General features: G+C 45.9%; 1 protein-coding gene and 1 long non-coding RNA gene across 5 annotated transcripts; both read left to right on the top strand.

Moving 5' to 3' along the window:
• Positions 1-67,113: 67,113 nt before the first annotated feature.
• KCNJ16 (potassium inwardly rectifying channel subfamily J member 16) lies at positions 67,114-131,092 on the top strand. 4 transcript variants are annotated; one of them, XM_082271812.1, is made up of 2 exons: positions 67,114-67,189; positions 129,544-131,092. In XM_082271812.1, exon 2 carries the CDS (start codon positions 129,597-129,599, stop codon positions 130,971-130,973), a length of 1,377 nt encoding a protein of 458 aa, XP_082127938.1. In that variant the 5' UTR covers positions 67,114-67,189; positions 129,544-129,596; the 3' UTR covers positions 130,974-131,092. The 4 variants fall into 4 exon arrangements, with proteins under 4 accessions (XP_082127938.1, XP_082127941.1, XP_082127940.1 ...); XM_082271815.1 differs by lacking the exon at positions 67,114-67,189 and adding an exon at positions 78,415-78,434; XM_082271814.1 differs by lacking the exon at positions 67,114-67,189 and adding an exon at positions 89,908-90,043.
• On the top strand, positions 128,938-131,473 carry LOC309566615. The gene is made up of 2 exons (XR_014225886.1): positions 128,938-128,987; positions 131,337-131,473. It is a non-coding gene; the product is annotated as an uncharacterized lncRNA (long non-coding RNA).
• The last annotated feature ends 12,706 nt before the right edge of the window (positions 131,474-144,179 follow it).

The following is a 144,179-nucleotide window of genomic DNA, read 5'->3' as shown; positions in this document are numbered from 1 at the left end:
ACAGCATTGTCCCCAATCTTTGCAGAGCGCCAAAGCATGCCTCCCTCAATGCAGTGTGGGGTCCCGGGCTCCCCCCCCCCCGAGACCAATGCACTTACCTGGCGGCGGCTTCCTCTTCAGTCCCGGCGGCGGCTTTTCCTCACTCTGTCCCCCGGCGCGTCTCCACGAGTACTTCCGGTCCCACCTCCTCCTCGGCCAATGGCAAGGGGTTCGCCTTGCGGCCAATCAGGAAGCGTGCATCGGATGCGCTTCCTGATTGGCCAGGAGGAGGATCTGGGTGGCAATAGCGAATTTTCATTCGCTATTGTCACACAATGGGTGGAGTCGGGACGCACTGCTCTGCGCCCCGGCTCCACCCTTTGCATCACCCTATTAGAGCCTCTGGCTCTAATCAGGTGATGTTAAAAAAAAAAAATCCCCATTAAGCTCCATGCGTCCGGCGCCCTGCATGCAGATTAGGGGGCTGGATGCATGGATGGGGGGGCGGCGCCCCTGCGCCCCATATACACCTGCCGCCACTGATAGGCACACTAATGTAAGGGAACACTCTGATGGGGACACTGATGTAAGGGAACACTCTGATGGGGACACTGATGTAAGGGGGCACACCGTGGTACAGTATGGATATTATGCCCCTTGACTTTTTTTTACTGCATCCCACGATCAGAAGGCTAGATCCAACCCTGGTAGAAGCACACACCCTTCCGTTAATGCATGTGTAGAAAAGGCCCCGCCTCCAACGCTGTCGGGGTCCCTGTCCTTGGCCTCCTATGGGTTCTCAGGTGGGAATGTAACTGGTATGATGATTGTTTCAATTGCACTGAACAAAAGGAAGGCAAGTCACATTTTTATGCTGCGCGCTATACTACACCGCAATGCATGTCTGCAGATGGGGGTAACTTTGTTTTTAAAAGAAATAACCCTAAAAAAATAAAGAAAAAAAGAATGCCAGCAGACGCACACTATGCGCACCTTAGCACCTTAACGCACACCCGCTGGTGTGACTGAGCCCTAAGAGAGTCATTTGTTTTTACCCGGGAGTAGCTGCGAATGTCTGAACCTAATTAGATGCAGATCCTCTAAATATCGCTCATGACATTTCCATTATCCGCTGCGCTGTGTGTGGCGTTCAGGTGTCCAACGCTCGGCTCCACAACACATGTTTGTGATCGGTAGGAAAATATTTTAACAAGGTTAAGTTAACATTTCTTCAACCTATGGAAATCTTCCTGCGTTTATTCCTTTTGCCGCTGCCGTTTGTTTGCTTCGAAAATACACAACGCATGCCGTTATTATTCCCCTTCTGGTCGGGACGTGTCATTTACCGATGTTGTCAGGATCCGGGGATATACGGTGCAATTCATGAGAGCGTAGATGGTGAGCTGAGATTGTCGTGTTTTACTCAGGGCTCATTTACACCTCTGGGCATGTGCAGAGGGGCGTTTTTTGTAGCATTAGGTTGATGCGCATTGACAAGAATTTTGATATGTGTTTTTAATGAGTTTTTGATATTAGGATTTGGAGTAGATAGAGATAACAGTCATTGACCAGGGCTTGTTAACCACTTCCGGACTGGAAGGTTTTACCCCCTTAATGACCAGGCAATTTTTGTGATTTGGCACTGCGTTAATTTAACAGACAATTTTGCGGTTGTGTGACATAAAATTGATGTCCTTTTTTTCCCACAAACAGAGCTTTCTTTTGGTGGTATTTGATCACCTCTGCGACAAGTCTGAAAAAAATAAAATAATTAATTTTATCTTTCTACTATATAACATTCCCAATTTTAAATAAATAAATAAAATTTTAAATTTTCATCCTTTTAGGCCAATTTGTATTTTACTACATATTTTTGGTAAAAAAAAATCCCAATAAGCGTATTTTGATTGGTTTGCGCAAAAGTTATCGCGTCTGCAAACTAGGGGAAAGATTTGTTATTTTTATTATTATTTTTTTTACTAGTAATGGCGGCGATCAGCGATTTTTAGTGGGACTGCGACATTGTGGCGGACAGACCGGACCCCTAACTGACATTTTTGGGGGGACCAGTGACATTACTACAGTAATCAGTGCTAAAAAAATATGCACTGCTACTGTAATACTGACACTGGCAGGGAAGGGGAGAAATAAAAGGGTTAAGTGGTTAAATGTATGCCTAGGGGGTGTTTTCTAACTGTGAGGGGGATGGGTTTGTGGAATCAACACAGGTCGACCAAAGAAGTTGAGTGCACGTGCTCAGCGTCATATCCAGAGGTTGTCTTTGGGAAATAGAGGTATGAGTGCTGCCTGCATTGCTGCAGAGGTTGAAGGGGTGGGGGGTCAGCCTGTCAGTGCTCAGGCCATACTCCGCACATTGCATCAAATTGGTCTGCATGGCTGTCATCCCAGAAGGAAGCCTCTTCTAAAGATGATGCACAAGAAAGCCTGCAAACAGTTTGCTGAAGACAAGCAGACTAAGGACATGGATTACTGGAACCATGTCCTGTGGTCTGATGAGACCAAGATAAACTTATTTGGTTCAGATGGTGTCAAGCGTGTGTGGCGGCAACCAGGTGAGGAATACAAAGACAAGTGTGTCTTGCCTACAGTCAAGCATGGTGGTTGGAGTGTCATGGTCTGGGGCTGCATGAGTGCTGCCGGCACTGGGGAGCTACAGTTCATTGAGGGAACCATGAATGCCAACATGCACTGTGACATACTGAAGCAGAGCATGATCCCCTCCCTTCAGAGACTGGGCCGCAAGCCTGTATTCCAACATGATAACGACCCCAAAGCCACCTCCAAGATGACCACTGCCTTGCTAAAGAAGCTGAGGGTAAAGGTGATGGACTGGCCAAGCATGTCTCCAGACCTAAACCCTATTGAGCATCTGTGGGGTATCCTCAAACGGAAGGTGGAGGAGCGCAAGGTCTCTAACATCCACCAGCTCTGTGATGTCATCATGGAGGAGTGGAAGAGGACTCCAGTCCAGTGACAACCTGTGAAGCTCTGGTGAACTCCATGCCCAAGAGGGTTAAGGCAGTGCTGGAAAATAATGGTGATCACACAAAATATTGAGACTTTGGGCCCACATTGGACATTTTCACTTAGGGGTGTACTTACTTTTGTTGTCAGCGGTTTAGACATTAATGGCTGTGTGTTGTTATTTTGAGGGGACAGCAAATTTACACTGTTATACAAGCTGTATACTCACTACTTTACATTGTAGCAAAGTGTCATTTCTTCAGTGTTGTCACATGAAAAGATAGAATAAAATATTTACAAAAATGTTAGGGGTGTACTAATTTTTGTGAGATGCTGTAATTATAGAACGATATAACTAAGTAACTATGTAAGATCGCAGCCATGAAAGTAATAAATGACAAATGCGTGTGTACCCAGCCACGGAGAGCGCCACACGCCTGGCCTGACTCTACTTATAGGATCGTGCGCTTGGACCCTGGAAATCGTTCCTATTTGTCAGCAGAAGCAGGAAGCGGAGTCCTTTCATGTGGGGGGGTGAATCATTTTTTTCATGCCATTGTGTGTGAATGAAGAATTTCCCAACACATCCACAGATTAACACCACCACGCCGGTCTGACTGCAAGGGCTCAGCTGACTTTTATTACCCGTAACCGCGGTGGAATGAATAACATAAAAGCTGCACAGTGTGAGAAAAACGGCTGGTATCAGAGCTGGAAGAGGCGGCCTGCAATGTTCTGAAATATGTCTATACAGGCCAGCCAGGAAACCAGCATTTTCAGAGAGAGAGTTCATCATTAGCAACTAGTGTTAGAACAGGAATTCATCTGCAGGGGGCTGCCATTGCTGGCCGCCTTCATAAATTCACAGTTGGTAAGGTTGAATAAAAATGCTGACTGCCCGTCTGCTAACAATAAAATACAAAACCAGCTTTTGCGGCAATTTTCATTATCAGGGGTGTGCGGGGGAGGTGCCCTATGAGATTATTACACTATGGTGATGTATTGGATTATCAGGGGTGGATGAGGAGGTGTCTTCTGGAGTCATTGCACATTGGTGATGTATTGGATTATCAGGGGAGGTGGGATTATTGCACTCTGTCAATGTGTTGGTTTATCATGGATGTGCCAAGAAGGTGCCCTATGGGATCATTGCACTATAGAAATGTATTGGATTATCAGGGGTGCGCGGGGGAGGTGCCCTATGAGATCATAACACTATGGCAGCGTATTGAATTATCAGGGTTGCGCGGGGGAGGAGCCCTATGAGATTATTACACTATGGTGATGTATTGGATTATCAGGAGTGGATGAAGAGGTGTCTTCTAGAGTCATTGTACATTGGTGATGTATTGGATTATCAGGGGTGTGCGGGGGAGGTGCTCAATGAGATAATTACACTATGGTGATGTATTGGATTATCAGGGGTGGATGAGGAGGTGTCTTCTGGAGTCATTGCACATTGGTGATGTATTGGATTATCAGGGGAGGTGGGATTATTGCAGTCTGTCAATGTGTTGGTTTATCATGGATGTGCCAAGAAGGTGCCCTATTGGATCATTGCACTATAGAAATGTATTGGATTATCAGGGGTGCACAGGGGAGGTGCCCTATGAGATAATTGCCTGTATTGGATTATCACGGGTGCACAGGGGAGGTGCATTTTGGAATCATTGGATGTATTGGATTAGCAGGGACATATGGGGGAGGTGCCCTATGGGATCATTGCATTTATTGGATTATCGGGGGGTGCAGGAGAGGTGCACTATGAGATCATTGTATGTAATGGATAATCAGGGGTGCGCGGGGGACGTTCCCTATGCGATCATTGCATGTATTTAATTATCAGGGGTGTGCGGGGGAGGTGCCCTATGAGATTATTACACTATGGCGATGTATTGGATTATCAGGGGTACACGGGGGAGGTGCCTTATGAGATTATTATACTATCGCAATGTATTGGATTATCAGGGGTGCACAGGGGAGGTGCCCTATGAGATTATTATACTATCGCAATGTATTGGATTATCAGGGGTGCGCGGGGGAGGTGCCCTATGAGATTATTACACTATGGCGATGTATTGGATTATCAGGGGTGTGCAGGGAGGTGCCCTATGAGAATATTACACTATGGCAATGTATGGGGTTATCAGGGGTGGGCGGGGGAGGTGCCCTATGAGATTATTACATTATGGAGATGTATTGGATTATCAGGGGTGCGCGGGGGAGGTGCCCTATGAGATTATTACACTATGGTGACTATGGGGGGGGGGTAAATCTTCCATAAGGCAAGTGGTTAAAGTGAATGTAAAGGCAACACTTTAATTTTAAGATTCAGATCGAATGAGGGTGGCTTAAGAAAGTTTTTGTTGCTGTCTGTGTCCCCACTGGTGAGATTCTTCTCTATGACCATTGTCACCAAAATAGAAATTGAATAGTGGAATAAAAAATGTACAAATTCAAAAACGTACATACAAGGGAAATAAAATGAAGCAGATCCATCCAACCATGAACCCTCCTGCGACCATTTACATTTCGTTTTATTTTAATGGCAGCATGTTCAGCATGATCCGGATATCCATTGCAAAAGTCTCTTTTTAACCACTAGCTGATCCGCTCACAGTAATTACACTGACAGCTGACCACAGTTGCAGGCTCAGCGGGTGCAAACAAAGCAGATCACGGTGATCAGTACACGGCCGCTGTGAGCAACCGGGGTATCATGTGATCACTATGATTGGACATACCGATCACATGAGTACAATGTCAACAAAACAGTCATAAATTGCTTCCATTCATGACTGTTTTGCTTACTATTGTGATTCTGTGATTGGCCCACAGCTATCACATGGTACCTGGGCCAATCACAGTACCCTGTACCATGTGAGTAGCTGTAGCCAATCACAGCATATCAACAGTAAGCAAGCTGTCACGAATAGAAAGCCATTTATGACACTTAACAATGGCTTATGTAGCAGTACTCCCATGGGAGCCGCTGGTTACGGGTTCCCCTGGGTTACCTATAGCAACAACTTGACAATATAGCATACAGTATTCTAAGTGGTTGGCTCAGTCAGAAAACAGTCCAGGGGTTTATTTATTTATTTTTGTTTTATTTCAGAACTGGGATAGGTGAAGGGATGATTGGGATACTCCAACTGAATAAACTATGCACAATTACTGGGACTTCTGATTATAGATGGATGCGGAAGGCCGCTGCTTCACCATGCTTCAAGAAGTAGAAATAAGCAAACTGCACTGTACTGTGAATTACTCTTCAGGGTCCTAATTGGCACCCCCTTTTTCCCTACTCTTCATGGTTTTACACGGCACCCCCTTTACTCTGACACACTGTGTGAGCTGACCCTTTATCCTCTGGCTTCGAGTGGTCCCCCTTCCTGGGCAGACCCTTTGGCAAGTCCCCTGGTACTCACGGACACTGTTTTTCCCGGAAGACTCTGCCAGCAGCTCCACTGTCAGCTCTACAGGATCCTCTGCAGCTTAGCTCCACACCTGGTTCACTAGACCGACCGCCTATGGCCACCTTCCTCATGCATTGCCTCATGCGCACCTCAGGTGTTTGGTTTTCATAGACCAAAAGTCAAACTGCACGCTGGCAATGTATTGGATTATCAGGGGTGTGCGAGGGATGTGCCCTATGGGATTATTGCACACTGGTGATGCATTGGATTATCAGGGGTGCACAGGGAGTTGTTCTCTGGGGTCATTACATTATAGCGATGTATTGGATTATTAGGGGTGAGTAAGAAGGTGTCCTTTGGGTTCACTGCACATTGTTGATGGATTAGCAGGGGTGCACGGGAAGTTGTTCTCTGGGGTCACTACACTATAGCAATGTATTGGATTTTTAGGGGTGCATGAGGAGGTGTCCTTTGGATTCATTTCACATTGGTGATGTATTGGATTACCAGGGATGCATGGGGAGTTGTTCTTTGGGTCATTACACTATCGCGATGTATTACATTTTTAAGGGTGAATGAGGAGGTGTCTTTTGGGTTCATTGCAAATTGGTGATGTATTGGATTACCAGGGATGCATGGGGAGTTGTTCTCTGGGGTCATTACACTTTAGTGATGTATTGGATTATTGGGGATGCACAAGAAGGTGTCCTTTGGGTTCATTGCACTTTGGTGATGTATTGGATTAGCGGGGGTGCGGAGGGGAGGGGCCCTATGGGATCATTGTACTCTGACCATGCATTGGATTACCATGGATGTACAGGGGATGTGCCCAATGGGATCATTGCGCTATGACGATTTATTGGACTATCAGGGGTGTGCAGGGGGGGTCCCCTATGGCAGTGGTCCTCAACCCTGGTCCTCGGGGCCCACTAACAGGCCAGATTTTAAGTATTACCTAGGGGAGATGCAGACTAGAATACTGCAATCACTGAGCAGCAAATGAGATCACCTGTGATGTAATTTAGTTATCTTGCAAACCTGGCCTGTTAGTGGGCCCTGAGGACCGGAGTTGAGGACCACTGCCCTATGGGATTATTTTGCTATGGCAATGTCATATAGGCTTCTGATGTAAGCCATTTCATGCACAATACACAGGCATGGTCCAGTGTTGTCACCATCACAGAACCCATCGCGAGAAATGCCAAACAGCCATCATTGGATTGCCATCAATGTGACTTGCCTGTTTGCCATGGTGAAGGTCCACCTCTGGTGTTGATACTTTCTAAGTCATGGGCCAAGAAGAAAAAAGTATCCAAAAGAAGCAAGAACTTTGATGTGGGTTCATACGAGGTAGTGAGAGTACAAAAACATCTGGACAGCTCACTGGCTCAGGTTGAGTTGCTAACAACAAAGAGGGCTACCCCCTTCTGTGGGTACCCATGGACTGAGGCAGCATTGAGGAGTGGGGGGTGGTTGTGAACCTGGTTTTCCATAGACTAAAAGTCAACTTGACTTCACTAGTCACATGAACATTCCATGTAAGTGTTCCATACATTTTGAAGTCAGCCAGTTAGCATGACAACCAAACAACTGGAATTTTCAGATGTTGGCTTGTCATCAACAGTCAACATATTTTGATTACGACAGTTTTTGTTTAATGCGTACATAAGAAAGCATGGCATGGGGAAGAATCTGTGGTGATTGCGCAAACCATTTTGGCACAGGCGAGCTATGAGAAGTCCTAATGATGCTTTGGAGCCACGTCCCACGGGCCCTTCGGTAAATAAGGTTCTAACAACCTCTTGATTGTTTCCTTCACGAGGGATGGAGCCCACGCTCCTAAATGCTTGGAGACTGCCGTCCTAATTGCTCTTTTCCTTTGCTCCTTGCTGGTCTGGTCCAAGCAAAATGTTTGCCCAGAGGTTGCGGGGCCCTTATCCGTGGCGAGATAATGCCTACTGCAGACATTCCCGCTCTGGCCTTGAAAATGAGAGGTCCTTTTCCACACTTTGTTGTGGATCCAGCAAGTTCTCTTTAATCATTGCTCTTGACCTAAGTGTAGTAGGCAGCGTGCTGGCGCCGGCAAGCAAAGATGGAGCACAAGGACGTCAAGCCTCTTTCCAGCAATGACTCGGAGTCTACTTTTTATTCCATGACGTCGGAGGTTCGATTGCCAGCTGTTTTCTGAGCGGGTTCATCGAAAAGCATCCAGCAATCACCCCCCCCCCCCCCCCCCCCTCCACCTTCCTTACACAACAGGCTGTGCCCTGCTGATATTGTATAAATATATATTTTTAGAGGGCCAGATACATCAAGAAAAAACATTGGCAGGGAAGATATGAATAAATCACTCCGCTGTCCACAGCAGATACAATCCAGAAATACTCAGCGCAATGAAAACAAATGATAGAGTCAGGAGTGCTGACTGGGTTTAAAGCGATACTCTGGGTTTGCTGAGAAAAACAGACATGGCTGTGGATCCCTGCCCACTCTTGTTCTGGACATTTGAGGAAAAATTTAAAAAAAAAAGCACTGGACCCATCAGACTATCTCACTAGTATTGTTATCCAAAAATATTGATGTTGATGGAGGTGATTTGACTCCCAGGCTTCTACACCTCAGAGGATGTTAGTGGTCTCCTTGGCTTCTAGTGTAATCTAAGAAAAATTTAAATTGAAGTGCCACACCACTGTTAAAGGGTCCAGATACAACTTTATTCCAATAAAAGTCAATGGGACAATCCAAAGAGTATACAACACATTTTGGGGGTTCAAAATGCCCCCTTCATCAGGGCTTTAATTTGAAAACTGTGAATGGACTAGAAGTGAATTGGACCTTAAAGGGCAGCCAAATCTCTCCAGCAGAACATCCTGACCTTAGTTTCACTCCTATGTGCAGTGCTGTATTTTGGCCTAGGCCAACAAGGCCAAGGCCTAGGGCGGCACTTTGCTGGGGGGCAGCAAAAAAGCTGCCCCCTCCACCTGAGACTCTATTGGCCACTGGTTTCTAGAGCCACCTCTCTCACCCCCCTCTCTCTCACTCACCCCCCCTCTCTCATCCCCCTCTCTCTCTCATCCCCCTCTCTCAACCCACTCTCTCTCACCCCCCTCTCTTTCACCCCCCTCTCTCTTTCGTCCCCCCTCTCTCTCTCATCCCCTCTCTCTCTCTCCCTCTTTGATTCCCCCTCTCTCTCTCTCTCTCTCACCCCCCTCTCTTTCATCCCTCCTCTCTCTCCCCCTCTCTCTCTCACCCCCTCTCTCTCCCTCCCTCACGCATCTCTCTCTCTCTCCCTCCCTCCCTCCTCACCCACCCCCCTCTCTCTCCCACCCCCCCTCTCGTGAGATCTCAAGGGATCATGCTGGGACTTGTAGTCCTTCAATTTTGGAGGGAGTCACATCCGTTAAAAAAGGAGTGGGGCAAATTTACATAGGAGAGGGGCGCCCAATTTTAGTCTTGCCTAGGGCAGCGCAAAACCAAAATACACCACTGCTTATGTGGCTCCATTCAGGTGATGGGAGTGATGCAAAACCCTGTGTAAGGTACAAGTCGCTGGAGTATGGTATCACGTTAAAGGCTGAGATGTTGAGAGGGCTTCCTATACACTTCTGGTCCAGGCACATCTGGAGTGGAGCACGGGGAGAGGACACAGAGTGGCATGAATGCTAAGAGTCCAGTCCATGAAAGCTCCCTTTTGGAGGCAGGCTTGGCTGTGAGGTGCTTGTGCATATAGACAGGAAGCACCCCGGAAGAGGCAGATCAGAATGCAGGTGGCCCGAACACTGGAAAACTAAGAAGGCTGGAAGCAAGGTCTAGAAAGGCAATGGTTAATGGCCAAGGAGACAGACAGCAGGCAAAATAGCAGGCAGAGCCATGGTTCGGAGGCAAGCCAAGGTCACACTAGAAGATCAGCAGAGCGCAGGGGAGGACTGGGCCAGGGGGCAGGGGGGCAATTGCCCCCTGGGCCGCTCTGATGTCCTGTAAAAAGGCTGCACCGCTTCTGCCACAGACATGCCTAATGATTCATGGTGAAGAGAAGTAAAAAGTCTCTGCCTCTGACCTACTGAGTGCAGAATGAAGACAAGGACAGTGCCCAGGCCCCCCCTCCCCAATATGAATCGTGTAAACGGTGTCCAATGCAGAGGCCAGCTCCATGCCCCACTTGGGAATCTCCTCCCCTGGCCAGCCCCAACCGAGTGGTCCCAGATCCCCACAACAACTGCCCCCTGCTGGCCAGGTTGGGAACCTGGATTCAGCCGGTGAGTAGAGAGTACCTGGAGCAGGGCTTGAGCCTGGAATGGGGGTTAGGAGGAGGACGGGAAGAAAGAGAGTGGGGCAGAGTCGCTGCACCATGGGCCTCTGGTTTGCACTTGCCCCCTGGGCTGAAAGTTGTCAGTCTGCCCCTGACAGAGGTAAACCATGATAAGAGCTAGCTATAGGTACACCAGAAGATCAGCAGAGGTAAGCTGTAGTAAGAGCTAGCCAAGGCCACATCAGAAGATCAACCGAGGTAAGGAGTAGTCGGGAGCTAGCCAAGGTCACACCAGAAGATCAGCAGAGTTAAGCCATAGTAAGAGCTAGCCGAGGTCACATCAGAAGATGGCCAGAGGTAAGCCTTAGCCAGAAGAGAAGGTGAGGTCACACCTGAAGATCATCAGAGATTAGCCATAGTCAGGCGATAACCAAGGTCACACCAAAAGATTAGCAGAGGTAAGCTGTAGCCAGAAGGGAACGTTAAGTTACACCAGAAGATCAGCAGAGATAAACTGTAGTAAGAGCTAGCCAAGGTCATACCAGAAGATCAACAGAGGTAAGCCATAGTCAGGAACTAGCTGAGAATGAGATCACACCAGAAGATCAGCAGTGGTAAGCTGTAGCCAGAAGTAAAGGTGAGGTCACAACTAAAGATTAGAAGAGGTAAGCCATAGTCAGGAGCTAGCTGAGGTCACACCAGAAGATCAGCAGAGCTTTAGTCAGGAGACAAGCCCAGGTCACACCTGAAGATCAGCAGAGGTAAACCGTAATCGGGAACTAGCCAAGGTCACACCAACAGATTAGCAGAGGTAAGCCATTGTCAGGGGCGAACTAAGGTCACACCAGAAGATCAGCAGAGCTGTAGTCAGGAGACAAGCCAAGGTCACATCTGAAGTTCAGCAGAGGTAGATCTTAATCAGGAACTAGCCATGGTCACACCAACAGATTAGCAGAGGTAAGCCATAGTCAGGAGCTAGCCACGGTCAGTATCAGGAAGGCAGGATGAAGACAAGTCCAAGTCCATGAACTTCCTGACTCAGCTCTGTTCCTTAAATAGACCCCCTGATACCAAGATAGAGGGTAGGAGTGTGACCCTAAGCGTTTGCCTGCATGAATGTCCATGCAACTTGCCCACATGAATTGACATGCTCATGTAATTTAGCATGTGCAAAATATGTGTGAACCCTTGCTTTGTGCATTGACATATGTGCATATCTTCTCCTGATGCGCCTCTGACATATGGACTACCCATGTGGTAGCATTCATTGACTCAACACTGTCACATGGACATGATTACATGCTTCTTCACACCTGGAAGTACTAGGTTTTTCGATTGGCTCCTGGCACTGAATGGAGTAGCACAGTGCTGTATCTTGGCCTAGGCCAACAAGGGCGGCACTTTGCAGGGGGGCAGCAAAAAAGCTGCACCCTGCACAAAAAAAAAACAGCCTCCTCCCGGTTCACGCACGAAAAGGATCTCTGCCGGCTTGCGCTACACTTTTAATATAGTGCCAGTCTTATGGGGTGAATTGGGCCAGAGTCCAGGAGGCAAATCGGTCTGGCACCCTCATAAAGCGGTCAGTGATGAGGCTGCACTGATGGGCAGTAATGAGGTGGCACTGATAAGGCTGCACAGATGGGCACCGATGAGGCTGAATGTGTGGGAACTGATGAGGCTATACTGATGGGCACTGATAGACTTGTGGTCTGTGGTTCACAGATGACAGGGCGGGTCTTAAACAGTAAAGGGCATAGCCTTTACAGGAAGGGGTGGGTCATATGTAAATTAGGGGGTGCACAAGTTTAGTCAGGCCTAGGGCAGCACAAAACCTAAATACACCACTGGAGTAGCAGGAGAGCAAGAAAAAAGTAAGTATACATATACGATGGGTTGCTATACAAAAACATTTAAACCAAAAGAATAATGTACATCCCCACTTACCTGCCCACACTGTGGAGGATGCTCGAGAAATCTTCATGCAAAGTCCACACAGACCTCCACACTACTATGTCCTAGATTAACTCATGGCAGACATTGTGCTACAACCGTATTACTTAGTATTCAGTCCAGTACCTACTAGCTCTAACTCCAGTCCCTGACGAAGAGGCCTTCTTTGACCCCGAAACGCGTTGGATTTGTCATTAAGCCTTTCATCTCATTTTGTAATAAATCTTTTTCTGGACAATTGTCTTTTGGTGTGACTCTTCAATCCCAGACTCTCTCTGTAATCAGTGGAGGTCAACAGAAAGAACCATTGAGTGCTGTAGGGGACCCAGGAGGATGTATATGGGATAAACACTGGTAAGGTTATCAAATTTTCAAAATGAAATCTAAGGACATGACCATGGCCACAAAGCCACACCCTCATGTGAAGCCACACCCCAAAAAAAACATTCTCCCATTTTTAACATGCTTTGAAAAAAATTGGTCCCAATAGGAATGATTAGGAGCACTAAGCGTGGTGTCAAATTGTGGGTGTGGCCAAATTGCAGTGGGCAGGGTTAGAGAGGTCAGAATTAGCAAAACAGAGTAGTAGTTAGTCACAGATTGTGGCTTGTTTCAGTCATCCGCTGGGGTCCAGGATCGCCCCCGGGAATCAGAGCAGTGTAAAGTTTGAAGTGCGCAGACCTCAACTCATCAATCCAAAACGGTAGGACCGGAGCGGTCTGTGCTCGCGTGGCAGCATGAATCGCTTAGGGTGCTTTAGCAGCACCATTTTTGAATTGCTATTTGAGCAGTGTGATGGGTTGGAGCTTGTGCACTGCAAACTTTATGGTGCCCGGCTCCTGGGGACAACCAGGGATGCCCGTTCAGTAGCATAGCGTGGGTGGGGCTACAGGGGGGTTGCCCTGGGTGCAAACTTCTTAGGAGTTATAAATCATAAAAAATCATATCTCCCAACCATCCAGGATTCTACGGGACCTTCCTGGGAATTTACCAGAGTCCCACGGATCTGGGGTAAGTCCCAGATCCCAGTGTCAGAACAAGTTCCTGCACTAGGCTCCATAGGGGATTTTTGCTAGTAGTGGGGTTTGGTGGGGGGGGGGGGGATTTGTGCCAGAAGGAGGGATTTGTGCTATAAGGGGGGATTGGGGGGGGGGCATTTGTCCTGGGAGGGGGGATTCGGGGAGGGAGGATTTGTGCTAGAAGGAAGGATGGGGGGGGGGAATTGGAAGAGAGAGGATCTGTGTAAGAAAAGGGGAGAGGATTTGTGCTAGGAGGGGGGATTTGTGGTAGAAGGGATAGAAGGGGGGAATTGGAGGGAGGATTTGTGCTAGGAGGGGGGATTTGGGGAGGGGTGAGAATTTGTGCTGGGAGGGGAGAATTGGAGGAGGGAGGGTTTGTGTAAGAAAAGGGGAGAGGATTTGTGCTAGGAGGGGGAATCTGTGCTAGAATGGATAGAAGGGGGAATTGGAGGGAGGATTTGGGCTAGGAGGGGGGATTTGGCAGGGGAGAGAATTTGTGCTAGAAGAGGGGAGTTGGAGGAGGGAGAATTTGTGTAGGAATAGGGGAGAGGATTTGTGTTTCGAGTGGGGATTTGTGCTAGGAGGGGGGATTTGTGCTAGAAGGGATAGAAGGGGGGAATTGAAGGGAGGATTTGTGTTAGAAGGGGGGATTTTGGAGGGGAGAGAATTTGTGCTGGGAGGGGGATGTGGGAGAGGAGAGGATTTGTGCTGGGAGGAGAGAATTGGAGGAGGGAGGATTTGTGTTAGGAGGGGGAATTGGTGCTAGAAGGGATAGAAGGGGGGAATTGGAGGGAGGATTTGTGTTGGAAGAGGGGATTTGTGTTAGGAGGTGGGATTTGGGAGGGGAGAGGATTTGTGCTAAGATGAGGGATTTGGGAGGGGAGCCAATATGTGCTGGGAGGGGAGAATCGGAGGAGGGAGGATTTGTGTAAGAGGGGAGGGGATTTGTGTTGGGAGTGGGGATTTGTGCTAGGAGGGGGGATTTGCTGGAAGATGATGAGGATTTAGGAGTCAGGTAAGGCACAGTTTTTCCTGCTATGTATCATAAATATACATTCTGCTGGAAGGATGTGCTCCCTACCCCATGGGCTATTCACACTCATGGAGTGGGAATAGCCCATGGGGTAGGGAGCACAATACTTGCCTTGCCCCGGGCACTGACAGCCAGCACTATGCCACTGCGCCTGGCTTCCAGGAACAGACCCCTCACAATGGGGACTGCCCCCAGGAATCAGGGACGAATGGCAGCCTTAATTAACCCAAGTTGAAACTCCAGGTGACGTAACTGTAATCTGTCTTTGTGATGTAATGTGCCCGCTTTGGTGTTGGTGGAAGAGTTTATGGTGAACTCTTAAGGATCAGAAGAAATACTGCTTAAGTAGAAGAGGGAGACCTCTCTGAGCACCCGTGTGAAGATGTCCATAAGAGCAGAAAGGAGGCGGGGCAGTGACACAAACTTTTATAACACTCTTTGCTTTGCCATACTTGCCAACTGTCCCGATTTTGCTGGGACAGTCCTGGCAAATAGGAGCCTGTCCCGGGTAATTTACATTGTCCAGGCAATATACTTATTTACTCTTTACACTTTATTTATATTTACACATTACATTTTTTGTATGTTCACACCTGAGCACATTTGACAGATTAGAATTGCAGGGAATTGTGATGAGAATTTTAAACTTTAGGCAGAAGTAGTGCAGCTGAATGGGAGAATTATTCCAACTCTGCTACTTTGGCCTTGAGTTTGAAATTCCCTTTTTAATTTCCTGTAATTCTTTCTTTATTGAGTAGACCCTATGATCTGATGATAAGTAGGCGGAGATTAATTATGTGGAGTGGGTGGAGCTTCAGGGAAGTGGGTGTGGTAAGTAATTGATAGCTGTGCTGCAAAGTGTCCCTGGAAATTTTTGTTCAATTGTTGGCAACCAGGGCTTTTTTTCAGCGGGAACGTGGGGGAACGCAGTTCCGGCACCTCCAATGGGTGCTGGAGGGTCTACTGATGCTGGCTGCTAGGAGATCTATTGTTGCTGGAGTGGATCTATTTTTGCATGGACATCTATTGTTGCTGGTGGAGGATCTTTTGATACTGAGGGTTAATTGTTGCTAGAAGTAATCTACTGTTTAGGGAGGTGCTAGAGAGTCTATTGATGCTGGCTGCTGGGAGGTCTTTTTCTGCTGGGTGGGGGGGGGGGCCTTTTGCTGCTGGCTGTGGGGGATCTATTTTATAGCTTTTCTTGTTATCATAACCTAATCCTTTACATTCCAATACAAAATTATACTTGACTCTATATTCTCTAAAAGGGGCTGTACTGGAAGCTGAGTAGGGGGTGGAACCAAGGGTCGGTGCTCGTAGGTGGGTATGGGTGGAACCAAGGGTCAGTGCTCAGAGGTTGGAAGGGGGCGGAGACACAAAGTAACTTAAAAGGGGGAGTTCCTGCACCTATTCTCTGAGAAAAAAAGCCCTGTTGGCAACTATGCTTTGCAACCACTTGGCACTTCCCAAAAGGGAATATCCATTGAACCCCCCCCCCCGGCAGGCAATCAGTGCCGTCTTCTATCCTGTAGCAGGTCATTCAGTTGCTCGGAGTTGCCCTTTAAACCCTTCCGCGCGTTCATCGAACGTTCGCGTTCTTAGAAAGTGCTCGGTGGACGCCGTCCCCGGAGAACTTCCAAGGCTTACACTGAAGATAAGCTCATTTTGTAAACATTTTCACTTTTTTGCTAAATATATTTCATATGCTGAGCATGTGTGCGGCTGTGTGTGTTCCGGAGGCGAGCGCGCACGGCTAGGAATAACATTTTCTTTTTTCCCCTTCTTACTACCAGACAGATCTCCGCCGCGTTCCTTTTTTTTTTTTTACGGGTGACGGCCTTCCCGTGAGTACGGTGAGGTCATAACTCGGGATCACATGGCCGGTCATCAGAATTGCGGAATGCTTGACTCCCTACATCTGTGTCCTCGGCTCGTAGAATGCGCGTCTGCACTCCGCGCTTTATGTTCGACCTGCGAAAGACCGAAATATACTGAAACATGACTCACAGATAACTATAGTCGGAAAGATTCCGGGCCAAGCCTCTGCAGAGGATCTGTTTCCTCGGCCAAAAATTAGTTTTGACAATGAAGGAAAAAAAAAAAAAAAAAAATCTCCTGGAAGAGCCTGTGTTAAACAGTTTAGCCGATTTTACAACATTCCACCCGAGATTTTTTATTTATTTTTTCATAAAAGAACAGACATGTGAAAAAGTTCAGCAGAGCAGGTACAGCGCACCGGACGGGTCCAGGATCAGGTCAAACATAAAGCTGAACTCAGATATAAAAAGACAAAATTGAATGCAGTAATTAAAAGTATTATATACTGTAAATACAAGCAGTGTAAGGACCTGAATGAGACTTGGTATCAGCCTCAGCCCTGTACAGCAGAGCTCGAATGTGCTGATAAGAAGCTTGCTGATAGGAGGAGAAAGCAGAGTGACGGATAAGCTCATCACTGTGCTGCTTTTACTTTCACTGGCCAATCACAGGCTGGGTAGGCTCAGAGGAAGTGGGCTAAATGATACTGGCCAGACTGAGGACATCTAGTGGCAGAAAAAAGGTACTGCAGCAAAAGATCTTTGGACTGAACGGGAATGTTGTAGCAAAAGCTGGTTTTGTTATTTTATCTTTTAGAAATCATCATGTGACGCTGACTATACTGTCCCGCCTGTTGTGGCTGCTGATAAATTGGAGAATTTCGTAGTTGGCAAAATCCAGCCGAATAAAACTAGCAAGCGATCACCCAGCTCAATATAATGTACAACATAGAGTATACAGTGCGGGGGTAAGGAGTATAATGTACAACATAGAGTATACAGTGCAGGGGTAAGGAGTATAATGTACAACATAGTGTATACAGTGCGGGGGTAAGGAGTATAATGTACAACATAGAGTATACAGTGCGAGGGTAAGGAGTATAATGTACAACATAGAGTATACAGTGCGGGGGTAAGGAGTATAATGTACAACATAGAGTATACAGTGCGAGGGTAAGGAGTATAATGTACAACATAGAGTATACAGTGCGGGGGTAAGGAGTATAATGTACAACATAGAGTATACAGTGCGAGGGTAAGGAGTATAATGTACAACATAGAGTATACAGTGCGGGGGTAAGGAGTATAATGTACAACATAGAGTATACAGTGCAGGGGTAAGGAGTTTAATGCGGAACATACTGTATATAGTGGAGGGGTAATGAGTATAATGCACAAAATAATGTATACAGTGCAGGGGTAAGGAGTATACTGCAGAACATACTGTATACAGTGCTGGGGTAAGGAATATAATGTAAAACATAGAGTTTGATTTACTAAAGGCAAATCCACTGTTCACTACAGGTGCACTTGGAAGTGCAGTCGCTGTAGATCTGAGGCGAAGATGGAAATGCGAGGAAGCTCTGCTGATTTCTCTCATCCAATCATGTGCAAGTAAAAATGCTGTTGTTTTTTTTCCTTTCAAGTCCCCCTCAGATCTACAGCGACTGCACTTCCAAGTGCACTTGTAGTGCACAGTGGATTTGCCTTTATTAATTTAACCCCAGTGAGTAAACAGTGCAGGGGTAAGGAGTATAATGTAGAAAATAGAGTATACAGTGCAGGGGTAAGGAGTAAAATGCACAACATACTGTATACAGTGCAGGGGTAAGGAGTATAATGTACAACATATAATATACAGTGCAGGAATAAAGAGTATAATGTACAACATAGAATTTAAAGTGTAGGAGTAAGCAGTATATTACACAACATACTGTATACAGTGCAGGGGTAAGGAGTATATTACACAACATGCTGTATACAGTGCAGGGATAAGGAGTATAATACACAACATGCTGTATACAGTGCAGGGGTAAGGAGTATAATGTACAACATACTGTATACACTGCAGGGGTAAGGAGTATATTGTACAACATACTGTATACAGAGCTGGGGTAAGGAGTACAATGCTCTGATGGGGACCCTAATGTAAGGGGGACAATGAGGGGGACACTGATGTAAGGGGGGCCTTGATGTAGGGGGACACTGATGGGGACCATGATATACGAGGGACACCGATGGGGACTCTGATGGGGACCTTGATGTAGGGGGACTATGATGGGGACCCTAATGTAAGGGGGACGCTGATGGGGACCCTGTTGTAAGGGGGACTCTGATGGGGACCCTGATGTAAGGGGGCCTCTGATGAGGACCCTGATGTAAGGGGGACACTGATGGGGACCCTGATGTAAGGGGGACCCTGATGTAGGAGGGACCTTGATGTAGGAGGATACTGATGGGGAGCCAGATATAAGAGGGACACTGATGGGGACCCTGATCTACGGGGGACCTTGATGTAGGGGGATACTGATGGGGACGTTGATGTAAGGGAGACTCTGATGGGGACGTTGATGTAGGTATACTATGATGGGGACCCTGATGTGAGGGGGACTCTCCAGGGAGCTCACACAGTGCTCCTTGGGGTTTAGCTAAATTCATTTAAAATAAAATGTATTTGTTACAAAAGGGCTTCAACATTCTGGTCTTCACAAGACCCTGCCAGTGACTCCCTCCTTTGCCAACCAATGGACCTGCTTTTTGCAGCGGCGTTACAAAGGGAGGTCTAGTGCTTTTAATGAAACCCCTCTTCAAAGCTTTCTGTAGCTCCTCGTGGGTGGAGCCAAGCACTGTGTAGAGTGTACTGTGCACGGGGGCACTAGTGCAAGAACACGAAGTGGTCCTATGTGGATCTCAATGGTTGGACAACCCTTTGGAGGCGCCCTCTTCAGATGGAAATTTTAAACCTCAAGTGATGTGACGGCTCAAAGTTTACAGAATGGCAATGCTCCTGTAACCACAAATATCCTTCCATCTCAACAGCTTTTATTCGCCCCAAGCCTAATGACAAGTGTAAGCATGCAACACAGGCGAGCGACTTAGTAATTGGCACTAATACCTTGCAGCGGTGGAGTCCTTGGTTCAAATCCCATCCAGGACTTTATCTACATGGAGTTTGTATGTTCTGCTTTATAAATTAGCCCTGGTAGGTATGTGAAATAAGAACCTTAGATTGAAAGCTCCTTGGCACTATACAAATACAGGGCTTAAAGAGGAACCTATCCCCCCCCCCCCCACCCTCAAACATTTTTCAACTGAAATAATGCAGAATTTCCATAGTCACCCGGCCAATGAATCCATCGTTGACTTGCTGTGATCGCTGTCGCACACTGGGTCCTGTGCCTCCATCTTGGTTGCTGTTGTCGCCGAGATCCTTCTGGACCACATACAGGGAGTCTGAATCATCCTGGGATAGGTGACATGCATATCCCAGGGGGCTGCAGAGCACAGAAGACGTCATTCTGGCCCAGGCCAGGGGAAGTGCTAACCTAAAAAAAAAAAAATATATATATATATATATATATATATATATATATATATATATATATATAGACAGACAGACAGACAGACAGACAGACAGACAGACAGACAGACAGACAGACAGATAGATAGATAGATAGATAGATAGATAGATAGATAGATAGATAGATAGATAGATAGATAGATAGAAACGGGAAACCCAAAACCAAAAAATGTCAAATATTGCAGCTTATCAATCATTAGATGTGGTGGCTGCATTCGTTTTCCTTTTTTTTTTTTTTTGTACAGTTTTCAACTGGTGATCTAGCTAGTAACACACCTCCTGTATTAAAGCGCCCCCACTCTGGGAGAAGGAGAACAGGAGGCACAGCAGACAGCAGCATTGTCTGTCTGAGGGGGAGAGAATGTTAGATGGACTAGCCGATTTAGATACACTAACAAATTGAAGCAAAACTCCAGCTCACACTTTATATAATTAGTTACAGTAACAGTTTTTTCTTCATTTTTTGGGATGTAGCTTTTATAGCTGTTGCAGATTTTTAAGGAAAGGGAATTTTTAATAACATTCAATTACAATATGTAATTGGCGTTACCCTTTAAGCACTGCTGATTGACAACGTATCCTGGAAATGCCCCCTTATCTTCCCTTTTATTCTATTGGCTGAATTTGTCACCCATAGATCATTCTTACATTCTTACACATTTTTATTACAGTGAATTTATTAACCACTTTACCGCTGCTCACTAGAGCTCTACTGCGGCAAAGCGTCTCGATAACGTCTGGCGACGTAGACCTACGTCGCCAGACATGCCCCTCTCTCGGCGGCGCGCACCCGCTGTATTCAGTCACAGTGATCGCCGCTGCTCTTCCCCGATCGTCGGGGAATCGAGTGAGGAGATCCGCCCGCCTGTGTAAACAAAGCGGGCGGATCTCCTAAGTGACAGACAGTGACAGATTGCAGGGTTCAGCGTAGCTGAACATGCGATCTGTCCCTGTGTCACTCAGTCACCTCCCCCCCACACACGTCAGTAAGCACCAGGCATACATTAACCCCTCCCTCTCCAATAAAATTGACCCCTTCCCTGCCAGTGTCATTTTTACAGTAACAGTGCATATGTATAGCACTGATTACTGTAGTAATGTCACTGGTAACCCCAAAAGTGTCAAAAATGTCAGTCAAGGGTCCGATCTGTCCGCCGCAATGTCGCAGTCCCGCAAAAAAAAAAAATCGCAGATCGCCGCCATTACTCGTTAAAAAAAAAACACCAAAAACTACAGAAATCTTTCCCTTAGTTAGTAAACGCAATAACTTTTGCGCAAACCAATCAAAATACGCTTATTGCAATTTTTTTTACCATAAATATGTAGCAGAAAACAAATTGGCCTAAAATGATAAAAATTTTGATTTTTACATTTTTTTGGAGGGAATTTCATATAAAAAAAATTTGAAAAATATTGTTATTTTTTCAAAATTGTCGCTCTTTTTATGTTTACAGCGCAAAAAGTAAAAATCGCACAGGTGATCAAATACCACCATAAGAAAGCTCTGCTTGTGGGGAAAAAAAAGGACATAAATTTTGTTTGGGTATGGTATTGCATGACCGCGCAATTGTCAGTTAAATTCGCACAGTGCCGAATCGCAAAAAGTGGCCCAGACGTAAGACAGCAAAATCCTCCGGTGGTAAAGTGGTTAAGCACTGCTGATGGACAACGTATCCTGGAAATGCCCCACTTATCTTCCCTTTTATTCTATTGGCTGAATTTGTCACCCATAGATCATTCTTACACATATTTATTACAGTGAATTTATTAAAGAAATAAATAATAGTCAATGCGGGAATGTAGCAGATATTCATGGGGAACACCTGGCGATACACAGAGAAGGCGGCGGCGCTATACTGAGGAGGGTGGGATAAGCTGATTCCCGCACAGCTCCTTAACCATTTCACCGTCAGCCAATGACAGATCTCTCCTCCGGGGATCCCCCAGTTACCTATCCCAGGGTCACCTACGAGGAGGGTTATATAACAAGCAGGGGAGGTGCAGCCATGGCAGAATGTTGTCTGTAGAGAAGAGATAAGAGATTTTGGCAAAATTGTTTTTAACGCAAATGACAGATTCCGCCCTCGGTGTATAATGGCAGAAGTGGAGACCCGGGGCTTCACCCATTGAGCTGATTTACTTCATTTTAGAGAATATTTTGTAAGTGTATTTAGGAAGTTTAGATTTCTTTTTTTTATATATGGTGTATTTATAAAGCAGTGAATGTGACTTTCACCATACATTCTCTGGTGGAGAACACACCGCTGCCATTTAAAATATGTGCATCGGGAAGAATTACCGGCAGTGAATGTTTGGTGAATGTCAGATTTACTGCTTTATTAATATATCCCTATATAAAACTCCTTAAATATACCCTGTGACACCCACCCTGTACTCCCCCCCCTCCCCCAACATTGACCCTGTACCCCACAGACACTACCCTGTACCACATGTGACGCTGACCCTGCCCCCCATGTGACACTGACCCTGTACCACATGTGACACTGACCCTGTACCCCATGTGATACTGACCCTGTGCCACACATGACGCTGACCCTGTACCCCATGTGACACTGACCCTGTACCCCATGTGATACTGACCCTGTGCCACACATGACGCTGACCCTGTACCCCATGTGACACTGACCCTGTACCACACATGATGCTGACCCTGTACCCCATGTGACACTGACCCTGTACCACATATGACGCTGACCCTGTACCCCCTGTGACACTGACCCTGTACCACATATTACACTGACCCTGTACCCCATGTGACACTGACCCTGTACCACATGTGACGCTGACCCTGTACCCCATGTGACACTGACCCTGTACCACATATTACACTGACCCTGTACCCCATGTGACACTGACCCTGTACCACACATGACGCTGACCCTGTACCCCATGTGACACTGACCCTGTACCACATATTACACTGATCCTGTACCACATGTGACGCTGACCCTGTACCACATGTGACGCTGACCCTGTACCACATGTGACGCTGACCCTGTACCCCCTGTGACACTGTCCCTGTACCACATGTGACGCTGACCCTGTACCCCATGTGACACTGACCCTGCACCACATATTACACTGACCCTGTACCCCCTGTGACACTGACCCTGTACCACATATTACACTGACCCTGTACCCCATGTGACACTGACCCTGTACCACATGTGACGCTGACCCTGTACCACATGTGACGCTGACCCTGTACCCCCTGTGACACTGACCCTGTACCCCATGTGACGCTGACCCTGTACCACATGTGACGCTGACCCTGTACCCCCTGTGACACTGACCCTGTACCACATATTACACTGACCCTGTACCCCATGTGACACTGACCCTGTACCACATGTGACGCTGACCCTGTACCCCATGTGACACTGACCCTGTACCACATATTACACTGACCCTGTACCCCCTGTGACACTGACCCTGTACCACATATGACGCTGACCCTGTACCCCATGTGACACAGTTACTATGGGCCTCTTGACTGCTTCTCTGATGAATGCTCTCCTTGCCCGGCCGGTCAGTTTAGGTGGACGGCCATGTCTTGGTAGGGTTGCAGTTGCGGCATACTCTTTCCATTTTCAGATGATGGATTGAACAGCGCTCTGTAAGATGTTCAAAACATTATTATTTTTTTATAACTTAACCTTGCTTTAAACTTCTCCACAACTTTATCCCTAACCTGTCTGGTGTGTTCCTTCATGATGCTGTTTGTTCACTAATGGCACTTTTCCACTGCAAGTACCGGCTAGTACCGGCTCGGCTCTACTTGGCCCTGCTTGGCCCGGTTTGCTTTTCCACTGCGGTACCGCATGGTATAGTGTCGGAACGGTTCGGTACGGTACGGTATAGGTTTGCTTTTCCACTAAAGTAGTACTAAAGTTAAGTGGGTGGGATAACATCGGGGTGGGTGTGATTCTCTGACCAATCAGTGGCTAGTAGTGACTGCATGCAAAGGATTGTGGGATATGGTACCAGTTTGGTACCTGTTGGAACCACAATCGAGTAGGTACTGTTTTTTCAGAGCCGTACCGTACCGTACCGTTCGGTTCCATGCAGTGGAAAAGCAAACCTATACCGTACCGCACCGAACCGTTCCGACCCTATACCATGCGGTACCGCAGTGGAAAAGCACAAAAGCGTGCCGAGCCGGTACGGTTCTATGCAGTGGAAAAGCGCTATAAGGTTCTCAAACAAACCTCTGAGGGCTTCACAGAACAGCTGTATTTTTACTGAGATTAAATTACACACAGGTGGACTCTACTTACTAATTAGATGACTTCTGAAGGACATTGGCTCCACTAAATATTTTTTATTATTTTTGAAAAACCTTTTTTTTTTGTGTTTTTGTTCAACATACAACCCAACGCAGGGGCAGGGCGGTAAGCCCTACAAGGCAAAAAACAGAAAACAGAACAAAGAAAAACAACCCAAAAGGAGTGGGATCCACTCAGGTACATAAGGCTCAGCATCATAAAGAGTAAACTTAAATAATACTGGTTATTGTTTAACAAGGCAATTCACTGCATCAGGGTCAATGCTCTAATGAATGTCTTCAGCCGTTGCTGCCGCTGTAGGTGTCTCTATCCAACAGGACCAGACTTTTTTTAATTTACGGTGGCACCCTCTATTGGCGTAGGTAGCCTTATAGAGAGGCAAACTAGAGTTGACCATCTGCATCCAAAAGGACACTGTGGGGGGGATTTGTTTGTTTCCAACACATGGTTATTGCTTTGCCAGTGTAAAATATTACAGTGCCTTGCGAAAGTATTCGGCCCCCTTGAACTTTGCGACCTTTTGCCACATTTCAGGCTTCAAACATAAAGATATAAAACTGTAATTTTTTGTGAAGAATCAACAACAAGTGGGACACAATCATGAAGTGGAACGAAATTTATTGGATATTTCAAACTTTTTTAACAAATAAAAAACTGAAAAATTGGGCGTGCAAAATTATTCAGCCCCCTTAAGTTAATACTTTGTAGCGCCACCTTTTGCTGCGATTACAGCTGTAAGTCGCTTGGGGTATGTCTCTATCAGTTTTGCACATCGAGAGACTGAAATTTTTGCCCATTCCTCCTTGCAAAACAACTCAAGCTCAGTGAGCTTGGATGGAGAGCGTTTGTGAACAGTAGTTTTCAGTTCTTTCCACAGATTCTCGATTGGATTCAGGTCTGGACTTTGACTTGGCCATTCTAACACCTGGATATGTTTATTTGTGAACCATTCCATTGTAGATTTTGCTTTATGTTTTGGATCATTGTCTTGTTGGAAGACAAATCTCCGTCCCAGTCTCAGGTCTTTTGCAGACTCCATCAGGTTTTCTTCCAGAATGGTCCTGTATTTGGTTCCATCCATCTTCCCATCAATTTTAACCATCTTCCCTGTCCCTGCTGAAGAAAAGCAGGCCCAAACCATGATGCTGCCACCACCATGCTTGACAGTGGGGATGGTGTGTTCAGGGTGATAAGCTGTGTTAGAATGGAACTTTTCTTTAATATAACATTTAATGGGTGGAATTTAGAAAAAGAAAAAACACATACAAAAGTATTTTCACAAAATACTGAAACACAAAAAAGATTGTGTCCCATGGCAGATATCCATCAATGTTGGTTAGCGGAGTTTAGATTGGCTTTGGTACAAGATATACATCGCCTCTACGCACCTAATAGACCACCCCAGCGATATAATGGATTATTCCACGTCCACTAATGGTAATGTGCGACAATCAAAGGCATGTACAAACTATTAACGATTTCCTTTAAATAACATTTTGACGCTACCGCTGCAGATGGCTTCCTCACCGAGACATGCAATTACGTCAAACGTAAACCCCGTCTCTCTCTCTGTCGTTTCCGCTAACTGCTGCTAAGCTAATTTTGGGTGGTGGAGAGAAGTCAGTGTGTAAGATTATACATACCAGGTGACCGGTGAACGTCTAACTCTATTAAAAATTGTGTCAATAAGATATACAAGGGTTCAGAGGCGTAAGTAGAACCTTCAGGGCCCCGGTGCAAGAAACCATGAAGGGTCACCCGGACCCCTGGCCGGGGCCCTTCCCTTCAAGCCTGGAGCTCTTCACACTGATCCCGGGGCCCTTTACTCTCACTGCGGCACCCTTTCACAAGTTCTGCAGTGGGCCACCTTCCTGCCATCTTGGGGCCTCCCCACGGTGGTAAAATGCCAGGGCCCGGTCGCAAGTGTGACCTTTGTGATCCTGGAAGTTCACCCACCGGTGTCAGTAGTTTTTATTTTTTGGTATTTTAATTGTATTATTTTTTATCATTTTCTTTTTTTACAATGTCACTGACTATGACTCTGTCCATTCAGAAAAGGAAGGAGCTGGTAAATTAAATATTTACCGACCCTTCCTGGTTCTCTATTGTGACACATCCCCTGCAGCAGCCGGCAGGAGAGGGAAGGGATAACAGTGGGGGGGGGGGGGGGGGTCTAGGGGAGCACACAGGGGCCCAGAGACAGCAGAACACAAGTGAACTGGATAGGAGGAGTGGCGGGGGCAGCATACAGAGGAACCAATCTCCTCCATTTTCCTCCTGCAGCTACAGGGGGAAAAAGGAGGACAGTGATTTCTCTACATGCTGCCCCCGCCGTCCCTCCTCTCCATGTGTACAGGGGAGCTGCACAGGCCCCCTGGAGCATGGGGCCTGGTTGCAATTGCAACCCCTGAAGTTACACCCCTGCAAGGGTTCTTTAAAAAGTTTCCACACTTTTTTTAACTCTATTAAATAAAAAAAAGTGCGGAAACCTTTTGAAGACCCCTCGTGTATATACACTATATCAATGATAGATCATTATCTATTTCTGATGCTCAGTTTGAACTTCAGCAAGTTTTCCCACTGGGCCTATTAGGCTGCCTGAAAATGGAGGGGGGACCACCACCGGATTACACAAAACAGGGATTTCACGCTTACACAGCAGCCACTGTCATACAATGTCCCGCCTCCTGAACCAGCTTCTATGATAGAGAGTACACTGGTGACGTCTATCATAGGAGGTGGGACTTCGTATGACAGCGGCCACCCTGGGTAAGAGCGAGATCCCTGTTCTGTGTAATCCAGCGGCTCTCCAATCCTCATGCACTGATCACGCTGTATTGATGGGGCACTGGTGAGTCTGCATTGATCTGGCACTGGTAAGGCTGCATTGATAGGGCACTGAGGAAGGGGCTTGAGATGGGGGGTGGGGCAGTGCCAGCAGTGTCTGCAGCAGGGTAGGAGCCCAGTACTAGTGCTGTATAGCTAACTTCAATTGCTCCATGCATGCCACTGACAAGTGGCCTCTGCCGTACTGGAGCAATGAATTAGGATTCACACCGTATACTTTTATATCATCTGCACATGCTAGCCACCGCCATACACTCCACACCCCTCTCCTACACGTACCACCCACCACCCACCACCAGACACTACGCACTCCTCGTCTACACCTACCACCCACTGCCATACACTCCACACCCCTCTCCTACCCATACCACCCACAGCCATACACTCTGCACTCCTCTCCTACACCACATATCACCCACTGCCATACACTTCACACCCCTCTCCTACCCATACCACCCACCGTCATACACTCCACACCCCTCTCCTACACATACCACCCACCACCATACACTACGCACTCCTCTCCTACACCTACCACCCACCGCAATACATTCCACACCCCTCTCCTACCCATACCACCCACAGCCATACACTCTGCACTCCTCTCCTACACCACATATCACCCACTGCCATACACTCCACACCCCTCTCCTAACCATACCACCCACCACCACACACTACGCACTCCTCTCCTACCCATACCACCCACCGCAATACACTCCACACCCCTCTCCTACACATACCACCCACCACCATACACTACGCACCCTTCTCCTACACGTACCAAACACTGCCATACACTACGCACCCCTCTCGTACACATACCAACCACCACTATACACTCTGCACCCCTCTCCTACACATACCACCCACTGCCATACACTCCATACACCTCTCCTACACATACCACCCACCGCTATACACTCTGTACCACTCTCCTACATATACCACCCACCACTATACACTCTGCACCTCTCTCCTACACATACCACCCACTGCCATACACTCCATACCCCTCTCCTACACATACCACACACCGCTATACACTCTGCACCCCTCTCCTACACATACCACCCACCGCAATAAACTCTGCACCCCTCTCCTACCCATACCACCCACCGCCATACACTCCGCACTCCTCTCCTACACCACGTACCACCCATCACCATACATTCCACACCCCTCTCCTACATATACTAAACACCGCCATACACTACGCACCCCTCTCCTACACTTACCAACCACCGCCATACACTACGCACCCCTCTCATACACATAACTCCACCACTATACACTCTGTACCCCTCTCCTACACATATCACCCACTGCCATACACTCTGAACCCCTCTCCTGCACATACCACCCACCGATATACACTCTGCCCCCCTCTTCTACACATACCACCCACTGCAATACACTCTGCACCCCTCTCCTACCCATACCACCCACCTCCATACACTCCGCACTCCTCTCCTACACCATGTACCACCCATCACCATACACTCCACACCCCTCTCCTACACATACTAAACACCGCCATACACTACGCACCCCTCTCCTACACATAACACCCACCACTATACACTCTGCACCCCTCTCCTACACTTACCAACCACCGCCATACACTACGCACCCCTCTCCTACACATAACACCCACCACTATACACTCTGCACCCCTCTCCTACACCTACCACCCACTGCCATAGACTCTGCAACCCTCTCCTGCACATACCACCCACCGCTATATACCCTGCACCCCTCTCCTGCACATACCACCCACCGCTATACACTCTGCACCCCTCTCCTGCACATACCACTCCATACCCCTCCCTTACACATACCACCCACTGCCACACTCTGCACCCCTCTCCTACACATACCACCCACTGCAATACACTCTGCACCCCTCTCCTACCCATACCACCCACCTCCATACACTCCGCACTCCTCTCCTACACCATGTACCACCCATCACCATACACTCCACACCCCTCTCCTACACCTACTAAACACCGCCATACACTACGCACCCCTCTCCTACACATAACACCCACCACTATACACTCTGCACCCCTCTCCTACACTTACCAACCACCGCCATACACTACGCACCCCTCTCCTACACATAACACCCACCACTATACACTCTGCACCCCTCTCCTACACCTACCACCCACTGCCATAGACTCTGCACCCCTTTCCTGCACATACCACCCACCGCTATACACTCTGCACCCCTCTCCTGCACATACCACCTACCGATATACACTCTGCACCCCTCTCCTGCACATACCACTCCATACCCCTCCCTTACACATACCACCCACTGCCACACTCTGCACCCCTCTCCTACACATACCACCCACTGCCATACACTCTGCACCCCTCTCCTGCACATACTACCGGCCAGCATACACTCTACACCCCTCTCCTGTACATACTACCCACTGCCATAACCTTCGCAACCCTCTAATACTTCATAAAGTTTTTTCTCTATCTTCTTAAAATTTGGTAGTCATATCCCAAAAAATTCTAAGTATCTTTTTTTATCTCATGAATGAAATGTAAGAAATTACCTATATATTATACAATCATTCCATAAACACATACTACATACACAACATATATATTTTGAGGAAAATATGCTTATTATATAGTTTTCTATTTGCCAAAAAAAAAAAAATATGTGTCCCAGGATTTCATTTTAAAAATCTGGTCACCTTAAGGCCTCTTGCACACTGCAGCTTGAAAAAGCTCAGTACAGCTTTTTTTTTTTTTTTAATGAGCTAAAATACAGCCCATTAATTGCAATGTGCCTATGCACACAGGCGCATAAACAAGCGCCATGCACTCTTCAGTAAAAACAAAATAGAAAAATCTGCATTTTTGGTCAGTAATTTACGCCTCATGCACGTAAATATGCACGATTGCGCGCAAATGTGCGCAAATGGTCATTTACAAAATGTGCAGAACAGGAGCGTGAGAATACGTTTCTGCGCATATGCGCGAAAAAACTAGCAAATACATACGAAAAAAAAAAAATTATAAGAGGCCTTGAAGCGGAGTCCCACCCTGGAATACTTTTTTTAAATAAAAATACCCCCGGGACAGTCAGGGCTAGAACATTCCACAATGGCTAGCCTCTGATCTGTCCCGGGTTGCACTTACCTTTTAGGACAAATACTTACCTTGAAAAAGTATTGTCCAGCGCTGCCATCTCAGGTGTGGGCAGCTTGAAGCCGGCGCGATCCTCTTCTGCGTCCTCTTCCGTCTTCTTCGGTCCCACGATGCACTGCACCGGCCCCGCCGTCACTTCCGGTGCGCGCGCGTCATCCCTCCACAGCTTCTGGGCATGCCCAGAAGCTGTTTAGAAGGGAATGACGCGCGTGCCCCGGAACTGACGTCGGGGCCGGTGCAGGCGCAATGATTCCTGGGAGCGATGACGTTCAGCTCCCAGGAGTCATTGCAAAGCCAGGAAGTGACGACGGGCCATGGCCGCCGAGGGGAGGAAGAAGGAAGTAAGGTAAGTATTTTCTTCTCTACGAGGTAAGTAAAAAAAAAATGCGATTATCCATTTGTTTTTCAGGTGACCCGGAGCGAGAAGATGGAGGTAAGTATCTGAAAGATTGTATTAACAAGCCTTATTACATTTCATATATATTTCAGCTTATGCCCATTCTATGAAGAAATATGGGCCCTTGCATTTACATAGTAACGAGCTAGACTGACACCCATTCATCCACCCTGGACAGCAGACGACATGTTAAACCACCTGTCCATTCATTCATTTGAACACTTGACAGTTGGACATTTTGCATAGAGATTACTGACACCACCCATAAACAATTGACAATTGCTTACATTAACACATGACAACTGAATGCAGACGGGGCGACTCTGCCACAGAACACAGATTCAGATACGGGAACACCTCATATTGACACAGATGCATAGCGAAAGCAAAGGCCCTTTCATGTACTGTTCTGTCTGATATGTGCTATTGTTAATTTGACTGATGAATTGTAAACCGGTTTGGAGCAGTTTTTCCCGCTCAAAACATGCCTTAAATATGAGCGAAACTTGCAATAAAATCAGATGTGACTACACTTTGTTTAGGTACTCTGTGTTCTTGCATCTCCCAGCTGGAAGAGGAGGAATTCACTATCCGGGGGGGGGGGGGGGGGGTTAGCAACTGAAGGGCTGTATATCATCGTGATTGCCTCCTGACGAGATTTGAGCTAACAGTATCATTTTAGGGTGGAACTCCACTTTAATTAAAGAAACTTTCTTTTTTTTTTTTTTAGCTCTCAATGAACCAAAGAAAGAAGATGAATAAAAGGAAATGTAGGTCCTGGCCATGATGTAACGTGTTCCAGCACACCGGAGGAGAGAATCTCACTTCTTATTGAATGATTCACAGCGAGATGGCACAAAATACATTTAGAATGAACAAGTCAATGGGTCACATTTGGAGCTGCTGGATGTGTTCCAGATTCCAACAAGAGGTAACGGACAATTTACTGGTTACAATGAAAGGTACAAGAACAGCCGGCACCGATACTGAGAAGACGCAGCCTGCTGCTGAACAACTTTGTTTTCCATTCTGTCATACAGCTTCTGCGCAGGGCTGCCCGGCCTCCACCCCGATCCCTCTACTCTCCCGTGTTCTGACCCCTTATAAAGCTGAACTCAGGGAGCAAGAAATTTTGGACCAGGCCTATTTCTGACATTTGGTATGTGTAAAGGGAGCGCTGATAAATGAATCAATTAAAAAAGCTGCAATTAAAATTCGATTACCCAGTGAGGATAATTAAGTGTACAAATGATTAAAATGTGTAGTGCGCTAATTCTGTGAAACTTATAAACATAAATATGTAAACAATAGTGACACCAATATCATAAATAAATAGGATGAGATCTAAAACATAAAAGTCCATAAAATTCATAAAAGGTCCATATATGCAACAGTTCACATAAGTCCTTGAATGAAGAGATCCCAATACCAAACAAGTGATTTCAATGAAAACAATGAGGGAAAGGTGTTTCAAGGTGCTTGTTTAAAGTGCAGGTATTCCCCTTACCAGACGGGTGAAAAATAAGGTGCAATATATCTCCAAACGAAAAGATGCGTGCAGTGATATAGATAGCCCAGCTCTACCCACCTCGTGGCCGGTTTGAGAGTAGATAAGACTCTTACCAGATGACATAAAAGTTAAGGTGTATGGATAACTTCTGGATATCTTTCAGCCCAATTGTAATGACCGTCCCCCAAGCTTGCGGCTCCTTGTTGTCCCTTGGATGTGAAACTTCATCCAGGTGTTCACAGGTGATTTCCCAAAAATAAACAAGGGGGGACTAAAGCCCCGTACACACGAACCGATCGTCGGCCGAACGATCGGCCGTCTTTTGTCCGGTGCTGTCCTGTCTGTTGTAAACTGCAAAAGACTGCACACGAATTTTGTCGGCCAACAACAGCCGACTGCAGAAGTGATGTCATGTGATAGTTAACTTTCCGTGTGTTTTTTCTTCTCTGAGCATGCCCAGTCTTGCAAATCTGCTGTCTGTCGGCCGAAATCTGTACTGACTGGCGAACAATCGGCCGTTCTGGTGTTGGCCAACAAAAATTTTAATGCCTGCACGACAGATTCTGTTCGGCCGAAAATGCGCTGTCGGCTTTCGGAAACATCATACTAACAAGCCTACAATCAGCCGATCGGTTGTCGGCCGAATATTTACGGCCGACAATCGGTACGTGTGTACAGGGCTTTATAGTGCATTATCCTTATAACTTTTATTGCTGATACTCAAAGATGTACTTACAGTTAAGACGATATAATAAGCTTGCTGGAACCCTGTAGATCCTTGGCCGCCTGCAGGATGTAGTTAGTGACGGCGCGCCTCCTCTCTGACGCGTTTCCTCCGAGCGGACGTCTACTGAGACAGGAGGGATGTCCGCACCGTCACTGTCGCCTTTTAAATACACATCTATCCAACACAGTCCTTCCTGTGTCCGCAATGAAAAAACGGAAGTAGATTGTCTTTTGTGTAAATCGCTATAAGACCTTCTCTTATTACAAAAATGTATTACCATCTGCATTACGAACATAAAAATACTAATATATCCGATGTTTATGCTGTTTCTTCACAAGTTCAATGTTTGGGCACAAACAGGAAGTGATGTTAGTGCAAACCAAGGTCACTTCCTGTTGGAAACCAAGGTCACTTCCTGTTAACACCAGAAGGAATGTTTTTCTACTTCCTCTTCACCGCGTCACTCTGACAGGACGGTGAACATAGCTGCGAGTCTAAAATTCTCACATTTTGTATATATTAACTTAAAATTAAGATTAAAAACATATTAAAAACATATTAAACTTGGTGATGATAAAATTACACATATAAATTAAAACAATATATGAAAATGACGCTAAAATCCCTTAAAACTTTTACCTAAACAGGTTACCAGAATTAGGTTACAATCACATTGTAGAAATTTATTTTGATAAAATTTGGTGAAATTTTATAAAATGAAATAAAAGAGTTGATCAACTATTGTTGATGTGGGAATTAATATCCCACTCTATGTTGTGTCCCCACGGATGATAGCTTTTGAGCTCATAGATCCAGAAGGTTTCCCTTCTGGAAATCGTTCTTTTAAAATTGCTACCCCTCCAATGTGGTATGTATTTCTCTATCACAATCACTTGGAGATTTTTGTGTTTCTTTTGATGGCAAATGGCAAAATGTTGGGACAAATTATGTCCTGTGAATCCCTTGACAATATTTGCCAAATGTTCTCCTATCCGTATACAGCCAGTGCGTATGGTCCTACCCACATATTGTTGACCACAACTGCACTGTAGGAGGTAAACCACACCTTTAGTGTGGCAGGAGATGAAGTGTTGGATCTCATAACTTTTGCCAGTAACGGATGAGGAAAATTTGTTGGTTTTAATTGTGTTGGAATCTTTGCAGATCCTACAATTCCTCCAAGGAAAGAAACCCTTCATATCCGGGAACATCCTTGGGATGGAGGGCTTCTCAATAGGATTTGGTGCTACAAGATGTTTCAGATTGGGAGCTCTTTTATATATAATTTTAGGTCTTTCGGGAAGCAATGGCCCTAGGACCTTATCTCCCTTTAGCGCTCCCCAATATTTTTTAAAGGTGTGATTCAGTCACTTATAGTTGCTAGAAAATTGGGACAAACGCATAATCAAATGGTTGTTTAGCCTTAAAAGGGTTCTTTTTTCTTTATGTACCACCAATTCACCTTGTTTTAATGGTCTTACTTCTTCAAAATCTTTATCCAGATTCTGGGGGCTGTATCCCTTTTCTAGAAACCTTTGCTTTAGAACAAGAGCTTGTTTTTCAAAATCGGAATCATCTGTGCAGTTTCCTCCGAAACTGTCCTTTCGGAATGGATCTCAGCCATGTTGGATGGTGGCAACTGTCCAATGCAATGAAGCCATTTCTGTCAGTGGATTTAAAATAGGTCATCGTAGAAAACCCAAAACCTTTCCTGGTAATGACCAGATCCAAAAAATTGACAGCAGTGGGACTATATTCGTACGTGAATCGTATACCCCATCTATTGCAATTAAGATCCTCCATAAATTCTTGTAAGGAATTGACGTCCCCTTTCCAAATGAATAGGGTATCTTAAATGTATCTTCTCCACCAAACTAGCTCTTTGGCCCTACTGGAAAAAATTTTTTCTTGTCCTCCCATAGGGCCATGAACAAATTGGCGAGGCTGGGAGCAAATTTAGCTCCCATAGCCACACAGGCTGGGAGCAAATTGCGCTCCCATAGCCACACCTGTCCGTTGCAAATAAAATGTATTCCCATAGAAAAAATTGTTGTGTTCCATACCAAAGGTAAGCAACTCCAGAATAAAAACTTTTTTTGCTTCAAAGGAATCCCAAAATCCTGGTCGAGAAAGGTACTGATGGCCTCATACCCTATATGATGGGGAATAATCGTATATAGGGATGACACATCTGCCGTAACTAGCAGAATGTCACCCCTAATTTCCAATTCCGTCAGTTCCCTAATGCATTGTGCCGCATCCTTTAGAAAAGCGGGTGTTTCTTGCACCAGGGGCTGTAGGAAAAAGTCTACATATTTACCCAATCTTGAGGTCACTGAGTCTATCCCACTAACTATTGGTCTCCCAGGTGGCTTAATTAAGCTTTTATGTACCTTGGGTAGATAATAGATCGTGGGTATCCTTGGTGAAAGAGGTATCAAGAACTCTTTTTCTTTTTTGTTCAAGATACTGTCTTTAAACCCTTCATTGACCAATTTCTCTAGCTTTTTCTTGTATGACCAGGTGGGATCTTTTCGTAGGACCTCATATGTCTCCGAATCCGATAAGAGATTTTCCATTTCTTCAATGTACTCTTCTTTTCTCAAAAGAACAATTCCCCCACCCTTATCGGCTGGTCTAATGACGAGGTTCTTGTTGTCACACAGAGTCTTAACCCCTCTCATTAGATCTTTTTGCGGTTTCGGGTGTAACTCCTCATCTTCTAGATCCTTCAATACCATGTCTCTAAATACCGTAATATTATTACTTTGTACCCCTGGGGGATTAAACAAAGAGGCATTTTTTAGACCGGTAGAAACACATGACCCTTGTTGATAGGAGACATAATTCCTCTCATTTGCTTTTAATAAAAAGTGACGTTTAACATTTAACTTTCGTACAAACTTGTGGATGTCTATGAAAGTTTCAAACTTATTGAGAGGTTTTCTTGGAGCATTTGTTTTTTACAAGTAAATATCAGTATTTTTTCCTAGAAAATTACTTAGAACCCCCGAACATTATATATATATATATATATATAATTTTTTTTTTTTACAGAGACCCTAGAGAATAAAATAGAGATCGTTGTAATATTTTATGTCACACCGTATTTGCGCAGCAGTCTTACAAACGCGATTTTTTACAGAAAAATACACTTTTTTGAATTAAAGCGGAGTCTCGGGCACAGAAGTGATTTTTCAATAAACATACCCCCGGGACAGTCAGGGCTAGTACATTCCACAATGGCTAGCCTCTGATCTGTCCCGGTTCGCACTTACCTTTTAGAAGAAATACTTACTTATAAAATTTCTTCCACAGCGTTTCCATCTCTCTTGTGGGCAGCTGAAGCCGGCGCGGTCCTCTTCTGTGTCTTCTTCCGCGTCTTCTTCTCCCAGAATGCGCCTGCACCGGCCCCTCTCGTCACTTCCGTTGCGGCGCCGCATTCCTCCACAGCTTCTGGGCATGCCCAGAAGCTGTTTAGCAGGGGAATGCGGCGTCGCCCGGAAGTGACGAGCGGGGCCGGTGCCGTCGCATTGATTCCTGGGAGCGATGACGTTCAGCTCCCAGGAATCATCGCGAGACAGGAAGTGACGGGTGAGCCGCGGCGCTGAGGGAGGAAGTACTCTGAGATGAGTATTTACGATCTTCAATTACAAGGTGAGTAAACAAAAAAAAAAAACCTAACTATCCAATTCCTTTTCAGGTGATGTCTACCTAGCGGAGGGGCACAAAAAAAAAATATCGATTTTGTGCCCGGAACTCCGCTTTAAAAAAAGAAAACAGTAACGCTTTTTGTATAATATGATAGACAGTGTTGAGGTAGTTACTCAAAAAATGTAACTAGTTACTAGTTACTTCTGTAAATTGTAAAGAGATTACTTTACTAGTTACTGCATTTCAAAAGTAACTTCACTACTTATTACTTTACTTTCCTCTTTCTTAATTGACCGTGTAGAAGAAGATACATGACACTCTTTCTGCATAGAGTTTATTGTATAAACACAGGCTTTGGGAAACATGAGAGCAAAACCTGAAAAAACTGAATAAAACATAAAGTGCAACAAAAAGTCATAAACTTCATCCCTCTCTATTCTTCGAAATAACGATTGTATCGCACGGCTTGGGTAACGCAGGAAAGCGCGTTCCTATAGACTAGTAAAGTAGTGAAGTTACTTTCTATAGCCTAGTAAAGTAGTGTAGTTACCAATATTAGTATTGTAACTAGTTACATTACTTAGTTACCAAAAAAAGTAATGTAGTTACTGTAATCCGTTACTCTGTAACTAGTTTCCCCCAACACTGATGATAGATGATGTTATGCCGAGTAAATAGATACCTAACACAGGAGCGTAACTACAGGGGTTGTAGGGGTTGCAACTGCAACCGGGCCCCATGCTCCAGGGGGTCTGTACGGCTCCCCTGTACACCTGGATAGGAGGGGGGCGGGGGCAGCATGTAGAGAAATCACTGTCCTCCTTTTTCCTCCTGTAGCTGCAGGAGGAAAATGGAGGAGATTGGTTCCTCAGTATGCTGCCCCCGCCACTCCCCCTATCCAGTTCCCTTGTGTTCTGCTGTGTGTGCTCCCCTGGTCCCCCCCCCCACTGTGCTAACTCCCCCCCCCATCCCCACTCACGCTGTTCTCCCTCCCCTCTCCTGCCGGCTGCTGCAGGGGATGTGTCACAATAGAGAACCAGGAAGGGGTCGGTAAATATGTAATTTACCAGCTCCTTCCTTATCTGACTGGACAGAGTTATAGTCAGTGACATTGTAAAAAAATAAAATAAAATGATAAAAAATAATACAATTAAAATACCGAAAAATAAAAGCTACTGACAACAATGGGTGAACTTCCAGGATTGTAAAGGTCACACTTGAGACCGAGCCCTGGTATTCCACCACTGTGGGGGGGGGGGGGGGGGGGCCCAAGATGGCAGGAAGTGAGATCACTGCAAAACTTGTGAAAGGGTCCCACTGCGGGCGCCGCAATGACAGTAAAGGGCCCCAGGATCAGTGGGATGAGTCCCGGGCTTAAAGGGAAGGGCCCCGGCCAGGGGTCCGTGGTGCCCTTTATGGTTTCTTGCACCGGGGCCCTGAAGGTTCTAGTTACGCCTCTGCCCTGAACCCTAACAAAATTAATATATTAGCCCCATCCCTAGCCCCAAATCCTAACCCCCTAACCAGAACTCTTAGGCCCCGTTCACACTGGGGCGACGCTACTTGCCGGGGGCGACCTCGGAGCGGCCGGCACGGACTTCATATCATTGAAGTTAATGCAGGTCGCTCCAGGTCGCCCCAAAGAAGCTCCGGACCCTTTTTCTAAGTCGGAGCGACTTGTGTCGCTCCAATTAGAACGGGTCCACAGCTACTCTATGGCAGGCGACCTACGGCGACCTGTCAGGCGACCAGGTCGCCTGACAGGTCGCCCCAGTGTGAGCGGAGTCTTAACCCCTAAACCTAAGAAAAATAAATAAGACAAAACAAATAATAAATAAATTTAAAAGAATAATAATAATAAATAAAAGCAGATGAAAAAGATAAAAAACATAGCAAAAGATGACTTTAAAGTTAAAAATGATGAAGTTAAAAAACATTTTACAAATGCACAAAAATACTAACAAATTTGCAACAAAATCACAGAAAAATATTCAAAAACATGATGCTCAGGTGTGAATTTACCCTGACACTGCTGGGTACCATGTTTTACCAATTGGAGGAAATCTTTTCGGTAGGGACACAGTGAGCAATAAAAATTGGGCAATGGTTCTGCGCAAGTTCTGCTTAGAGCTGGGCTTCAATAAAGACTTTTACATTTCCGTTTTGTCTCTTTCTGGGAGTCTTCTTTTTAGGGGTTAAAAATTTGTTCTTCAGCTTGACACACACTCTTCTAAAATTGAGCTTTGGGTAAGGTTTCTGTCTTTTTTTTTCTTTTCTTGAAAGGCAGAAGACGAAATAATAATAAATAAAAAAAATAAAAAAAATCCCTTCATCGGTTTTATTACTCTTGGCAGCTCCTAATTTTCCTACCTTGGGAAAGTGAGCGCTTACAAATGAAATTAGCATCGGGAAGGGCAGCTCGGTAAGAGAATTTTTCCATTCATTTAAGCTGTTCGAGTTGGTTCTCCCTCCTGCGATCAGGTAATTGTCAGAGGTCCAGGTTGTCTCCGCCATGCTATGTTTTGTCTATGCCGGTGAAATCACACTTGGTTTTCCTTTTTTCTTTTTTTTTTGCGCTCGGTGAACCTGTCTGTCTTCTGAAATGCTGGAATGCAACAGAGGAATAAGAGGCCTGATTTTATTGTGGTAGACCGAGTCTTCCTGTTGGAGGCAAGAAGAAAATGTGATATCCTTGTGCCAGGACCAAGGAACATAAGGCACCACCGGCGGATGAAGTACAGCTGAGAGTATTTCCATCCTGGGTGCCCGATGACCTTCTCCTGACACTTCTCCTGCAAACCCACACAAAGGGGTCTATGTATGAAAAATGTGCATAGACGTTCATCCAATGAATTAGCATGGACATTCATTCTGTGCAAATCGGCCAAAAACAAATGTGGGACTGGTGCTTTGCCACACCAGTCTCAACGTCCCTATTCACCACTACACCAGTCCCAGTGTCCCTGATCATCACCACACCAGTCACCAGTCCCTAGTAGACACCACACCAGTCATAGAGTCCCTGATCACCACCACACCAGTCATAGTGTCCCTAATAGACACCACACCAGTCATAGTGTCCCTAATCACCGCCACACCAGTCATGGTGTCCCTGATAGACACCACACCAGTCATAGGGTCCCTGATCACCGCCACACCAGTCATGGTGTCCCTAATAGACACCACACCAGTCATAGGGTCCCTGACATCCGCCACATCAGCCACAGTGTCCCTTATCACTGCCACACCAGGCAAAGTGTCCCTGATAGACACCACACCAGTCATAGTGTCTCTAATACTGTAGACACCACACCAGTCACAGTGTCTTTAATCACTGCCACACCAGTCAAAGTGTACCTAATAGACACCACACCAGTCACAGTGTCCCTAATCACCGCCACACCAGTCATAGTGTCCCTAATCACTGCCATACCAGTCATAGTGCCTCTAATAGACACCACACCAGTCATAGGGTCCCTAATAGACACCACACCAGTCATAGGGTCCCTTATAGACACCACACCAGTCATAGGGTCCCTAATAGACACCACACCAGTCACAGTGTCTCTAATCAACCCCACACCAGTCACAGTGACCCTAATCGCTGCCATACCAGTCATAGTGCCTCTAATAGACACCACGACAGTCACAGTGTCCCTAATCAATGCCACACCAGTCATAGTGTCTCTAATATACACCACGCCAGTCACAGTGTCCCTAATCAATGCCACACCAGTCATAGTGTCTCTAATATACACCACACCAGTCACAGTGTCCCTAATCAATGCCACACCAGTCATAGTGCCTCTAATCACCGTCAGACCAGTCACAGTGTCCTTAATCACCACCACAGCAGTCACAGTGTCCCAAATAACTGCCACACCAGTCACAGTGTCTCTAATCCCCGCCACACCAGTCATAATGTCCCTAATAAAATCAAGGGGGGTATCCTGCGCTTAATGATAAATAAGTAAAATATAATAAAATGACATAAAACAAATCACATAAAACAAAATAGCAGCTAGAACACTGGATTCATAGTAATCCCATTCATATTGTGTGTCAAGTAGTGCAGCGCTATAAACAACAAAATTAATTGTACTTAAAAAATTAATAAATTGATATACAATTAATAATGGTGCAGTATAAAAATGAATCAATTGCACTAAGTCATAAGTCCATTCAGCATATAAAGATGGTGGAGAGTCCACTTAAGGGTGAAGATCCCAAGATGTGAAAAGCAATGGAAACAAATATGAGCCAGTGTCATAGAGCTCAGACATCCAGCTCATTACTGCCACCTCTGGCTACTATCTGCATGTGCACCCCTCGTGTGTGCTGCTTGTACTGTTCTGTGCTGTGATTGGCTGCAGCTCCTCTGTGTCTCAGCAATGGGTCAGCTTTGTGGAAAGAAGAGCTGGGAGTAGATAGGAAAACCTCCATTACAGCCATACATATCGGAGTTGTTTCTGGATCTATGAGCGAGTGAGGGGTTGATGCAGTCTAGCGAAGCTTGGTCCGTTCATGCAGAGGAGAGAACCCAGTCCATAGGAGTTATTACCTTATGCTCTTAGTGGCCCATCCATTAATTTGGAGGCCCACTCATTGCGGTAAGCTGCCATCTTGCCTATCCGCACGGGTGACTGTTTGTTTCCATTGCTTTTCACATCTTGGGATCTTCACCCTTAAGTGGACTCTCCACCATCTTTATATGCTGAATGGACTTATGACTTAGTGCAATTGATTCATTTTTATAATGTCCCTAATCACTGTCAAACCAGTCATAGTGTCCCTAATCAATGCCACACCAGTCATAGTGTCTCTAATAGACACCAGATGAGTCATAGGGTCCCTATTAGACACCACACCAGTCACAGTGCCCCTAATCCCCGCCACACCAGCCATAGTGTCCCTAATAGACACCACACCAGTCATAGAGTCCCTGATAGACACCACACCAGTCATAGGATCCCTGATAGACACCACACCAGTCACAGTGTCCCTAATCACTGCCACACCATTTACAGTGTCCCTAATCACCGCCACACCAGTCACAGTGTCCCTTGTCACTGCCACACCAGTCATTGGTCCCTAATAGACACCACAGCAGTAATAGTGTCCCTAATCACCACCACACCAGTCACAGTGTCCCTAATCACTGCCACATCAGTCATTGGTCCCTATTAGACACCACACCAATCACAGTGTCCCTGATCACCGCCACACCAGTTATAGTTTCCTTTATAAGCCCCACACCAGTCACCACCACACCATTCACAGTGTCCCTTATCGCTGCCACACCAGCCACAGTGTCCCTGATCACCGCCAAACCAGCCACAGTGTCCCTGATCATTACCACATCAGTCATAGTGTCCCTAATAGACACCAAACCAGTCATAGGGTCCCTGATCACTGCCATACCAGTCAGTGTCCCTAATTACCACCACATCAATCACAGTGTCCCTAATCACCACCACATCAATCACAGTGTCCCTAATCACTGACACACTAGTCCTAGTGTCCCTGATCACCACCACACCAGTCTCAATGTCCCTGATCACCACCACACCAGTCCCAGTGTCACTATAAGGACTCGTACACATGGGTAATGCTCTCTAAAGCGCGACCTGCATTCAGATCACTCTTCAAAGAGCATTTGAAAGGTAGTGAGGAGGTGTTTTTTTTGCCTCCTCACCGCCTGCTTTAACCCTTTAAATCCCACACCAGCATGCCACAACCGAGTCCCTTCCGCCTGGTCGTGGGGCCCTTGCAGAGAGGCCTTATTCGCTTGAATGTGTCTTGCTTGATTGGCGCTGTGCCTGACGAATTTGATAGGGGTGTAATTCCTGCCGAAGCCGTGATGCCAAACATCACAGCCGCAGTTTGTACACCCCCAGCTGCTGCAACTGCAGCTAAAGGGGGTTGTGGTTTGGGGGTGCTCTTAAAGCAAGTTTTAGCCGAGGTTTACCTGCCCTCCCAACCTCACATGGCCCTATGGCTATTTTTGTTGTTTTCTCTGAATAGGTGTCCTTTTATTATAGGCAGTATTAAAATACCATATTATGCCCACTAGATGGAAGTGAGGAGCAAAGGAAATAAATATGTCTTTGTAACATGAGATCCAATGTAACATGTTTAGAAACTGGTAGAGGACAGTGCTTGTGACAGCTGTGTAAATCTCAGGACTGGATGGACAGAAATACAAATCCTTTGGCAGGTAAACCAGCCCCCCAAATATGTATTCCATCCGTGTATTTAGCTGTTTGCATGGAGTTCCACTTTAACCAGTTCCCGCCTGGCTAATAGCAGATTGACGGCTGGGCGGTGGCTTTCTTATCCTGAGTGGACATCATATAAGGTCCTGTCAGGAAGCGCAGATCGCATGCCCGTGCAGCAGCAAGTTCTGTCACCAACCATTTCTATGGGACACAGCCAATGACTGATCAGAGTATCAGCTCGCTGCCTGTACCATGTGACCACCGTGACCAATCACAGCAGGTCACCTGACAGTGGTTCACAATAGATGGCTTCCTTTAATGCCATCCATTGTGTACAATTGTGTTACTAGCTGTGATTGGTTAATTTGATCACATGCTACAGACAGGGCCAATCACAGCCCATCTGTACCATGTGATTAGTTGTGACCAATTACAGCAAATCACATGACAACTTTACACAATGGATGGCTTCCTTATATGCCATTCATTGTCTACTAGCATGTTGATCTCTGTGATTGGTCACATTGATCACATGGTACAGACATGGCCAATCAGACATCCCATTTGTACCATGTGATTGACTTTGACCAATCACAGCTAATCACAACGAAACAGACCTAATCATTCAATTTCATTCAGTAAAAAGCTTGCTTACAGCAATGTAATGCACTGCTTTAAAGGGTAACTCCATTTTTGTGGGGAAAAAAATAGCAAATAAAGAAAAAATAATACAGAGTATACAATTGCAACACAAATCATATTGTATTTAAATGTTATTAAAAATGACCTTCCCTTTTCAATCTGCAGCCGCTGTAATTTTATAAAAATGCAATATGACTTCCTGGGTGTATTCTGTACACAGAATGTATACAGAACGCCCCCAAGAAGCATCATTTCCTGCTTGTGTGATTGGCTGACTGATTTTCCCAGAAGTCTGCACTAAGATACAAGTCAGATTTCCGGCATCCCCTGCAACAAAAATGTCATTTATTGTGAGATACTCGCAATCGGAAATAACGTCTACAGGGATGCATGCCCAGCTGATTTCCTCATTAGTGCTCTGCAGCTGCACAGCTGACTGATAATTATGAAACCACTCCCATTAGACTCACTTAGCACAGAGGCAGAGAGGAACAAGCAGGGATTCCTTCAGAATAACAAAAGGTAGGAATCTGCAACAAAGTTTGTTATAATCCTTGTAATGTACAGAGATCACCCAGGGGGGAATGTTTTTTTTTTTTTTTAACAAAAGTGGAGTTACTCTTTAAGCAATTAAAATGTGTAAAAAAAAATAAATCCTGATCACTTCCCAAGAATAGAACAATGTTGCAATGTTGTTATGTTGTCATCATATTACTCTGGCCACAGTGTGTTAAAATAAATAAATGAATAAAAAAAAAGAATATATATATATATATATATATATATATATATATATATACACACACAGTATATACACACACAGTATATATATATATATATATATACACACACACACAGTATATATATATATATATATATATATATTTTTTTTCATACTGTTCCCAGTGTCCCTGATCACCACCGTTCCAGTTATATGATGACAACGTCACCGTACTGCACTGGTGACAGTATGTAAAACAAAAAAAGTTGAGAATTTTTTTTTTTTATTAAAAATGATGACAAAAAAACTACAACTTCAAAAAAACCTGCCATACCTTTTACTAAATATTTTCCAAAAAGAGGTTATTTGTGGGGTATTTCTACTGTCCTGGCCTCAAGAATTGAGTCCGTACATCAGGATTAATCAATTTTCAGATATATATCCCACAGTTTGTGGACTCTATGGCTTTCCTACAGATTAAATAATATACACTGATTTGGATTATTTTCATCAAAGAAATGTAGCAGAATACATTTAGGCCTAAATTTATGAAAAAAGATTATTTATTTGTAAAATTTTATAACATAAACAAAAAAAAAGTGGGTTTTCTTTTAGTCCCGGTTCACACTGAGGTGACCTGTGAGGCGACCTGGTCGCCTCACAGGTCGCCGTAGGTCGCCTCCCATAGGGAAGCTGCGGACCCGTTCTAATAGGAGCGACACAAGTCACTACGACTTAGAAAAAGGGTCCGGAGCTTCTTTGGGGCGACCAGGAGGCGACCGCCATAGACTTCAATGTTATGAAGTCCATGGCGGCCGCTCCGAGGTCGCGGCGCGCTGCTCGCACCGCGACCTCGGAGGTCGCGGTGCGAAGTAGCGTCGCCCCTATGTGAACGGGGCCTAAGGGTCCATGTACACGGGACGTTGTTAAAAGTCCCTTTGAATGCTGGAATTTTTAGGACATTTGAAACGTCCGTTCGGTCGCGTTTGTACCCGCGTTTAGCTGGCGTTTGCGGGCGTTTGCGTTTAGAACCGTTCCTAGAGGTCAAAAAAATTATTCCCCTTTAAAATGGAAAAACGCGAACGGTAAACGCGGGTCATCGCGTTCGGACACGTTCGTTTTTGCATTTGAGACGCCGGGAAACACACGTTCGAACGCAAATAATTGCGTTCTAAAAAAAGTCCCTGAACGTAACTGCCTGCAAATGACTGTAAACGACCCTGTGTACATGGACAGATAAGATAACATGTAGATGGGTTCAGGGGCTTCTGAAAAAAACGCCCAACTGCTCCTAAACGGCCATTTCCAGCGTCCCGTGTACATGGAGCCTTACCTTCTCAGACTTTTTTTTTTTTTTGCAAAAAAATTAAAAACCCAGCGGTAATTAAAGAGGAAGTAAACCCTCCTCAGGAAGTTGTACCTATAGGTAAGCCTATGATAAGGCTTACCTATAGGTACTGTAAATATCTCCTAAACATGTACCGTTTAGGAGATATTTACATTTAATGCAGCCAGTGACGTCACTGGCGCATGCGCTCTGAAGGAACGGCCGATCGTGCCGTTCCTTCAGAGCCCCGTGCCGTGACCGTCGGCTCCCGCGCGCGTGCGCAGGAGTGACGTCACCGCGGCTCCGGCCAATCAGATGGCCGGATGCCGCGATCCCGGAAGACGGGCGACTGAACATGTCGCTCGTCATACAGGTAAGAGAGCGGCACGGCGGGGGCTCGTTCTAAGGTAAGTATTTCATAATGAGCTAGTATGCGATGCATACTAGCTCATTATGTCTTTCTCTTGCAGGTTGCAAAAGAAAAAAAAAAAACTTTTAACGAGTTTACAAAGAAAGCTTTATTTGTTTGAAAAAAAAAAAAATATATATAGATAGATAAAAATGTCATATGGGTACAGTGTTGCACGACCGAGCAATTTTCATTCAAAGTGCGACAATGCTGAAAATTGGCCTGGGCAGGAGGGGGTGGGTTGCCCGGTATTGAAGGGGTTAAACCTGCTCAGCGCTATATTTAGCGGAAGATAAAATCTGGGGCAACAAGAAAGAAAAGTAACAATCAATGTTGTCCTCTAAAGACGATAAAAAAATAAATTTCTCATCACCATAAAGAAGAAAGCAGACGATGGATGGATCCGCACTCTTGGCCTACTTCCCCGCTCTGTACTCGCTTTACATAACGCACTCATTACTGCGCCGATAATGATGACACGGAGCGCGCCGGCTCTAAAGTTACATCAATGATCACGTCAGATCCCCACACAGAGATCAGCTACTCACCGTAAACACATACACTATATTACCAAAAGTATTGGGACGCCTGCCTTTACACTCACATGAACATTAATGGCATCCCAGTCTTAGTCCATAGGGTTCAATATTGAGTTGGCCCTCCCTTTGCATCTATAACAGCTTCAACTCTTCTGTCCATAAGGTTTAGGAGTGTGTCTATGGGAATGTTTGACCATTCTTCCAGAAGCACATTTGTGAGGTCAGGGGCTGATGTTGGATGAGAAGGCCTGGCTCGCAGTCTCCACTCTAATTCATCCCAAAGGTGTTCTATCAGGTTGAGGTCAGGACTCTGTGCAGGCCAGTCAAGTTCCTCCACCCATAACTTGCTCATCCATGTCTTTATGGACCTTGCTTTGTGCACAAACTGTTCCCACAAAGTTGGGAGCATGAAATTGTCCAAAATGTCTTGGTATGCTGACGCCTTAAAGCGGAGTTCCACCTAAAAAAAAAAAAAAATACATAAAAATACCCCCGGGACAGTCAGGGCTAGTGCATTCCACAATGGATAGCCTCTGATCTGTCCCGGGTTGCACTTACCTGCAAGAAGAAATACTTACCTTGAAAATTTCTTCTCCAGCGCTGCCATCTCAGGTGTGGGCAGCTTGAAGCCAGCGCATCTTCTTCTGCGTCCTCTTCCGTCCTCTTCGGTCCCACGATGCACTGCACCGGTCCCGCCGTCACTTCCGGTGCCGCAGCGTCATCCCTGCACAGCTTCTGGGCATGCCCAGAAGCTGTTTAGCAAGGTATGACGGCGCCTGTGCCGGAACTGACGTCGGGCCGGTGCAGGCACATTGATTCCTGGGAGCGATGACGTTCAGCTCCCAGGAATCATTGCATGCCAGGAAGTGACGACGGGCCGTGGCTGCCGAGGGAGGAAGAGGAAGTAAGGTGAGTATATTTTCTTCTAAAACAAGGTAAGTGAAAAAAAAAAAATTGCGAGTATCCATTTGTTTTACAGGTGACCCGGGGCAAGAAGATGGACCAAAGTAAAATTTTAGGGTGGAACTCCACTTTAAGAGTTCCCTTCATCGGAACTAAGGGGCCAAGCCCAACCCCTGAAAAACAACCCCACACCATAATCCCCCCTCCACCAAATGATTGGGACCAGTGCACAAAGCAAGGTCCATAAAGACATGGATGAGCGAGTTTCGGGTGGAGGAACTTGACTGGCCTGCACAGAGTCCTGACCTCAACCCTATAGAACACCTTTGGGATGAATTAGAGTGAAGACTTCCGGGTACTGGCGGCGCCGAATTAAAAAAACTTACAGCATTCAAAACAGCCAAAGTTGGCATTTAAAGCGGAGTTCCGGGCACTAAATCGATCTTTTTTTTTTTGTGCCCGTCCGCTTGTTCTCATTCACCTGAAAAGGAATTGGATAGTTAGGTTTTTTTTTTTTTTTACTCACCTTGTAATTGAAGATCGAATATACTCACCTATTCTTCACTTCCTCCCTCTGCGCCGCGGCTCCACCGTCACTTCCTGGCTTGCACTGATTCCTGGGAGCTGAACGTCATCGCTCCCAGGAATCAATGCGACGGCACCGGCTCCGACGTCAGTTCCGGGGCGACGCCGCATTCCCTGCAAAACAGCTTCTGGGCATGCCCAGAAGCTGTGGAGGAATGCGGCGCCGCACCGGAAGTGACGAGAGGGGCCGGTGCAGGCGCATTCTAGGAGAAGAGGACGTGGAAGAAGACGCAGAAGAGGATCGCGCCGGCTTCAGCTGCCCACAAGAGAGATGGTAGCGCTGGAGAAGAAGTTTTATAAGTGAGTATTTCTTCTGGCAGGTAAGTGCGAACCGGGACAGATCAGAGGCTATCCATTGTGGAATGTACTAGCCTTGACTGTCCCGGGGGTATTTTCACTGAAAATTTTTTTCTGTGCCCGGAACTCCGCTTTAAGTGCAGAGGAAGGGTTTGGGGTCTTTTATACCCCCAGATGCCTGTAGATATTAGAAAAATAAAAAAATGTAATGTCCGAAAATATCAGCAGATATCGGCAGATACCGATATCCGATGATCAAAATATCGGTATCGGTGGTAAAAAAACGATATTGGTCGATCACTATGCATCGCATACTAGCACATTATGTGACACTTAGCTGCAACGAAGCCCGCGATGTCCCCACTGCTGGCCGCATCCATCGTCGCCCGTCTTTCTTCCGGGTCTGCGGACTCCAGCTGTGTTACTGGCCGGAACCACGTGACGTCACTCCCACGCTGAACGGGAGCCGCCAGTCACGGCACAGGGTTCTGAAGAAACGGCATGGGCGGCCGTTTCTTCAGAGCCCATGCGCCGATGACGTCACTGGCTGCATGCAATTTAAATATCTCCTAAACGGTGCAAGTTTAGGAGATATTTACAACACCTATAAGTAAAAGTAATCAAAGTGGGTTTACAACCTCTTTAACTACCTCCCACCCGGGCCATTGTAGATATACGGCCGGGTGGGAGTCTCGTCCTTCTGAATGGACGTTCCAGAACGTCCTTCAGAAGGAGAGAGATCGCGCCGCCGCGGGCACGCGCAGCGGCGCGATCTCGATGTGCCTGTGTCCCTCGGACACAGAGCAACATCATTCGGCAGGAGGGCCCTGTGATTGGCCCTCCTGATCACATGACGGCTGTGTCCAATCACAGCCGTCATGTAATGTAAATAGAGCCGTTGTAACGGCTTCGATCTCTTCTCCTCCTGACAGATCCTGTCAGTGAGGAGAAGAGGGATGATCGGTGCTGCTGCGGGGGTGATCAGTGAGTATTTCTAATTACTCACTGATCACAGGGGGGGTCTGTGCTGGTAATCAGAACATTGATTACCAGTGCAGCCCGGGGGGGGGGGGGGGTGCCACTAAGCCACCAGGGATGCCCACTATGGCCACCAGGGATGGCAAGCAGGGAGCCCCCCAATGCCCTCCCTATCAGTGTTGCCCACCAATGCCATCTATCAGTGCTGCCCACCAGTGCCGTTATTGCCATCTATCAGTGCCGCCCACCAGTGCCCATCAGTGCCCCCATCAGTGCCGATCAGTGCCACCCATCAGCGCTGCCTATCAGTGCCCACCAATGCTGCATATCAGTGCTATCTATCAGTGCCACATATCAGTGCCCATCAGTGCTGCATATCAGTGCTACCTATCAGTGCTGCATATCAGTGCCACCCCATCAGTGCCACCCCATCAGTGCCATCCCATCAGTGTCTCCTCATCAGTGCCTGTCAGTGCGGCATCATCAGTGCTCATCAGTGCAGGAAAAAACATATCTATTTACAAAATTTTATAACCTAAACAAAAAAAAAATGTTTTTTTTTTTTCAAACTTTTCAGTCTTTTTTTATTTGTGCACCAAAAAAGAAAAAACCTGACGGTGATCAAATACCACCAAAAGAAAGCTCTATTTGTGGGGAAAAAATGACACAAATTTGGTTTAGGTACAGCGTTGCATGACCGCGCAATTGTCATTCAAATTGCAACAGCGCTAAAAGCTGAAAATTGGTCTGGGAAGGAAGGGGGTTTAAGTGCCCAGTATTGAGGTGGTTAAACAGAATGTGACTCTGTCTATAGACTATCTGGATTGGCGCCAATAAACTCCTGGGGGAGGGGTGGTTGTGTGATCTGTGCGGATTGTAAAATGTCATTTTTTTGCAGTCATTCTGGTGAATCAATGTCTGACCTTGTGATACATTGTAACATTCCAGAACATATTATATGCTATTATACCGCTAATTACTGGGCGTGGCTGTAACCCGTTTATAGCGCTTGTTACTGCGTTATACAGAATGACTCCTGACGGTGAATAAGACACATGAACACACCAGAGATCGGCCAATCCCATCCAGATTCGAGACACCAGATTTTATTCAAAATTTGGTAAATCTGGATCTGAATCTGAAACCCAAAACCAAAAACTTCATATATTGCAGCTTAACCACTTGCCGACCGCCCGCCGCAGTTTTACTGCAGCAGGCTGGCTCGGCTGCGCCAATCGACGTAGGGCTCCGTCAGTTCACCTGAGTGGTGCTGGGGGTGGAGCACGCTCCCGCCCCCACTAGGCAGCGGGGATGCCGATCCACGGGACCAGCGGCTGCGATTGCCGATGGGCACCCGCGATCGCCTGCCGCTGAGAGAGAAGAATGGCCAGCTGTTGTAATGACAGCCGACCGTCCTTCTCTCTGGAATGATCACATAGCCCCTGTGATCCTTCTATATAGGATCACAGGTCTCTATGTTGATTCCAATAAGCCATGCCCCCCCATACAGTTAGAAAACACTACCTAGGCTCACACTTAACCCTTTGATCGCCCCCGGGTTAACCCATTCCCTGCCAGTGTCATTATTACAGTAACAGTGCATATTTTTAGCACTGATTACTGTAGTAATGTCACTGGTCCTCCCAAAAATGTTGGTTAGGGGTCCGATCTGTCCGCCGCAATGTCGCAGTCCCGCTAAAAATCGCAGATCGCCGCCATTACTAGTAATAAATAAATAAATTAATAAATAAAAATGACACAAATCTTTCCCGTAGTTTGTAGACGCGATAACTTTTGCAAAAACCAATCAAAATACGCCTATTGCGATTTTTTTTTTTTTTTTTACCAAAACTATGTAGCAGAATACAAATTGGCCTAAAAGGATTAAAATTTTTGATTTTAAAATTTTTATTTTTGGGAATACTATATAGCAGAAAGTGAAATTTTTTTTTTTTTTCAGAATTGTCGCTCTTTTTTTGTTCATAGCGCAAAAAATAAAAATCGCACACAGGATCGAATACCACGAAAGAAAGCTCTGTTTGTGGGAAAAAAAGGAAATCAATTTTATTTAGGTACAGCGTCGCACGACCGCGCTATTGTCCGTTAAATTAGCGCAGTGCCAAATCACAAAAAATTGCCTGGTCATTAAGGGGGCAAATCTTTCCAGTCCAGAACTGGTTAACAATCATTAAATGTGGCAGCTGCATTGGTTTTCTTTTTTAAGCTTTTTCACCTCTTTTTTTCCCCTGGTGATCTGGCCAGTAACACACCTCCTGTATTAGAGTTCCTCTCACTCTGGATGAAGGAGCACAGGGGGCACCTTTGGAGAGCAGGATTGTCAGTCTGAGGGGTAGGGGAGTGTTAGATGGACTAGCAGATTTAGATACACCAACAAACTAAAGCTGAACTCCAGCTCACACTTTATAATCAATTACAGCAATCCTGCATTGGCCATGAGGATGCTGAGGGACATTCCAACCATCAGAGAGCGGGGGAGCTCCATCTGCCAAGGGAGGATCAGGTAAGTAAAAGTACTTTTCTAATCCCCTGGACAGAAACCAGCAGTTATCCCCTGCAATGCAGACACAGCCCCATCACAGGGAGGACTTTTTTTCTTTTTTACCGTTTTTTTTATGTTTTTTTTTTTTATCAGAGTTTTTATCAGAGATCGGGGATCGCCAAACTTTCTAAACAAAGAGCCAGTATTAATACCCCACCATTGTTGGTGTCATTGAGAGAAATTGTGCCCCATCGAAACTGTCATTTGGAGAAATTTTGCCCCATCATTGATGTAATTGGGCTCCATTGTTGGTGTCATTGGTAGGAATTGTGCCCCATCATCAATGTCATTGGGAGGAACTGTGCCCCTTCATTGATGTAATTTGGAGGAATAGTGCCCCACCTTTGATTTCATAGGGCCCCATTGTCGGTGTCATTTGGAGGAATTTTGCCCCATCATTGTTGTCATTGGGAGGAATTGTGCCCCATCATTGATGTCATTGGGCCCCATCATTGATGTCATTGGGTGGAATTGTGCCCCATCATTGATGTCATTGGGAGGAATTGTACCCTATCATTGATGTCATTGGGAGGAATAGTGCCCCATCATTGATGTCATTGGGAGGAATTGCGCCCCATCATTGATGTCATTGGGAGGAATTGCGCCCCATCATTGATGTCATTGGGAGGAATTGTGCCCCATCATTGATGTCATTGGGCCCCATCATTGATGTCATTGTGTGGAATTGTGCCCCATCATTGATGTCATTGGGAGGAATTGTACCCTATCATTGATGTCATTGGGAGAAATTTTGCCCCATCATTGATGTCATTTGGAGGAATTGTACCCTATCATTGATGTCATTGGGAGGAATTTTGCCCCATCATTGATGGCATTGGGAGGAATTGTGCCCCATCATTGATGTAATTTGGAGGAATTTTGCCCCATCATTGTTGTCATTGGGAGGAATTGTGCCCCATCATTGATGTCATTGGGAGGAATTGTGCCCTATCATTGATGTCATTGGGAGGAATTGTGCCCCATCATTGATGTAATTTGGAGGAATTTTGCCCCATCACTGTTGTCATTGGGAGGAATTGTGCCCCATCATTGATGTCATTGGGAGGAATTGTGCCCCATCATTGATGTCATTGGGAGGAATTGTGCCCCATCATTGATGTCATTGGGAGGAATTGTGCCCTATCATTGATGTCATTTAGCCCCATTGTTGATGTCATTGGGAGGAATTGTGCCCCATCATTGAATTCATTTGGCCCCATTGTTGATGTCATTGGGAGGAATTCTGCCCCATCATTGATGTCATTGGGAGGAACTGTGCCCCTTCATTGATGTAATTTGGAGGAATTGTGCCCCACCTTTGATTTCATAGGGCCCCATTGTCGGTGTCATTTGGAGGAATTTTGCCCCATCATTGTTGTCATTGGGAGGAATTGTGCCCCATCATTGATGTCATTGGGCCCCATCATTGATGTCATTGGGTGGAATTGTGCCCCATCATTGATGTCATTGGGAGGAATTGTACCCTATCATTGATGTCATTGGGAGGAATTGTACCCTATCATTGATGTCATTGGGAGGAATAGTGCCCCATCATTGATGTCATTGGGAGGAATTTTGCCCCATCATTGATGTCATTGGGAGGAATTGCGCCCCATCATTGATGTCATTGGGAGGAATTGTGCCCCATCATTGATGTCATTGGGCCCCATCATTGATGTCATTGTGCCCCATCATTGATGTCATTGGGAGGAATTGTACCCTATCATTGATGTCATTGGGAGAAATTTTGCCCCATCATTGATGTCATTGGGAGGAATTGTACCCTATCATTGATGTCATTGGGAGGAATTTTGCCCCATCATTGATGGCATTGGGAGGAATTGTGCCCCATCATTGATGTAATTTGGAGGAATTTTGCCCCATCATTGTTGTCATTGGGAGGAATTGTGCCCCATCATTGATGTCATTGGGAGGAATTGTGCCCCATCATTGATGTCATTGGGAGGAATTGTGCCCCATCATTGATGTCATTGGGAGGAATTGTGCCCCATCATTGATGTAATTTGGGGGAATTTTGCCCCATCATTGTTGTCATTGGGAGGAATTGTGCCCCATCATTGATGTCATTGGGAGGAATTGTGCCCCATCATTGATGTCATTGGGAGGAATTGTGCCCTATCATTGATGTCATTTAGCCCCATTGTTGATGTCATTGGGAGGAATTGTGCCCCATCATTGAATTCATTTGGCCCCATTGTTGATGTCATTGGGAGGAATTCTGCCCCATCATTGATGTCATTGGGCCCCATCATTGATGTCATTTTAGTGGAATTGTGCCCCATCATTGATGTCATTGTGCCAAATTGTTGGTGTCATTTGGAGGGCTTGTGCCCCATGGATACTGTCATTTGGAGGAATTTATCCCCATCATTGATGTCATTGGGCCAAATTGTTGGTGTCATTGGGAGAAGTGTGCCCCTTCATTGGTGTCATGGGGCGGGGGGCGATTATGCTGGTATCAGATATAGATGAAATAGTGCCCCGATGGCTTGATAAAGGCATTCAAAGGCTGCATCTGGCCCCTGGGCCGCAGTTTGGAGACCACTGCTTTAGATACACTCAGTGCCAGCTTCCAGAATTCCATCACCCAGGGACTTCACAAAGGTGCATGGACTGTTCTACAAGAACCTGGAGAATTATTTGTACTTGGAGCAATGAATCGACAATCGCTCGGTAATCATTACCATTAACTGCCTACCAAACCACCTTCCTGTACACCGGTACTGGCTGTAAACATAAAAAAGCCAGAGGGAATGTTAATCGTTTACTAGGAATTCATCGTTGTGTTCCTGTGCTGTGTCCTTGGATAAAGACGAGAGGAACTGAAAAACATCCTGACCAATTGGAGGATTCTATAGAATCATACAGGCAGTTACGGTGCACCCCTATGTTCTCACAAATTTTGGTTGAATTTTCTCGACTATCATGTAAAACCACCAATATGAAGAAGAGATAAAAAAAGAGGACCTCTAAGGGCAGTGCCAGGAAAAGGTAATCTAGAGGCCCAAGCGAACATGCCGAACTGCAACCCCCCCCCCCCCCCCCAAGATGTATGAGTATTATGCATCAGCAAAAATCCCCCCCATAAAAACACTAAGCACTAATCTGCATGCTTACCTGTGTGCACAGGGTGTGCCGGATATGCCTGGGCATGCCCCCCATGTGCTAGTGCACATTAGCAGTATCACTCGGTGTAACAGTGGGGAGATGGGAAAGATCTCCCTCTTGCCGGCTCTGCCATAAGAGAAGTGCTTCTCTTTCACTGTGCCGGCTGGGGGATCAATGTGACGGGGCCATATATATAGACACACGCATGTGTGTTTGAGCTTTGTGACGCACACCCTAATGCAATAGGCTGCACACACTTCCCCCTCCTCCCAGTACAAATCCGCCCCTCTGCTGAAATCCCCCTTCTCAGAACAAATCTTTGCCTCCCCATCCCCCAAATCCCCCCAGCTCAAATGCCCCCCCCCCAAAGTAAAACAATTCACCCCACCTAGCACAAATTCTCTACCCCAAAAGTTTCCCCTCCTAGTACACATCCTCTGCCCTCAATTAAAACCCCTCGTCCTAGCGCAAATCTTTTTCCCCACATCCCCCCTTCCCTACGCAAACCCCTCTTAATCCCCACTCTTAACACCCCCTCCCTCCAAAGTACCCCTCCTAGAGCAATAATTTCCCAGTGCCGTCCACCAAATTCCCCCTTCCAACACAAATCCGCTCCCTCCCAATCTCCTTGTGCCCCCCCCCCTCACATGATACCACAGTGCCCAGGGTAGCCGCCCCTCCTGCCTACCCCTTGTCCCGGGCCTTTCTAAGGGTATAGTAATACCAGATGGGGTGGGACAGTGTTGGGCGGCTATTTCAGTTCAGTGCCACCGCATGGACATGGCAAAATGCCTCCTCTCCTATGTGCACTGTGTTGCAGGGGTTCGCAAGCAAAGTGCGCCGAGAAAAAAAACACTGCATGCGGTACTTTTTATCAACGCAGCTCAGTGAGAGGCAACCTACCGCGCAGCTGGCCATCCCAGTAAGCGTATTGATTGGTTTGTGCAAAAGTTATAGCGTCTACAAACGATGGGTTATATACTGAAATTTTTATTTATTTATTTTTATACTAGTAATAGCGGCGATCAGCGGCGATCAGCAGCAATCAGTGACTTATAGCGGGACTGCGATTTCCCTGAAAACAATCAGACACTGACATTTTGACACTGTGGGAACCAGTGACACTAATACAGTGATCAGTGTTAAAAATATGCACTGTCACTGTACTAATGACACTGGCTGGGAGGGTGTCAATATCAGGGGCAATCAAAGGGTTAAATGTGTGCCTACTGAGGAAGTCAATGCCCAGGGGCAGACTGGCAACTTTTGGCCAAGGGGGCAAGTACAAACCAGAAGCCCATGGTGTATCGACTCAGCCCCCTCCCACTCTGCCTCTTTCCGTCCTCCTCCTAGACCACATTCCAAGCTGAAGCCCTGGTCCAGGTACTTTCTACTCACCGGCTGAATCTGGGTTCCTAACCTGGCCAGCAGAGGGCAGTTGGGGGGGGAGCTGAGACAGCTCGGTTGGGGCTGGCCATTGGAGAAGAGTCTCCAGTGGGGCATGGAACTGGCCTCTTCTCAGACACAGTTTACACCATCCATGCTGGGGGGTTAGGCCTGCCCTCTGTCCTTGTCTTCATCCCGAACTTAGTAGGTCAGTGGCAGGGACTTTTTACTTTTCTTCACCATGAATTCTTTAGACATGTCTGTGACAGAAGCGGTGCAGCCTTTTTATGGGGCATCAGAGTGGCCGAGGGGGCAATTGCCCCCCTGCCTCAGTCCTCGCCTGTCAACGCCTGACGTAACACGTATAGGGTCGGAGCCTGACAGTCATATGCTACATCGCTTTTTCCGCTGTACATGCCGACACAGTTCGCACTAATGAAGTGCCCGGTTTGTAAGTGGAATATTATTTTCTTAATAAATGTTTTGGGATTTATTCAGAGAGCACTAGATGTTTTTATTTTTTCCTATATCTATGCCTGATCCGAACTGCGAGTGAAATATTGCTGGGATTAGCCGTCAGCTCAAGGACTCCTTCCATCCATCCATGTTTTATTCCTAAAGGGAACTGCTTAAACTGACCCACTGGTGATACAGAACAGGGGTCAGATGGGAAGGTGAGAGGCTTGTATGTTTGGTGGTGGTGGAACACTGAGCACTGATATTCGTTGTGATCACTATGGAGGTGAACACTGCTGGAGTCCACTTATATCACTCACAGATTATATTGACCCTTGGACTTTTTTACTTATTTATGTATTTATTGATGGTACACTGCTGGAGTTTATTTAAACTATTCACATACTGTACTGATACTTTGTTCTTTTCAGGTATTTATTTATTTCACATAATTTTTTTTTTTTTTTTTTTTTTTTTATCACATTATGAGATAGATGCACAGATTTATTTTTTGCACATTTGTAAGATTTTACTGATTAATACAGTTAAATATTTATTATTTATTGATCCATATAGTCAAGGTTTGGCACAATTAATTTATTTTAATTACTTATTTTTATTAATATACAAAATACATAGGAATTACAAGGAAAATTCTTAATCAAATCAATAATTAGTGTGACTACTGTAAAAAATAGCTTTAAACGATAGAACTTTAAGAACATATCCATCCGCTAAATTCTTCTTTTGAAAGGCTTTTCTTGCCCATTTTTCTTTGCAGTCATTTTTATTGTTTTTTTTTTGTGTTTCAAATCAAACAAGAACAAATCAAACAGAATAAGTGCCGGTTCACACTGCCGCGACCACTAAAGTCGCGTCGCTTCCAGCGCGACTTTGGCGCGACTTTGGCACGACTTAGCGTGACTTTGGCGCGACTTCAGCGTGAGGCGACTTTTTATTTGGCCAATCACAATATGATGTGTTGTGACCTAATTTCCTAGTAGATAAGAATGCTAATTGAGGTCACTCATATTGAAGGAAAAACATCTTTTGTCTGTCTGTCCAGAAACTTAAAAAAAAAAAAAGAGCTTTTTTCATATAATTTTTAAGAAGCACATGCCTCCAAAGACACCCAAAAATGCCCGATAAATGCCTGCAAGAAAAAAAGCCAGCCAGAGAGAAGCCGCATTACTGAAATTATAAGAAGAATTCTATTTTTTGGGGTGTTCTGGACATGCTACAGAGCTGAAACTTGACAGGTACACTTTTCAGACCCTCCCCAACACTAAATACAAAAAAAGACATGCCTGCCTAAAAAAATGCCCGATAAATGCCTGCAAGAAAAAAAGACAGCTGGAAATTCGTTTTCTACTAACAATTATAAGAAAAATTATAAGAAAAATTCAGTTTTTTGGGGGTTCTGGACATGCTACAGAGCTGAAACTTGACAGGTACACTTTTCAGACCCCCCAGACACTAAATACAAAAAAATACATGCCTGACTAAAAAAATGCCTGATAAATGCCTGCAAGAAAAAAAGACAGCTGGAGAGAAGCCGCATTACTGAAATTATAAGAAAAATGCTATTTTTTGGGGGGTTCTAGACATGCTACAGAGCTGAAACTTGACAGGTACATTTTTTAGACCCCCCAGACACTAAATACAAAAAAATACATGCCTGACTAAAAAAATGCCCGATAAATGCCTGCAAGAAAAACGGCCAGGTTGACAGAAGACATATTCATGTTTTAATAAAAATTATGTTCTTTTCTTGTTCAATACCATTTTTTTGGAAAGTTGGATGACAAGTCGGATCACAAGTCGCTTCAATTAAGATAAGGAGGCGACTCCCATTGAAGTATATGGGACAGGTCGGATCACTGGTCGCCTCAAAGTAGTACAGGACCCTTTTCTGAAGTCGGAGCGACTTCAGTAGCGGCAATTAAGACGGCACTGATTGAGTTACATTGCTTTGGTTATGTCAAGCGACCTGGGGCGACCTGGGGCGACCTGGGGCGACACAAGTCGCCTCGTGAGTCGCCCTAGTGTGAATGGGGGCTAAGTCAAACAGTACAATTGTACAATTCGCAAGGAAGATTGTAATAAACATAGAACTCATGAGAGGAAGATCATAGTTACATAGTTACATAGTCAAGTTGAAAAATCTTCCGGTTCAACCAAAAAAAAACAACACAGTATTGAAAACCCAACCATACAATTCCATATACACAATCCTATACCCACTGTTGATCAAGAGGAAGGCGAAAATAAACCCCAGCAAAGCATGATCCAATTTGCTACAGCAGGGGAAAAAAATCCTTCCTGATCCCCCGAGAGGCAATCGGATATTCTCTGGATCAACTTTACCTAACAAAAATATTAGCACCCAGGTATATTATGTACACTCAGGAAAGAATCCAGGTCTTTTTTAAAGCAATCTAGTGAGCTGTCCAGAACCACCTCTGGAGGGAGTCTATTCCACATTTTCACAGCTCTTACGGTGAAGAAACCTTTCCGTATTTGGAGACGAAATCTGTTTTCCTCTAGACATAGAGTGCCCCCTTGTCCTCTGTGTTAACCTTAAAGTGAACAACTCAACACCAAGTTCACTATATGAACCCCTTATGTATTTATACATGGTGATCATATCCCCCCTAATCTCCTCTTCTCAAGAGAGAATAAATTCAGTTCCTCTAATCTTTCCTCTGAGCTCCTCCATGCCTCTTATCAGTTTGGTTGCCCTTCTCTGCACTTTCTCCAGTTCCCTGGTATCCTTTTTAAGAACTGGTGCCCAAAACTGAACTGCATATTCCAGATGAGGTCTTACTAATGATCTGTACAGGGATAAAATGATATCTCTCTCTCTGGAGTCCATGCCTATGTTAATACAAGAAAGGACTTTGCTTGCTTTGGAAACAGCAGCTTGGCATTGTATGCTATTATGAAGCGTATGATCTACCAGAACACCCAGATCCTTCTCCGCTATGGATTCCCCCACTCTTAGTCCGTAGGGTTCAATATTGAGTTGGCCCACCCTTACAGCTATAGCAGCTTCAACTCTTCTGGGAAGGCTGTCCACAAGGTTTAGGAGTGTGTCTATGGGAATGTTTGACCAATCTTCCAGAAGAACATTTGTGAGATCAGGCACTGATGTTGGAGGAGAAGGCCCGGCTCGCAGTCTCCGCTCTAATTCATCTCAAAGGTGTTCTATCGGGTTGAGGTCAGAACTTTTTTCAACCAGACTAACTATGTAGTTATGTAACTATGAAAGATTCTCTTATCCTATTATGATCCTTTCATGTCCCTCAAGCGTACCTCTGCCCTAGGGTTGCCACTTTTTCTTCAAGCCAAACCCAAACACTTAAGTGGCACACAGCAAATGTTTTTTTTTTTTTTTTAGTATACACTATAGAATTGTAACAGACCTGGGACAACTTTGGGTGCTCCAAAGAGAATAATAATGTGGCACGCATAGTGCCCCCTCGCCCTCCTGTTAGGCCCTGTCATGTCTGAATATGGTGTCCGAGTTTCAGGTGGACATGATTCAAAACCCGGACTGTCCGGGTGAGTTCCAGACAGGTGGCAACCCTTTTCTTCACCCTTTTATTTACCTCTCCCCCCCCCCTTTTTTTTTTTTACCTTTCTTCATTCTTTGGTTCTGTTGCCTCTCCTGTCATCTTACAAAATTCTGGGTTCCCTTTCCTATACTAACCAGAATACAAGAGATCATCGAATATATAGTAACTATATCCTAGTCGAATACCTTGTGATCTTTGCCTTTATTGTCTGAATCTGAGTACATCTGCCTTGTAAAGAGTATTACTACATTGTATGGAACTATTCTGAGCCTGTACATTGTATCATATTATGTTTATTTCTTACATAGTTTTATAGTTATATGGTTACATAATTACACAGGTTGAAAAAGATACAAGTTCATCTAGTTCAACCAATAGAAAAAAATGGAGAAATAGAATATATATACAATGTACAGTATCTCACAAAGGTGAGTACACCCCTCACATTTTTGTAAATATTTTATTATATCTTTTCATTTGACAAAACTGAAGAAATTACACTTTGCTACAATGTAAAGTAGTGAGTGTACAGCTTGTATAACAGTTTCCCCTCAAAATAACTCAACACACAGCCATTAATGTCTAAACCGCTGGCAACAAAAGTGAGTACACCCTTAAGTGAAAATGTCCGAATTGGGGTACTGCTGGCTGGTACTGCTGGTGGGGGAACTACTGGCTGGTACTTCTGGTGGTTACTGCTGTCAGGTATTGCTGGCCGGTACTGCTGACAGATAGTGCTGGCTGTTGCTGCTTGCTGGTACTGCTGGTGGGTACTGCTGGTGGGTACTGCTGGCTGGTGGGTACTGCTAGCTGGTTCTGCTGGTGTGTACTGCTGGCTGGTACTGCTGGTGGTTACTGTTGGTGGGTACTGCTGGCGGGTACTGTTGGTGTGTACTGCTGGCAGGTACTGCTGGTGGGAATTGCTGGCCTGTACTTTTGACTTGTACTGCTGGCGGGTACTGCTGGCTGGTACTGCTGGTGGGTGCTGTTGGTGGGTACTACTGACTGGTACTGCTGGCGGGTTCTGTTGGCTGGTACTGCTGGTGGCTACTGTTGGAGGGTACTGCTGGTTGTGCACTGCTACTGTTATTGCTGGTGGGTACTACTGCCTGGTACTGCTGGCGGGTTCTGTTGGCTGGTACTGATGGTGGCTACTGTTGGTGGGTACTGCTGGTGGGTACTGCTGCAGTTATTGCTGGTGGGTATTGTTGATGGGTACTGCTGGTGTTTACTACTGGCTGGTACTGCTGGCTTGTATTGCTGGCGGGTACTGTTGGTGGGTACTGCTGGCTTGCATTGCTGGCTTGTATTGCTGGCTGGTACTGATAGTGGGCACTGCTGGCTGGTACTGCTGGTGGGTATTGCTGGCTTGTATTGCTGGTGGGTACTGCTGGCTGGTACTGCTGGCTTGTATTGCTGGTGGGTACTGCTGGCTTGTATTGCTGGAGGGTACTGCTGGCGGGTACTGTGTCCAGGTACTGTTGGCTGGTACTGCTGGCTAGTACTGCTGGTAGGTACTGCTGGCTGGTACTACTGGCTGGTACTGATGGCTTGTATTGCTGGTGGGTACTGCTGGCTGGTACTGCTGGCTTGTATTGCTGGCGGGTACTGCTGGTGGGTACTGCTTGCTTCTATTGCTGGCAGGTAATGCTGGTGGGTACTGCTGGCTTGTATTTCTGGCTGGTACTGCTGGTGGGTACTACTGGCTTGTATTGCTGGCTGGTACTGCTGGTGGGTACTGCTGGCTGGTGCTGCTGGCTTGTAGTGTTGGCTGGTACTGCTGGCTGGTAGTTCTGGCTGGTAGTGCTGGCTTGTATTGCTTGTGGGTACTGCTGGCTGGTACTGCTGGCTTGTATTGCTAGTGGGTACTGCTGGCTTGTTTTGCTGGTGGGTACTGCTGTCTAGTTCCTGACCATCAGTGTGATAGGAGCGGCGCTGGAGGAAGCATGCGTCTGCAATAGAGAGCAGAGCCCCTTTTTTCCTGTATCGCTCCTGTTCCCTGTCACAGGCTGGGGCGGAGTACATTTGGTATCACTCCACCTGAGACAGGAGCCAACGCTATACACTAAGCATCGGCTCCGCTTCCTCTAGTGCCAACTCAGTTCCTTCACACTGATGCTCAGGGTTGGCCGGTCGAGAACCCGCAATCTGGGCTTACCAACCCGCCATCCCAGAGCAGAAGGTGGTGCTGGAATTCTGTTGGGGAGGCAGCTGCTAATGGGAACATGGATCCTGCTGTCGAAAAAGTACAGAAATGCCGTTCCCATGCGTTCCTGCAGGACTCGAGCCCTGGGGCCCAGAGATTAGGGACATTTGATGGGCATTGGGGGGATGATCTGTGTGGTGGTGGGAGAAGTTACGAGCACTGATCTCCTTGTATAGCTTTCAATGAAGCAGCTGACAGCTGCAGGAGGGAGAGGAGGAGAAGCGGCTATCAGGTGCTTCATTGAAAGCTATACATGGAGATCGGTGCTTGTAATTCCCCCCACCGCTGCACCGATCAGTGCAAGGGACAAAACCATAGACAGACTTGGTCCAGGGGACAGTGTCCTCAGTCCGGGGACTGTCCCTGGAAATCGGGGACTTCTGGTCACCCTTGTGTAATCTGGATTTTAGTTGAGAAATAGGAAATGCAGGAGATATCCACTGATATGCAATAAGCAGGGGCTGACTGGCAACTATCACCCCAGGGGGCAAGTACAAACCCATAGGCCCATGGTGCAGCAACTTGGCCCCCCTCCCACTTTCCCTCTTCCTGTCCTACTCCCATTCCAGGCTGAAGCCCTGCTCCAGGTACTCTCTACTCACCGGCTAAATCCTGGTTCCCAACCTGGCCAGCAGGGGGTGGTAGAATGGAGCTGGGACAGCTCGGTTGGGGCTGGCCCGGGGGAGAGTCTCAAGTAAAGTTGGGAATTGGAAGGAGGGCTAGAAAATTGAGAGAGGTCTCCCTACAACGTTGGGAGTAGGGGAAACATCTCATCTGCAATGTTTGGAATTAAAGGAGGGTCTCCATGCACTGTTGCTAATTGGAGGAGCATCTCCCTGTAATGTTGGGAGTTGATAGAGGGTCATCTTGCAATGTTAGTAATTGGAGGAGGATCTTCCTGCAATGTTGGTAATTTGAGGAGGATCTTCTTGCATATTGGTAATTGGAGGAAGATCATCTTGCAATTTTAGTAATTGGAGAAGGATCTTCCTGCAATGTTGGTAATTGGAGGAGGATATTCTTGCAATGTTAGTAATTGGAAGAAGATCTTGCAATGTTAGTAATTGGAGCAGGATCTCCCTGTAATTTTGGGAGTTGAAAAATGGTCTCCCTGTAATGTTGGTAATTGAAGGAGGGTCTCCTTGCAATGTTGGGAGTTGGTAGGGGGTCATCTAGCAATAATGGTAATTGGAGGAGGATCTTCTTGCAATGTTAGTAATTGGAGGAGGATCTTCTTGCAATGTTGGTAATTGGAAGAAGATCTTCTTGCAGTGTTAGTAATTGGAGCAGGATCTCCCTGTAATTTTTGGAGTTGAAAAATGGTCTCCCTGTAATGTTGGTAATTGAAGGAGGGTCTCCTTGCAATGTTGGGAGTTGGTAGTGGGTCAGCTAGCAATATTGGTAATTGGAGGAGGATCTTCTTGCAATGCTAGTAATTGGAGGAAGGTCTCCCTGCAATGTTGGTAATTGGAGAAGGGTCTTCTTGCAATGCTAGTAATTGGAGGAGGATCTTCTTGCAATGTTAGTAATTGGAGGAGGATCTCCCTGTAATGTTGGGTGTTGCAAAATGGTCTTCCTGTAATGTTGGTAATTGAAGGAGGGTCTCCTTGCAATGTTGGGAGTTGGTAGGGGCCTGGGGGTCAGCTAGCAATATTGGTAATTGGAGGAGAATCTTCTTGCAATGTTAGTAATTGGAGGAGGGTCTCCCTTCAATTGGAGTTGGAATAATGTCTCCTTGCAATGTTAGTAATTGCATGAGGGTCTTCCTGCAATGTTGATAATTGAGGGTCTCCCTGCAATGTTGGTAATTAGAAGAGGATCTTCTTGTAATGCTAGTAATTGGAGGAAGGTCTCCCTGCAATGTTGGTAATTGGAGAAGGGTCTTCTTGCAATGCTAGAAATTGAAGAAGGCTCTCCCTGCAATGTTGAGAAATTAAGGAGGGTCCCCCTGCAATGTTGATAATTGGAGGAGGGTATCCCTGCAATGTTGGAAGTTGCTGGAGGGTCATCTTGCAATGGTGGGCATTTGAGGAGGGTCTTCTTTCGATGCTGGAGTTGGTAGCAGGTAATTTTGCAATGTTGAGATTTGGAGGAGGGTCTTCATGCAATTATGAAGTTGGTAGGGGGTAATCCTGCAATGTTGAAATTTGGAAGATTATCTTCTTGCAATGTTAGTAATTGGAGGAGGGTATGTCTGTAATGTTGGAAGTTGGAAGAGGTCTCTCAGTTTGAATTGGGTTAGAGTACCTTTAAATTTAGGAAGATGTAAGAGCCTCTATATCTGCCCACCAAACATTTGGCAGCATTGACAGCTAGAAGTTCTTCTTTAGGCTCCTTTCACACTATCCGTCCGTCGGACGGATTCCATTTTTCTCAGCGGGGGATCGAGCCGACAGCTGTGTCTCCACGCTGTGTGCGGAGACACAGCTGTCAGTTCCCCATGCATCTCTATGGGGGGAATAGGATGGTAACGGACCGTCGTCCCATCCGATCCGATCCGCTGGACGGATGGAAAATAGGGTTTCCATCCGTCCAGATTTGGCGGATCGGATCGGGTCCGATGTCAGCGGACATGTCTCTGCTGCCATCCGATGCCCCATAGGAATGCATGGGGGGACCGTTCAGATCCGCCAAAAAAACGGACAGGCGGATCTGAACGGTCCGCCTGTGTGAAAGGGGCCTTACTGGAGGGCCATAAACATGCAATAGTTCCAGCTCTCTCCTAATCAGCAGCACCTGGGACAGGCCTTCATTGTTGTACACATGGCCACTGGACACAGACAATGCTCCAGACCTTTCCTGATCCCCAATATTGTGTGGCAGACTCTCAGAGATGTATAGTAACGAAGTAGAACTACTTAAGTACTGTACTTAAGTACCGAAATGCGGTATCTGTACTTTCCTAGAGTAGAATTTTTTTCTCCTACTTCTACTTTTACTTCACTACATTTTTTCGATGATTTCGATACTTCTACTCAAGTATTTTTTTTTTTGTGCTGCATAGTTACTCGTTACTTTTAAAAAAATTACCACTGCCAGAACAGTAGATGGCAGGTTGCATAAAGCTCAAAAAAATGTGTATAATGTCATTTGTAAATCAGCGCATACGAAAATAAAGGCAGTGTATAATAAAAGCTGCTATACCAAATCTTTCCAATAAAAAGAAAATATGAAACAAACAAATAAATGGTGCTACAGCGCTTAAAGTGCATCAAGAAACTACTAACAAACACAGGTTAATCATTTGAATAAATCATTTGAAATAATAAAAACAATATGATGTTCAAACTTTTGACTTATTTCTTTAATAACTACATAACACAGTACTTGTACTTCTACTTTCAGTACTTGAGTAGAAATTTTTTTTCAAAACTACTGGTACTTTTTACTTTTAGTACTTAAGTAGCAAATTTTTTGAAAAAACTACTTGCAATACTTAAGTAAATAAAATGTTGAATACTTTAGTACTTCTACTTAAGTAACTTTTTCTGCGAGCACTTCCACTTCTACTCAAGTAATTTTTTGATCGAGCACTTGTACTTTTACTCAAGTAGAAATTTCGAGTACTTTATACAAGTCTGCAGACTCTTATACTAATAGGACAAAAAAGGGAAACTAAGAACCTGAGAATAAAATCTGCTAACAAAGTTATCTGTAAAGCTGGATACACACTATACAATTTTCTTTAGATTTTTTCCTCTAGATTTACCAAAAACCATACAATATGAGGTCAAACCTAAACACTTTAAATTAGTATGCAGTCAGGCAGGCCCTTGCACTACATAGTTGAAGGTAATGCCTCGTACACACGCACCGATTGTTGGCCGTAAATTTTCGGCCAACGTCCGATCGGCCAATTGTCGGCTTGTTAGTATGATGCTTTCGACAACCGACTGCGACTTTTCGGCCAAACAAAATCTGGTGTGCATGCTATAAAAATTTTTTTGGCCGTCAACAGAACGGCCGATTGTTCTTCAGTCAGTACAGATTTCGGCAGACAAAAATCTGATGAGCAAGACTGGGCATGCTCAGAGAAGAAAAAACACACGGAAAGTAAACCATCACTTGGTGAAGTTGGTTGTTGTTGGCCGAAAAAATTTGTGTGCAGTCTAGAGCACATTTCAACCAACACAACAACACTGGAGAAAAGTCGGCCGATCGGTCGGCCAACAATTGGTGCGTGTGTACAAGGCTTTAATCTAAAGGAAATCGAAACAACAGAAATTGTATAGTGTGTATCCAGCTTTACACCCTTTTTCACACTTAAAAGAAAAGAACAAACTTCAGCCTTGGAAAGGACGATAGGCAGGTACGACCAGATGAAAACCTACAGGGATCATAAACATCACCTGAAAAGAAACTAAAGCTAAGAAAACAAAGGAGCGCAAACAAGTGACACAGGTGGGAAGGAACTCTGCAGGTATTGTGTGCGATGCCAGTCCTTTCAAATGAGGATTATCAGGGTCAGATCATACAACAAGGGTAAATATTTAACCAAAAAGTCTTGATTGCTAACTTCTAGCTAACAAGGAACAGTCACTTGGTTTACCAGGCTGGAGAACAGAGCTTGCATTGTGCAATGACTACCCTGCACGGGGAACCCAGGTAAGGGGGCAACTTCTGATTGACCAGGATTGGCACTGGGGTCAGAGGAAGTGGAGATGGTGCTGGTTTCCTATAAAATGCTATGATAGTAGGGGGATACTATGGTACAGCCATTCTGTAACAGGTTTCCATAAAACCCCAAAGGTTCCTCCGAAGTTTCCTAGGGGTTATGTGAGCTGCAGCTGATTGATCACCCATATGGTGGTACCGGCATAGTTCCAGAACCAACGCTATTTGGCAAAACCAACAGCATAACACAATTATGTTTTTAGTTGTCTATAAGCGTGGCATTCTAACTACCCCTGTAAAGGGGGGCATACTTCCCACTGACCAACAATGTATAGAGCATTGCCCCACTGACCCCCAATACATTTAGTAAGGGTTCCCTGAGATTTGATATTTTAGGGGTTCCTCTGGAAAAAAAGGTTGAGAAATAGTATATCATGTATGATGGAGGGGTATACTATAGTATGTTATGCATGATGATGGGGTATACTATAATATGTTATGATGGGCGGGGGGTATACTATAGTATGTCATGTTATTATGGGGGGTATACTATAGTATGTTATGTATGATGGAAGGGTATACTATAGTATGTTATGATGACGGGGTATACTATAGTATGTTATAAGGGGGGGGGGTATACTATAGTATGTTATAAGGGGGGGGGTATACTATAGTATGTTATGGCAGGGTATACTATAGTATGTTATTGGGGGGGGGGGTGTATACTATAGTAAGTTATGTATGATGATAGGGTATACTATAGTATGTCATGTTATAATGAGGGGGGGGGTGTATACTATAGCATGTTATGTATGATGGTGGGGTACACTATAGTATGTCATGATTGATGATGAGGTATACTATATAGTATGACATGTTATGATGGGGGGGGTGGGGGTGGAGATACTATAATATGTCATGTTTGATGGTGAGGTATACTATAGTATGTCATGTTATGATGGGGGGGGGGGGGGTATACTATAGTATGTTATGTATGATGGTGGGGTATATATACTATAGTGATGGGGGAGTATACTATAGTGTGTTATGATGGGGGGGGGGGGGTATACTATAGTATGCCATGTATGATGGTGGGGTATACTATAGTATGTTACTGTATGTATGATGGGGGGTATACTATAGTATGTTATGATGGGGGGGGTATACTATAGTATGTTATGTATAATGGAGGGGGGTTATACTATAGTATGTTATATATAATGGAGGGGGGTTATACTATAGTATGTTATGTATGATGGGAGGGGGGTATACTATAGTTTGTTATGATGGGGGGGGTGTACTATAGTTTGTTATGATGGGGGGTATACTATAGTTTGTTATGGTGGGGGGGGGGGTATACTATAGTTTGTTATGATGGAGGGTATACTATAGTTTGTTATTATGGGGGGGTGTACTATAGTTTGTTATGATGGGGGGGGGGGTATACTATAGTTTGTTATAGTGGGGGGGGGGGTGTACTATAGTTTGTTATGATGGGGGGGGGGTATACTATAGTTTGTTATGGTGGGGGGAGGGGTATATTATAGATTGTTATGATGGGGGGTATACTATAGTTTGTTATGATGGCGGGTATACTATAGTTTGTTATGATAGGGGGGTATACTATAGTTATGATGGGGGGGGGGGGGTATATTATAGTTTGTTATGATGTGGGTGGGGTATATTATAGTTTCTTATGATGGGGGGGGTATACTATAGCTTGTTATGATGGGGGGGGTATATTATAGTTTGTTATGATGGGGGGTATACTATAGTTTGTTATGATGGGGGGTATATTATAGTTTGTTATGATAGGGGGGTATACTATAGTTATGATGGGGGGGTATATTATAGTTTGTTATGATGTGGGTGGGGTATATTATAGTTTCTTATGATGGGGGGGGGGGGGGTATACTATAGTTTGTTATGATGGGGGGGGTATATTATAGTTTGTTATGATAGGGGGGTATACTATAGTTTGTTATGATGGGGGGGTATACTATAGTTTGTTATGATGGGGGGGTATACTATAGTTTGTTATGATGGGGGGGTATACTATAGTTTGTTATGATGGGGGGGGGTATATTATAGTTTGTTATGATAGGGGGGTATATTATAGTTTGTTATGATGTGGGTGGGGTATATTATAGTTTCTTATGATGGGGGGGGGGGGGTATACTATAGTTTGTTATGATGGGGGGGGTATATTATAGTTTGTTATGATAGGGGGGTATACTATAGTTTGTTATGATGGGGGGTATACTATAGTTTGTTATGATGGGGGGTATACTATAGTTTGTTATGATGGGGGGGGGTATATTATAGTTTGTTATGATGGGGGGGGGGGTATAGTATAGTTTGTTGTATATGATGGCTTATATTATAAGCTTGAAGTTCTGAGTACAAAGAGGCTCAAGGGAACTCCAGAATTGTTGGTGTTTTTCTCCCCTAATACTCATTAAACACAATCCGATGAGCTCCATCTACAATCCATTATGTTGTGATGAGTTTTATGTTCCTTTTTATGCGTGCATTTGTGATTTTTCCTTTGGAATGCAATAACAAGATACAAAGGTCACTCCTGGTTCAGTCTCAGTTTTTCACCGATCTTGTTCAGCATTTTCATTGCACGTCGTCTTTTTCTTATCGTCTATGGATTCATACTCAGTGAAGCTTCCATTATTGATTTATTGGTAGATTTATTGGTGTTATGCTGATCTCCGTTCCTACAGCCTCCTAACGTCTTAAAATACATTATATCTAAACCCAAAACCAGAAATGTCATATATTGCAGCTTACTAGTCCATGGTGTGGTGGCTGCATTTGTTTTTCTTTTTCTAGCTTCTTTTGCCGTTTTGTCACCTGGCAATCCAGCAGAGAAGACACTTTCAGTCCCCGGGTGGCTACATCACTCCTCCACCGTATCTATGGAGGGAGCCATGGTTGTCACCCTAGGCTGCTCTCCCGATATTAACTCTGTGTCTGTATCTCTTCATCTCCATGGACCAACACCAGCAGATGACACGGCTCCCCAAATCATCACTGACTGTGGAAACTTCACACTGGTCCCCATGCAGCTTGGATTCAGTGCCTCTCCACTCCTCCTCCAGACTCTGGGACCTTGACTTCCAAAATTTTCCACAGTCAGTGATGATTTGGGGAACCATGTCATCTGCTGGTGTTGGTCCTCTGTGTTTTATCAGGTCCAAAGTCAGCGCAGCCCTCTAGCAGGAAATTCTAGAGCACTTCATGCTTCCCTCTGCTAACCAGCTTTATGGAGATGCGGATTTCATTTTCCAGCAGGACTTGGCACCGCCCACACTGCCAAAACTACCAATACCTGGTCACATGATCATGGTATCACTGTGCTTGATTGGCCAGCAAACTCGCCTGACCTAATGCCCATAGAGAATCTGTGAGGTATTGTCAAGAGGAAGATGAGAGACAACAAACCCAACAATGCAGATGAGCTGAAGGCCGCTATCAAAGCAACCTGGGCTTCCATAACACCTCAGCAGTGCCACAGGCTGATCGCCTCCATGCCACGCCACAGTGATGCAGTAATTCATGCGAAAGGAGCCCCGACCAAGTACTGAGTGCATCCTATACTCTACATGGACAGACTTTTCACTAAGCCAACATTTCTGTATTAACCACTTGCCGACTGCCGCAGGACTATTTACGTCGGCAGTCAGCCCCTCACAGGCAGAGCGACGTAGGGCTACGTCGCTAGCCTGTAAGGGTGTGTGGAGCGAGTGCGCGCCGCCGGAGGCGCGCTCCCGCTCTCGCGCGGTCACGGACCCCCCCCCGCGCGTGTGCCCGGCGGACCCGATGTCCGCCGCTTGCCGACTGCCGCACGACTATTTACATCGGCAGTCAGCCCCTCACAGGCAGAGCGACGTAGGGCTACGTCGCTAGCCTGTAAGAGTGTGGGGAGCGAGTGCGCACCGCTACACTACAGTAATCAGTGCTAAAAATATGCACTGTTACTGTAATAATGACACTGGCAGGGAAGGGGTTAACCCAGAGGTGATCAAAGGGTTAGGTGTGAGCCTAGGGGGTGTTTTCTAACTGTATGGGGGCGGGGCTTGTGAAATGATCATAGAGACCTGTGATCCTAAATAAGAGGAACGCAGGAGCTCTGTGATCATTTCAGAGAGAACAACGGTCTGCTGCGTTTACAACAGCCGACCAATGTTCTCTCTCAGCGGGGAGTGATCGCGGGCAATCGCGACCGCCGGCCCCGTGTATCGGCTCCCCCGCTGCCTAGTCGGGGCGCGCACTCCCCCCCCCCCCCCCACCACCACGTGCATGATCGACGTAGGGCTACGTCGGTTCATGCAGGTTAGCCAGCCTGCCGCAGTAAATGTGCGGTGGGCGGTCTTAAAGGTGTTAAAATATTCTAATTTTATGAGATGCTCCTGTATGTGAATGGTTATCATTGCAAAACATGGAGAATGACTTGTTATGCGACTTTGATGTGAAGTGTGAATGAAGCCTAAGACTCTGTCCACACTACCGCGACTTGTCAGGCGACTTGTCAGCCTGACAAGTCGCGGTCCCTCGTGGTCCATTGACTGCTACAGGACCCGTTCTAATAGGAGCGACACAAGTCGCTCCGACTTAGAAAAAGGGTCCTGTACTACTTCGGGGCGACCTGGAGCAACTTGCATAGACATTCATTATATGAAGTCCGTGCAAGTCGCGCCGAAGTCGCGGTGCACGGGACTGACAAGTCGCCTAACGAAGTAGTGCAGAGTCGTGCCGCCATAGTGTGAACCGACTCTTAATGGGAAATCCTTTTACTGACATTTGGTCACAAAGTAACATCCGGTGATCAGGAAATCGATCAATAAATAGGCTCTTTGGATTTTGCTGATAGGACGCTAGAATATATAAACAAATCTATTTTTAGCCGGTCTGTGAATTGTACTGACTGAGACATGTGTGTGATATCAGTCTGCTGCCGTGTGATAAATATTGACTTTGGACAGGGGGAATGTTTTTGCTGCATGGTGCAGTTTTATCGGCTGTTGGCCGGGTGGAGTTCCTCTGCAAACAATCACACCCAATGCCATCCTAAGAGCACTATAGGCTCCCTGGCAATGCAGTGCACTGGGGCCCCGCCTACACAATCACCTACGATTCACAGGTGTCAAACACAAGGCCCCAGGGCCGAATACGGCCCTCCAGGCCATTTCATGTGGCCCTCGCACCTCTCCTGCCGCTGCATCAACCCCTTCATTGTTGCCCCAACCTTGTCTCAGCAGTCAGCAGCAGAGAGAAGGACAAAACTCCTCCACCAGATCCTTCACTTCTCCATGCAGCCACAGAAAAGCTTTAACCACTTGCCTACCGATCACTAGAGCTCTACTGCGGCAAAGTGGTTAGTTCCCGTCCAGCGACGTACACCTACGTCGCTGGACTTCTCCCATTGTGGGCGGCGCACGCGCGCCGCCGGAGGCTCGCTCCTGCTGTATTCAGTCACAGCGGGAGTCGGGCCAGGGGAGGAGAGGCGGTGATCACCGCCGCTCTTCCCCGATCGTCGGGGGAATCGAGTTTGGAGATCCGCCCACTTGTGTAAACAAAGCGGGCGGATCTCCTAAGTGACAGACAGTGACAGATTACAGGGTTCAGCATAGCTGAACCTGCGATCTGTCCTTGTGTCACTCAGTCCCCTCCCCCCACACACGTCAGTAAGCACCAGGCATACATTAACCCCTCCCTCTCCAATAAAATTAACCCCTTCCCTGCCAGTGTCATTTTTACAGTAACAGTGCATATTTATAGCACTGATTACTGTAGTAATGTCACTGGTACCCTCAAAAGTGTAAAAAATGTCAGTCAAGGGTCCGATCTGTCCGCCGCAATGTGGCAGTCCCGCAAAAAAAATCGCAGATCGCCGCCATTACTCGTTAAAAAAAAAAAAACACCAAAAATGACAGAAATCTTTCCCTTAGTTAGTAAACGCAATAACTTTTGCGCAAACCAATCAAAATATGCTTATTGTGATTTTTTTTTTCACCAAACATAGGTAGCAGAAAACAAATTGGCCAAAAATGTAAAAAAATTTTGATTTTTACATTTTTTGGGGGGGGGGGGGGGGAATTTCATATAAAAAAATGTGAAAAATATTGTTATTTTTCAAAATTGACGCTCTTTTTTTGTTTATAGAGCAAAAAGTAAAAATCGCACAGGTGATCAAATACCACCAAAAGAAAACTCTGTTTGTGGGAAAAAAAGGACGTAAATTTCGTTTGGGTATGGCGTTATACGACCGCGCAATTGTCAGTTAAATTCGCACAGTGCCGAATCGCAAAAAGTGGCCTGGACGTAAGAAAGCAAAATCCTCCGGTGGTAAAGTGGTTAAAGCGGAGCTCCGGCCTCAAAATCGAAAAAATCTATTTTGGCCCATCCGCTTGCTGAGGGTCACCTGAAAAAGAAATGGATACTCCCGATTTTTTTTGTTCACTTACCTTATTATAGAAGAAAATATACTCACCTTCCTTCCACTTCCTCCCTCTGCGGCCGCGGCCCGCGCCGTCTCTTCTGGCTTGCGATGACTCCTGGGAGCTGAACGTCATCGCTCCCAGGAGTCAATGCGCCTGCACCGACCCCGCTCGTCACTTCCGTCACTTCCGGTGCAGGTGCGGCATTCCCTGCTAAATGGGCTGGAGAGGTTACCGGTATTGATGGCAGACCCACATCAGGCCACAGGCCTGGAAAACCTGCTACAGTTACATAGTTAGTCAGGTTGAAAAAAGACACAAGTCCATCTGGCTCAACCAATAAAAAACAAAAAAAATAAACAGTAATGAAAACCCAACCATACAATCCCATATACACAATTCTATACCCGCGGTTGATCCAGAGGAAGGTGAAAAAACTCCAACAAAGCAGGATCCAATTTGCTACAGCAGGGGAAAACTTCCTTCCTGATCCCCCGAGAGGCAATCGGATATTCCCTGGATCAACTTTACCTATACCCTCTCTCACCCTTTTTCTTTTCTTTTTCCTCCCATTTTATTATTCCTTTTTATTCATTGTTACCTTCCTATATATATTTCAGGATACCTTGACTATTCCTTGTCATTATCTCCTGATTATTCACTTGGCTCTAGGACTACCACCTTCCTACCCGTCTTCCGTATCACTTAGAATAGTTGGATGCGGTCCCTTGGGTAAGATATTTGCATATTGATCTCTATGTTACCCCTATTTTAATAACACCCCCACTATTCAACATAGATTCATAGAACAATATATTTATGTATATCTTTTACCCCCTCACATAATGTTTTCATTTTCAAATTACCCCATTCAGATCCAGACTTGTATAAAGTACTCGAAAGTTCTACTTGAGTAAAAGTACAAGTGCTCGATCAAAAAGTGACTTGAGTAGAAGTGGAAGTGCTCACAGAAAAAGTTACTTAAGTAGAAGTACTAAAGTATTCAACATTTTTTTTACTTAAGTATTGCAAGTAGTTTTTTAAAAAAAATTGCTACTTAAGTACTAAAAGTAAAAAGTACCAGTAGTTTTGAAAAAAAAATTCTACTCAAGTACTGAAAGTAGAAGTACAAGTACTGTGTTATGTAGTTATTAAAGAAAAAAGTCAAACGTTTGAACATCATATTGTTTTTTATTATTTCAAATGATTAACCTGTGTTTGTTAGTAGTTTCTTGATGCACTTTAAGCGCTGTAGCACCATTTATTTGTTTGTTTCATATTTTCTTTTTATTGGAAAGATTTGGTATAGCAGCTTTTATTATACACAGCCTTTATTTTCCTATGCGCTGATTTACAAATGACATTATACACATTTTTTTGAGCTTTATGAAACCTGCCATTTACTGTTCTGGCAGTGGTAATTTTTTTAAAAGTAACGAGTAACTATGCAGCACAAAAAAAAAAATACTTGAGTAGAAGTATCGAAATCATCGAAAAAATGTAGTGAAGTAAAAGTAGAAGTAGGAGAAAAAAATTCTACTCTAGGAAAGTACAGATACCGCATTTCGGTACTTAAGTACAGTACTTAAGTAGTTCTACTTCGTTACTATACATCTTTGTTCAGATCTCATATAAAATGGGACTACCAACTCCCTTTATTTAAACACAACTCGGCCTGTATTTTTGGTGATTAGCTCCCGTGCTCGCTCGGGGGAGGTACCTACCTTATGGTCTGTGATCCATCTGCCGATTTGCGATCTGCATGCTATTCGGGTGTGTCTTATACAGAAATGTATAGTAACTAAGTAGAACTACTTCACTACTGTACTTAAGTACCGAAATGCGGTATCTGTACTTTCCTAGAGTAGAATTTTTTTCTCCTACTTCCACTTTTACTTCACTACATTTTTTCAATGATTTCAATACTTCTATTCCGATATTTTTTTTTTTGTGCTGCATAGTTACTCGTTACTATTATAAAAATTACCACTGCCAGAACAGTAGATGGCAGGTTTCATGAAGCTCAAAAAAATGTGTATAATGTCATGTGTACTTTTGACTCCTTTTGACTTCTTTCTTTAATAACTTTAACTTTAATACCTTTAACTTTAACTTTAATAAACTTTTGACTTCTTTCTTTAATAACTACATAACACAGTACTGGTACTTTTACTTTCAGTACTTGAGTAGCAAAAATTTTTTAAAAACTACGTGCAATACTTAAGTACAAAAAATGTTGAATACTTTAGTACTTCTACTCATGTCACTTTTTGATCGAGCACTTGTACTTTTACTCAAGTATGGGTTTCGAGTACTTTATACAACTCTGGTCTTATGTGGTCCAGTCTCTTTCTCTTTGATCCTCCGGCATTTTACATGTTAATATATATACAAATGTCTATGTATGATATATTTTGTTTATTAAAAATGCATTATTTATATTTTGTTTATGATACATATATATTTCTTTATTTTTTAGTAGCTCTGTTGATGTTCATTAAAACCCCTCAACTGCCCCTGAGGAAGCGGTTTTGCCGCGAAACATGTCGGGCTAAGTTCTGGGCATCATCGTTCACTACATTTATACTAACCAGTACATCCACAGCTGGTTATCCCAGGGTCTGTAGAGTCTTCTACTTAACCCCTATGTAGGATACGATATTGAGATTTCTATATGCTGTGCTACTATTCGGCTTGTATTCTCATGTTTTTATTAGTTTCTGTAATACTGTTTTTTCTATGTAACAAAAATACAGTATATGTTTTTAATTGATATTGTTTCAATAAAATACACCTTTTTTTATACTTTTGGATTAGTATATTGGTCTTATGACGGTACTCCTATAGAAAGTCCTCCCTGTCGCCCCCCCCTTTTCCTTATTCTCTACATTCATGCATACTGGGACGTGGGTACCTTTATTTTATAGTACCCCATAAATTATCTTCCCTTTTGAGTCTGTCCTTTTTTCCTTTACCTATACCTAGGTATAACTTTACCTAGGTGTCCTGCAATTGGTTTCAGTATTGCAGTGGACCAGGTGTCCCGTTTTTTAGTTGCTTTCTAATTATATAGTTACATAATAGGTGAGGTTGAATAAAGACAATAGTCCATCCAGTTCAACCTGTGTAGGTGTGTGTGGCTGTAATCATCTCACATAGCCCTTAATGTCCTGATCCTTGAGATGTATGTCTAAGAGTCTTTTGAAAGCCACCATACTACCCGCAGAAACCACCTCTTGTGGTAGAGAATTCCACAATCTTGTAGCCCTAACAGTAAAGAACCCCCCACGTTGCCTGAGGTTAAAACGCTTCTCCTCTAATCACATTGTATGTCCTCGAGTCCTCATGCAATCCCTTCGACTGAACAGCTTATTTTCTAAGCTGAGATCCCCATTGAGATATTTAAAAATTGCTATCATGTCCCCCCTCAGGCGTCTCTTCTCCAGGGAGAATAAATCAAGCGATTGCAGACGCTCTTCATAATTAAGGTCCTCCAATCCCCTAATTAGTTTAGTTGCCCTTCTCTGGACTCTCTCCAGGTCCAGCACATCCCTCCTGAGGACTGGCGACCAGAACTGGACAGAATACTCCAGATGTGGTCGGACCAGAGTTTTATAAAGTGGAAGGATTATAGTCTTATCTCTGGAATACATCCCTTTCTTTATGCGTGCTAATATTCTGCCGGCTTTGGCAGCTGCCGCTTGACATTGCATGCTATTGCTTAGTCTATCCTCTACCAAGACTCCCAGATCTTTCTCCATTTTTGATTCCCCCAAGGGTTCCCCTCCTAACGTTAATTGTGCTTTTATGTTTTTAGTCCCCAAGTGCAAAACCTTATACTTCTCCACATTAAACCTCATTTGCCAAGTCGTTGCCCACTCCGTTATTTTGTCCAGGTCATACTGTAGGATATCTGCTTCATGCTGTGCTGTTATTGCCCTAGCTATTTTTGTGTCATCTGCAAAAACTGATCTAGAACTACTGATCCCATCCTCAATGCTGTTTATGAATAAATTGAACAAGGTTGGTCCTAGGACTGAGCCTTGGGGGACCCCGCTTACCACCTCAGACCAGTCTGAGTATGCGCTGTTTTTTTACCACCCTTTGGACACGCCATTTTAGCCAGTTCCGTATCCAAGAGCAAACCCTGCTGTCGATACCTGCAGATCTTATTTTATAAATTAAGCGCTTATGGGGAACTGTATCAAACGCCTTAGCAAAATCCAGGTACACCACATCCACTGGTCTGCCCCTATCAAGCTCACCTCCTCGTAGAATGTTAAGAGATTGGTTTGACAAGAACGCCCATTTGTAAACCCGTGCTGGTTACTACTGATGATGTTGTTGTTGTCTTTAGCAAACTCTAATGGTAGGAGAAAAGGGTGAAAGTTTGGCCATGCTTTCAGATTTCAGTTTTAAATCAATTTCTGTCTAATTCCTCTAATTGTTTGCTTTTTGGTTGCATTCTTTGTCTGAAAAGAGACTCTTATTGTTCCGACAAACAAGTTTTACAATCGGAGGCGGCGCTTGCTGAGCACAAATATTTGCTTCTGTTGTCTTCCATGCCTGGGAACATTCCAGATCAGTCCACCCTCCCTACCTGCCGCAGGTGTTCAGTCTCATCGAGTGGCAGAAAATCACCCGGAAGAACTGAGGGGGGCCAATTATGAAACTGCCGAGAATGGACATTCGAGAAACAGGGGGGGTCCACAGGTGACTACAGAAGATGAAGGCTCGCTGGCCGGATGGGCGTCCTAATGGAGCGTCTCTGTACCAGGTACACTAAGGTGTGTTACATCTCTTATGATTGGGGGAGAACCTTCTTAGCAATGCATCTTGTCCGCATGTTGATGAGGACAAGGGCCTCTTCTCCACAACCCAGGCATGGTGGTTGTGGAGGTTTGCCGGCCAAGGACTGATCGGAATCTGGAAGCCCCTTTAAAGCGGAGTTCCGGCCAAATTGTTTTTTTTTTTTAGGCAAAAATACCCCTAGAACAGTCAGGGCTAGTGCATTTAACCACTTAAGCCCCGGAGGATTTGGCTGCTCAATGACCAGGCCCTATTTTGCGATTCGGCACTGCGTGACTTTAACGGACAATTGCGCGGTCGTGCGACGATGTAACCAAATTTAATTGACATCCTTTTTTTCCTACAAACAGAGCTTTCTTTTGGTGGTATTTGATCACCTGTGCGATTTTTATTTTTTGCGCTATAAACCAAAAAAGGGCGACAATTTTGAAAAAATAACAATATTTTTCACATTTTTGTATATGAAATTCTCCAAAAAAAATTTAAAAATCAAATTTTTTTTAACATTTTAGGCAAATTTGTTTTATGCTACATATTTTTGGTAAAAAAAAAAATCGCAATAAGCGTATTTTGATTGGTTTGCGCAAAAGTTATTGCGTTTACTAACTACGGGAAAGATTTGTCATTTTCATTTATTTTTTTTTAACTAGTAATGGTGGCGATCTGCGATTTTTTTTTTTTTTTGCAGGACTATGACACTGCGGCGGACAGATCGGACCCCTGACTGACATTTTTGACACTTTTGGGGGTACCAGTGACATTACTACAGTAATCAGTGCTATAAATATGCACTGTTACTCTAAACATGACACTGGCAGGGAAGGGGTTAACTTTATTGGTGATCAAGGAGTGAAGTGTGTCCCTAGGGGCGTAATTCTAACTATCAGGGGGCGTGGCTTGTTAGATCATCACAGAGACATACGATCCTACATAGCAGGATCGCATAGCCTCTGTGATGATCTAAGGGAGAATGACAGACGGATGTGTTTACATCAGCCGTCTGTCTTTCTCCCTCTCCTGAGGGAGATCGCGAGTGGCCGGCGGACATCGGAGCCGCCAGTCACACACTCGGGCTAGGCAGGGAACGAGCGGGGGTGGGAGCGTGCCGCCGCCGGCGAGCGCTTGCCCCCTACAGGCTCGTGGGCGAGCGACGTACCCATACGTCACTTTGCCTGTAGGGGGCTGACGGCCGCAGTATATAGTCTTGCGGCAGTCGGCAAGTGGTTAAACAACAATATCCTCTAAATTGTCCCCTGTTTAGTGTACATGCAGCATGAATTACTTACCTTGTGAAGATCTTGTCCAGCGCGGCCATCTGCGGTGTGGGCAGCTGAAGCCGCAGTGTCCCTCTTCCTGGATTTCGCGAGTCCCAGAATGCTAAACCTCGTCACTTCCAGGGCAGGTGCTTCATCCCACAGCTGGTTCCGCGTCATTGCGCATGCCCAGAAGCTGTTCTCCATCCATCGGCAGAGAATGATGCGCCTGCACCGGAAGTGAAGAGGGACACCTGGGATTGATGACGCTCTTCTCCCAGGAGTCAATGCAAAGCAGGAAATTATGTCGGCGGCCGCGGCCGCATAAGGAGGAAGTGCAGCGATTTTATATTAAAAATAAGGTAAGCTAACCAAAAAAAAAAAAATATCCAATTTGTTTTTAGACTGTGATAATGATAATGAATATTCACTATTGTCACACTGATTCTCCACCCAGCCAATCAGGAAGTGGGTCCTGAGACTCATCTCCCGATTGGCCGAAAGGAGAGGCCATGCTATTGGCCAAGGAGGAGGAGGAAGGAGGAGGGAGGAGACGCAGGGGAAGCAGCCGCCTTCCCTCCATGTCAGTCCAGGGTGAGTGAGCTGGCGACGGGGGGGGGGGGGGGGGATGGGTTGTTAATGGTGAATGGTGTGCGAGCTGCTGTGGTTGGGGGGGGGGGGGGCATGGTGTGCCATAACGTCCGCTAATGGGTACAACTCAGGGCGCCAATCCATGTGTCCATTCTCCAGCCCGGGTCCTATTAATAATATGCAGAATTTATAGAGCGCTAACAGTTTGCGTAACGCTATAATTTTCCATTCTGAAGTTACGTTATGTAAAGCATGGTCCTGCTGTGTGTCTTCACTGCGATTCCGGCTCCACGTGCCAACGAATGAAATCACTTCAAACGAACGCTGAAACCGGTCACTGCAAACACCGGAAAACGCGCGGCAGATTACTGAGCACCGCGTATCCCTTTCATGTCTGTGGTCGGAGATGTTTCCATTGACCTGGAAAGAGTCCAAGCCGGATAGCTGGGGTGGGAGCGTGCCGCCGCCGGCGAGCGCTTGCCCCCTACAGGCTCGTGGGCGAGCGACGTACCCATACGTCACTTTGCCTGTAGGGGGCTGACGGCCGCAGTATATAGTCTTGCGGCAGTCGGCAAGTGGTTAAACAACAATATCCTCTAAATTGTCCCCTGTTTAGTGTACATGCAGCATGAATTACTTACCTTGTGAAGATCTTGTCCAGCGCGGCCATCTGCGGTGTGGGCAGCTGAAGCCGCAGTGTCCCTCTTCCTGGATTTCGCGAGTCCCAGAATGCTAAACCTCGTCACTTCCAGGGCAGGTGCTTCATCCCACAGCTGGTTCCGCGTCATTGCGCATGCCCAGAAGCTGTTCTCCATCCATCGGCAGAGAATGATGCGCCTGCACCGGAAGTGAAGAGGGACACCTGGGATTGATGACGCTCTTCTCCCAGGAGTCAATGCAAAGCAGGAAATTATGTCGGCGGCCGCGGCCGCATAAGGAGGAAGTGCAGCGATTTTATATTAAAAATAAGGTAAGCTAACCAAAAAAAAAAAAAATATCCAATTTGTTTTTAGACTGTGATAATGATAATGAATATTCACTATTGTCACACTGATTCTCCACCCAGCCAATCAGGAAGTGGGTCCTGAGACTCATCTCCCGATTGGCCGAAAGGAGAGGCCATGCTATTGGCCAAGGAGGAGGAGGAAGGAGGAGGGAGGAGACGCAGGGGAAGCAGCCGCCTTCCCTCCATGTCAGTCCAGGGTGAGTGAGCTGGCGACGGGGGGGGGGGGGGGGGGGGGATGGGTTGTTAATGGTGAATGGTGTGCGAGCTGCTGTGGTTGGGGGGGGGGGGGCATGGTGTGCCATAACGTCCGCTAATGGGTACAACTCAGGGCGCCAATCCATGTGTCCATTCTCCAGCCCGGGTCCTATTAATAATATGCAGAATTTATAGAGCGCTAACAGTTTGCGTAACGCTATATTTTTCCATTCTGAAGTTACGTTATGTAAAGCATGGTCCTGCTGTGTGTCTTCACTGCGATTCCGGCTCCACGTGCCAACGAATGAAATCACTTCAAACGAACGCTGAAACCGGTCACTGCAAACACCGGAAAACGCGCGGCAGATTACTGAGCACCGCGTATCCCTTTCATGTCTGTGGTCGGAGATGTTTCCATTGACCTGGAAAGAGTCCAAGCCGGATAGCTGGGGTGCAACCTGATAACATTGGTTATAACATTGTATCACATGATATCGCACATTGAAGGCCACAGAGATACAATGTATTTGGCTGTCTTTCCCGATAGGTCACACTAGGCGTTCTGGTTGCTCCGCTGCTTCACAAAGGTCCCGTCATCCAGACTGAGATAAGACCCCCAGATGTTCAAATACGGTCTTTCTTCTGTTTTCAAAGGTTTGTGTGACCACGTCGGCATGCAGACCGGCCTCTGTTTTAGTAGCAGATAAAGAAATCTTTGCCAGAGGAAATATTGGCCAAAAAACACAGTCTCATGTAAGAGAGCTGATTGGAGACATTATCCGGTACCCAAGCCATTAAGTATAAGGGAGTCATTGACGCCCGCCAGCACAGAGATCTTCCAGCATGCAGGGTCAGTTCTGCTCTTCGTGTGACTGGTTGTGTTCCTCCATCAACCTGCCTAATGACAAAACTTCAAACTGAGCTCAGGGATAATAAATCCATTGGCCATGTGTATTCTTCTTGAATCTCGGTGAGCTTTGTGTATTTCTTCAAAACCTGTGCAGTAACCCAGTGTGAGACCTCCGTAATAAAGACCACTTATTCAGGAGGACAAGATCCTAATCGCCACCCTGCAAACAGAGCCAAAAGTTATGTAAGTTGAAGCAGCCTCAGCCTAGCTTCGTCTAGGCCCCATCACCGACGCGTTTCGCCATGCCTCCAGGGCTTAGTCTTGACCGTCTGGGCTGTTTGAAGTGTGGCGACCAGGATCGTTTCCTTCAGTCTGATCGCATAGAGGCAGGACAAACTTTTAAGATCGAGTCAGCACCTGCAGTGTGAGTCCAACAGTTTTTAGTCACAGGAACTGGAGCAGTAACCCAAGTTTCTTCATCCATGTTCACAAAGACCGCTCACTGCTGCTCTCTCTCCTTGTGCAGGGTGACGGGTCTTGTCTCCGACCCCTCTTAAAGTTTTTTGCATGCAAGCTACAGTGGGAGGAGCTTGCTGGGCCCCTCCCACAGCTCTGCTGTCTTTCTCTCTCTCTTCTTGTGCAGGGTGACCATTCTTGTCTCTCCACCCCCTACTTTAGTTCTCTGCAGGCAGACTGTAGTGGGTGGAGTCCGTTGGGCCCCTCCCACAGCTTTTCTCCCTCTCTATGTGCGGGGTGATTGGTCCTGACTTTGTCCCCTCTGATTTTCTGCAGGAAACCTGTAGTAGGTGGAACCTGCTGGACCCCTCCCACAATTTACAGTTTTATGCAGGCAGCCTGTGGTGGGTGGAGTCTGTTCACCCCCACCCACAGCTCTGCTCCCTCTCCTTGTGCAGGGTGATTGGTCCTGACTTTGCCCTCTCCTTTGATTTTGTGCAGGAAACCTGTAGTAGGTGGAACCTGCTGGACCCCTCCCACAATTTACAGTTTTATGCAGGCAGCCTGTGGTGGGTGGAGTCTGTTCACCCCCACCCACATCTTTGCTTCCTCTGCTTGTGCAGGGTGATTGATCCTGACTTTGCCCTCTCTTTTGATTTTCTGCAGGAAACCTGTAGTAGGTGGAACCTGCTGGACCCCTCCCACAATTTACAGTTTTATGCAGGCAGCCTGTGGTGGGTGGAGTCTGTTGGGCCCCTCCCACATCTTTGCTTCCTCTGCTTGTGCAGGGTGATTGATCCTGACTTTGCCCTCTCTTTTGATTTTCTGCAGGCAACCTGTAGTAGGTGGAGCCTGCTGGCCCCCTCCCACAGCTCTGTTTGCTGAACGGGCTATGTACAGCACAGTGATTATGTCACAACTGCATTTACAAGGTAATATCTTGGATTGCAAATGCATTTGGTGCACAAAAAGTGTATTTGTATCCTTGGTGGCCATTGGGGATTACATTTAATTGAAAGTTTTGGTGTCCTGTGTTAAGCTTTAAGTGCAAAAATGATGTTCTCTGCAATCCTTTGGCCTGTTAAATATACCATTAAAAGTGTGTTGTTATATGTTGATACCTGTTGATTCTGCCAAAAATTCAGTGCTTGTGCACCCTGCAGTTATATCTCAAACAGGGGGAGGTGTTCTGTAGTCCTGTCCTAGGTTGACAATGTTGCTCCTCCATAGATACAGTGCAGTGTAGTGAGCGTTGTCAATCAGGGCTGCTGTTAGGAATCATGGGGCCCCATACAGTCTACCTGGTAGGCCCCCCCCCCAAATATATCAAGACAATATTTCCACTAAAAATACACTAAAATAATTATTAGCGGACACAAACATAACAGAGAACCCATGTGAATTAGTCCTTTTTAAATATCTTTTACATAAAAAAAAAAAAATTACATTTTTTTTTTTAAATGAACGCGTTTACAATTATTTTATTTTACAATTTTTTAAAATGTTTAATTCATTTAAATTTAAATAATTTATTTATTATTTTTATTTTTTTACATTTGTTATTTTTTTATTTTTTTTACAGGACAGGGAAGCCTGCAGGGCTGTGGTAGCAGGGGCAGCACAGTGAAAGGGGGCACACAGGGAGGGGGGGGGGGGACTCAGAAGCAGGCAAAATAGGGAGAGCGGGGATCGGTGTCGGAGAAGCAATTGCAAGAACAATGCCCTGTGTCTGTGTCTCTCCCTGCAGCAGCTGAAAGCTGTCAGGTGGGGGAGAAACTGGCTTTCAGCTGCTGCAGAGAGCCACACAGGGCTTCCTTCTATAATTTGCCCTCTGCCCAACCGCACCGATTCACAGTACTGTTGGGGCCCCCTACAGGAGGATTGGTGGTCCCCCCTATCAGCGGCCCTGGTTGTCATCCTAGGACAGGAAGGGTGTTACTGGAAGATAAAGTTAAAGGGAAAACGTTAAAAAAAAGAAAACGAATGCAGCCAGTACATCTAAGGACAGGTATGCTGCAATACAGTATATTACATTTTTGTCATTGGTTATAGATACACTTTACAGAGGATCTGGAGCCATATTAATGATTTTTAGATATATTCTACCTGTGAAAATGGTTGTTAAAGTGGAGTTCTGCCCCCCCCCCCCTCCAAAAATTAAAAGTCAGCAGCTACACACACTGTACACATACTGTTGCTGCTGACTTTTAATATTAGGACACTTACCTGTCCTGGAGTCCAGCGATGTCGGCACCGCAGCCGATGTCTTCATTGGCTGTCGGGTGCTGCCGCTGCCGTTGCCGGTCAGGGAACCCGGCAGTGAAGCCTTGCGGCTTCACGGGCGGGTCCCTACTGCGCATGCGTGAAGCGTGCTGCGCATTCAGATTGGCTCGGTGGCGGAGGGTAGGAGGAGGGGTCCTCACTTTGCCGCGGCGCTGTTCCCGGAAGTGGGGAAGGGTACCTGTCAAAAACAGGTACCCGTTCCCCCCTCCCCCCTGAAAGGTGCCAAATGTGGCACCGGAGGGGGGGAGGAAGCAAATGAGCGGAAGTTCCACATTTAGGTGGAACTCCGCTTTAAGTCTGATTAATCTTATCAAAGCAGGTTCATAATTTCATATACAGTGGGTACGGAAAGTATTCAGACCCCCTTACATTTTTCACTCTTTGTTATATTGCAGCCATTTGCTAAAATCATTTAAGTTCATTCTTCTTCCTCATGAATGTACACATAGCACCCCATACTGACAGAAAAACACTGAATTGTTGACATTGTTGCAGATTTATTAAAAAAGAAAAACTGAAATATCACATGGTCCTAAGTATTCAGACCCTTTGCTGTGACACTCATATATTTAACTCAGGTGCTTTCCATTTCTTCTGATCATCCTTGAGATGGTTCTACACCTTCATTTGAGTCCGGCTGTGTTTGATTATACTGATTAGACTTGATTAGGAAAGCCACACACCTGTCTATATAAGACCTTCCAGATCACAATGCATGTCAGAGCAAATGAGAATCATGAGGTCAAAGGAACTGCCTGAAGAGCTCAGAGACAGAATTGTGGCAAGGCACAGATCTGGCCAAGGTTACAAAAAGATTTCTGCTGCACTTAAGGTTCCTAAGAGCACAGTGGCCTCCATAATCCTCAAATGGAAGACGTTTGGGACGACCAGAACCCTTCCTAGAGCTGGCCGTCCGGCCAAACTGAGCTATCGGGGGAGAAGAGCCTTGGTGAGAGAGGTAAAGAAGAACCCAAAGATCACTGTGGCTGAGCTCCAGAGATGCAGTCAGGAGATGGGAGAAAGTTGTAGAAAGTCAACCATCACTGCAGCCCTCCACCAGTCAGGGCTTTATGACAGAGTGGCCCTACGGAAGCCTCTCTTCAGTGTAAGACACATGAAAGCCTGCATGGAGTTTGCTAAAAAACACCTGAAGGACTCCAAGATGGTGAGAAATAAGATTTTCTGGTCTGATGAGACCAAAATAGAACTTTTTGGCCTTAATTCTAAGCGGTATGTGTGGAGAAAACCAGGCACTGCTCATCACCTGTCCAATACAGTCCCAACAGTGAAGCATGGTGGTGGCAGCATCATGCTGTGGGGGTGGTTTTCAGCTGCAGGGACAGGACGACTGGTTGCAATCGAGGGAAAGATGAATGCGGCCAAGTACAGCGATATCCTGGACAAAAACCTTCTCCAGAGTGCTCTGGACCTCAGACTGGGCCGAAGGTTTACCTTCCAACAAGACAATGACCCTAAGCACACAGCTAAAATAACGAAGGAGTGGCTTCACAACAACTCCGTGACTGTTCTTGAATGGCCCAGCCAGAGCCCTGACTTAAACCCAATTGAGCATCTCTGGAGAGACCTAAAAATGGCTGTCCACCAACGTTTACCATCCAACCTGACAGAACTGGAGAGGATCTGCAAGGAGGAATGGCAGAGGATCCCCAAATCCAGGTGTGAAAGACTTGTTGCATCTTTCCCAAAAAGACTCCTGGCTGTATTAGATCAAAAGGGGGCTTCTACTAAATACTGAGCAAAGGGTCTGAATACTTAGGACCATGTGATATTTCAGTTTTTCTTTTTTAATAAATCTGCAACAATGTCAACAATTCTGTGTTTTTCTGTCAGTATGGGGTGCTATGTGTACATTCATGAGGAAGAAGAATGAACTTAAATGATTTTAGCAAATGGCTGCAATATAACAAAGAGTGAAAAATTTAAGGGGGTCTGAATACTTTCCGTACCCACTGTATATATATATATTCAGTTTGTAATTATTTGCTTCCTATATATACTTCACTTGCTGGCAATGCTCGTATCTCACCAATGACGTCTGCATGATTGAAAACAATCTTCTCTGCAGTCTCTAATAATGTCAGACACCCACAATGCATTGCATAGATATGTAACCTGCTAACTGTACAGAAACGTCACCTTTAGGTCCGAGAGTCGGGGACCTTGATGGAAACCAGTTAGCTAAATGCACTCTGTGCCGTTAATTTTTACCATATGAACCATCCATGTGGTTACAGCATTGCTGTACTATATATAACCGTTCACTCATCTGCACTCCTAATGCCTTCCAAATGGTGATGCCGGTCAGAGACACGGACGCCCCAGAGTAAATAGTGAGGACCCATTCACAACTCTCTGTGCCAACGCCTTTTTTTTCTTTCAAACAGACAGCACATTCACTTTCAAGGGACCCTAAAAATATAAAAAAAAAATAATAATAATAATAATAATAATAATAATAAAAAAGTAAATAAATAAATAGATATATTAACCAGTTCTGGACCGGAAGGATTTGCCGCCTTAATGACCAGGCCATTTTTTTGCGATTCAGCACTGCATGAATTTAACGGAAAATTGCACGGTCGTGCGACATTGTACCCAAAGAAAATTGATGTACTTTTTTTTCCCCACAAATAGAGCTTTCTTTTGGTGGTATTTGATCACCTGTGCGATTTTTTATTTTTTGCGCTATAAACAAAAAAAGAAAAGAGCGACGATTCTGAAAAAAAAATAAAATAAATAAAAATTTTCGCTTTCTGCTATATAACATTCCCCAAAAAACAAAAAACAAAATCTAAAAATCTAAATTTTTCATCCATTCAGGCCAATTTGTATTCTGATACATATTTTTGGCAAAAAAAAAAAATCGCAATAAGCGTATTTTGATTGGTTTGCACAAAAGTTATCGTGTCTACAAACTAGGGGAAGATTTATGTCTTTTTTTTTTTTTTTTTTTTTCAAACAGACAGCACATTCACTTTCAAAGGACCCTAAAAAAAATAAAAAAATAAAAGTTAATAAATAAATATATTAACCAGTTCTGGATCGGAAGGTTTTGCGCTCTTAATGACCAGGACATTTTTTGCGATTCGGCACTGCTTTACTTTGACGGACAATTGTGCGACGCTGTACCCTAATACATTTGATGTCCTTTTTTACCACAAATAGCACTTTCTTTTGGTGGTATTTGATCACCTCTGTGTTTTTCATTTTTTGCGCTTTAAACAAAAAAAAACATATAGGGAAAAAGGAAGGGGGTGGGGCTAGACGAGGGGACTTTAAGGGTACCGTCTTATGACCAATAACATTAACGAAAAAACTGGTAGGCTATAAAAAAAATTCCAAACTTTTATTACAAAAAAGAAAATAATAATACATAGACAAGCCAAGTGTACACAGACACTGAGCAATAAAACACTGATCTCCTGCTCAGTAGTATCCCCAGCTCTGCTGATCCCCCGCTCAGTAATATCCCCAGCTCTGCTGATCTCCCGCTCAGTAATATCCCCAGCTCTACTGATCTCCCATTCTGTAGCAACCTCAAGTTCTGCAGTTCATAGGGAACTATGATTAAGCCCTGTTGGGTGGGGAGAAACATGTCAGGGGGTATTGCCCACGGAGCATTGACTAAGGCTTTCACATGTATACATCCATACTAGGATTGGCTATGGAGCAGTGCTTTCAAGCTAAAAGGGGTGCCTTGAGAACCACTGATCTACAACGTTTTTGTATGATGTAGTATTACCAGCTCCCTTTACTAGAAAAACCTGAACTCAGTCATTGGAGATGGGGAAATTGCTCATACTTTTGACCATAGGCGAGGTGTGATGGTCAAGTGTCTAAACTTTACATGTTCTTGCAGCTAGTAGAGACTTGTACAATGTAAGCCATTAATTATTGCAGAATGTTTGGAATTTAGGTGATCCCCTTTAGTATCTGAGGATGGCTCAGATCCCTTCCCAGGATTGAGGATGGCTCAGATCCCTTCCCGGGATTGGGGATGGCTCAGATCCCAATCCCGGGATTGGGGATGGCTCAGATCCCTTTCTGGGATTGGGGATGCCTCAGATCCCTTCACGGGATTGGGGATGCCTCAGATCCCATCCCGGATTGGGGATGGCTAAGACCCCTTTCTGGGATTGGGGATGGCTCAGACCCCTTCCCAGGATTGGGGATGGCTCAGATCCCTTCCCTGGGACTGAGGATGGCTTAGATCCCCTCCCTGGGATTGGGGATGGCTCAGATCCCTTCCTCGGGACTGAGGATGGCTCAGATCCCTTCCCCGGGATTGGGGATGGCTCAGATCCCTTCCCCGGGACTGAGGATGGCTCTGATCCCTTCCTCGGGATTGGGGATGGCTCAGATCCCTTCCTCGGGACTGAGGATGGCTCAGGTCCCTTCCTCGGGACTGAGGATGGCTCAGATCCCTTCCCCGGGATTGGGGATGGCTCAGATATCTTCCCCGGGATTGGGGATGGCTCAGATCCCTAACCCGGGACTGAGGGATGGCTCAGATACCTTCCCCGGGATTGGAAATGGCTCAGATCCCTTCCCCGAGATTGGGGATGGCTCAGATCGCTTCCCCGGGACTGAGGATGGCTCAGATCCCTTCCCCGGAATTGGGAATGGCTCAGATTCCTTCCCCGGGTTATATACAATGTATATCTAATGTATACAATGGCATCAAAGTCATCCTTCCTGAAATCTTGTATCTCTAACAACTGAAGTAATCTGATAAGAGAATCACCTGACCTTCAAATGTTCTTCATGTTCCTACAGGTGGGAATATCTGCTGTCACCACTCTGTCAGCTTTCTATAGATCTGGAACTTACCAGCTCTGTCCAGATCTGGCAACGCCGATGCTTCCAGCAGTATTTCTTTATCAGCAAATTTATCTGAAATCTGAACTATTTGTCTCAAATGCTGAAAACATTGTCTGAAAACAACCTGGCTGGGAGGTTTTTGTGGATTTTAGTTAATCATTGTTACAGTTTATAAGCCGATCCTAAAGTTGTTAAATGAGAGTCAATGGGACTCTCACTGGATGACGATCGATTTGCTAAAGCGCCGTGTATCATAAACCATTGCAGTGTTTTATTTCTTTCCTAAAATGTACTATTTTATCTTTTTCATCCTTAAAGTAGATTTCAGTACTAATTATCTCCTGCAGCCTCTTTGCTTAGTAGTAACCCCAGCTCTGCTGATCTCCTACTCAATAGTAACCCCTAGCTCTGCTGATCTTTTGGTTTGCTGATCCTCCTCTCTCTCTTGTCCTCGCTCACCTCCCACGCTGCTTACCACATGTGACATCTGCTTGTTTCTCCTTCGCTGGTCCCCCAGCTCTGCTTATCATCCGCGTAGTAGTAACCCCCAGCTCTGCTGACCCCCACTTAGTAGAACCCCCAGCTCTGCTGATCTCCCACTTAGTAATAACCCCCAGCTCTGCTTATCCTCTGATTTCCTTATCCTCCTCTCTCTCTGGTCCTCGCTCACCTCCTGCTATGTTGCTCCCACGCTGGTCACCACATGTGACATCTGCTAGTTTCTCCTTCTCCGGTCCCCCAGCTCTGCTGATCCTCTGTTGCTCACTTCTCTCTCTGTTCCTCACTCAACATCCACTATATCTTTCCTATGTTGCACACCATGTGTGCTGTCTGCTAGTGTTGTCTGCTAGGCACGTGTGCCTCTGCTCCAGCTGGGACCCCGCTCACCTTCATGCTGCTCCACACTGAACACCAGATGTGACATCTGCACCATGCAGTGCCATCTTAAGAGCATTATAGGCCCCCGGGCAATGCAGTGCACTGGGGCCCTGCCTACACAATCACCCACGAGAATAAAAATGCAAAATACCATTATGGGGATATTTATTGGTACAGCAGTGCCAGGCTGATGACAGCTTCCAAGTTCAGCGGCAGGGTCCAGTGAAAACACACACATGATGGACGCGATGGACGGGAGTCAGACTCGACTGTCCTGTGTGTGCCTGTTCCCATGGAGGCGAACAGGCATTCCTGCAGTTATGGGCTCCCTCTCCGCGGCCCAAGTGGCCTGACAGCAGCACAGGGCCGATAGTCGCTTGCCACCTGCTAAGTTCGGCAGCGGGATGCACACGGGAGTCAGGACTAATGCTTGGCTGGGGCTGGGTCGCTGGGCAGGTGGGGCCCCCCGGGCAAGTGGGGCCACTGGGCAACTTCCCAGCGTGCCCATTCAGTAAGATGGCCCTGCCCCACCATATATGCACATGTACCGGAAGTAACTTTCCGGTTTGCTTGTTGGTTTCCCAGTGCATCCTGGAATATCTCATATGTGCAATACCTCCGAAACAAAGCGAAGCTAACGCTGAATAAAAGCCTCTCAAAAGCTGCAGGTGCGAGCTTTGTCAATGGCTTCTACGGAGGCTTTGTTTTACCCAAACTACCATTTAATCTGACGTCACCAAAACTTCCTATGTAAGCCTTCTAATAATAATGACCAGAGGAGAACCCGGCCTCAGACTACATGGCGGTGCAGCCTGTGCAGTTACATAATTAGAGGGAAGCCTCAGAAGTGTCTTGATTAAAGGCAGAGAAGGGCCAACGCGTTACGTCCAGATTGGGTAAATGGAGGCTTACGTAAAACGCTAAAGATAGACGCCTGTGTTAAAAATAAAGTTAAAAAAGAGTCTCAGGATATCCTGTGTTATTTCTACATTAATATTCACTCAGCAGAAATATTTGAAGAAAGTCGGCGCAGCAAGGAATCTCTGCAATGCGTCTGTTCAGCGTGTGCGTAAGAAAGGATGGCGTGCGGGCTGCGTGCACAGAGCAGATGTCTTCATATTACATGGCGGGATGACCTTTTCTGCTCGTAGAAAACACCGATAATCTCATTACCGCATTCTTAGGGCAGGAGGACAGTGCGAGGGGGAAACGTGGAATTGTAACAAATCCCGCATTTCCTTTCTCAATGTGTAACAGATTTCCTCGAAGGAAACTTTTCTAGACATATACGACTGGGGTGGACTGATGCGGTTTGAATCAATAAAGCAGCCATAACATTATCACCACTCAGCAGAACCTGTCGTGGCATGGACTCTTCTAGACTTCTGAAGGTACGCTGTGGTATCTTTAAGCTGTCAGTAGTAGATTCTTTAGGTCCTGTAATGTAAGTTGGGAGGTGGGGCCTCCATGGATCTGACTTGTTCTTCCAGCACATCCCACAGATGCTCGATTGGATTGAGATCTCAAGAATTTGGAGGCCAAGTCAACACTTCAAGCTTGTTGTTGTGTTCCTCAAACAATTCTTGAATTCACCACATCAAGCCACCTTCTTCCATTGCTCTGCGGTCCAGTTCTGATGCTCACATGCTCATTGTATGTGCTTTTGGCTGTGGACATGGGTCAACATGGGCACCCTGACCGATCTGCAGCTATGATTCCCTATAAACAACAAGGTGCGATGCTCTGTGTGTTTATGACACCTTTCCATCAGAACCAACATTCACTTTTCTAGCAATATCAGCTCCAGTAGCTCTTCTATTGGATCATCCCCCACTTCCATCAATGAGCCTTCCCTCCCCACCTCCATCAATGAGCCTTCTCTCCCCACCTCCATCAATGAACCTTCCCTCTGCACCTCCATCCATGGGCCTTCCCTCTCCACCTCCATTCATGGGCCTTCCCTCCCCACCTCTATCAATGGGCCTTCTCTCCCCACCTCCATCAAAGGGCCTTCCCTCCCCACCTCCATCAATAAGCCTTCCCTCCCCACCTCCATCAATGAGCCTTCTGTCCCCACCTCTATCAATGAGCCTTCCCTCTCCACCTCCATCCATGGGCCTTCCCTCCCACCTCTATCAATGGGCCTTCCCTCCCCACCTCCACCAAAGGGCCTTCCCTCCCCACCTCCGACAATGAGCCTTCTCTCCCCACCTCCATCAATGAGCTTTTCCTTTCCACCTCCATCCATGGGCCTTCCCTCCCAACCTCCATAAATGGGCCTTCCCTCACCACCTCTATCAATGAGCCTTCCCTCCCCACCTCCATCAAAGGGCCTTTCCTCCTCACCTCCACCAAAGGGCCTTCCCTCCCCACCTCCATCAAAGGGCCTTCCCTCCCCACCTCCAACAATGAGCATCCCCTCCTCACCTTCATCAATGAGCCTTCCCTCACTACCTACATCACCTACACCTGGCTGCTCATGACCCTGTCATTGGTTGAGGGGAGGATTTGGACCAGCACAGTCAGTAATTAGATACTCCCAGAATAGGAGAGGGTTAGGATGTGCAAGGAGGGAGGAGCTGGGCCAGCACAGACAGTAATTAGACACTCCCAGAAGAGTAGAGGGCTAGGATGTGCAAGGAGGGAGGAGCTGGGCCAGCTCAGACAGTATTTAGACACTCCCAGAAGAGGAGAGGGTTAGGATGTGCAAGGAGGGAGGAGCTGGGCCAGCTCAGACAGTAATTAGACACTCCCAGAAGAGGAGAGGGTTAGGATGTGCAAGTGGGAAAGAGCTGGGCCAGCACAGACAGTAATTAGATACTCCCAGAGGAGGAGAGGGTTAGGACATGCAAGTGGGGAGCAGCTGGGCCAGCACAGACAGTAATTAGACACTCCCAGAGGAGGAGAGGGTTAGGACGTGCAAGGGGAGAGGAGCTTGGCAAACACAGACAGTAATAAGGCACTCCCAGAAAAGGAGAGGGTAAGGACCAATGTTCCCTTTAAGCTGCGCGCATGCGCAGTCTAATTGAAGATCCCGCGCAGCCGCAGACCCAGGCCGCGGACCGTTACCGGTCCGTGGCTGAAACGGACCGGTAACCGAGGAACTTTACATTATTTTACTATGGCGGCCGGGGAGCAGAGCAGTGCGCCCCGAGCCTGCCCTTTGTGTGACAATAGCGAATGAAAATTCGCTATTGTCACACGGATCTTCCTCCTGGCCAATCAGGGAGCGGGTCCTCCCGCTTCCTGATTGGCCGAAAGGCAAACCCCATGCCATTGGCCGAGGAGGAGGCGGGAGGACTGAGGAGACGTGGGGATGCGGGGACTGAAGAGAAGCTGCCGTGGGGTAAGTGCACGGGTCTCGCGGGGGGGGGGGGCACTCGCGGGGGGAACGCTGGCATCTCTGCATTGATTGGGGGCAATGCTGTGGGCACTCTGCATTGATTGGGGGCAATGCTGTGGGCACTCTGCATTGATTGGGGGCAATGCTGTGGGCAGTGTGTGCTGCCGGGTCACTTATTTAGTGAAGTTTCACAATATTGCACAATTGATTTTGGCACAATTTATATTCACTATATGATTTGTAGCACCATTTGTATTTTATATTGATTTTAGGAGTAATCACAATTTTTTGCGCTGATAGCCTTTGATTCACAGACGTGAAGCACAATGAAATTGCTTGCTCAGTCTAAATGTTTGCGCTCAGAAATGTTTTTATTTGCTCAGCACAGTAAAAAATTAGAGGGAACATTGGTTAGGAAGTGCAAGTGGGGAGGAGCTGGGCCAGCACAGACAGTAATTAGACACTCCCAGAGGAGGAGAGGGTTAGGACGTGCAAGGGGAGAGGAGCTTGGCCAACACAGACAGTAATAAGGCACTCCCAGAAGAGGAGAGGGTTAGGACGTACGAGGGGGGAGGGGGGCTGTGCTAGGGAGTTGACTCTTCTGGTATATCCACATTTTCTAGTACTTTCCACCCTTCCACAACACATGGGAAGGGCAGGCTGCAGGGAACGGAAGGAGAAATCTTACGATCAGAAGGGAGGGCAAGCAAGAGCAAAAATGATGTGTGCCATGGGCCATAGGCCTCCAGCCCTGGCAAGCTCTGGAGGAACCCTGGTGGGAATGGCTTACTGTGTATTCAGCTATTTAACCAGAGTTCCTCTTTAGCAGAAGTGTTGTCCCTGGTGCTGAGCTCCAACATGCCCATACACTTCCATTTCCTTCCATCCAGCCTTGCGGCTCCCATGAAGAAGGTCCCCCGGCTGATGTTTCTGGTCGGCTTTCCTGAGGAAGTTCAGTGACATCTTCAGTTCGGTTCCCCAGTTATGATAAAAGGTTTGAAAAACCATCCATCTGCTTTCTGCGGCATTTCCTGGCCGAGCGTCACATAGACATCGAACATCCCCTCTGTGCCGGAAATGTCAGAGCAGAAACTTTCCTTTCTGGAAGGGGGACCCTTCTGTTCATCCTGATGTGGTGGAGAAGGTGAACTGAGGGCGCTGCTTTATAAAAGTCTGCTTACATCTACCAGGAAATATAATGATAATGGAGTCAGGGTTATAATAAATGAGATTCTCTTTTCTGAGCTTCCTTCTTGAGGGGATTGGAGCTGCATTAGTGCACTTACAACAAGAACAATTGAGTTCTGTCCGTGATAATTTTATTTGCACTAACGTCCAGGCAAATAACGTTCAGGCCCAGCTTTTGGAGTGTGTCCCCTACTAAATATTGTTTGGATCGTGAAGAAGGGGACGTACCCCTAAAACTTGTCCTGAAAATTTAAATGTTAGAGCCAACTGTGAGGGATTCCCACCATCCCTGAACTGAGTTCCCGGGTTTGTACACCTTCTGTGCCCATTAGGAGGGGCTCCCAGCATCCCTGCATTGAGTTCCCGGGTCTGTACACCTTCTGTGCCCATTATAAGGGGGCTCCCAGCATCCCTGCATTGAGTTCCCGGGTCTGTACACCTTCTGTGCCCATTATAAGGGGGCTCCCAGCATCCCTGCATTGAGTTCATCCCTATGTTAAATTCCCAGGTCTGTACACCTACTTTGCCTATTATGAGGAGTCCCCACCATCCCTGCACTGAGTTCCTGGGTCTGTACACCTGCTGTGCCCATTATGAGGAGTCCCCACCATCCCTGTGCTGAGTTCCCGGGTCTCTACACCTGCTGTGCCCATTATGAGGGGCTCCCAGCATTCCTTTGCTGTGTTCCTTGGTCATAACACCTGCTATGCCCATTATGAGGGGTGCCCACCATCCCTGTGCTGAGTTCCCGGGTCTGGACACCTGCTGTGCTCATTATGAGGGGTTCCCATCATCCCTGTGCTGAGTTCCCTGGTCTGTACACCTGCCTTACCCATTATGAGAGGTTTCCTGTTCATTGATGGGTACTTATGTATTTTTTTTAATGGAAAATGTTACAGGAGATGAACGCGACACCCAAAATTCCCAGAAGAACAGAAGCAGAGTTGGGATTCCTGGAAGGGGCTGACTCACTTCACCCTAAACTTTAACATTAGGACACTACTAGGCCTAAGGCCGCCCCCCTGCATGAAAAACCCCCCGATCCACTGCAAAAACCTGAAAGAAAAAAAATGGCCTTGGCCGGCCCGACATGCACACTGCGCATGTGCCGCCACCACTCGGGAAAACCCGAACATGTTCGGCTATTCCCGGGCAGGCGGCGCACGTGCGGTGACGTGATGGCTCCGGGCAGCGCCATTTTCAAATGTAAGGCGCCTCAAGGTAAATGAGACTCCTCTGTGTAATGTTCCGGTACCTTTGGTACCCTAAATTACTCTTTTCACAAGTGAATGCGCCCCACCATTCTCTTTTGGAAAGGTGCGCATACACCTTTAAGACTGAAGATGTCATCACTCAGCGCCAGACTAGATGGCTATTTAAAGCGCCGGTTCTCACTCACATGTGTTCGTTCAAACACCCTTACCTGGATGCTAACTTGGCTTGAAGCTTTCGTGCTTGCAAGCATACCTCGCTGACGGAACCTCGCTGCGCTGATCCCTGCATCCCGCTTCCGGATCATCCGCTCCTCCTGAACCAACCTTCGGCTGTATTGCTATTAGTGCTAAGTACCCCGCAGGGGAACCCTCTATAAACTTATACTAAGCTTACACTATCTAGCTCTGCATAGTAAAGACTATTTATCACATCTGCATATCTAGATTGCTAGCTCTTAAGACTACTGCTACTTATTCCTGCACTGGGTTGATCACTCTTGTATGTCCACCTGCTACTCTGTCATCTGCTACCATACATGATTGCTAAACCTACCTGCATCCATCTGCTACTGTCTTACCTTCAAGTGTCTGTCACCTACCACCTCCACTCAACCTGTCTCTTAAATCTTCATCACTGTGTTACTACATACATAAAGTCACTCTAGGAACCAGCTTGTTGAGTGTGTGTATTTACTAGCTGAATTAAGACCTTCCACACATGATGAGTCATTGAGGTTGGGAATGGTATCTCAGCATCTCTCTTACATTAATACTGAAGTGGAATATTTCTGCAGCTGAAAATCCACACCATACATGAAACGCAGGAGCGTTACAGATTGAACGAACCTACAAATGGATTCAGCAGAAATAACCACTCAGGTGACACAATTAAAACAGCAAGTAACTGCGTTAATACACGCACTTGCTGAATTAAAAGAAGACAATCAGGCTCTGTCGCAGCAGGTAATTAGACTGACACAACTTACCTCTGCTCAGTCCCCTGAACCCAAGATAAATCCCCCTTTGGTATTTACAGGCGATCGCAAAAAATTTCGCGAATTTAAAAACGCATGTGAGTTACTTTTTTTGCTAAAACCTCGTACCTACCTTACTGATCACATTAAGGTTTTTACTATTATTTCTTACCTAACAGGCGATCCTCGAGCCTGGGCAGACTCTCTTTTTGAGAAAAACGACCAGCTTCTCAACTCCTATGCCTTGTTCCTAGCAGAACTCACTAGCCTATATGATGACCCCAATAGGCAGAGTACTGCCGATCTTCAATTAAGATCCTTGAAACAAGGAAGGAGGCCTGTAGAAGACTTTGTCGCGGAATTCAAGAGATGGACCCTTGATTCAGAATGGAATGATGCATCTCTGAAAACCCAATTTAGGCTTGGCCTATCAGAAGCCGTTAAGGACGAACTCGCCCGAGCGGATCTACCAAAAACCCAGGATGCATTAATACAAATCAGTATTACCATAGATAGAAGACTACGAGAAAGAAAGGCTGAGAAAATGGGAATGCCATTATCCGTTTCCTCTCGGATTCCGGCCGTTAACCCCGTTCCTATGGAGGTAGGAACCATACGCCCACCGCTATCAACTATGGAAAAAGCCAAAAGACGAAATGAAAATCTCTGCTTGTACTGTGCATCCCCGGATCACAAGATAAATGTCTGTCCCCTAGTCAACAAAAAGAAGGGTGAGTGTTCACATGTCCTCCTAGGGGGATTGACAACTTCATTCACTAACCCTTACATTTTTGTTTGTTTGACATTACAGTGGGACCAGAACAGGATTACTACTAAGGCCATGATTGACACAGGATCTTGTGGAAATTATATTGATATATGTTTTGCTGCTTCAAATAAAATTCCTATTATTTCTAAACTTAAACCTGTCTCAGTAAGTCTTATTACCGGTGTTCCATTATCCTCTGGTCCAATCACCGATCAGACACAAGCACTTCTAGTCACTATTAACGAGTCTCATAGGGAGACTACTACCTTCGATTTAATACCTTCACCCCACTTTCCCATTGTGTTGGGACTTCCCTGGTTACACACACACCAACCAACCAAGATTGGAAGGAACGGTCCTTGGCCTTCCTCTCTTGCTATTGCGAGGATACGTGTAACCTCCCGTCTTCCGGGAAGATTCTGTCTATGGTGACAGATGAGATTGCACCACTATGTTATCAGGATCTTTCTGAGGTTTTTCTTGAGAAAAATGCTCAAGCATTACCTCCTCATCGAGACTATTATTGTAGCATTGATCTACTCCCAAATAGCAAATTGCCGTTCGGTCATGTTTATCCTCTTTCACAGGATGAACTTTCCCATCTCAAAACCTATTTGGATGAGAATTTGGAAAAAGGTTTTATTAGACCTTCCACTTCTTCCACAGCAGCAGGACTCTTTTTTGTTCGCAATAAGGACTCAAGTCTCAGACCTATCATCGACTACAGGAAATTGAATGCTATCACAATAAAAGATCGCTATCCTCTACCGCTTATCCCTGAGCTCATTGAGCAGGTGCGTGGAGCTACCTATTTTTCAAAATTGGACCTGAAAGGAGCATACAATCTCATTCGAATCCGTGATGGAGACGAGTGGAAGACTGCATTCAGAACCAGATACGGATTGTTCGAGTATCTTGTGATGCCATTCGGGCTATGCAATGCCCCTGCAGTTTTCCAACGATTTATAAACGATATTTTTAAAGACTTACTAGATGTCTGTGTTGTGGTATATCTGGACGATATACTTATATATTCACGATCCCTGTCTGAACACATAAGACATGTAAGACTTGTACTATCGAGATTGCTTGCACATAACCTTTATGTGAAACTGAAGAAATGCTTGTTTCATAAAGACGAGGTACTCTTTCTAGGCTACATCATATCCAAAACAGGAATCGAGATGGACATGAGTAAAATATCCTGCATTCAGGATTGGCCTACACCAACCACACGCAAGGCGCTACAGCGATTCCTGGGATTTTCAAATTTCTACAGGAAGTTCATTAAAAACTTTTCTGCTATTGTGAGACCCCTCACACAGCTCACTAGCATAAAAAAAACATTCAAATGGTCAGAAGAAGCCAGTAAAGCTTTTCACCTGTTAAAGACAAGGTTTACTTCTGCTCCCATATTACGCCATCCAGACCCATCCCTCCAATACATTCTGGAGGTAGATGCGTCAAACATGGCAGTAGGAGCAATACTCTCCCAACGACCAACCCACACTTCACCACTTCATCCAGTCGCCTTTTTTTCTAAATCCCTAAGCAGTCCAGAGATAAATTACCCCGTGGGTGAAAAGGAACTGCTTGCTATAAAATTGGCTCTGGAGAATTGGCGACATTTACTCGAAGGCACCCAATTACCAATAATTATATACACGGACCATAAAAACCTCCAATATCTTCAGACTAGCAAAACTCTCTCGCACCGACAGGTACGATGGTCACTATTCTTTCTAAGGTTTAACTTCCTAGTGACCTACACACCTGCAGATAAGAACAAAAAGGCGGATGCACTATCACGACTAACTGAAGAAAACTACTTTGAAATCCCTTCCGTTCCTATAATACCTCACAAACGCATTATTGGAGTTGTCTCATGATGTGCCTATGGCAGGACATATGGGTATGACAAAGACTCTTAATTTGATTTCCCGGCAATTCTGGTGGCCTGACATGAAAACATCTATACAAAAATTTGTCTCTTCATGCAATGTCTGTGCCAGGTCCAAAATTGACACTACGAGACCATCCGGTCTACTATGCAGTCTACCAATACCCCAAACTCCATGGGAAGTTTTGTCCTTGGACTTCATCGTAGAATTGCCTCTTTCCAAAGGATTTAATACCATCTTGGTGTCAGTGGACCATCTGACAAAGATGGCACATTTCATTGCTATTCGCAGACTACCTTCGTCCAAACAAACGGCAGAACTCCTGATGAAACATGTCTTTAGATTACATGGTATCCCAAAAACTCTTCTGTCTGACCGTGGATCCCAATTTATTTCTAAGTTCTGGCAAGAACTATGTCACATACTACGGATCGAGCGGAAGCTCACTTCTCCTTACCATCCGCAGACCAACGGACAGACTGAAAGAGTCAACCAATGCATCGAGCAGTATTTACGTTGTTACACTTCTTACCAACAGGATGATTGGGTGGATCTTCTCCCTCTGGCAGAATTTGCCTACAACAACGCAACCCACAGTACAACCAAGCAGAGTCCGTTCTACTTGAACTATGGGTTTCATCCCTCTATTCTTCCACCACGCATCCTTCCTTCAAACAACCCAGTAGCCTCAGACTATCTTACCCAAATAAAGGATTCTCTGGGTTTATTAAATACTACCATTGCACACGCTCACAGTCAACAAAAGAAGTACTATGATCTTCGCAGAAGACCTTCTCCACAGTACACTATCGGGGACCTCGTTTGGCTCTCAACAAAAAATTTAAGACTGAAGATCCCTAGCAAAAAGCTTGGACCTCTGTTCTTGGGACCTTTCCCAATCAAAAAACTTATTGGAAAATCTGCAGTACAGCTTACATTGCCAATAGACCTAAAAATCCATCCCATTTTCCATGTGTCGCTACTGAAGCCCCATGTTCCGGACCACGGAATAAGGCCTAATATTCCACCTCCGCCTCCTGTACAAGTTGAAGGTGGAGAAGAATACGAGATAAAAGAGATTCTGGATTCTCGTATCTACAGAAGAAGACTTCAGTACTTGGTTAGATGGAAGAACTATGGGCCCCAAGACGACACCTGGCTAAACACCTCTGAAATACATGCCCCTAGATTAATCCGCAATTTTCATGCGAGATACCCAGACAAACCAGCTCCAGAGGCCTTCAGGAGCCGGCCTTAAGGGGGGGGGGTATTGTAATGTTCCGGTACCTTTGGTACCCTAAATTACTCTTTTCACAAGTGTATGCGCCCCACCATTCTCTTTTGGAAAGGTGCGCATACACCTTTAAGACTGAAGCTGTCATCACTCAGCGCCGGACTAGATGGCTATTTAAAGCGCCGGTTCTCACTCACATGTGTTCGTTCAAACACCCTTACCTGGATGCTAACTTGGCTTGAAGCTTTCGTGCTTGCAAGCATACCTCGTTGACGGAACCTCGCTGCGCTGATCCCTGCATCCCGCTTCCGGATCATCCGCTCCTCCTGAACCAACCTTCGGCTGTATTGCTATTAGTGCTAAGTACCCCGCAGGGGAACCCTCTATAAACTTATACTAAGCTTACACTATCTAGCTCTGCATAGTAAAGACTATTTATCACATCTGCATATCTAGATTGCTAGCTCTTAAGACTACTGCTACTTATTCCTGCACTGGGTTGATCACTCTTGTATGTCCACCTGCTACTCTGTCATCTGCTACCATACATGATTGCTAAACCTACCTGCATCCATCTGCTACTGTCTTACCTTCAAGTGTCTGTCACCTACCACCTCCACTCAACCTGTCTCTTAAATCTTCATCACTGTGTTACTACATACATAAAGTCACTCTAGGAACCAGCTTGTTGAGTGTGTGTATTTACTAGCTGAATTAAGACCTTCCACACATGATGAGCCATTGAGGTTGGGAATGGTATCTCAGCATCTCTCTTACATGACTACTGAAGTGGAATATTTCTGCAGCTGAAAATCCACACCATACATGAAACGCAGGAGCGTTACACTCTGCAGCAGATGCCGATGCTGCGAGCATGGTACAGGAGATTCTCCTGTACCATGCCCGCAGCACCTGCATCGGCTGTATTATGCTGCCCACAGCCCTGCATCTTCTGTATTATGCTGCTCAGTGCCCACAGCCCTGCATCTCCTATACCATGCTGCCCAGTGCCCACAGCCCTGCATCTCCTGTACCATGCTGCCCAGTGCCCACAGCCCTTCATCTCCTGTACCATGCTGTTCAGTGCCCACAGCCCTGCATCTCCTGTACCATGCTGTTCAGTGCCCACAGCCCTGTATCTCCTGTACCATGCTGCCCAGTGCAGAGCATGTACAGAGAGGAAGAGGTGGAGCCTAAAGAGGAAGGGGTGTGGTTTACACATGATAGGGCGGGTCTGAAACAGGAAGGGGTGTGGCCTTGACAGGAAGGGGTGTGTCATAGGTAAATTAGGGGGTGCATGAGTTTAGTCCGGCCTAGGGCAGCACAAAACCTAAATACACCACTGCATTAGGATGGACTTGTCCTTACAAGGGGTGTAGCCTTTCCTAAAGAACATTCTCAGGTGCCTGGCTAAGTGTGACCCCAAAATATCTCACTGGCTGTCCGTTGCCTCAGCAGCCTCCAAATGGTGTCAACCCCGTCCTCTTCACTGAATGGAGGACCTGCCTACTTTATCAGTTGAAGTGTAAACCCCCTTTTCATTAGAGAGGAGTCCACCTGTAAGTTAAAGGCACATGCTGTAGGTATACAGTAAAGCAAACTTGGTGTAAATGTAGACTAGCCCTTTAATTGCTTAGCAGCAGATTACACGGAGATAAGAGTCACCTAACAGAAGATAAAGGATCTTGCACAACCTTCCTGGGGAAGGCGGAAAAACTGGTTGTTTGTCAAGAATATCTCAGCTTGTCAGCTGAGCTCAGGCCTCACATTGCACAGGACATGCAGAGTGCTTTACCCTGCATAGATCACACCGGGGACTAGGGGGGAGTGAAGTGATTAGGGTTAGGAGTGCCGAAATCTTCACCACCCTCCACCCTACAGATGGTCCTTGCCTCTACCATGGATCATCTGAAGAAGGTAGATCTCCAAATACCTTATTAAGGTTTTGTTCACCTCTGCACATTTCCGTAACGGGCCAAAAAATGCGTGTTGCAGTGCCAATAATTGTTAATGGTGTCCCAAATGCGGCAAGCAAATGTGAGTTTTGCCACATGCAAAAATGCACAACAAACGCATCAAAATGCATGGGCATGGCAGAAAGCTCCAGCTCTGTTCACATCTGTGCATTCTGTGCACAGAAATGCGCACAAAAATGCAAACAGAAATGCACAGAAAACCAGTGCCATTAACTGTTAACCTCCCTGGAGGTCTGATTATGTCAGGATTTCTGTGCTAAAAGCGGTACATTGTTTTGCATGGAAATCTGTTGTTTTATATTTTAAAACTCACCTTCCCCTGCGATCCCCTGCTGTCCTCCCCCGCCGTCCTCCCCCGCCGTCCTCCCCCGCCGTCCTCCCCGCCATCCTCCCGCTGTGTGCTCGGCCGATGCCGACAACTGTCTTCCGGTTCCCTTCCTTGCGAGTGTTGCGACGCAGGGGGTGAAACCGGCGGCAATTTCAAAACGGATTACACTGTATCATGCCATGTCACCACAGGATTTCACCTGGTGACTTTTCCAGTGCCCTGCCTGTGCTTTTCCAGTTCTTTGTGCCTGGAAAATAGAGAACGACCATGGCATCCAAAAAGCGTTCTATTTTGCACAAAAGCGCTTTTAGACGAACTGGAAAACAGCGACTGCGAAACAAAGTTACTTGAAGAACTGAGCGATAGCGATTCGTGGGGAAAATTCGTCATCAGGTACGGAAAGTGAGGACAGCGATGATTCCGATGTCTCTTTCTGGCACATCGCTCTGTTGGAAATTCTGAAGAATCATTTGATAAACTTCCCAAATTCCACAATCTATGTGCCAGAAAGAGACATCAGAATCATTGCTGTCGTCACTTTCTGTACCTGATGACGAATTTTCCCACGAATCGCTATTGCTCTGTTTTTCAAGTAACTCCGTTTCGCTGTCGCTGTTTTCCAGTACGTCTAAATGCGCTTTTGCGCAAAAAGCACACTTTTTGCACGCCATGGTCGTTCTCTATTTTCCAGGCACAAAGAACTGGAAAAGCACAGGCAGGGCACTGGAACCAGGTGAAATCCTGTGGTGAAATGGGATGATACAGTGTAATCCGTTAACTTTGTATCATGTCGTTTAGTGTATTTACATTTATGAATTTGCCGCCGGTTCCACCCCCCTGCGTTGCAACACTCGCAGGGAAGGGAACTGGAAGACCGGTGCCGGCATCTGCCGAGCACAGAGCAGGGAGAGACTGCGAGGATGGCGGGGAGGACAGCGGGGGAGCGCAGGGAAGGTGAGTGTGATTCTGGGATAGTCCCGAGTGTGGCTCGGGGTTACCGCTTTTGGTACTGAAAATTAACCCTGAGCCACACTCGGGAATACCACCAGGGAGGTAATGGCATGCCAAACGCAGCATTGAATGCACATTTTGCCATGCACAAAAATGTGCAACAAATGAGGCAAAACGTGTTCTGGGAAAGTGTGCAGAAATGCACCAGAATGCACAGAAAACGTGTGTGCGCCTCCGAACCCATTAATTGTTAATATCACCCCAAACGTGGCACGCAAAGGTGCTTTTTCCATATGCAATGAATATGTAACTAAAGTGGGAAAATGTGTTCTAGGAAAGCATGCAGAAATGTGTCGGAATGCACAGGAATTGCGGGTCGCACTTCGAGCTCCATTAATTGGTAATGGCACCCCAAGTTAATGTAAGTTTTGGCACACACAAAAATGCACAACAAATGTGGGATGGCAAAAAGCACCATTCACATCTGCACATTCTGGGAAAGCGTGGAGAAATGTGCCAGATTGGGCAGAAAATGTGTGTTATGCTTCCAGTCCCATTTATTGTAAATGGCATGCCAAGCGTGGCATCAAGGGTGCATTTTGCCGAGCGCAAAAATGCTAAACTAATGTGGCAAAACGCCTTATGGGAAAGTGTGCAGAAATGCTTCGGAATGTACATAAATCACGTGTTGCTCTTCCGGGTTCAAATATTTCGGGTGGCATTTACTGTAACCAATCCCTGTATGGCTGTCCCTGCAGCAGCTGGAAGCTGGCATCTTTTTTTCTCTCCCACCTGCTGGCTTTCAGCTTCTGCAGAGAGTGCCATACGGGGAATCGGTTCCAGTAGTTGCCAACCCCCCCACTGCACACCTCCCAACTTTTCGAGATGGCATCGAGGGACACCTATTAGCAAAAGTATGTAGGCATAGGACACACCACCCTGCCACGCCCCCTTAAACCACTTAAAGACCAGGCTTTTTTTGACATTTGTTGCTTACAAGTTAAAATCAGTATTTTTTGCTAGAATTGTACTTAGATCCCCCCAAACATTATAGATATATTTTTTTAGCAGAGAACCTAGAGAATAAAATGGCGGTCGTTGCAATATTTTATCTCACACGGAATATGCGCAGCAGTCTTTCAAAAGCAATTTCTTTGGAAAAAATACATTTCAATGAATTATAAAAAAAACTAAATAGTAAAGTTATCCCAATTTTTTTGTATATTGTGAAAAACTATGTTACGCCAAGTAAATAGATACCTAGCATGTTACTCTTTAAAATTGCACGCACTTGTGGCGAAAAACATGCGGTACTTAAAAATCTCCATAGGCGATGCTTTAAAGATTTTTACTGGTTACCAGTTTAGAGTTACAGAGGAGGTCTAGTGCTAGAATTATTGCTCTCAAGCATTGTGGTTCTACCTCACTTGTGTAATTTGAACACTGTTTACATTTGCGGGCGCGACTTATGTATATGTTTTCTTTGGATCGCAAGCACGAGGGGATGGGGGCACTTTAAAAAAAAAAAAAATTCTTAATTTTATCTTTTTACACTGTCCCTTTAAAAAAAAAAATCTGATCACTTTTATTTCTGTCACAAGGAATGTAAACATTACCTGTGACAATAATAGGCAGTGACAGGTACTCTTTATGGAAGAAGCTGGGGTCTAAAAGACCCCAAACCCCTCCTCTGCACTTCAAAGTATTCAAAATGCCAAAATCTGCATTTTTGAATACTTTAGATATTTTAAAATCAGCGCCGTTGTCTACCGAGTGAACTGGAAGTGATGTTGTGATGTTGTTTCCGGGTAAGTACACCGGAGACCCGATCAAAGCTGATTACGGCTTTTCTGGTCGCTCGGGTCTCCCGGAGGGGCAGGAGATCCGTGCAGAGCCGCGGGAGGCAGGGGGAGGGGGGAGGACGTCCCTTCCCGCTGCTTGTGATAACGGCCGAGCGGCTGCTTAGTCGCATCGTTTGTCATCACATAAATGCCGACCAAACGGTACTGGGGTGAAGCCTCTAGCTGCAGGCATCACCCCGGTACAACCATTTCTTTAAAATGATGTACAGGTATGTGATTTCGCGGGAAGTGGTTAAAGGAGAATTATACAAATAATGATTAGGTAAACCCAAAGATGTTATTTTTTATTTTATTTTTTTTACCACTACTATTCCTTTAGATTGGCTTTTGGAATTTACAAATGCAACAATTTGGAATTGGGTGAAAGTTTTAATACTGGGAAACTCTTTTTGAAAGATAAAAAAATGCATTTTTATATACAACTTTACAGATCAGACCAAAATGAGGGACAAATGAGGAGGAAAGAGGGAATCAGGGACTGTCTCTCAAAATCAGGGACAGATGCAGTGGCGGCTGGTGCTCCATCAGTCGGGGGGGGGGGTGTTAACCAACGGGCGGCAGACGGACCCCCCCAATTACTCCAGCCCGCACCACCATATCCCCCCCCCCCATGCTAGTTTACTTACCTTGCTCTGCGGGACTGACAGGTAGTGGCGGCGGCGGCGGCTTCCCCCTCAGTCTCCATGTTCCCTCTCGGCAGCCGAATCCTCCCTCCTTCTTGGCCAGTAGGATTCCTTCTCCTTTCGGCCAATCGGGGAAACAGGTCTCAGGACCCGCTTCCTGAATGGCTGGGAGGAGAATCAGTGTGGCAATACCGAATATTCATTAAATATTGTCACACAACTGGGTGGGCTCAGGGTGCAGTGCTCTGCGCCCCTAGCCCACCCTTTTTTGAAGCTTATTAGAGCCTCTGGCTCTAATTAGGTGCTTCAAAAAAAAAAAACCCATTGGAATCCATGCGTCCGGCACCCTGCAAGTATAGGGGGGGGGCGGCGCCCCTGCGCCCCCAATGGACGGGCCGCCAGTGGACAGATGGGAGCTATGCCACTGCACTGATCACCCCCCATGTGCACCATACGTTTCCCCTTCACCTCAGGTCCCCCTACCCCTGCAGTGCCTCCGGCTTCCCTCCTCTCCTTCCTGCAGGCAGCTGCAAACTCACAATAGGTTCCTTCAGGATGTAGTGGGGGAAGGTCTTGTAAATATGTTCCAGTTATCAGCCACTTCCTTTGCTGAATGAACACAATGAGTGATCGACATAGTAAACTGTATTTATGGGGGGGGGGGTACTGTCAGGTTGACTGTATAGGGGTGGTTTGGTTTCTAACAGCAGCCCTGCCTGAAGTGCAGCGGTAAGCGTTAATGTTATTCTGTGCCAGTCGGTGCCGATACTAAACTATCGGCAGCATTTCTTAGAAATCACCTTGATGACTTAACTCACTCTGGATGCCATCCAATATTGCTGCAAGGAAATGTTCCTCCTGCTTATTTGTTTTCTGATACAGCGATTGTAGAGTCCATCGACTTGCCCTTGTTCCTCTCTGGTACTCTCCTCCTAAAGTAAAAATGCATTATATTGCAACTTACCAATTCATAGATGTGTGGTGGCTGCATTCGCTTTCTTTTTTACTTCCACTTACACCGTCCCATTCACAACAAACATCGATGCTGTGTGTGTTCTGACACCTTTCTATCGGAACCAGCATTTACTTTTTCCGCAATTTGAGCTTCAGTAGCTTTTCTATTGGATCAGACTACACATGCCAGCTTTCTCTCCCCTACCCCATCAATGAGCCGCCTCAAACCTCCATCAATTTGATCTCCCCAACCTCCATTAATGAGCCTTCCCTCCCCACTGCCATCAATGAACCTTCCGTCGCCACCTCCATCAATAAGCCTTCCCCCCCTCCCCTCCCCTCCCCTCCTCTATCAATGAGTCTTCCCTCCCCACCTCCTTCAATAAGTCTTTCCCCCCACCTCCATCAATGAGCATTTCCCCCCAACCTCCATCAATGAGCCTTCCCTCCCCACCTCCATCAATGAGCTTTCCCTCCCCACCTCCATCAATGAGCTTTCCCTCCCCACCTCCATCAACGAGCCTTCCCTCCCCACTTCCATCAATGAGCCTTCCCTCCCCACTTCCATCAATAAGCCTTCTCTCCCCACCTCCATCAATGAGCCTTCTCTCCCCACATCCATCAATGAGCCTTCCTTCTCCACCTCCATCAATAAGCCTTCCCTCCCCACCTCCATCAATGAGCCTTCCCTCTCCATCTCCAACAATGAGCCTTCCCTCCCCACTTCCATCAATGAGCCTTCCCTCCCCACCACCATCAATGAGCCTTCCCTCTCCACCTCCAGCAATGAGCTTTTCCTCTCCACCTCCAGCAATGAGCCTTACCTCTCCACCTCCATCAATGAGCCTTCCATCCCCACCTCCATCAATGAGCCTTCCCTCCCCACCTCCATCAATGAGCCTTCCCTCTCCACGTCCAGCAATGAGCCTTCCCTCTCCACGTCCAGCAATGAGCCTTCCCTCTCCACCTCCAACAATGAGCCTTCCCTCTCCACCTCCATCAGTGAGCCTTCCATCTCCACCTCCATCAAAGAGCCTTCCATCTCCACCTCCATCAGTGCGCCTTCCCTACCCACCTCCATCAATGAGCCTTCCCTCCTCACCTGCACCAATGAGCCTTCCCTCTCCACCTCCATCAACGAGCCTTCCCTCTCCACGTCCAGCAATGAGCCTTCCCTCTCCACCTCCAACAATGAGCCTTCCCTCTCCACCTCCATCAGTGAGCCTTCCCTCTCCACCTCCATCAATGAGCCTTCCATCCCCACCTCCAGCAATAAGTAGTTCCTCCCCACCTCCATCAATGAGCCTTCCATCCCCACCTCCATCAATCCCAGTTGCCTAGACATTACAATTTTTCCCTTGTCAAAGTCGCTCAAATCCTTACACTTGCTCATTCTTTGAATTTCACAGACAACATGTTTACTTAGTGCCCAATATATCCCACCCACTTTCAGGTGCCATCAGATAATCCACGCTATTCACTTTACCTGTCAGTGGTCAGAATAATCGGTGTATAACCTCTGGGGAATGTAAAGAATGGAGGGGAAGTTGTACAGAACCCCAGATTGGTATCGGGAATATGTTAGTGGGGGAGTGAGTCAGAGAGAAGGAGGACAATGCTAGTGACACCAATCACAGCGGGGACAACAAATGTTCCAATACATCTGACGATCAATCTCCCAGAAGTGCTTGGCCAGTGGTGGTCTCCTGTCCGCAAATATGGCACACACCAGCAGTGCTGCTGCCAAAGGAAAAAAAGACAACCTGAAAATACACAAGAAGAGCCAGACCCACGAGCGTTCCTCTGGAAAACATGGCGGAGTGGTGGAAACATCTGGACATTGAACATTAGGAAGGAAAAACATTCTGTGAGTTGGGACAAAACCCAACCTGAAAACCGCATGACACTCTGCGGCGCTCCACTCAGGATTCTCGGCGTGTTTGGGTGATTAGAGAGGAATGGATGGATTGTGGCTACTGGGATCAGCACAAGCTGGGACTGGACGGAGAATCCCAGGATTTGAAGGTGTTCCGGGCGTCTACCTGCTGAACAAAACATCCATTCTGCATGTTCCGGCATAACGCCTGATTATTATCATTAGATGTAAAGTGATCCTCAAAGAAGATTTACCAGTCTGACATGTCACAGTGCACAGCGACAGAATACACGCCGGGTCACACTTGTCATCTTCCTACCAACAGGATTGTATGCAGCTTAGGAAAAATAAAAAGCTGTTCTTGATTTCCAATCCAGTGACTTTGACTAGGCTGAGACAATGTCATCAGTCTGCTGCAGGCAGGAGGGAGCATTTCCTCAGTCTCCCCTTCCCCAGTGATCGGACTGTACATTGTACCTTTGTAGAAGGCAGGAGGAATCATTTCCTCAGTCTCCCCTTCTCCAGTGATCAGACTGTATATTGTAACTTTATAGAAGTAAGGAGGAGTGTTGCATTTCCTAGACCAGGGGTCCCAAAACTTTCGATAGAAAGGGCAAGTTTACTGCAAGTTTACTGTTCTTCAGACTTTAGGAGGGCCTGGACTGTGGCCAGTGGGAGTAGAAAAGGTCCTGACGTCAGCGGAAAAAAATAATACCCCATTGATTGTTTCAGTGAGAGTAATTGCTCCTCATTATTGGTGTAAGTGAATTGTGCCCCAACGTTGATATAATTGAGCCCCATTATTGGTGTCAGTGATAGGAATATTGCCCCATCATTAATGTCATTGGGCTCCACTGTTGGTGTTAGTGGTAGAAATATTTCCCATCATGATGTCATTGGGCCCCACTGTTGGTGTCAGTGGTAGGAATTTTGCCCCATCATTGATGTCATTGGGCCCAACTGTTGGTGTCAGTGGAAGGAATTTTGCCCCATCATAAATGTCATTGGGCCCCACTGTTGGTGTCAGTGGTAGGAATATTGCCCCATCATTGATGACATTGGGCCCCACTGTTGGTGTCAGTGGTAGGAATATTGCCCCATTATTGATATCATTGGGTCCCACTGTTGGTGTCAGTGGTAGGAATATTGCCCCATCGTTGATGTCATTGGGCCCCATTGTTGGTGTCAGTGGTAGGAATTTTGCCCCATTGTTGATGTCATTGGGCCCCACTGTTGGTGTCAGTGGTAGGAATATTGCCCCATCAGATGTCATTGGGCTCCACTGTTGGTGTCAGTGGTAGGAATTTTGCCTCATTATTGATGTAATTGGGCCCCACTGTTGGCGTCAGTGGTAGGAATATTGCCCCATCGTTGATGTCATTGGGCCCCACTGTTGGTGTCAGTGGTAGGAATTTTGTCCCATCGTCAATGTCATTGGGCCCCACTGTTGGTGTCAGTGGTATGAATTTTGTCCCATCATTGATGTCATTGAGCCCCACTGTTGGTGTCAGTGGTAGCAATTTTGCCCCATCATCAATGTCATTGGGCCCCACTGTAGGTGTCAGTGGTATGAATTTTGTCCCATCATTGATGTCATTGGGCCCCACTGTTAGTGTCAGTGGTAGGAATTTTGCCCCATCATCGATGACATTGGGCCTTACTGTTGGTGTCAGTGGTAGGAATTTTGCCCCATCATTGGGTCATTGGAAGGAAATGTGCCCCCCTCATTGGTGTCAGTGAGGGGAATTATGTCCCATTGTTGGTATCAGGTGATGAAACACTGCCAGAGGGGCCAAAAAAAAAAGCAAGCTAAGGGCAACATCTGGCCCCCAGGCCGCCGTTTGGAGACCACTGTCCTAGACCGTTGCACTAATATGGTAACATGAAAAAATGGAACTATCACTATTTTATTCATTAGGCTCCTTTCACAGGGGGCGGACCGTATTTTGATCCGCTCCGGCATTTTTTTATTTTTTTACGGACACGGATGACACAAGTATGTCCGCATATCATCCCATCCGTTTGCGGATGATATACGGACATAATGTATGTCTATGGGATTGCGGATGTCAGCGGATGACACCGCTGACATCCGATTTTGCGTCCTTTCCGTTTTTGAAACGGAAGGAAAATAGGGTTCTGTTCCGTTCCAAAAAACGGAACAGAACTGAAAGGACGCAAATCGGATGTCAGCGGATGACATCCGCTGACATCCGCAATCCCATTGACATGCATTATGTCCGTATATCACCCGCAAACGGATGGGGTGATATACGGGCATATGGAGCGCCCGTGTGAAATGACCCTTAGATTCCGGTTCACACTACGGCGATCCGACTTAGGGGGCGATCTGTGAAGTCACGTGCACCGCAACTTAAGTACGACTTGCACGGACTTCATAAAATGTCTATGCAAGTCGCTCCAGGTCGCCCCGAAGTTGTACAGGACCCTTTTTCTAAGTCGGAGCGACTTGTGTCGATCCTATTAGAACCGTTCCTGTACTACACTATGGGACGCGACGGTGCGTAACTTGTCAGGCTGACCAAGTCGCCTGACAAGTCATACCAGTGTGAATGGAGACTTAGAGTTTCGGAAAGTATATAATATTGGGGATTTTATGTAATCTTCAGGCCTAAAATGTTTTTTTAAAACATGTAAACAAAAAGGGGAAAAAATAGTTAACAGGACATGTGAGAAGCTCTGTGTCTTGCGATGTCTCGGAATGGGGAAATACAAATTGACACATCTTATTCTGAAACATTGTAGCTCCACCCAAACTTGGCAACAGCCAAGTGATGTTTGAGAAACGACAACGCTTGGGAACATTTCTAAAGAAAGAGCCACGCCTGGCACCTCGGCACCAATCCCGTAATTTTCATTATGGCACCTCGGGAGAGGTAAACATCTCATTATCTGCTGTCGCTGAGGATGGCAGGAGGAGTAGGAACTCTCCCGAGTGACTGAGGATCAGGTAGGTGACACAACGAAAGATCCATCTTCTTCGCCTGTAAAGCTTCATTTTAGGTGGTATGTGTTGGCCAGTAGGGATGATCGAACGGTTCGGGTAGACGATCGGTTCGACCCGAACATTGACTGTTCGAAATTCGGCAACCAGAACTGACCAAAATGCAATGGGACAGGAACTGGGCTTTAAAAGCCTGTGATTGGACCAGAAACATTAGTACAAGCCAATTGAGGGGGCAGGAGGATGCTAGGAATGTGATTGGAGTGACTACACATATATGTGTGTGTGTATATACCCCTATACAGAAGTTCAGATGTTATGCCTGCCTCCAAAGATGCCCAAAAAATGCCCAATAAACGCCTGCAACAACACACCTGGGCGTTTTTGTTGCAGGCGTTTATTGGGCATTTTTTGGGCGTCTTTGGAGGCAGGCATAACATCTGAACTTCTGTATAGGGGTATATATACACACACACACACATATATGTATATATACGCACACACATATACTGTAGGTGTGATAGGAGCGGAACCCCATCCCTGCGCTAATAAAAATTCTAAGAAAAAATATTATTTTTTTCTGGTTCTGGACATGCTACAGAGCTGAAACTTCACAGGTACATTTTTTAGACCCCCCAGATACTAAATCCAAAGAAATCTCATTTTTTTTTTCAATAATTTTTTCAATAATTGGCTCTCTATCAAAAACGACATTTTTTAAGAACTTTTTTGTGTGTTTAATAGTCCCTGGGGCATGACCCAGAACCCTAGGCACTTTTTAGGGGCATTTATTGGGTTTTAGGGCTTCAAAATGGTGTTTTTTAATTACCGAAGTTCGGGTCCCATTGATTTCAATGGGGTTCTGGAATCCGGACCCGAATTTTCGGGGAGTTCGGGTGTGCTGGTCGAACCAAACTTTTCAAAAGTTTGATCATCCCTATTGGCCAGTTCCACATTATCAAAGGCCACTAAACACAAATTACATAATTTCACAAATGAGTTTGTATGGGAGAGTTTTTAACCACTTGCGGACCGCAATACGTACACTATATTACCCAAAGTATTGGGGCGCCTGGCTTTACACGCACATGTAATGGCATCCCAGTCTTAGTCCGTAGGGTTCAATATTGAGTTGGCCCACCCTTTGCAGCTTTAACAGATTCAACTCTTCTGGGAAGGCTGCCCACAAGGTTTAGGAGTGTGTCTATGGGAATGTTTGACCGTTCTTCCAGAAGCACATTTGTGAGGTCAGGCACTGATGTGGACAAGAAGGCCTAGTTTGCAGTCTGCGCTCAAATTCATCCCAAAGGTGTTCTATATCGGGTTGAGGTCAGGAATCTGTGCAGGCCAATCAAGCTCCTCCACTCCAAACTCGCTCATCCATGTCTTTATGTATCTTGCTTGGTGCACTGTTCCATATATTTTGGTGGAGGGGGGAATATGATGTGGGGTTGTGAGGAATAGTGCCCCATCATTGGTGTCAGTGGGAGGAATAGTGCCCCATCATTGGTGTCAGTGGGAGAAATAGTGCCCCATCATTGTTGTCAGTGGGAGAAATAGTGCCCCATCATTGGTGTCAGTGGGAGAAATAGTGCCCCATCATTGGTGTCAGTGGGAGGAATAGTGCCCCATCATTGATATCAGTGGGAGGAATAGTGCCCCATCATTGGTGTCAGTGTGAGAAATAATGCCCCATCATTGGTGTCAGTGGGAGGAATAGTGCCCCATCATTGGTGTCAGTGCAAGAAATAGTGCCCCATCATTTGTATCAGTGTGAGAAATAGTGCCCCATCATTGGTGTCAGTGGGAGAAATAGTGCCCCATCATTGGTGTCAGTGGGAGGAATAGTGCACCATCATTGATATCGGTGGGAGGAATAGTGCCCCATCATTGTTGTCAGTGCAAGAAATAGTGCCCCCCATCATTTATATCAGTGGGAGAAATAGTGCCCCATCATTGGTGTCAGTGGGAGTAATAGTGCCCCATCATTGGTGTCAGTGGGAGAAATAGTGCCCCATCATTGGTGTCAGTGGGAGGAATAGTGCCCCATCATTGGTGTCAGTGCAAGAAATAGTGGCCCATCATTTGTATCAGTGGGAGAAATAGTGCCCCATCATTGGTGTCAGTGGGAGGAATAGTGCCCCATCATTGGTGTCAGTGCAAGAAATAGTGCCCCATCATTGGTATCAGTGGAAGAAATAGTGTCCCATCATTGGTGTCAGTGGGAGGAATAGTGCCCCATCATTGGTGTCAGTGGGATTAATAGTGCCCCATCATTGGTGTCAGTGGGAGGAATAGTGCCCCTATTATTGGTATCAATAGGAGGAATAGTTCCCCATCATTAGTATCAGTGGGAGGAAGAGTGCTCCATTGTTGGTGTCAGTAGGTGGAATAGTACCCAAGGGCCAGATAAAGGGCCACATCTGGCCCCCAGACTGTAGTTTGGAGACCACTGTATTTAACTATGGGGTGGATTTACTAATGGAAAATAGACTGTACACTTTGCAAGTGCAGATGCACTAATTTCCCCCAGAGCTTAGTGAATGCGATGAAACTTCACTTTGTAAAGAATACCCAATCAGGTGCAAGAAAAATAAAAAATAAAAAACAGCATTTTGTCTGCACATGATTGGATGATGGAAATTAGCAGAGCTTTACCACATTCACTAAGCTCCTCATCCCCTTGGTATAGTTTGAGGAGATTCTCACTATATCAAGGTGTGCTGATCACTATACCAAGGTGTGCTGGTCACTATAGCAAGGTGTGCTGGTCACTATACAAGGGTGTGCTGGTCACGATACCAAGGTGTGCTGGTCATTATACCAAGGTGTGCTGGTCACTATAGCAAGGTGTGCTGGTCACTATAGCAAGGTGTGCTGGTCATTATACCAAGGTGTGCTGGTCACTATACCAAGGTGTGCTGGTCACTATAGCAAGGTGTGCTGGTCACTATACCAAGGTGTGCTGATTATTATACCAAGGTGTGCTGATCACTATACCAAGGTGTGCTGATCATTATACCAAGGTGTGCTGGTCACTATACAAGGGTGTGCTGGTCACTATACAAGAGTGTGCTGATCACTATACCAAGGTGTGCTGATCACTATACCAAGGTGTGCTGGTCACTATACCAAGGTGTGCTGATCATTATACCAAGGTGTGCTGGTCACTATACCAAGGTTTGCTGGTCACTATACCAAGGTGTGCTGATCATTATACCAAGGTGTGCTGGTCACTATACAAGGGTGTGCTGGTCACTATACCAAGGTGTGCTGGTCACTATACCAAGGTGTGCTGGTCACTATACAAGGGTGTGCTGGTCACTATACCAGGGTGTGCTGGTCACTATACCAAGGTGTGCTGGTCACTATACCAGGGTGTGCTGGTCACTATACCAAGGTGTGCTGGTCACTATACAAGGATGTGCTGGGGGAAATCCCTAATTTACGCTGATTGTACGCTGGCGCCATCCACCAATTCACTACAGCACTCTACACAAATGGGGGCAAGCCTGTAAGGGGAGCAATGGATATGATTATATGCCATTATCTCTGGAGAAGGACTCTTTGCTGGGGTCTGGATAGTTGGCATTTTTATTGAGTCACATGGCTCATAGCAGATGGAAGATGTCTGTCCAGTTGGTTGTCAGTATCCATATAACCATTCAGCTGAGTTTGTTCTTTAAAGTTGAAGATGTTTTGAAGCTTCTTCAAGCTATTCTTCAGTTTTAATGAGTGTCAGGGAGATCCCCCAACATTTATAGCCATCTCCTAAAACACATTAATCTAGTAACCCAACATTTATAGTCACCCCTTAAGACACCTTCATCCAATCACCATTGAAGGTGTAGATGTTGATCATCCAAGAACAGGATGGGAGGTGTGAGAGTTACGGAACCCCCCTGTTCTTGTTCCATAATCCCATCCTTGGTACTGTGGTCTGCATAGGTGGCATTCCTTTGAGTCACATGGCAGACGGAAGACTGCCCAAGGACACTAGCAACAAAATGAGAGTGGGAGGAGTTATACTGGGCTGTCCTTGGTTGTCAGCATCCAAATAACCTGATGGTGGAGGTACAACTCAATCATCTAAGACTAATCCTGTGTCCTGTTATGGATGATTAGAAAAGGTCTAGCTAGCCTAAGGCGAGGAGACCCAAGAAACATTCAGAATGCTCTGCGATTTCTTGTCCAAACATATTCAGAGCTGATACCTTTTCCCGCAGTCTGTGAGTCTCGGAATATAGGCTGCAAGGGGTTTGATTGGCAAACCTGTCCCTGACTGGATAACATTTTCTCTTTGTCCTACCGCATTCACATCAGATTGCTGGCTTAATAAAAATACACATGCTTGTAAAAATATAATTAGTCCGGAACAGCCTGTACCGCCGTGGAATATGCAACGGACTTTAAAGGCTTTTAGTCGATATTGGAAGAACGTTCTGTTTAGGGTCCACAGACAACCGCTGCTTTCAGGGCTCCTGTTTGCTTCATGTTTATGGCTTAAAAAGGGAAACGCGGAGTATTTATAGCGGGAACGAATTGTCGGGTCATTTGGTAGCGTTTACCCGAAGTTAATAATAATGACTTTCACATTTGTATATGTTGGCCTTCGCTCACTGGTGATGGGATTTTGACATTTTTTCCCCCCCAAAAAAAGAAAAAGAATTTCAGCTTGCAGTAGAAGACTGAGTGCTTGTCTCCCCGACTGCCTTCAAGCACCTTCAAGCCCTCTAAGTTTTCATGTTTGATACTTCCAGGAGTGTCCTCCAAAAAGTCTGTGTCCCCTTCTGCATGCAATGGTTCCTCACGCCTGACCCATTTCACTATTGTGTCTTAGAGGCCGGTGGAAGAAGCCATGATGTGCAGTGGGGGAAGCAGGCAACACTCTCAGGAAGGTGTTAAATACTGAGGACTTTGTGCGTTAAAGATAGTAGAGTTCAGACTCACTGCCCTCCACAAAACTAAGAATCCAATGTCTTCCTTACAAGGGAGCAATTTTTTCGATTTTTTTGGGGAAAGCTTGGAAGTAGATCTAAACTCTAACTGGAGGGCATTCAATTTGCTATTGCAGCTCTTAAATTAACAATTACCCTTTATTTTTATGTTTTTCCTAAATGTAGCACCCTCTAGTGTGCAACTAGTTAAGGTAAATTTAGTTTATTACTCATGGTAGCTGTGTGAGTCTGTAATTAGGTCGGGCTACTGCAGGTCATGTTCAATGGCTCTACATGGTAGGTCTCTGGTACCTTACCCTGGATCTTGAAGCTTGGAGATGCTTCTGGAAGTTAGTGGGCGGAGGCCAGGAGGTCCTGATCTGCATACTTGAGGGAATGTGGCCAATCCCCAGGCAGAAGGCACTGGCAGGGTGGCTGGATTAGCCCTTAAAGAGGAAGTAAACCCTCCTCTGTAACTTTTACCTATAGGTAAGCCTATATTAAGGCTTAAAGTGGAGTTCCGGGCACAAAAACTATATTTTTTTTTTGTGCCCCTCCGCTAGTTCGACATTACCTGAAAAGGAATTGGATAGTTTTTTTTTTTTTTGTTTACTCCCCTTTTAATTGAAGATCGTAAATACTCACCTCAGAGTACTTCCTCCCTCGGCGCCGCGGCTCACCCCGTCACTTCCTGTCTCGCTATGATTCCTGGGAGCTGAACGTCATCGCTCCCAGGAATCAATGCGGCGGCACCGGCCCCGCTCGTCATTTCCGGTGCGACGACGCATTCCCTGCTAAACAGTTTCTGGGCATGCCCAGAAGCTGTGTAGGAATGCGGCGCCGCACCGGAAGTGACGAGAGGGCCCGGTGCAGGCGCATTCTGGGAGAAGAGGACACGGAAGAGGACGCAGAAGAGGATCGCGCTGGCTTCAGCTGCCCACAACAGAGATGGCAACGCTGTAGAAGAAATTTTATAAGTGAGTATTTCTTCTTGCAGGTAAGTGCGAACCGGGACAGATCAGAGGCTAGCCATTGTGGAATGTACTAGCCCTGACTGTCCCGGGGGTATGTTCATTGAAAAAATGTTTTTGTGCCCGGAACTCCGCTTTAAATTAACAATTAGCCTTTTTTTATGTTTTTCCTAAATGTAGCACCCTCCAGTGTGCAAATAGTTTAGATAAATTTAGTTTATGACTCACGAGTAGCTGTGTGAGTCTGTAACTAGGTCGGGCTACTGCAGGTCATGTTCAATGGCTCTACAGGGTAGGTCTCTGGTACCTTACCCTGGATCTTGAAGCTTGGAGATGCTTTTGGAAGTTAGTGGGCGGAGGCCAGGAGGTCTTGATCTGCATACTTGAGGGAATGTGGCCAATCCCCAGACAGAAGGCACTGGCAGGGTGGCTGGATTAGCCCTTAAATATTGTGAGGCCTGGCTAGCAAGGGAGATGGGTGGAAGATGGAGTGGTGAGGTTGCTGTCGTATGGCCTGGCAGGGGGACCCTGGGTCTGGAGGCTCTGCCTCCAGGCAGGAGCTGAGGAAAGGAAGGAGAGGAAAGCCTAAGAGAGGAATCTCCATTGATTTTGGGTCTTGTAGAGAAGACATCCGGGCTGGTATGGGAGTTAGAGGCCTAAACAGAAGCCTTGACCAGGGAGAAAGGGACAACGTGAGGACCTCAGCACATCCAGGGGCATACAAGGAGAGCAGCTGCAAGACAAAGCATAGTTTCCAGGGACAGCGTTGTGCTAAATCCCAATCCCTTGTCCTGGGACATTCTTTAGAGCAGCCAGGTGGGCTGGTAGTATCTGCAAGCGTCAGAACGGTGTGAGGTTCTGCTGAGGAGACATGATACTCCTGCATACAGTTTGCAACTTTGTGCTGTTTTCCTAAAGGAGACTGAGAGCTCCTGGTTCTTAAAGAACCTTGCCACTGATCCAAAGAGATTGTGTTTATTCCAGAGGGAGTACAGTCCAGGATTTTGTGTACATAGAGAAGGGGCCTGTCCTCCTCTAATGTACAATATTTTGCCAAAAGTATTGGGACATGCTGTGTGGCAGAACTGCGTAGATCTCGGGTCTGGATGTACAAATGCAAACCTTTTTGCAGGTAAATAAAATTTAGCTGTAAGTCTCCCTGCTTCCTGCGATTTGCCATTCCTGCCGCGATCCTCTGCAGCTTCACCGCGGCTCACAACTGGTTAATCGTCCCTCCGCTGATCTGTCCCATGACGTGCTAAGTCGGCGGAATCTCTGTAGATCTGGAGTGAAATAAAAAAAAAAAAGAGACAAATAATTGGCGGTTCCTCTGCGTTTTTTTTTTTTTCTCTGAGCGGCGTCTGGTTTCACTTTGAAGAATTGAATGTCACGGTGTTTGTTTCTCTAAGATTATTCTGGTGCAAATTGCGGCCCGGTTGCATGACTTTAAAGTTTGTGCAAGCGTCTGCAGCCGCGCGCTATTTACGTCTGAGCCCGACGTGTTTAAATAGAAATTCTTTTGTTGTCATATTTAACTTTATTGAGGTTTGGAATTCCTGACGAATCGGAATTCATTTGACGTTATAGAGCCCTGAATGTTATTGCCGTGTCTGGGCCGGGCGCGCCGTGCCGCGATCTGCCACCCGCTGGGGATTGTTCATGTCCTGCTGAACGGTGCGTGTGCGCGCGTGAGAGATTCTTTGGGCGCAGCGGGGCGCGTGGTGGGCACTCAGGATTTCTTGGCATACTTATACTTGTACCTGAGACCAGGGCTGTGGTTAGAATTCACGGGGCCCTCTACAGCTTACCTGGCAGGGCTCCCTTTCCCCGTCCGAAAGTGACTGACAGACATGGATTTATCAGTCCCTTTCTCTGTAACCTCAGCAGCACAGATGGATGAATAGGAAGTGCTCAGAGGCTTCCTGTTCATTCACAAACTGAAGCATAGTAAACACAGTTTTCTATGCTTCAGCGATGAATGGACACAGGAATGATTGGTACAGATCGCTCACTGTTACATAGTTTGTGAGGTTGAAAAAAGACATCCGTCCATCCAGTTCAACCTATGATGTGTGTGTGATTTAATGTTAAACGTACATTGCATACCCCTGTATGTTGTACATTGTATACCCCTGTATGTTGTACATTGTATACCCCTGTATGTTGTACATTGTATACCCCTGTATGTTGTGGTCTTTAAGGTGCCCATCTAATAGTTTTTTGAAGCTATTGATGTTCCCTGCTGATACCACTGCTTGTGGAAGAGAATTCCACATCCTTACTGCTCTGACAGTAAAGAACCCCTTACGTACTTTTAGGTTAAACAGCCTTTCCTCTAGTTTTAGTGAGTGGCCACGTGTCTTATTGTATTTCCTTTCTCTGAATAGTGTGTTCCTTATGCTAGGGTCGCCAGTACAGTATTTGTACATTGATATCATATCCCCCCTCAATCGTCTCTTCTCCAGAGAGAATAAGTTCAGTGCTTGTAGTCTTTCCTCATAGCTGATGGTCCTCCATTTCCCTAATTATTTTTGTTGCCCTTCTCTGGACTCTTTCCAGTTCCAGCACATCCTTCCTGAGGACCGGTGCCCAGAACTGGACAGCATACTCCAGATGTGGCCGGACCAGAGTCTTGTAGAGCGGGAGAATAATCTCTTTATTTCTGGAGTGAATCCCCTTTTTTATACATCCCAGTATTCTGTTGGCTTTGCTTGCAGCGGCTTGGCATTGCATGCCACTGCCAAGCCTGTTGTCTACCAGTACCCCCAGGTCCTTTTCCATCCTAGACCCACCCAGAGGTTCCCCCCCTAGTGAGTAGCTTGCTTTCTGGTTTCTGGCCCCCAAGTGCATTACTTTACATTTTTCAACATTAAACCTCATCTGCCATGTAGTTGCCCACCCCATTATTTTGTTCAGATCTGTTTGTAAGGTTTCCACATCCTGTATAGAAGATATTGGCATGCTTAGTTTAGTATCGTCCGCAAATACTGCCTGGCACCATGGAGCTCGATTAGCATTTGCCTTTGAACACCAGAATTGGAAGGTCCTCCACTGGTGCCCTGTTCTTATCACAGATGAGAGCAGGTTCACCCTGAGCACATGTGAAAGGGTCTGGAGAAGCCGTGAGAACGTTATTCTGCCTGTAACATCGTTCAGTATGACCGGTTTGGTGGTGGGTCAGTGATGGTCTGGGGAGGCATCTCCATGGAGGGACACACAGACCTCTACAGGATAGACAATGGCACCCTGACTGCCATTAGGTATCGGGATGAAATCCTTGGACCCATTGTCAGTCCCTGCACTGGTGTAGTGGATCCTGGGTTCCTCCTGGTGCATAAAAATGCCCGGCCTCATGTGGCGAGAGTATGCAGCCAGTTCCTGGAGGATGAAGGAATTGATACCATTAAATGGCCCCCACACTCGCCTGACCTAAATCCAATAGAACACCTCTTGGACATTATGTTTCGGTCCATCCGACACCGCCAGGTTGCACCTCAATCTGTTCAGGAGCTCAGGGATGCCCTGGTCCAGATCTGGGAGGAAATACCCCAGGACACCATCCATCGTCTCATTAGAATCATGCCCGGAAGTTTTCAGGCATGCATACAAGAACATGGGGGCCATACAAACTACTGAGGACCATTTTTTGAGTTGCTGCAATGAAATTTCAGCAAAATGGACTAGCCTTCTACATCATTTTTTCACTTTGATTTTTGGGGTGTCTTCAGCCCTCTGTAGGGTGATATTTTTTATTTCCATCAAACGATGTGGCATCCTTTCCTTCCTAACATCTTACCCAGTCCATACCAGTATAGATCCTAACACATTACCCAGTCCATACCAGTATAGATATCCAGCATGAGATTTTTCTCCATTGAGATCTGATGTGTTTTCAAAGTGTTCCTTTCATTTTTTTGAGCAGTGTATTTGTACCTGCTGACTTTTACTTTTTTTTGGGGGAGAGCCTGGAGCTCTTCTTTACCTACAGTATAAGAGGGGAAGGAGACAAGATCAGTACCCTTCCTGCACAAGGAGAAAGAGAGAGCAGAGCTGTGGAGGGGGCTAGCAGGCCACACCCACTACAGGCTGCCTGCAGAAAACTACAGGAGGGGGCGGAGACAAGACCAGTCCCTCTGAACAAGGAGAAAGAGAAAGCAGAGCTGTGGGAGGAGCCTAGCAGGGCACAACCACTACAGCCTGCAGAAAACTATGGGAGGGGTGGAGACAAGACCAGTTCCCCTGCACAAGGAGAGAGAGAGCAAACCTGTAGGAGGTGCTCAACAGGCTCCACCCACTACAGGCTGCCTGCAGAAAACTGCAGGAGGGGGCGAAGACAAGACCAGTCCCCCTGCTCAAGGAAAGAGCAAAGCTGTAGGAGGGGTTCAATAGGCTCCACCTACTACAGGCTGCCTGCAGAAGACTACAGGAGGGGGTGGAGACAAGACCAGTCCCCCTGCATAAGGAGAGAGAGCAAAGCTGTGGAAGGGGCCTAGCAGGCCACACCCACTACAGGCTGCCAGCAGAAAAGTTCAGGAGAGTCAGAGACAAGACCAGTCACCCTGCACAAGGAGAGAGAGAGCAAAGCTGTGGGATGGGTTTAATAGGCTCCACCCACTACAGGTTGCCTGCAGAAAACTACAGGAGGGGGCGGAGACTAGACCAGTCCCCCTGCATAAGGAGAGAGAGCACAGCTGTAGGAGGGGTTCAATAGGCTCCACCCACTACAGGTTGCCTGCAGAAAACTACAGGAGGGGGCGGAGACAAGACCAGTCCCCCTGCATAAGGAGAAAGAGAGAGCAATGCTGTGGGAGGGGCCTAACAGGCCACGCCCACTAAAGACTGCCTGCAGAAAACTATGCGAGAGGGTGGAGACAAGACCAGTCCCCCTGCATAAGGAGAAAGAGAGAGCAATGCTGTGGGAGGGGCCTAGCAGGCCACGCCCACTAAAGACTGCCTGCAGAAAACTATGCGGGAGGGTGGAGACAAGACCAGTCCCCCTGCACAAGGAGAGGGAGCAGAGCTGTGGGAGGGGTTCAACAGGCTCCACCCACGACAGGCTGCCTGCAGAAAACTACAGGAGGGGGTGGAAACAAGACCAGTCCCCTTGCACAAGGAGGGAGTACAGAGCTGTGGGAGGGGCCTAGCAGGCCACACCCACTAAAGGCTGCCTGCAGAAAACTATGGGAGGGGGTAGAGACAAGACCAGCCCCCCTGCGCAAAGAGAGAGAGAGAGAGAGAGAGAGAGCAGAGGGGTGGGAGGAGCCTAGCAGGCCACACCTACTATAGGCTGCCTGCAGAAAACTACAGGAGAGGGCGGAGAAAAGACCAGTCCCCCTGCACAAGGAGAGGGAGCAGAGCTGAGGGAGGGGTTCAACAGGCTCCACCCACTAAAGGCTGCCTGCAGAAAACTACAGGAGGGGGTGGAGACAAGACCAGTCCCCCTGCATAAGGAGAGAGAGCAAAGCTGTGGAAGGGGCCTAGCAGGCCACACCCACTACAGGCTGCCAGCAGAAAAGTTCAGGAGAGTCAGAGACAAGACCAGTCACCCTGCACAAGGAGAGAGAGAGCAAAGCTGTGGGATGGGTTTAATAGGCTCCACCCACTACAGGTTGCCTGCAGAAAACTACAGGAGGGGGCGGAGACAAGACCAGTCCCCCTGCATAAGGAGAGAGAGCAAAGCTGTAGGAGGGATTCAATAGGCTCCACCCACTACAGGTTGCCTGCAGAAAACTACAGGAGGGGGCGGAGACAAGACCAGTCCCCCTGCATAAGGAGAAAGAGAGAGCAATGCTGTGGGAGGGGCCTAGCAGGCCACGCCCACTAAAGACTGCCTGCAGAAAACTATGCGAGAGGGTGGAGACAAGACCAGTCCCCCTGCACAAGGAGAGAGAGCAGAGCTGTGGGAGGGGTTCAACAGGCTCCACCCACGACAGGCTGCCTGCAGAAAACTACAGGAGGGGGTGGAAACAAGACCAGTCCCCTTGCATAAGGAGGGAGAACAGAGCTGTGGGAGGGGCCTAGCAGGCCACACCCACTAAAGGCTGCCTGCAGAAAACTATGGGAGGGGGTAGAGACAAGACCAGCCCCCCTGCACAAAGAGAGAGAGAGAGAGAGAGAGAGAGAGCAGAGGGGTGGGAGGAGCCTAGCAGGCCACACCTACTATAGGCTGCCTGCAGAAAACTACAGGAGAGGGCGGAGAAAAGACCAGTCCCCCTGCACAAGGAGAGAGAGCAGCAGTGAGCGGTCTTTATTACAGGAAGTCTCACACTGGATTACTGAACAGATCTGGAAGCTCACTGATATTCAAGACACATAATGAACGGAATTATTATCCCGGGGTTCAGATTTATAGAACGGCACACTAAATGTGAGATTTTCCTTTAATATTATAATTCTTTTGAAATCCGAGATAAAGAATTACAAAAAAAAAAAAAGATAATCCAGCTGCATTCCCGAAATTCATCCAGAAAACGTCTAATCTGCATCACTCGGCATCTTCTGGTGACAAAATCGCTGTCTGTACCGAGGAATAATTGGTTGCTATATTGGGTGCCGCGTTCCCCCCCCCTCCCCCGGCTGAGCCGTACAGCTGCAGATTCTGAGCGATGTCATCAATTAGAGAAATGTTCCTTTTCCATCTTCTTCTCTCCTCTCCGTGTCGGTGGGACATGAAAAGCAGAGAATTCGGAACAGAGAACTTCTTTTCAGGAAATTTGCTGCATTTGAAATCTTCCCTTCAGTCTGGCACAGTTGTATCGGCTCCTCTCCCGGACTGAAACGGCTTCCTCTGATTTCACTGCACACTGTGAGCTTCTCACAACGTGCATTAGAAGCTGCAGCAAGTCACATGGAGCCCGCCTCCTGGCTGGAGGACATCCAGCATCATCTAGCTTTTTCTTCCCCAGCCTAAATGTCCCTGGCCCTGCCCTTTTCATTCATTGGATGTCAGTTCTTTCAATCATAGTGGCTCAGCATCACATGTGGGTGTTACCTATGGTGGTTTGTATGCAAATAAAGCCTGTCTAGAACCGCCCACTCCTCCAGACTGACACCCACCCATCAAGGCATTTTGATATTTGCATAGCTCCGCCCACTGCTTGTTTTAGGACTGAGAGCTCCTGAGAGGAGTACTGAGGCCGGGCGCTGTGATGTTTTCAGGAAGCCATGCATAGCACCCTGCTGTCCCCTCCAACCTGCATTTGCCTAGAGAAATACAGAGACCACGTGATGACATCACTGGGTCTAAAATAAGGTATGCAATCAGCATTGGTGTCAGTGGATGCAATAATAACCACCATCATTGGTGTCGGTGAACGCAATAATAACCACCATCATTGGTGTCAGTGAGTGGAGTTATAACCCACATCGTTGGTATCAGTGAATGCAATAAAAACCTTCATCATTGTTGTCAGTGGACACAATAATAGCCCCCGTGATTGGTATCAGTGAATGCAGTTATAACCCCCGTCATTAGAATCCTCATCATTGGTGTCATTGAATGCAATAGTAACCGCCGTCATTGGTATTAGTGGCTGTAGTAATAACCCCCTTTCATTGGTGACAGTGGACGCAATGGTGACCCCCATCATTGGTGTCAGTGGATGCAATAATACACCCATCATTGGTGTGGGTGGACTCAATAATAACCCCCCATCATTGAAATCAATGGATAAGATTATTAACCCCAGCATTGGTATCAGTTGATGAAATAATAAACCCTGCCATTGGTATCAGTTGATGCAATAATAACCCTCGTCATTGGTGTCAATGGACGCAATATTGACCCCCCGTCATTGGAGTCAGTGGATGCAATAATAACCCTCGTCATTGGTGTCAATGGACGCAATATTGACCCCCGTCATTGGTGTCAATGGACGCAATATTGACCCCCGTCATTGGTGTCAATGGACGCAAGAAATAACCCCCGTCATTGGTGTCAATGGACGCAATATTGACCCCCCGTCATTGGTGTCAGTGGATGCAATAATAACCCCCATCATTGGTGTCAACGGATGCAATAATTACCCCAGTCATTGGTGTCAATGGACACAATAATGACCCCCGTCATTGGTGTCAACAGACGCAATAATGACACCCGTCATTGTTGTCAATGGACGCAATATTGAACCCCAGTCATTGGAGTCAGTGGATGCAATAACGACCCCCGTCATTGGTGTCAATGGACGCAATATTGACCCCCAGTCATTGGTGTCAATGGACACAATAATGACCCCGTCATTGGTGTTAATGGATGCAATAATAACCCCCGTCATTGGTGTCAATGGACGCAATATTGACCCCCGTCATTGGTGTCAACAGACGCAATAATGACACCCGTCATTGTTGTCAATGGACGCAATATTGACCCCCAGTCATTGGAGTCAGTGGATGCAATAACGACCCCCGTCATTGGTGTCAATGGATGCAATAATAACCCCCGTCATTGGTGTCAATGGACGCAATAATGACCCCCATCATTGGTGTCAATGGACACAATAATGACCCCCGACATTGGTGTCAGTGGACGCCGTAATGACCCCCGTCATTGGTGTCAATGGACGCAATAATGACTCTTCTTGGAGTGGTGACATTATCTAGCACGTTCAGAAGAACAATGCAAGTGAAAAAATTTAGTTTATGGAAATAAAAAAGAAGAATTTATAATGCTGTGTTTCTCTGTGCTTTTACCTGCAGTGTTTTAAGCTGGTGACAGGTTCACTTTAATACTGGCCAACATACTCAATGGGAATGGCAGACAGACCATCCAATAATTGCTTACATTATATCTAGAACCAAATTCTTGATGGAGTACAGGAATGGTAAAAACCTTTTTAGCTTTTTTTTTTTTTGCCATCTGTGTGTTTAAATACACTTTTTGAAGTGGTGCAATTCCAAAATAAGGTTCATGTCTACATAAAACTGAAACAGGGTCCATATATTTCTACCTAACTAGGAGTTCCCCTTTAAGGTGGCCACAGAACACTGAAGCCCCCACCCCTCCCTCTCGGTAATTGGCCAACCAGTAGCTTGTGATTTAAGCTGATTTATTCCCCGATGTTTGCGGTTCTTTCTAAATAAACTTTGTTTCCACCAGTCAACATGAAAACAATTAGAACGGCAAACATGTTTTCCATTTCAGATCCCCTCCGTCTTTTCTGTATTTGTTTTCTGCATGTCGGTTGTAGGCGCTTCGCGGGAAAAAAATGTATGAATGAATTATTCCAGTCCCTATGTGAAAAGAGCGCCGCAAAGAATATTCTCAGCGCAACGGCGCGCTAATCTTCCCAATGTGTACAGCCAAACGGATTGCCTCCAACAGCACCTTTACAGTCCTTTAACCCAAGGAAACTATTATGGTTTTGTAACAATTTTAATGAATTCTTAAAGAGTTTATATCCTTTACAACAAATGTTACATATATATATATCGACCGATATCGTTTTTCTAATGCCGATACCAATATTTTGGTCATCGGATATCGGTATCAGCCGATATCTGCCGATATTTTCGGACATGTAAAAATGCTTTTTTATTTTTTTTTCCTCACAGGTACTCCTAGTGGAGGGATCTGGGGGTCTAAAGGTTGGGGGGAGATGGGTCAGCTCAGTTGGGGCTGACCGGGGCAGAAGAGTCTCCAGTGGGGCATGGAACCGGCCTCTGCTCAGACACAGTTTACACCATCCATGCTGGGGGGGGGAGTCCTGCGCTTTGTCCTTGTCCTCAACCCGCAATCAGTAGGTCAGCAGCAGGGACTTTTTACTTCACTTCACCAGGAATCCTTTAGGCATGTCTGTGGCAGAAGCGGTGCAGCCTTTTTACGGGGCATCAGAGTGGCCCAGTGGGCAATTGCCCCCCTGCCCCTTGGCCCACTCTTCCCCTGCTTGGGGCTTAATTTTAGTTTGGGCATTTACAAGTTTTTTTGTTTGTTTTTTTAACATTGCTATGCAATTTTTTATGTAATTTCTTCTGGTTCATAAACATGGTGAGGTACTATACCAGGGGTATCCAAACTTTCTAAACAAAGGGCCAGGTTACTGTCCTTAAGACTTTAGGGAGCCTAGACTGTGGACACTAGGAGTAGATAATGCCTCAGGGTTGGTGGTCAGTGGGGTAAAAAATTACATAGCTCCCCTGTGGTTAGGTGGAGGATAAACAGTTCCCAATCATTGGCATTAGTGGAAGGAATAGGGCCCCCATCATTAGTGTCAGTGGGAGGAAAAGTGCCCCCGTCATTGGTGTCAGTGGGAGGAATAGTGCCCCATCGTTGGTGTCAGTGGGAGGGTTGGTGGGTTGACCATTATATAAAAGAGTCTTTGTAAGTCTTTACACATGCAGCATTAAGCTCCGGGTCACCATATTACATCACAAGGTCAACATCTCCTTTAAACTTAGTCAACATGAGATACACCCCATTTTCTGCCCACCCATTGAACTGAAACAAGGCCTTTGCTTGTTATTTGCTACCATTCATAGGATACTGATGGTTGACCCTCATATAGAAAAGGATCATTGGAAGTCTTTTCATATGCAGTGTTAACCTCCAAGTCATATTACATTATAAGGTCAACATCTCCTAAATACACTGACTTGGTCAACATGAGATACACCCCATTTTCTGCCAACTACTGTTAAATACTAACAACAATGCATTTTTCTTCTTTTATAGATATTAAATGAATAGAGAACCATTTTGGTGGAAAATTGGCCTTTGACGTCAAGATGAGCCACACTACTGATACCTGGAGGCTGGTGAACATGAAAGAGAGCACCTGGCACCAACACAGTGTAGTATGCAAACGGTCCTTCCAGACCCGCTTCATGCAGAAGGATGGAAGCTGCAACGTTTACTTCAAGAGTATCCTTGGGGAGTGGGAAAGCTATGTGGTGGACATCTTTACCACACTGGTAGATATGAAGTGGCGTCACATGCTTATCATCTTCACCTTATCGTACATTCTGTCATGGCTGTTGTTTGGCTTCGTCTTTTGGATTATAGCTCTTCAGCATGGCGATCTAAAAAACATGGACATAGCTCCTTGTGTTGACAATGTGCGCTCATTTGTAGGGGCGTTCTTATTTTCCTTGGAGACGCAAACAACCATCGGTTATGGATACCGCTGCGTAACAGAGGAATGCCCCGTGGCGATTATAATGGTAACCATCCAGTCAGTATTAAGCTGCATCATTGACACTTTTATCATTGGGGCAGCAATGGCCAAGATGGCCACGGCCCGCAAAAGAGCACAGACTATACGCTTTAGTTACTGTGCTCTTGTAGGGATACGGGATGGCAAACTGTGTCTCATGTGGCGTGTTGGTGACTTTCGAACAAACCATGTCGTTGAAGGAAATGTACGAGCTCAGCTTCTGCGTTATCACGAAGACCATGAGAAAGGGATCACCATGGAATACAAAGACCTAAAACTGGTGAATGACCAAATAATATTGGTTACACCAGTCACTGTAGTCCATGTTATTGACCAAGACAGTCCTCTGTATGCTCTGGATCGTAAAGCCTTGGCTGCAGACAGATTTGAGATCTTGGTTACTTTCATATACACGGGTGACTCCACTGGAACATCTCACCAGTCTCGAACATCCTACCTCCCACGGGAAATCCTCTGGGGTTTCAGGTTCAACAATATCTTGCAGGCCAAGAAGAAATATTACAAGGTGGACTGTGAACAGTTTGAGGAAATGACCGAGTACTATGCCCCATTTTGCAGTGCCAAACAGCTTGACATAAATGCCATGCCCGCTAGTCCAACCATAAGCTCAGCGCCTAAAAGGTTCACCTTCGAGATAACTCCAAAACAAGAACAGAATGCGTTATCCAGTAAGAACAAGTCTGCAAGCTCATTGACCAACATCTTACACATTTCTGAATCAACAGACTCTATGCTTAATGATTTATCTAAAGTAGCGTCCACAAGCTCAATGCCCAATGGGTCATTAAACATGTCACAGAATATGGCAAGCATGGCATCTCTTGGTACTGTAGAGGACAATAAAGAAAACTTAACAGAATATAACATAAGACAGGACATCGAGGACAAGTCTTATCAAAGGGTCTTCCAGACTTTGAGTAATATGTAGAGTATATACAGTGTTTGAGTATAACATTTTTGATTACTATACCGTAAAATTGAATCATGTAGAGTCCTTATTTTGCACCTTTTAGGAAAGCTTCAGTATGTTAGCCATGAATAATAGTGTTCCATTGACAGTCAGCCAAAACAGTAGCATGAACTGCTTTCTCCTTGGGATCAATTTTTGGCAAGGGCATTTACAATTTATTTTTTTACATTCCTATGTTATTTTTGTGTAATTTTTTTTTTGTGGCTCATAAACACCAAAAGGAAATACTCAAAGGGCCAGTATACTGTCCTTCAGACATTAGGGGGGCTGGACTGTGGACAGTGGGAGAATATAATGCCACAGGGTTGGTGGTCAGGGGAGTAAAAAATTACATAGCACCCCTGTGGTTAGGTGGAGTAGGAATCGTTTCCAATCATTAGTACTAACGGGAGGAATAGTGCCCCCATCATTGGTGTCAGTTGGAGGAATAGTGTCCCATTGTTGGTGTCAATGGGAGGGTTAGTGCCCCATCATTGGTGTCAGTGGGAGGATTCGAGCCCCATCTTTGGTGTCAGAGGGAGAATTTATGCCCCATTGATGGTGTCAGTTGGAGAGTTAGTGCCCCATCATTGGTGAAAGTGGGAGGAATAGTGCCCCATGTTTGGTGTCAGTGGGAGGATTAGAGCCCCATGTTTGGTGTCAGAGGAAGAATGTATGCCCCATTGATGGTGTCAGTTGGAGAGTTAGTGCCCCATCATTGGTGAAAGTGGGAGGATTAGAGCCCCGTCTTTGGTGTCAGAGGAAGAATTTATGCCCCATTGATGGTGTCAGTTGGAGAGTTAGTGCCCCATCATTGGTGAAAGTGGGAGGAATAGTGCCCCATGTTTGGTGTCAGTGGGAGGATTAAAGGATTAGAGCCCCATGTTTGGTGTCAGAGGAAGAATGTATGCCCCATTGATGGTGTCAGTTGGAGAGTTAGTGCCCCATCATTGGTGAAAGTGGGAGGAATAGTGCCCCATCTTTGGTGTCAGTGGGAGGATTAAAGGATTAGAGCCCCATGTTTTGTGTCAGAGGAAGAATGTATGCCCCATTGATGGTGTCAGTTGGAGAGTTAGTGCCCCATCATTGGTGAAAGTGGGAGGAATAGAGCCCCATCTTTGGTGTAAAAGGAAGAATTTATGCTCCATCATTGATGTCAGTGGGAGGAATAGTGTCCCAAGGAGTGGAAATAGGCAAGCAAAGAGTCACATTCTGCCCGCAGGCATGCAGTTTTGAGGTCACTGTACTATACTGTTTGCTTTTATCTGGAAATTGTACATTGACTATATAGGATGTGTACTTCTTGGTCCTAGCAGTCTTTCCCAGGCACTGGAATAGGAGAAGATCAGGGTTCTATGAGCACAAGGTAGTTATTCATTATGACTGGTCTCAGAAGTCTTTTATGTTACCAAGTGGGCAACGAACAAGGTGGCAAAAACTTCCAAATCATTATTGTTATTGGTTCTGATACATCAGGAATTGATATTTTACTTTTGAGCAGATACTAACATGCCAAACCACCTCTTGGTATATATTGCATATACATCAATTACCAGTTCTGCCTTTATTTGCAGCCATCACAGAGAGCTCCCCCTCTCTTCATTGGACTTTCCTTACATTTACATCTCAGAGAAGGCAAAAGGAAACTTAAGACCCCCATGTTGAGGCAGGAACATTGCTGGTACAGTCTGTCTGCTATAACTTCTCTGGCAATGGCAGAGGGTGGTCCATGCACATCGTGGGTCCTTTGTCTTCTCTGGCAATGGCAAAGGATGATCCTTACTGGAGAGTGGAGGAGTACTGTGAGTCCAAGCTACATAATGACACACCCCCAGAGGGCATGTCCATGACTCCCTGAGTTCACAGGAAATGGGCAGGATGGCGCTGGGTGGGCAGAGACCATGACTGATGGTGCCATTTAGATATCGTATCAGAAGATATGGAGTCACCAGCACTCCAAATATATGTTTCACCCATTTGTGATAGGAGGGCGGAGGCAGCGGCATGTAGAGGAACCAATCCCTCCATGCAGCTTCTGAATGCCCGCTTCTCCTCTTCTCCCTGCTGCAGACATTCAGCAGAATGGAAGACATCCGTTCCTCTACATGCTGCTACCGCCATCTTCCTATCGCTGTCCTGCTGCCCTGGTCCCCTGTGTGCTTCCCTGGCCCCCCGCATCGCTACTGGGTTTTTTAATTCATTCATAGCTGAGGCATAGTAAAATGTGTTTACTATGCCTCAATTTATGAATGAATGGGAAGCTCTGTGCAGAACATTTCCTGTCCATTCATTCTGTGCAGCAGAGGCTGCAGAGAAAGGCACTGATAAATCTGTCCTCAGTCTCTTTCTCTGTCTCTCTTTAGACCCCTGGTACTTCACCAAAGAACCCCAATGGGGGTCCTAAAAAATATGTAAAAAATGCTAAAAAATAAAATAGTAAAAAATAAATAAATAAACAAAAGAACAAAAATAAAAAACTACTGACACCAGTGGCGGAACTACCAGGGTGGCAAAGATTGTCTTTATGACTGGGCTCTGGGGTTCCGCCACCGTTGGGGGACCCCAAGACAGCAGGAAGGTGGCTTACTGCAGTACCACAATAAAGGGTCCCACAATGGAATTAAAAGCCCCAGTATCAATGGAAAGGGCCCAGGTTGGGGGCCAGGAGGCCCTTCATGGTTTCTTGCACCAGGGCCCTGGCGGTTCTGGTTACGCCACTGGTGTGATACCAGAATTATTGATAATGCCCTAAAAAAGTCCTTAGCTACACAAATTTTTGTTCTGTTTTGATGTATACTTATACTTGTTTTGAGGGGATTATGACATAATTTGAAGGTTCCCCACTTGGCTTACTATGGGTTGTCTTTTACGTTTTCCATAATAAAATATTTGTTTTAATTATATGTATTTTTGTGATACCAGAAATATATAATATGCTCTAAAAAGTCCTTAGTTACACAATTTTTAGTTCTGCCTACGATATACGATAGGATGTGAGCATGAGTGGACATAAAACTTCCTCCCTTGTGATTAGTATACATCAAAACAGAAATTACCAACAAACCACTAATGAAAGTTGAATATATGAGAAGCTCAATGGATGAGCACCCTCATCCAGTCCAAGTAAAATTGGGTGTGCGGTGCGTTACACTGAGCTATGAAGGTTTGTATGGAATCTGTGCGTAGAATCTCTAAGTCACATTGAGGAAGGGAACCTCGAGACCCAAAACGTTGGCCCTCTCAAACTTCTCTTCATAATAAATGTGTGAAACGCGTATTCTGAGTCCTTTTGACTTCACATCTTCTGATGCTGTCATTTATTATATGACGACCATACACAACTCAGAATGGCACCCAGAGGACGATTACAGAGATATACCCAAATCCACAGCTCCAATTAAGACTCTCCCCCTCCTGGACATGGACAATTTGTGTGCCGGCTATTGTAGTCTGTCTCCACTTCTCCCAGTGCTGTATTTTGGCCTAGGCCGACAAGGCCCAGGCCTAGGGCGGCACTTTGCAGGGGGGCAGCAAGGAAGCCACCCCCCCCCTCCACCTGAGACTCTATTGGCCACTGGTTGCTAGAGCCGTCCCTCTCACCCTCCCTCTCTCTCACCGCTCTCTTTCTCTCACCCCCTCTCTCTCTTTCACTCACCCCCTCTCTCTCACCCAATCTCTCTCTCACCCTCCTCTCTCTCTCACCCTCCTCTCTCACCTCCCCTCTCCCTCACCCCCCTCTCTCTCTCTCTCTCACTCCCATTCTCTCTTTCACCCCCTCCTCTCTCTCACTCACCCCCACTTTATCTTTCTCTCTCACCCCTCTCTCTCTCTCACACACCCTCTCTCTCTCTTATCTCCCCTCTCTCTCAATCCCACCTCTCTCATCCCCCACTCTCTCTCTCTCTCACACCTACTCTCTCTCATCCCCTCTCTCTCTCTCTCATCTCCCCTCTCTTATCCCCCCTCTCTCTCACCCCCCTCTCTCTCTCTCTCTCTCATCCCCCTCTCTCTCTCACCCACCCCCTCTCTCTCTCTCTCTCTCTCTCGCATCCCCCTCTCTCTCTCACCCACCCCCCTCTATCTCTCTCTCTCATCCCCCCTCCCTCTCTCCCTCCCCTCTTACCCCCCCTCTCGTGAGATCTCAGGGGTTCATGCTGGGACTTGTAGTCCTTCAAATGTGGAGGGAGTCACATCCGTTAAAAAGGAAGGAGTGGGACAAATTTACATATGAGGGGGAGGGGGGGGGGCATCCAATTTAAGTCATGCCTAGGGCAGCACAAAACCAAAATACACCACTGACTTCTCCATCAGAAATGTTAAAATATGTATCAGCCGCACTCCACTCTTGGCTCCTCTTGTTGTATTTATTAGTTATCAACAAAATGACTGCATACAACAATGTCACCACCTGGGAACCAACCTTCCTTGACACGTTTTACCAGTTCTTGTTGCTCACATGGATAGGAGAAGTAACAAGGATGGGGATCCCTGAGAATGATGGAGCAGACGGAGGGGTGAGGGTTCGGGATCCTACCGAATCAATGGATATGTTATGCTATATATCAGGGTTTCTCAACCAGGGTTCCGTGGAACCCTAGGGTACCTCTTAGGGTTTCTAGGGGTTCCTTGAGAAATGGGCAATTTCTGCCTCTCCGATAAGTTCCCAATGACACCATTGTTCCTTTTAGCTATTTGTAAGGGGGAAATTCTTCCCAATGATGAGAAGAGTAAGGAGCATTATTCCCACCGACTGTCACACTAATGTGTCATGAGTTGTAGATTTTTTAGCTGGCGTTCCCCGAGACCAGAAATTTATTTCAAGGGTCCCTCTGTGTTGAACAAGGTTGAGAAAGGCTGCTATATACAGTCATTATGCTATATACAGTCATTATGCTATGTACAGTCATTATGCCATGTATAATTAATATTGCTGTAACCATAAAGACATTTATTGTGATTTTCAGGTCAATAACTATTAAAAGCACATTTTTTTAATCTAAGGTTTGCATGCGTGTTTTTGCAATGCCGGAAAGCTTTTTCTCAAGGAGGACAGAGAACGTACATACTGCTGTTAAGGATGAGAGATTTCATATTTATTAAATTTTGGTGACAATACATTAAATTATTAGGGTAAGGTGACATTAGGGGGGTTTTTAAAGGTTTAACCACTTCCGGACTGCTCACGTTGCTGCTACTGCAGCACAGTGACAGCCCTGGATCCAGCGTCGTAGACCTACGTCGCTGGATGCCTGCCTGTCTCGGCAGGCGCACGGGCGCCACCGGAGGCTTGCTCCCGCGTCGCCGGAGGCTCGCTCCCGCTGTGTTTAGACATAGCGGGAGTCGGGCCGGAGGAGGAGAGGCGGCGATCGCCGTCTCTCTTCCCCGATCGTCGGGGAAAGTGTGAGAAGATCCGCCCGCTTGTGTAAAGGCGGATCTTCTCTGTGACAGACAGGGAGAGGTCAGAGGATTCAGCATAGCTGAACCTGCAATCTCTGTCTGTGTCACAGAACCCCCTCCCCCCACACACGTCAGTAAGCATGAGGCTCACATTTAACCCCTTGATCACCAACAGTGTTAACCCCTTCCCTGTCAGTGTCATTATTACAGTAACAGTGCGTATTTTTAGCACTGATTACTGTAGTAATGTCACTGGTCCCCCCAAAAGTGTCAAAAATGTCAATTAGGAGTCCGATCTGTCAGCCGCAATGTCACAGTCCCACAAAAAATCGCGGATCGCCGCCATTACTAGTAAAAAAGAAAAAAAAAGACAAATCTTTCTCGTAGTTAGTAACTTTTGCGTAAACCAATCAAAATAAGTCTATTGCGATTTTTTTTTTTACCAAAATTATGTAGCAGAAAACAAATTGGCCTAAAATGTTAAAAAATGTTGATTTGTACATTTTTTTGGGGAATGTTATATATCAGAATGTGAAAAACATTGTTTTTTTTTTTTTTTTTAAATTGTGGCTCTTTTTTTCAAAAATTTAAAATCGCACAGGTGATCAAATACCACCAAATGAAAGCTCTATTTGTGGGGGAAAAAAGGACATCAATTTAATTTGGGTACAGCATCGCACGACCGTGCAATTGTCTGTTAAATTAACGCAGTGCCGAATCGCAAAATATGGCCTGGTGAGGAAGGGGGTAAAATCTTCCGGTCTTAAAGTGGTTAAAAATACGCTCATTGAGAATTTTTTTGTCAAAGACATGTAGCTAAATACATTTTGGCCTAAATATATGACCAAAATTAAATATATTGGATATTTTTTAACTGTCAAAGTAGAAAATGTAAATTTTTCGCAAAATTTTCGCAATTTTTTTATTAATATCGCAAAAAATAAAAAGCTCGGAGGTGATCAAATACCACCAAAAGGAAGCTCTGTTTGTGGGAAAAAAAGGACGTAAATTATAAGCAGCTCATAGATGATTTTCTTTTCTTTTCTTTCCTTCCCACAAAAAGGGGAAAGGGTTGCCACTTGTCTGGGATTCACCCAGACAGTCCAGGTTCAGAAGAGGTGCGGTGAGGGTCGTGATTGACGATGGATTTACATGAGGGGATACTATTTTTTATTTTTGAATAAAGGACTTCTGTCTTTTATTTATTTTTTTGGTACACTTTTTTTTGAATGGGTAGGGGTACTATGTACCCGATACACATTAACATAGGGGGGGGCAAGGATCTGGGGGCCCCCTTGTTAAAGGGGGCTTCCAGATCCTGATAAAACCCTCACCCGCAGACCCCCCACAACTACAGCCCAGGGTTGTCGGGAAGAGGCCCTTGTCCCCATCAACATGGGGACAAGGTGCTTTGTGGTGCACCCCAAAGCACCCTCCCCATTTTCAGGGCAAGCGGTCTGGTATGGTTCAGGAGGGGGGGGGGGTGCTCGCCCCCCCCCCCTATCCTGACCTGCCAGGCTGCATGCTTGGATAAGGGTCTGGTATGGATTTTGGGGGGACCTCACGCCATTTTTTTTTTTTCGTTTTGGCATGGGGTTCCCCTTGAAATCCATACTGCACATACTTCACCCATGCATCTTCCAAAGCCCGCTTTGAACATAAATGGCGACTCTTTGCAACCAAAACATGGCCTTCGCGTGATATGGACTTCCAGAATAAAAACTTCACTTATTTCACAGCTTTATCTATGGACCTGGTGAACTGAAGACACAACACCTCAGTCACTCCTTCATGATGCAACTTCACCTCTTACTAATCTGCATTGACCCCCATCGAGCCCCCATGTGTCATCCTCAGATCCATCCATCCTCTGATACACTTAAGGGTATTGCCGAAAAGTTTGATCAGTGTGAATATCTCCTTTTTCTGGGTCCTGTTCTTTCTGCCTATCCCTCTTCTACACCCTCCCTCCCTCCCTCTTCCCTCCCTTTCCCCCTCTTTTGCTCCTCCCCTGTTACCCCTGTTGCACTCAGTTTGGCATATTGTGCTATAGTGCGTTTAATGTTTGCACTGTACCCTCAATGCAAAATGTTTTTGATACAATTGTTATTCCTTTGTATCATTTTAATAATAAAACCAATAAAATCTATTTAAAAAAAAAAAAAAATCCATACTGGACCCGAAGGAGTGGGGGCAGTTGTCATTTTGACACACAAAACTGCTGATAAAAAAATCTTGGGCATCAATTTGCTGGGTAAATAGAAGAGAAGGAGAGGTGGCTGCAGTTCAGTTTGCTGCCTCTCTCAAAGTGCCGCCTGGGTCCAATGGCCCCAGGGGGACCCATGGTAGGGCCGGCCCTGGGTGTTTGGGCCATCACTATTCGTGATCAGGGCTGCCGCTAGAAATCCTGGGGCCCCATACAGCCTACCTGACAGGGCCCCCCCCCCCCCCTCCACCGAAAATATCAAAATTATATTATCACCCCCTCCCCCAATCCCTCTTCCTAGCAGAAATCCCTTCCAATCTCCCCTCACAAAGCAACTCCCCAAGTCCCTCCACAAATTCACAACCCCATCCCCGTACAGAGTGCAGGGGTCAGGAATACGTTCAGGAGAATGCTAGATACAGAATGCAGGGTTCTGGAGTGCATTATGCACAGGGTTCAGGAGAGTGCTAGATAGGGAGTAGTTCCTTACTAAGCTGACCAAGATTTCCCATAGAAGCAAATGTTAGACAGGGAGCAGTGCCATACCAAGGTGACCAAGATTCTCCATTGAGGACAATGTTAAAAACCGGGAGTAGTGCTATACCAAGGGGACCAAGATTCTCCATTGAGAACAATGTTAAAAACCGGGAGTAGTGCTATACCAAGGTGACCAAGATTCTCCATTGAGGGCAATGTTAAAAAACGGGAGTAGTGCTATACCAAGGTGACCAAGATTTCCGATTGAGGCCAATGTTAAAAATCAGGAGCAGTGCCATACCAAGCTGTACATAGTAGCGAATGTATGTAAATGCCTCTGTACTGCACCTCTTCCCAGCTGCTACACCCTCTGCAACACACACACACCTCTCCTCTACCCTTATCTTCCCCATCTTCCACATGATTACCTTTCTAAAATACCTTTCTGTTGCTGGCTGCCATATCTTCCTTCTCCTTCTTCCCTATGCACGTGTTGCTTGACACAGGGGTCGGGTCTGAGTAGCAGTCCCGCCCATTACCGACATCACAGCATGAATTTGACAGGTGCACTCTCTGATTGTGGCTGCATAGTGCACACCCAGCTGGTTTGTTAGCCAATCCCTGGCTGTTCTAAATGTTCCCACTGCTACAGGTCCTCCTGAGCTAGAAGGTAACATTTATCACCAGAATTATGCCGGACAAAGCCTCTGTACAGCAGGACAGTCCTGCCCAGGTTGGGAGGTATGCTGTCATCCTACCGATCTTCCTGCTGCCCGGGCCCCCCTATGTGCCGGGGCCCCATACAGGAGTACTGGCTGTACCCCCCTGATAGCGGCCCTGTTCGTGATTACAAAGATCTATATAGAGGAATCAGGACCTCCTTCCTCCCTAATCTTTTTCCTCTTACCTACACCTTCCAGATCCTGATAAACCCCTCACCCACAGACCTCCACAACTACAGACCAGGGTTGTCGGGAAGAGGCCCTTGTCCCCATCAACATGGGGACAAGGTGCTTTGTGGAGCACCCCAAAGCACCCTCCCCATGTTGAGGGCAAGTGGTCTGGTATGGTTCGGGGGGGGGGGGGGGTATGGTCTGGTATGGTTCAGGGGGGGTATGGTTTGGTATGGTTCAGGGGGGGGGTATAGTCTGGTATGGTTCAGGGGGGGGTATGGTCTGGTATGGTTCAGGGGGGGGGTATGGTCTGGTATGGTTCAGGGGGGGGGTATGGTCTGGTATGGTTCAGGGGGGGGTATGGTCTGGTATGGTTCAGGGGGGGGGGTATGGTCTGGTATGGTTTGGGGGGGGGGGGTATGGTCTGGTGTGGTTCAGGGGGGGTATGGTCTGGTTCAGGGGGGGGGGGTATGGTCTGGTATGGTTTGGGGGGGGGGTATGGTCTGGTATGGTTCAGGGGGGGGGGGGTATGGTCTGGTTCAGGGGGGGGTATGGTCTGGTATGGTTCATGTTGTATTCTAAGGATTTTTCCCTAGTTGCATTATTTTACATTTAGAAACATTGAATTACAGTTTCCACAATCTTCCAGCAACACCAACTCATGTTCTATGTTGCAGTCACCTCCAGGAACCCTATTGCACACCTTCGTGTCTTTAGGTTAATAGACATTCCTTACCCACCAAGATGGATTAGTTGTCTGATCTACCCTCAGGACAGGTCGGGGGGTCACGGCTTCTATTCTGTGAATGTGAACGGAGGGGGACTCACCTGCCTAGCGGCGGTCAGATAAGACCATTGGCGGCTTAGTGTCCAGGTACGAGGCAGGAGGTGGTCAGCCGAGGGGTAGAATTTAGTCTAGAAAACAAAGTGGGTTCCTGGAAGACAGAGGGGGTCAGACAAGGTAAGGCTCGCATTTACAAGTCAGGCTGCTCCGCCCCAGGCTGCTTCGTCCCGTCTGGGATATGTAAAGATATTCGGCCTCCCGTCCTTATTTACACGAAAAACTCCACATAAAAGGTTACATTGTGATCACTAATCAACCGAAGATTACCATTCGCTACATTGGAAGAGCAACTACAAAAGAAAAAAAGAATAAATATTTTGAAGCACTTTTGACCTCCATTGTCATGTGTAAAATATTATTCATTTTATTTTCTGTGTTTGGATCTGTGCGGGGCTGGCTAAGGGTCACCCCATAATTGTGAGGTCACGGGGGGTGGAAAAAGCTTTTTATTCCCTCTCACAGAGATCACAGGACTCCCCCTGACAATGCCTTCATCTGCTTTTCTCTTCAGAAGGACGGCACCATCTCTGTTCAGGCATCATCCAGGGTCACCATCTACTTCCTGGACTGAGGTGTCGGATCATAGATTATGCAATCATGTCGATCCCTGTGCCTGTGCAGATTTTGGCTGTGTTCACAAATGTCTGACACAGATCAGCCACCTGCTGTTGCCTCTCACCTTGTGACTTGTTGCAAAGTTACAATGTACAGTCTGATCACTGGGGGAGGGGAGACTGAGGAAATTATTTCTCCTGCCTTCTACAAAGTTACAATGTACAGTCTGATCACTGGGGGAGGGGGAGACTAAGGAAATGCTTCCTCCTCCTTCTACAAAGTTACAATATACAGTCTGATCACTGGGGGAGGGGGAGACTGTACATTGTAATTTTGTAGAAGGCAGGAGAAATAATTTCTTCAGTCTCCCCTCCCCCAGTGATCAGACTGTACATTGTAACTTTGTAGAAGGAGGAGGAAGCATTTCCTCAGTCTCCCTTCCCCCAATGATCAGACTGTACAATGTAACTTTGTAGAAGGAGGAGGAAGCATTTCCTCAGTCTCCCCTCCCCCAGTGATCAGACTGTACATTATAACTTTGTAGAAGGAGGAGGATGCATGCCCTCAGTCTCCCCTCCCCCAGTGATCAGACTGTATATTGTAACTTTGTAGAAGGAGGAGGAAGAATCTCTTCAGTCTGATCATTGGGGGAGGGGAGACTAAAGACATTCTTCCTCCTGCCTTCTACAAAATTACAATGTACAGTCTGATCACTGGGGGAGGGGAGACTGAGGAAATGCTTCCTCCTCCTTCTACAAAATTACAATGTACAGTCTGATCACTGGGGGAGGGGAGACTAGAGAAATGCCTCCTCCTCTTTCTACAAGGTTACAATGTACAGTCTGATCACTGGGGGAGGGGAGACTGTAGACTCGTAGACTGTAATCATTTATAAAGCAGCGATGAATTTTATACAAGACAATGCGTTAGATCAGTGTAATGTAGTGCTTTGAGGAATGCACAGAGCAGCTGCACCAACAGAGCTTGCAATCTAATGTCCCCTCCCACCACATGTGCACTGGAGAGCCTTTTTTTTGGATTGCAGCCAATACAGCTTGGCAGATACTTTGTAGTAAAAGATTCATCAATGAAATGAAGGAGAGCCGTATACAAAGTATCGGTGTATCCTCCATCCTAATGATAAACGTTCCGGGGATTATTATATCTCATTCGGAAATTGCCGGAACTCGTATATTGTATATGGTATATGGTATATTGTATATTGTATATGGTATATTGTATATTGTATATGGTATATTGTATATGGTATATTGTATATTGTATATTGTATATTGTATATGGTATATGGTATATTGTATATTGTATATGGTATATTGTATATTGTATATTGTATATTGTATATGGTATATTGTATATTGTATATTGTATATTGTATATGGTATATTGTATATGGTATATTGTATATTGTATATGGTATATTGTATATGGTATATTGTATATGGTATATTGTATATGGTATATTGTATATTGTATATGGTATATTGTATATGGTATATTGTATATTGTATATGGTATATGGTATATTGTATATTGTATATTGTATATTGTATATGGTATATTGTATATTGTATATTGTATATTGTATATGGTATATTGTATATTGTATATTGTATATGGTATATTGTATATTGTATATGGTATATTGTATATTGTATATGGTATATTGTATATTGTATATTGTATATTGTATATGGTATATTGTATATGGTATATTGTATATTGTATATTGTATATGGTATATTGTATATTGTATATTGTATATTGTATATTGTATATGGTATATTGTATATTGTATATGGTATATTGTATATGGTATATTGTATATGGTATATTGTATATTGTATATTGTATATTGTATATTGTATATTGTATATTGTATATGGTATATTGTATATGGTATATTGTATATTGTATATTGTATATGGTATATTGTATATTGTATATTGTATATTGTATATTGTATATTGTATATGGTATATTGTATATTGTATATTGTATATTGTATATGGTATATTGTATATTGTATATTGTATATTGTATATGGTATATTGTATATTGTATATTGTATATGGTATATTGTATATGGTATATTGTATATTGTATATTGTATATTGTATATGGCAGGGGCTGGATAGGACTTATCAGTAGTTTATGGATGAAGAAAGTCAACGGAGTTCATGTAGAGCGCAGTGACATAAACATGGCGCTCCTTATCTCGGGGACCTAAAGTTTAACCACTTGCCTACTGGGCACTATTACCCCCCTCCTGCTCAGGCTAAATTGTCAGCTTTCAGCGCTGTCACACTTTGAGTGACAATTGTGCGGTCATGCAACACTGTATCCATATTATATTTTTATAATTTTTTTTAACACAAATAGAGCTTTCTCTTGGTGGTATTTAATCACAGCTGTTTTTTTTTTCTTTTTTTGTTAAACAAAGGAAAAAAGATCAAACATTTTGAAAAAAATCTGTTTTTTTTTTGCAAACTGGTAATTTTTCACCTTCACTGAGGGGCACTAATAGGCTGCACTTCTGGGCACTGATAGGCTGCACTGATGGGCACTGATGAGGCGGCACTGGTGGGCACTGATAAAGAGGGACTGGTGGGCAATGATGAGGCGGCACTGGTGGGCACTGATGAGGAGGCAGTGATAGGCTACACTGTTGGGCACTGATGAGGCGGCGCTGATGGGCACTGAAAGGCAGCACTGAAGGGCTCTGATAGGTGGCACTGAAGGGCACTCATAGGTAGCACTGAAGGGCACTGATAGCACTCAAAGGTGACACTGAT

Source organism: Pelophylax lessonae (genome assembly GCF_965119305.1).
Source record: "Pelophylax lessonae genome assembly, chromosome: 11".
NCBI classification, from domain to species: Eukaryota; Metazoa; Chordata; class Amphibia; order Anura; family Ranidae; genus Pelophylax; species Pelophylax lessonae.
Note: the sequence above shows the minus strand (reverse complement) of the source record. Positions and strands in the feature narration are given on the sequence as shown.

Bases quoted from the DNA above. Each gene is read 5' to 3' on its own strand.
- KCNJ16 (XM_082271812.1), top strand. From the start codon at position 129,597: ATGAGCCACACTACTGATACCTGGAGGCTGGTGAACATGAAAGAGAGC.